The sequence below is a fragment of the Argentina anserina genome, chromosome 2, assembly GCF_933775445.1.
Source record: "Argentina anserina chromosome 2, drPotAnse1.1, whole genome shotgun sequence".
Classification (NCBI taxonomy): Eukaryota; Viridiplantae; Streptophyta; class Magnoliopsida; order Rosales; family Rosaceae; genus Argentina; species Argentina anserina.
The window spans coordinates 20,179,464-20,319,707 of record NC_065873.1 but is presented as its reverse complement, the minus strand read 5'-3'; the positions used below and the strand labels follow the sequence as shown (position 1 = coordinate 20,319,707).

Here is a 140,244-nt window from a genome sequence, read left to right as displayed (position 1 = left end):
CCAACTCTTATCGGTTACAATGTTTACATGGCCAAGTCATTTCCGAACCTCGATGTCTAGCTGCGAATTTTTAGCTTATACTAGGGAATCAGTCCTGAGATCTGAAAGAGTTTGATTTGCGTTTTCAATTTCTTTGATGAATCAATTAATATAGTGGGGGAAATGGCCACTGAAGTGGCAAAGGACAGGGAAGAGGTACCAAGATGAAGCTGGTAGTAAATTTAACCGTTGCCGGCCTAGATAAGCGAAGGTTGTCCAATTTCAACTCTTGCCGGCCTCTCACTTTTTTTTATTTATGGAATCCACATGATTTATATTAATAATCGAAAGCTTAAATAATCATTACATACGCATCCGCTGTTGTCGAGCAGCATACAAGAGGTCTTTAATCGAAACTCAAACTTAGTATATAGCATAGGACTACTCTTTAAAGAACTGATAATCGAATCTTAAAAGAAAAAAAAACATATTCTACTAGGGGTGGCAATGGTACACAATTCCATTCCAACCAATTCATATACCAACCGTACCAAATATATTGGTATACCACCAAATTGGTACATGGTACACGGTACAGTATACCGTACCATACTTCAAAAGATAGTTGGTAGGTGGTACAAATTTTTCGTGTACCATGGTATACCATACCAACCGAAATATAAGTTTTATGAAAAAAAACCTTAATATATGCATCTATGATGAGTTGAACTTGGTCTTCTTCCATACAAGTTGAAGTCAATTACCACTAGGCTATCATTGCAATTACAACAACTCATTGCTAAACAATATATATATTCTTAAATTATATATATCCATAAATATTTCAGCCGTAGATTTAGTTAAAAACAAATTTCAACCGTAGATTTTTGTTAAATTTATAATTTTTGGACTTTGACATGTTTAATTTATGACATTGTATTTGGTAATTTGGTTGAAGTTGTATAAAATTTTGTATTTGTGTTGTTATTTGCTATTACATATTTAGATTTGACCTTTAAATTTTTGAGTCATAAACATATTGGTAGAAACTCATTACCAATCGTACCAACCGTACCAATAAATTGGTATACCAACGTTATTGGTTGGTTTAAATTGTGAATTTTTCATACCAATTATATGTTGGTTGGTACATGATATTGGAAAAATGTGATTGGTATACCTACCAATCCACCCCTATATTCTACGACTTATCGGAACATAGTAATAATTAGAAAACTATTCTATACTGTCCTAGGCCTTAGAACAAGCCTCCAAAACATTGAGCCCAGTAGCCCCACACTATCAAATTCCAGCCCACGGTACGCCGAAGGCCTAGTTCGCTGAACCTCCCTCCAGCCACCACCGCCCACAAGCCAGGCTGATACCGGGACCAGAATATGAGCAGCTTTTCGTCCTAGATAACACAGTTCGTTTTCCTTCGTTCTTATCAACCAGAAAAACAAGATTAGGAACAGCGTTTATCAATGCTAGTTTGATGATTTGGCTAATACTTGACAAGTGTTGTCTCAGGTAAATAATAATGGCAACTGCAGAAAGAAATCCAACATGACAACCCCAAAAATAGAATCAGGGCATGCAGCAACGAGTGGAATTGGTGCTTGAAAAATCTCTGGAGGACAGGGAATCCTTGATTAAGCAAAGTTTTTTGTTTTTAATTTTTTTTTACCGTAGTATATTACTATTCTAGCTACTGTGACAGTTGGTGCAATTGGACGTGCGTGTAGAATTATAGCTTTCCTCAATCATCATCTTCCATCTCTTCTTTCCCTCTATTGTCTATCTAAGTGGTTAATGTTCTTCTGAACCACAGTTTGAATTCATGTAAATAAGTAATGAGGTTTCTTTGTGGCCCAAAAATTTAGTCTAAATATCCTCAATTAACCTTAGACACTGAATAGTTATAAATAAAAGAAAGGAGATAAGCTAACAAAACAGAGGCACAAAACAAAGAAAGTGATGATTCACATATCAAACGAGTGACCCCTCCTTTTCTGACAATCATACTCCTGTGGCAAACCAGCAAATGAAAAACTTATAAGAAAAAACACAGCTAGTGTTTGCAAAATGCAGCAGCAGTACTAACCATTATGAATGAGTATATGGCTATATGCATCAAACATAGCAGTGATAGCACAGAAACATTAATCAGTATATGCATCAAACTATAGAATAGAGGTATATACTTCCGTAACACAATGTTACTCCTCCTTGTGAATGTCCTAACTCAATGACGATCAAATGTCCTAACAATGGCTATCACGCTTCTTTGAGTCCGATGGTTTGCTCCAGTTTGGATTCAGGATCAAAGAACAGAGGCACTTTCACTCTTCAGTCTTCACTGGTTTCTAGTAGTGTAAACTGCATACATGTCCACCAAACAGTGTGCAGGCAGCACCCCAATCAAACTACCCCATAACCCCATTAAGTGATAAGAAAGAAGAGTGGTTCAGTGCCCGTCTTCACAATTTTAGAAATTTCATCGACACTCCTTGTTCTTGAGAGGACGCTGAAACTGAGGGTCATCCTTTCCTTCTTTGAACAGCCAATACTCAGGTTCTAAAAAGAGTGGTGATAGTTCTAAGGTCTGAGGATACTTGGTTGGGATAAAATCACAGGAAGTACTATTGATCTTTTTTGAAAAGTTTCAGTATACTGAAGTTCAGACATACTTTATATAGTATTTTATCTTATCTATTCTGATGCAGAATGATTGGTGTCTTTGGTAGGAGTTTGGTGAAGCTTGATGCGCTCGATGCGCTCGATGATCTTGAACAAGTATAATAAACTCGGTTTCCATGCCACAAAAGAACTAAAGAACTTCAATTCACCTCCATTTCAAAAGAAAATTATTATCCAGAAGGCTTTTAGTTAGTTTTCAATATATTTTAATCTCTTAGTATAGCATCACCAGAAACCACAAGAAAAATTGAAGAAACCCCAAGTTCGTCGTCTTTGGAGAACGGTTGTCTAACCAGCAGCTGCAAAAGTGCCATAAGTTCAAAGCTGGTTGGACTAAGATCCTTCAAAGATGTAGAAACCTTTGATTCATCTCATTGTTATTCCCCAGTATAGAAGAAAACCCAGAATTCCCAACAAAGTTCAAGTGCTTAACAGAAGGACCTGTGTGGGGTTTCCGAAAAGCGATTCATCAAGCAATATCTCTCAGGGATATAACAAGGTGACAAATAGTAATCACATGAATCCAATCAACACTAGTTTATGTTTAAGATTCAAATTGATAACAAGCACACTCCAACTTAATGTGACTCTAAATGACCAGCTAAAGCTGAACTTCCTTTAAAGAGTGTTTCCACATTGTAGAACCTCTACATGGATTATAAGGTTTACATGAGGCTGATCTTAAAAGCAATTTATAGTGCCTAGCTTACAGATATTCAAGTCACAAGCATATGGTAACGCATCATCATCACACTTACTAGGCAGAAATTCCATAAAAAGCATATTTAGTCATACTCTAATTCATCAGGAGTAACTGGCCGTTTGAGGGGTATGATCGACTTCTTTTCAACATCCCGAGATAATGCTTTCCTCATATCTGAAACATGCAAATACATAAAACTGGTGCCAAAAAAACAATCAGCAATGTAATTTGGTCCAAGACTCACCTAACCCATCTTCCTCCCCTGAATAGTACCGTAGTACTCGTCTATAGATTATATAACCAAGCTAGCAGAGAAAAGAAAGAAAATGAACAGTCAGCATCAACTTATCTCAAAAGGAATTGTACAAATATCTGAATACTAATCAACTGTAGTTTACTACGTATAAAACCTTTTGCTTAAGCACATATAAGTTGTATATTACATATTTGTCCATGCATTCTTTTACCATGCAACTCAAAAGGTTTAACCAGCCAGAAAATTAAGGATTCATTTGTCAGTTTTCCAAATCTGAAATCTTCTGTTTTACGGAAAAGTGGCCACATTCTTTTCCATCTTGAAAAAGATAATTTCAAGATTAAATTATCAGTTTTCCAACTCTAAAATGATACCCCAGATTATAGTTATCGAACAAATCAATCATGGAAAGCAAAAGGTTTTTACACACGAAATTATCAGCATTTCAGACAGATTACATGGTATCATATAACTGGTGAAGGAATACTACATGTTATTACACTCCTTATGCCAGAAACGAAAGAACAGCTGTAGAACACGGAGAAGATGTCCGTTATTCTTCAGGACATGTGCTAACATTCAGTTCGTAAAAAGGATTCATAAAATCATGGCAGCAGACCTCATAAGTTTATTTTCTTTCTTATAAAAGTACAAATCGGAAGTATATCAAAGTGCAGGTACAGATATATCACCTTCTCATACATCTTTATGGCTGGAGTATTTGATGCTCTCACAAAAAGATCAACAAAGTAACCCTTATCACTGCAAAAGAAGGTTCCATTAGTAACACAACTAAGAGAGAGGACAAACACTAAAAGCATCAACAATCCAGCAAGGGCTTGCATTGCCACAGACGCAAATAACTTATCCAACAAGTGAAAAACGCGGTCACAATTAAGACTTTGTAGGAGCGCAACGATCATTTCCAAGCAGAAACAACAATATCACAATAAAAACCAGGACAGACTACTGCAAAAAAAATTCGTAATCGACAGTACATTAATCAACACATTGCCCCTCTTACATCTTATCACTAAAATCTTCAAGTAGGTTCATGAGCTTCTTCGCCAGCTGCTGCCTTCTATACTCGGGAGAAACAGTCACCGCAGTGACGTGACCGTGCCACGACTCTCCTTGCCCCTCAACTTTTCCCATTACTGCAATTACAACACAAACACACACCTATTTCACACATGTCCAAATAAAACACATACACAGATGTAAACCACATTCATCATCATTATAACAGTTAAACTATCAGCAAAGCTTTCAAAAACCAAAGGAAAGATCAAGGAAATGGGGGCGGGTGCTTACTGTAGCCCATGATTCGATTTCCCGGGGCTTCTGCTACATGAAAGTAGTCGGGCCATCTCGCCAAATAGGTCATATAGAACGACATGTTGAACTGCATACATTCAATTCCCAAATCTCACTAATCCATAAACCTAATCCCCAAATTTCACACCAGAAAACCAAAAAGAAGAAGAAGAAACTCACAGTCTCAGTGAGGTGGTCGAGATTGACCGAAGTGAAACGAAGCAAATCATTGCAGCAAAATCTCCGAATCGTAGTCATGCTTCTTCTCCTTCTCTCTCGCTCTCGTTTTAAGCTTTTGAAATCTGGAAAAATGAGCTTGAAATTCTGCATTTACATATATATACGAGTCCAGACCCGGTTCGGGTGGAAATTGACCCGACTTAACCGGGTCAGAATTAATTAACCCGAACCACAAACTATTTATCTATATCTGGATCCGATAAAATTCCCAATTCTTGTTCTGAACTGAGAGAAGGACTCATCGGAACCCTAGAGATGGACGATCTGAAGAAAGAGATAGAGGCGAAGCGGCAGAGGCTGGCGGAGGAGACCGGCGGGAAGAAGCGGTATTTCAACCGCGCCGAGATGGAGAAGAAGCAAATCCAGAAGAAGCGGGAGGAAGAGAGACGCGAGCTAGAAGCCAAGGCCAAAGCCAAGCGCCAATTCGCCGCCGACTCCACCGCCTCCGCCGCCGCGACCGCTTCGACATCGAAGCCAAACCCCAACGCCGCCGCGACCGCCGCCTCCGGCGCGCCGTCGAGAGCTCTGACCGACGAGGAGAAGATCGACATGATCAACATCCCCCGGCCGGAGGTGATCCGGCGCCTGAGGATTCTGAAGCAGCCGATCACTCTGTTCGGCGAGGACGACGAGGCGCGGCTGGACCGGCTGAAGCACGTGTTGAAGACCGGAATGTTCGAGGTCGACTCCGACATGACGGAGGGGCAGACGAACGATTTTCTCCGGGACATCGCCGAGCTGAGGAAGCGGCAGAAGTCGGGGATTGTGAGTGACCGGAAGAGGAAGAACTCGGAGGTCGTCGACGGCGTGGTGGAGGACGGCGAGGGCGGCGTGGGGGATGATGAGCTGGATGGAGATGGAGGGTCGAGTGGGGCTGACGTGGAGAGGGATATGAAGCTTATGAAGGCGAATTTCGATGAGTTGTGTGATGAAGATAAGATTCTGGTGTTCTTTAAGAGGCTGCTGAGTGAGTGGAAGCAGGAGCTGGGGCAGATGACCGCGGCGGAGAGGAGGGCTGGAAAGAAGATTGCTACTTTGAATCAGTGTGCTCGGTATTTGCATCCCTTGTTCAAGTTTTGCAGGAAGAAGGTATGAGTATCTTCTTCTTCTTATTTTGAATTTTAGTTTTGGTGATAATGTTCAAGTGTTTTTTGTGGTTCAAGAGGAATTAAATTTAGGATATGGTGCTCGCCATTGTCGAATTTAAGCTGGTTAAAGAAACTCGGAGTGCTTTTTACCCAAGTGATACTACAATGAAGGGTTTTGTGAGGGTTCAGGTGAGGATGTGTATGCTCAGAGTAGAATCCAAGAATGTCGATTTTAGGCTCAGCGACATCCCAGGGTATGATTGTAGCCGAAACCAGATCCGCTGTACACAGTATATCTGTTACTTTTTCAGCTTCACGAACCTGCTAGTATCCTGTTAGTTGTGGTTTTAATTGCTAGTGTATGATTTATGAATATGAGGACATCATTGAATTTGAATTTGTACTTGCAGGTTCTTCCAGATGATATTCGTCGAGCATTGATGGTGGTTGTTGATTGCTGCATGAAGCGAGACTACCTAGCTGCAATGGACCAGTACATAAAGATGGCTATTGGGAATGCACCATGGCCAATTGGTGTTACTATGGTTGGTATCCATGAACGTTCTGCTCGCGAGAAGATTTACACCAACAGTGTGGCGCATATTATGAATGATGAGACAACTCGAAAGTACTTGCAGTCTGTGAAAAGATTGATGACCTTTTGCCAGCGGCGCTACCCTACAATGCCATCAAAAGCTGTTGAGTTCAACAGCTTGGCTAATGGAAGTGACTTGCAGTCTCTGCTGCAGATGGAGACCGACTCTGGCAGTAGTAAAGTCTTTGAGGAAAGGCTTCGGTTAATGCCTGCTCCATAGCTTTTAAATAGCCAATGTAATGAGATTCTGTGTAACAAACTAAGATATATCATTCCACATGTTTCTCCATTTAGAGTTTAGCTTTGATCTTGTGACTTGTGAGGTCCTTTGTTCTTGGAAACTAAGGGTTTGGCCCGCTTGTAAGATTTTACTGTAAGAAAGCTGGGTTCTTCATGGGAAGACCATCTCTTAATATTCCAAAGATAAACTTTCGTACCTTTTAGTGTCAAATACAAAGTTTTGCTGCTAAACGATTCATGCATTTAGACTGCATATTAGAACAGCTGGACATAGTTGTGTCTGGAGATCGATTTTCTTCAAGCGTGGCACATTTTATACAAGCGAAAATGCGTTCATCTATGGAAGATCATTACATCATTGATGTTGAGATTAAGAATGAAGGTCAAGAGAAAGATAGGGAGGTTTCTGCAGTGGTAGTGCTTTAATTAGGATCATCACCGGGTTTCTCCGAACCAAAGGTGTCTTCAACACCGTTGGACACCCTCTTCCTCCGCTCAGCAATCATATCTGCATAAGCCTGCAAAAAGCTCCGGAAAGACATATACTTTTACTTCTTTGGCTCGAGTGCTCAATGCAGACAACCAAGTGGAACTGTTATTCTAAACCAATGACCTAAAAAATAAGTCCTATCGATCTACTGGACCGGATGCAGCATATGAGAAAGACAATACAAGTAAGAGTGGTAGAATGCTCACACCTTTGGGTAAGAATACAGAAAGATGTACCACCATAAGCCTATTAGGAAGACTACGACGCCTGTGGCTAGTACTGAGTGCAGAATGAGCCAGCTAAATGCAATGACTAGCGATCCGGTCAGTGTAATTGTCCATGGTTGGCACCTAGTCACAAAATGAGAAACCTGAAATTTAGTAATTGCAAAACTAAAGTTACAAGCAATGTAGCAAGTCAAGCAACTGAGTCACGAACTATGAAAGAACCAGGCAACAACTTTAATGGATAACCTGAAACTTAATCAAACACAGGGGCTAGAAATTCTAACAAAATGTAAGTATCTGGAAGAGAGGAAAGTAAACCATAGCTTCAACCCAGAATTAGAACAGCAACAAAAATGTCAAGGATACAATTACAACTTGAAAACCCCAAAAGAGCTATTGAGAATGGAAAACCTATGAAGGGAAGGGCTCACCAGGAAGGTTTAGTGTCCCAGACAGAGTCATATTCAAGAGACAGGTAGTTCATGTAGCCATCCATGTCTTCCACAACTCCATCTTCATCAAAGAACTGAGACTCCTTCGGGTCAACTGACTTGCTACTGTAAACAACATTCTTGCTGCGGAATCCTCGTGCCTGAGGATAAGTTATAGATGTGTGTGGCAAGAAAATGGGGTTGCGGAGATGAGTTTTTGAAGATGAGAGATGGGTTCGCAAAGGAGCATAGAGAGAAGTAGAGAAGATAGAGTTTGTCCCCATTTTGTCATTATAAGCTAAATATCTGTTCCTGCTATATATTGCCTGCTTGGCTTCTAGCTTGCTTTCACTCAAGTTTGGGCACTTTTGGGAGCCCATGTCAAAATCTCAGTAAATTAATACAAATCCAAAGCCAAAGCTTGGTTTATACACGTTTGAATAAATCACATTCCAAAGAAGGAAAAAAAAAATTTGGAACTTTAGATTCAAAGTCAATGTTTACAGCTCTAAAATAACTCGTTACAAAGTACAACAGATAAAATATTGTCTGACTATAGCATTTGAAAGCTTCATGTTATTGCCTATATCAAACCCAAAATCCAGTGAGTGTTCTCATTTCGGAGCGGAATTGGGATTATCTTGAACCCAAACCCGGACAGTCCTATCATTTTGGAGACCTGCAGAGGCAATCTTGTTCTCCAATGGATGACAGGAAACAGATACTACGGTATCCGTATGGCCTTCCAATTTCTGAATAGGAGTTTTCCCCTGAAGATCCCACAAGTACACACAGTGATCCTCGGAACCACTAACAATAAACTTCCCATTTGTCACAGAAAATGTTGATGTCACGCAGTACTGTTTGTTCAAATGCCCCGTATAGACCTTCAAGAACTTCCCCGTCGAGTAGTTGCAAAGCTTCTGCAACCAAACAACAACAAAAACTACACGTCAACTTAATGTCCCAATGCATTCAACCAGTTATCTACCTATAATACCTATTCATTAGAGTGAGGAACATGTTAAACTCTCTGCCAAGGTTTCTCAAGAACATAATGTACCAAACAATTTGCTTAGCATACACCCTTTAACTGGCTTAATAGCTAAACCGAAAAATGCACAACAATATTGAGAAGATCAGAACTTTGAAACTGAGAGACTGAAAAGATCAAAACTTCGAAGAGAAAAACTCACCAGGGTATTATCAAGAGTGGCAACGAGTACGAATTTTCCGTTAGGGGAGAACTTGGCAAAAGACACAGCAGGGGCTTTATCGTCAATTACTGTTCTCAGGCTCTCCCCTTTTTTGGTGTCCCAAATCTTACAAGACCCGTCGTGGCTGGCGGAGACGACGAGCGACCCGTCGCGGTTGAACCCCACGGAGGTGACCGGAAGCGAGTGGGCCCTGATGACGTGGACGGGCTTACCGGTCTTGACCTCCCAAATCCGGACGGTCTCGTCGAAGGAGCCGGAGACGATGAGGTTGGACTGGGGGTTGAAGTTGGCGCAGAAGACGCGGTCGGAGTGGCCGCGGAGGGTCTTGACGCACTCGCCGGCGGGGGAGCGTGCGTCCCAGATGCGGAGGGTGCGGTCGTCGGAGGCGGAGCAGATGTAGTGGGAGTCGGAGGACCAGGAAAGGTCGGAAATGCCCTCGGAGTGGCCCACGAGGCGGCGCAGGAGGGAGAGGGTGCGCGCGTCCCAGAGGATGACGGTCTTGTCTAAGGACGCGGAGGCGAGGAGGGTGCCGTCGTTGGAGAATTTGACGCAGGAGACGGCGTTCTCGTGGCCGCGGAGGGTCTTCAGATGCCGGTAAGGGTTGAACGGCGGCAGCTGTTGTCCGCTGCCACTGCTCGCCATTGTTTTAAAAAAAAAACGAAGGCTGTTTTGAACTGGGTGTATTTTATTTATAGAATAAAAGAAAATTTTACTCAGCAGCTGTTAAATTTATTTGCTATTTTCGTTTTTACCTTTTACAGTATAGTTTTACATAAATGCATTTTACATGCAACATTTAAACATTATCTGCAATGAAGGTATCTGTTATTGTGTTTGTTAGCTTCTGCTCAACATATTAGGTCTTCGTCGAGCTCACAAAAAAAAAAAGAAGTTGACATATAAGGTAATGTGTTTCTAACTATTGATTTCAAAAACATAATTACCTTTTAAAAAGAAAGTACAACAATGCCAATAGCTTACGCCCCTAAAAATGATTTTAGGTTAGCACATGATTGGAATTTGATACAAATGCATCCGAGGATTCCGAGCAATCTTTTGGACTGAAAGAGCTTATAGATTACCATTTATTCAAAACCAAAGAACGATAGAACAGCTGATAGATTACCATTTATTCAAAACTAAAGAACGATAGAACACCGGTCACATATTTTGGATGCACAATAGATATTTGACGTGCCAACATGTTTTTTTCATTATCTAGTCTCAGAGAAGTTTGCTTCATTGTGGAAACGACTGATACAAAGTTTTCAATATGATTCAAGGCGGACACCATTTTCATTTTATATCAACTTTTCGATTGAGTTTTCGCATCTCCACCGTCCAATCTTTAGGTAATAACGTATAGATCACCGCTGTAAAATTTCAGCCAATTTGGTAATCGTTAAGGATGTCTAACTAAGTTAAACCAATGAACGGATTAAATTTTCCGAACTTGAACCGTTTGTTGATAATAGAAAAACACAGTTTTGAATGACTTAACGATTACCAAATTGGCTGAAAATTTTCAGAGGTGATCTGTACATTATTACTTAGGAAATGGATGGTCGAGATATGAAAACTCGATCGGAAAGTTGGAAAAAAATGAAAATATATACGTTAAGCTAAGATACGGACCTCCGCACCTGAAAAACTCCGTGTGTATATATATATATTTCTGAACATATCTGCAAGTGTGATGATGTTAGTTATCAACCACTGTTGAGATTTTTGTTGTTTTCGTATCATACATACCGCACTCCAAATTCATAGTCTGGTGGCTTTTAGCACTATAAACTGAAATTCGGGAATTGAAAAGTTTCTGGAAGGTGAGCTCATTGGTGGTGAGTGGTGGTCTTGCCGGTGGATTATGATGCGAAGAAAAGAACAAGAGAAGTGTTACTTTTAAATCAAAATAGATCACTAGGGTATATTTCATCGATGACTTGACGGATCATTTAACAGAAAGAACCTGCTAGACTGGAATTTAAACTAAAAGTCGAGGAGTTTTTAATAATAGAAAAAGGTTAAGGCATAGTGGCATACTACAGAGCCTAAATAATAAGTTTTAGTATACTAGTTTAAGTTTGTATGTAATCGAACAAATACGTACGATCTGCTTTTGGAGTCGATTACATTCAAACTAGTATGATTATTCCGTTATACAAATTCAGCATAAATGCCGATTTGCACCCTAAATTTGGCTGAAATTGTCAATTTGCATCCTGAAATTGTCAATTTGCACCCTGAACTTGCATTTGAGTCAATTTACCTCCTAAACTTGGTAAAAATTACCGATTTACACTCCGAACTTGTATTTGAGTCAATTTACCTCCTAAACTTGGTAAAAATTGCCGATTTGCACCACATCCGTTAAATTTAACTGTTTTTATCCAATTTTGCGTCACATGTCATACACATGAGGGGTAATGTTGTCATTTTCTATTTATATTTTTCTTAAAAATAAATAAAAATATTCTTTAAAATATGAGGATTATTTTGTTAATCAAATTATTTATTTACATCTTTTTTTCTACCTACTTAACCCTACTTTGAATTATATATTCAATATACCCACCCATTCAAATATAGTGTGTTGTGTATAAATATATTTTTATATGTACACATTGTTGGAGGATGAACAAAACGAGAATAATAACGACGTAATAGAACAGAACGTAACTGTTTATTGATTTGATAATGAGACCAATATATAGGCATTACATAACCACAATCCCGTAGGATTCAGAGTCCTAATCTATTACAGAGATGTGAATATATCTCTAACAGGAAACCTAATAAGGCGAAGACACACACAATGGTAAAATAATAATTCTCTCGGAACACACATTTATTTTTAATTTTTAATGTATTTATTTATTCATATTTTTTTTAATATCTTTTAACATACAATATCACATAAAATAATAAATATATAAATCAATAACATGTTTCGAAAAAACAAACATTGTAGCAAGTGTTCCTCTTAAGTAATTTTATTAATTTATTTCATTATTCAATATGAATAAATATATAATAACAATACTACCCCTTAAATGCATGACATGTGACGCAAAATTGGATAGAAACAATTAAATTTAACGGATGGGGTGCAAATCGGCAATTTTTACCAAATTTAAGAGGTAAATTAACTCAAATACAAGTTCGGGTGTAAATCGGCAATTTTTACCAAATTTAGGAGGTAAATTGACTCAAATACAAGTTCGGGGTGTAAATCGATAATTTTTACCAAATTTAGGAGGTAAATTGACTCAAATGCAAATTCGGGGTGCAAATTGACAATTTCAGCTAAATTTTTGGTGCAAATCAACATTTATGCCTACAAATCCTTATCATAAGGGAAACTGAGATTTGCTAATAGCATTTACTTTAATGGGCTGATGGAAAGAAACAGTATTCATATTTTATCCAACACAATTTATGGCGCATATCATGACTTACTGGTACATGGTAATTAATAAAATCAGTGGTTAAATAATCTTCTATAGTGTACAGGATTCTGAAGGGAGCAGGGCATTCCCATAATTAAAAGAACATAGGGGATTGAAAAGGGCAAAGAAAATAGATAGAAAGGTGTACTGCAGCGTGTTTCATATACAAAACTGGGATTCTTGACGATTCAGCTACATCAGGCATGAGATGGCAAGCAGCCACTGTTCACGGGTTCACGGGTCAATATTGTCCTCTGCAGTGAGCTGCATCTCGTATAGCCGTTCCCTCCCCATAATGGCATTCTATTGTTTCAGGGAGGATCGGCATGAAACTTATACATGAGAGAGAGAGAGAGAGAGAGAGAGAGAGAGAGAGAGAGAGAGAGAGAGAGAGAGAGAGAGAGAGAGATGAGAGGTACATGATCCATTTAATGGCAAGAGATTCAATCCTTGGAATTTAGTATTCTCCTCTGCAGTCAGTAATTCTCTACCTCATCTGAGCTTTCCTCATAAAGTACATAACTAGCGTCCAGAGCATCCTCGTTGCCACTACCGTGATCGCTATTGTAGCTACTCTCGGAAAAACCCACAAACATGGAGCCATCAGACGTATGAGAGCTCATCTGAGATGGCAAACTGATATCACTATATGGCTCACTGTCCAACATCTGATCACTGTCGGCATAACTGCATGACAATTTGGAATCCAGACAGAGATGATAAGCATATTACATATGCAAAAGGAAAACAGTAAACAGAGGACACAGGGCTACATAATTGACTATTAAGCGCACCTTCCTTCTGATGGAAACTCAGCCAGTATGCACAGATGAGGCCGCCGTTCCAGAACCTGCTTCAATGGACTGGCACTGCACACATTCACAAGTATTTCACTTGTCAAATCTCTATCATAAACTAAAGTTGAAGTATGAACCGCACCTTCAGTAACAATGGTGGATTAAGAAAAGGAAAAGATCATATATCACCGTGCAACCCCACTACGAACAAAAGGAAAGAAAACAGAATAAATCAAAAATGTAAATTGCAGGGGAAAACCATTACCTAATGCTGTAGCATCTTTCATAGTACCAGTCACCCTCAGATGCCAAACCTTCCCTGTTAGATATGTCCTGTTTGAGACAATAGCCAAGTTTCAAATAAGCATTTTCAAAAGCCTAAAACTATAATGTGAAGCAACAAAAAAAAAACACAACCAATTTTTTATGCACATACAAGATGTCTAAGGAGCTTGAAATCCCCAGAGAGAACTCCATTCAGCAACCGATCAACTTCCACCTTCAAATGACAGTCCAGTTTCAGTACATAAAGAAAACGAGAGAGAGAGAGAGAGAGAGAGAGAGAGTGTTAGCATGACAATAAAGGATGAAGAAATACCACTCTTAGATGCATGCAATCCCGTAAAATCACAACTTCCAACAGATTTCCACTTGTGTTGCTTCCAATGTTCCTAAGGAGTAAAAGTTTCATTTAAGTCTCAGATTAAGCCAAATAACAAAGAGTTTGTCCATTAAGATGACTGACCTCAGAAAGGAACCAGTGATAGAGTAAGATGTTGAAAAGTCAACATACTTTAGTTTCCTAAATCCCTGCACCAAGAACCCAGAGACATTATTCAGATAATACCAACTTCCAGGGAACAACATCTTAAAACACATTAGCTCAATGAGTTAGGAATCCAGTAGTTGTTCCCCCAGACCTTCATTACTATGCTCAAGGAATAATGTATAACAGGGATGTAAATCAGTTGTTAAACAATAACAAAATATTCGCAATTTAGTACTGTAGTCTCAGATGTAAAAGCTCAACTCTAATCATTTCACTTGCATATGACAGGCACCACATGCATAGGAACTGGTCAGTCTAGCATAACTATTCGCTCCAAATAATGCTTCCAACAATAAGTGTACCCATAAATATAGCCACTAGATTATTATTTTCTCAAAGTGTCAAAACATACCTTAATAAGTATACGAACTTTATAATCATGCAGCTTAAAACCTCTGAGGGATAATGAAGTTACATGTGGGCAATTATTTACAAGCTCAAGACAGGCTGGTGATTTCAAACTGTCATCTCTACCTGACAGTTCACAATTACAGATGTAAGAAAAAATAGAAGGGATCAAATGGAGTTCTTCATGCGGCATATGCAATACCTGATTTAGAGGATTCAAAGAACAAACGCTCAATCAAGTGACAGTTTGCGCTCACCGACACCAATGTCTGCCTCAATTCCACTTGACTAAAGATTGCAGAAAAACAAAAAACAGATATTACTTTGGTTGCACTGCAGAAAGGAAACTATGGTCCAACATAGGGAAGCAGGAAAGCAATAGACTTACAGGCCAACAATTTCCAAATCAATGAGAGATGGACAAGCCGCCAATGCACCACAAAGTGATGCATTATCCATTCTTTCAATATTGTAAAGGTGCAATCTTCTTAGGAGAGCCCTAACAGCGATAAAAAGGAAAGTATAAGGAAAAGGTAAAGTGCAAAAAACAATTCCCAAGTCTTACAACACAAGCATACCCTGGAGCACCGATCTCCCCACCTAGAGGACTTAAACAGGATCTGGACAGAATCGATGACTCCTTCCCTTGTCTGGATCTTTTATCATTCCATGAAAAGTTGGAAACATCTACAGAGTTCCGGATAGTATAAACTAAGGGCTGACAAGATCCAAGAAACGTTGTCGGGCCCGGAACTACTACACCAAGCTTAAGGGACCTGATTAACCACGATCAGAATTAAGTCAAAGACAAAATCATATTGACAGTATTGTATCCTCAAAGTAGCATTAATCATGCATGAAGAATAATACATCGATCTCCAAAACTGAAAAACAATGTGTAGATACAGGTGAAAGGAGGAAGACACAAGACCAGATGTAAAGTAAACATTATAAACCAACACGTTCGAAAAACATCTCGGGTGAAAGTGACTTACTGGAGATATTTCCCTGCACGGTGAATCATTGTGGAAACGACCGCATTGTTAACTTTCGGAACAACTGTCGTCAAGTCAATATTCGCATAGCAAGAAGGATCCATGGCACATTTATTAAACATAGAACACGTAGCCGCAGCATAGCACAAGCTTTGTGTATCGAGCATAGAAAAAACCTGCACACAACCAAATCTAATCATTCCTAAACCGAGCAGTTCCACGTACATAAATGAATAACGAATTGATTCGAAACTGAAAATCGATTAGTTTCAACTAACAAATCAACACATTTACTCTTATGATCCCTAGGCGTTAAAATCAGTGATCGGAAACTTCACACAGACTAGAACCTCAATTCTACATTGCAGCTAGCAAAATGCAACTTCCAGAACGAAATGATCGAACCGATCATCGCTAAACTAACGCTATCAAACTCTCCGGCCACAATTTACAGCTCAATTTTAACTTCAAAAACAGTAAAGTAAAGCCTAGAGATTTTACCTTGATGGTGAGGTCAGGAGGGAGAGCCCAGGCGGCGGAGTTGTGCTTGGAGGCTCGGCGCCGCGCCGATCGCTTGCCGGCCTCGAGGAGCACCGATCCGAGCTGCAAGGCGCGGTCGATGAGCTTGGTCTGATCGGCGTCGGAGTCGCGGGAGTCGAGGATGCGCTCGAAGGAGAGATCGATGGCGAAGGGCGGGGAGTCGGAGAAGTCAAGGAAGGTCTCGAGGAGGTGGTCGCGGTCGAGGAGGTGGAGGTGGGTTGGGGGCCTAGGGTTTTGGGAGGGGCAAGGTCGCTTGGCCATGGATGACGGACTGAGGAGGAGGGCATCCATAACGGGTGGTTATGATAAAGGAGAAGAGAGAGGGAGTGGTGGTTGTTCGAGGTTGCGATACGGGACGGGGGCCTTGGGGATGACACGTGGAGGTGGTTGTTGGAATACTTGATGGTATACTACGGTGAGTATAGCAGAGCCCCCTGACATTTTGGGTACGTATATTACAGCTGCAGAATCTTTTTAATTATTTATTCAATCCACCATTATTCTCTTAATGTAATTACGAAAATTATATGAAATGAGCAACTTTGTGAGTCTAACTTACAACTTTGGTGGTTGTAATTTGATTGATAAAGTGTCGTGGGATTGAGCCTCTAGTACGCGATTTTAATCTTGACGCGTTTTCAAGTTATCATCGAAGAAATATGATACCAGAGTTAAAATTAATGTAGTTTTCTTCCGTAAATAGATACGATAGTTAACATCATTATATGTTTAAATTTTATTTTTTTAGAAAAATAAACTATATATATGGCAGCAAAAAAATACAACTAAGAGGAACACTCAGTGGTAGAATTAAATGTCACACGTTCATTCTTACCAAACTATCGCAAAAAACAATAGACATGACCTAAGAATGCTCAATCTTGAACCAATCAAATCTGATTCTAGAAGTAGTCGATAACCTACTCGCCACCAATCTCAAGAAGTGAACTGTTCTGATAGCATCACATATCAAAACCTTCAGTATATTTACAGAGACAAATTCCTCATTACATTGATACCCATAAATAACCGACATTTAGATAGTCCATGTAAATGACATGCGCTAGAATCCTGTCACACCCAACGACACTACTAAATCCTACTCATTGACATCTGAACCCTCGCTCAAGGAAGAGGGATAACAAAACCTAAAAAAACAAAACCAAATTACCCAAATCTGGGCCAAAAGACCCAGACCCACCTACTTTGACCCAATTCTAGGCCCAAACGGACCCATGCCCTCTCAATGAACCAGAAGAAGCTAACAGCCCGTAATCCTGCCAAAAAGTTGCCCTCCAACCGGCCACAGCAGCGCTACCCCGTTGCCAACGTCGGCCGACACATGAAGATCACTACCCATAATCGAGACGGCGAGACCATCCACCTACACGAATTCAAGCCAGCGACAACAACATCATGATCCGACCCGGATTAGGAACCAAGGTAGCAGGTCGACACCAGCGCTTCCCCAACTCAGATCACCACACCAAACCTTCTCAAACCGCCAAAGAGATATGACTAGCACCTTCATCGATTGACACCACATCACCATCGTCCAATGTCACTGCAACCAAACCCAAGCCACTTCTCAAACTATACCCGAAACAATCATCCCCTCCCGCTCCCCACCATCAACCATCCAAGTTGAGCCACCACCTGGTCTGCCACAACTCCCTTCTCACGGTCGCGTTAATGGACGTGCCGTCGGAGAGAAAACGACATTTTTTCCGAAAACTCTAAAGAGATCCGATTTTGGCGAAGCTCAACCCTTCTGAAAAACTTTTGAGATAAGATATTTAGATTCTCACCTTATTATATGTTTAAATTTTATGACCATCTGATGGGTGGAAATGATATAAATGAATATGGATCTTTATCGTGAATTCATGATGTATAAACCGCATACCCTTAATAAACAAGGTAATCCCAAATCACACTAAATGATAATCATATTATTTTAGAAATTTACAAATGTATACGGTATGCATATGATGCTTTCATCCAACTTATGTGACGCCAGGGCCTGCCCCAGGCGCAAGCCGAAGCGGGCTTTCAATTTTGAAAGGATATAGATCAGCTCAAATCTCACATGCTATGACCGGGTTGTGTAAAGCTCGTCGAGGGAGAGAGAATGGCGGTGGTGGCAATCCCTGACGTGGCCGGATTGGGGCGGCGCGACCGGTCAAACGTCGCAGTCTTTGGGTTTCTCTGTTTCAAACAGAGAGAGAGACTCGTGAGGGGAGAGAATAAGAAAGAAAAGAGAGAATGAAAAGAAAAATAAAATGAGATAGAGGTCTGTGTGTGGGAGAGCCCACTATATGCTCTCTTTTTACTTTAAATTCAACAACGGTGATCAAATGATAGAGATCAAGGGCTGAGATATAAAAATGTAAAAAGTGTAATATTTGAAAATGCGACTTAAGCAATCGTAAACTTCGTAAATACGTAAAAAAATAACTGAGCGTCGGAAAAATATTCCGCGAATACCTTCACGCTTGTGATGACACGTAGTTTAACACAAAAATGATAAACAAAAAATTTGACATCTCGAAAAAATGTCGGTTAATATGACAACAATGCCGAAAAGAAAAAAGAAATTTGTAGGGGCTCACACTCTACCCCTTTAAAGAAATTTCGTTCTCGAAATTAATTGAGTGTCAGAAGAAGTGCGGATATGCCTCCCGCATAAGTGGGATCATTATGGCTATATCGTCTCCACTGCACATCACAACGGGCACCTCGCGATTCCATAGTTTCAAATCTAGGGCTAAAAAACAAATAAGAGGACGGCATCTTAGAGACCTCTAATTTTTTTCCGCCTTGAGGTATTTTTGACACAGGACCGGCCTGTGTGACGCGTTTATCCAAACAAAATCATATGCAAATTCCAACATATATACATACTTAAACTGGTATCAGATTATTTGTGATTGAATGTGGTAAATTATTTCATTCATTTGCATAAACATACGAGATGTTGAGGTATTGGAAAAAATTGATTATGATGTATGGGCAACTTGGCATCAAAAGTTAAGGTGATGCACTCTCACAATTATACACCGTTACTACATACCGTGACTGCTTAGTGACTGATGCACACATAGCATTCCTCCCTTCATTTTTTTTTTAATTTACTAGATTTACCTTTTCAATCGACGTGTATCAGCTTGGGGATTATGAAAATAGGAACATCCAAATATGTCATTAATATATTGTGTTTGAAACGGATGGTGTAAATTTTTACAACCAAAAACTTGTATCTAACATGAAATTCTCAATAATAAAACCGATACATAAACTAATAAACTAATTAGTAGAACAAAGAAGAAAACGAGAGAGCTCTGATTTATATTTATATAAGAAACCAATACAACCAGCAAAATTACTGTGTTCATCGCCAAAATTACTTTTCTTACAATTAAACACATCACTCTTTGAAGTAGTATTCTATTCATTCTTCCAGGCATGCAAAACCAGTGAGAAACCAAGACCCTGCAACTGGTTGTTGCTCTCTTTTAATTGCCGAGAGGAGGAAGACGAAGACCAAGTTAACACAGATGACGAATCCAAAAATGAGTCGCTAGTACCACTACCAGTACTCCATAGCTTATAAACATTGTTACTGAGGCAAGTTTGAAACATGAACACTGCATTTCCCATAGAATTCCCAAACAGCCAATTGTGCACATCCCAGAACACTTCAATTCTCAACCCATCAACCACAATAGTATGGTTTCCCCTGAACTTCCAGTTCAGCTTCTTCACCTTCATCACAATCTTACTGTCAACACATATCACCAGATAAGGTTCATTCAGGCCAACAGTCTCACACTCAATTGTGACATCATGGATTTTCCCCCTGTCACAAAACTGAGCCTTTGCACCATAAAGTTTCTTCCCAAAAATGTGTTCCCTTTTAGCAACAATGACAGCATTGGAGCCATGACTTGGGTCTTTTGAACCAAGAACCTCTCTATTCAAATCTCCAAGATGAAGAACCATTTCTTGGTTGAACATGACAGCCAAGTAGAACTTCTCTAATGGCTCAGGCCCAGAACCAAATTTAGCATTGGTTAAATCCCAAAAGATGTCGATTTTACTATTATTCACCTCCAGATTTCTGCACCCTTTTCTCTTTGAGAACAACCATGGCTTTATATCCACCTTACAGAGGCAAAAATTGGCTGCATCATCAATCTCCACGCTTAGACCCTGACCCATCAAATTCTTGGTCCATGTAACTGTAATCAAACACACACGCCCTCGCAATTTACACTGATAAACACAAGAGACCAAGTTCTGATGAGCAGGTTTTGCAGCTCTTGATGATGAGGATGACGAAAAATCAGCAACTTGAACACCATTTTCACCAAAACAAGAAGGAAAGTCCCTCATTATATCTATATATAGATAACACACCAACACAAATACAAAGCTGCTTAGTTTCTCTCAGATTCTAAGAGATATGAAACAAGAACTTCTACCTCTTGTAATTGAAACGACTCAAGCTCCCCATTACCCTTTTCTCAAGCCTTCAGAATGCTTCAGCTCTATCTGGGTGTGCTGCTTTTTGAGCCCCATAGAATTTCAATGTCAATGTCAAGAAAAAGCACCCCAAGAATTTTTAAGGGAATACTGAAACTTATTTGATTATGATTTGGTTGATGGGGAAGGGATGGGCAGAGAGGAGCTGAGAGAGAGAGAGCTCAAGTCACTCACATGGGAAGACAACAAGAAAGGAGGGTTCGTCTAAATATGAGAGAAAACGGCAAAATGGCAAAGATGTATTATCATTAGTGTTTTGCTGGAAAAGGCTGAAATGACCAGAAATTTAAAAGATTAAGAGAATCATATTGGGACCAACCCCTTTTTTTAACTGACATTCACGCAAGAAAACACAGAGATTTCCAGGATTGATATAAACGTAAGAATTTTTTTTTTGTGAAATATATTCTCCACTATTGGGAAACCCTTTTGCTAAATTGCTTTCACTTCGGCATAATTGTTTGTCATCTTCGTCAAGTGAGACAAAGAAAGGTTATTTATCATCACCACCATTAAAGTGAAAAAGAAAACAGACAGCATAATGCAAACATTACCATGCCTATATCAGTGCGCTGTGTGTAAATCAGATCTATATGATGTGATGCCCTAGTGCTTTTACTGTTTTCAATTTTACTTTCATGAGTTGCAACATAATTTTAAGGTATTGGACGAAGAGTGTTGAAACTTTAAACGATTAGATTAAGTTATGTCTGAGGGGTAACGTAAATAATTGAATTTAAAACTATAAGACTAAATAACGTAACCCACTTGATAACTTGACGTGTTATATATAACGGTCGTCTAAATATACGTAATTGCTTACTACATGATTGAAGTTGGAGAGAACAATGAACATGATGTAGGAGACTATTTAACTTGTTTGTTCGGTTTTCTTTGACGGGAAACAGTCGGGAGTTGACAGAGATGACGATGACTAACACAAATATGGTGCCTATGTGCCTAACTGCTTATCCCAATTGAGACGCAGAATTAATTTTACCCGGAAAATTGTCCAACATCAATTGCAAACTCCATCTTAGTAGTCATATACTCCTTCCGTTCTTTGCCTACCCCCTTTTGCTGGTAGGAACGCACTCATTAGTCTTTTATGCTCCTACATAGAGGTGTGAGTGTCATTTTCTATCTTTGACTCTTTGTATTATGGTAATAATGTCTTGATGGGAGGAGTAAAACAATTTTTATTTACTTTGCTCGGTCACTTTGGTGAGCAGTAATTCGAACCATTATGTATTGTAAATAGTACTTATGATCCCTCTTTTAATGATTTTTCAGTGAATTGAACAAAAAAAAATAGTACTTATGGCTGGCTTTATGGTTTTGAATGTCAAAAAGGGTATGAATAGCAAAGTGATGGGTTAGCTAGGGATCCATGATATGTACCAGCCCAGTCGCAGAAACGCAAATAAAAAGAACAGTAATGAATGTGATTAGTACTATACCTTATTACCTTTAGGCGGAATGATATATAGGAAATTTTTATTCTTGATGTGTTGTTCTATACTTGTATTGGAACATATTCGGTCGGCTGATCAAGAAATGGAGAAAATTATGGGATTGTTATCTTTCTTTTAGAGTTTTTCGTATTATATTTCTACTGTTATAAATCGAAAATATCATAAAATTATGAACTGACAGATTTATCTTTATGTCATCAATTTATCATAAACATGAGTAGTTGTCAATGAGTAATGAGAAGTGAGAAGTTATGATTAAAATAAACTTATATGAAAATATTCACCGGTAAAGACTAATATTTATAAAGAAAGTAGTTTTTTTTTCTTTTAGAAAAAGGGAACTAAAAACTGATTGAATGCTAGTGAAAATTAGGTAATGCTAGTGATGAAATCGTTGCTTGACACCTCATGCTAACTGATTGAATGAACCTGCCCTACTCTATGAAAGCATGAAGTAGGCAAAAACAAATGATATGACTAGCTTCCCCTGGTCCTGACAATTCAAGCTTAACAAAAAAATTAACATGTTGTCTGCACTCATCTCCATCTTACTTGAGAAACCAGCAATTTTGAAATGGAATCAATCGAAATATCGAATCATCATGATTCTCAGTTGACAAACATGGCTATTATGTATCATACTTGGGAATCATTTATATTTCCAAATGTGCTCATAGATGGTCATTAGCATACACAGCACGTACAGATCATGCATATTACAAATGTGTTATACCTGATTGTCACATATCTACATATATTAGATGGAGATGACTAACATATCTTCAAACTAACCTTCACGACTGATCCTATAATTTAGAAATACAATTACAAGGTCTATGCCATAGGGCTTATCTTGGTACACAAAACTGAGGTCAAACAAAGATTGATTGCTCGTCTCATATGTAGAGGCACAATCAAAAATGAGAGCAAAGGACCAAAGGTGCAGGACACCTGCCTAGACTAGACAATTATCACCATTAAACCTTATGGGAAAGGGCTGCATTAGTTGACTACAATATGAGTGAATATAGTAAGTGAAACCGGACAGAATTATATATATTGCATTGTTCAAACTATCATTTATATGTGAGTTAGCTCATCTTGATAAGCATAGTAACATGTAACTCTTGTAGTCACATTTAGTGAAGTGCTCATATACGATTGACATCTCCTTAAGATGACTTGCAACTCAAACACTGAGCACAGTTACTTGGAACAGACATATATCAAAGGTGTGGTGTTATTCAGTTATTGACACACCCATTTTTACTACTAACACACCTCTTTCTAATTTTCTATTAATTTAAATCACTACATTCATAAAATTCACAAACTATCCTTCTTTCAATTTCTGATTTCTCATGGGAAGTCTGATTCATCTCTATGTCTCTCTGTCTCTCTCTTGATCGATCGATAGATGATTGATCTGATTTGGATTTTATTATTGGTTTGAAAGGGAGGACGAAGAAAGAATTCTTAATCCACTCGCTTCCATGGCTACAATCTCTCAATAATCAAGTGTCATGGTTCTGTAGAGGCAAACAGTTGTTAATTCTTCCAACTGGTTCGGTTATGAGGATGGTGGAGTAGTTAGTAGAATAGTAATAAGCTTTTGTTTTCCTTTGCGCAATCTAAACCCAGAAACAAAAGGCACAATCTATGTAGAGCCATATTGGATTTCCACCTCAATCCTCATATGAATAACTCAATGTACAAACCCACAACCTCAATCTGGTCCACAACTACCTTCACAATCGATTTGTAGATTGGTGTTTTATCTTAACTTCACTCTCTTCGTGTTCCCAAACATAAGCGGACCTCAGACACGGCGCACCCAGTAGCCGCTAGGCAAAAAAATATTGGGGCAAGCTAAATTTTTTTCCCACTGGACATAACAATTATACAATCCAATCTCTATCACAGTCAGTTCCTCACTTTCTATTCATTTTGTGAAGAGCCGCACCAAATTCTTCTCAACTCAATTGGTCTCTCCTGAGGTACTACATTGCTCATCTCAATATGAAATTATCTCTTATCAAATAATTAATGTGCAAACCCTCCAATCTAGGCTCCTCAATCTTTTTTTATCAAAACAATCAATCTTAGCCTTGCTTCGATTTGTATTATCTACCTATGAATGATATGATACTTTTATTGTTGTAATTTATCTTAAATCATTTGGTCGTTTCAAACTAAGGTTTGTGGGAAGTTTTTAGGCTAATAACTGTAATTGTAATAAGCTTTTAGGTTTTAGCTAAAGCCAAATTGTGGTAGATAAGTTACATGACTGTTAGTAATTTAGATCAAAACTATAGATATATGAATACATGTGAGAATGATTATGTAGATGATATTAACTCATTTATTGTGATTGACTATTTCGAATATATATACCGGAGATTGTAGAGTGCTATTCAGATATAGTATATTATGTAATATTAATTATTGACTCTTTTGCTATTCTTATCTCTTTTGGATTATCAATGAACACTATGAAAAATTATTTTTTGCGAATACCAAGAGTTTTAATTCTTGATAAATTTTTTTTTCCACTCACTAGCTTTCGGCCATTAGATCCACCACTGTTCCAAACGATTGATCGATTTGCCAAGAGGAAAAAAAAAGGAAACATGAAGTTGAATGAGGGTAAATTGGGAAATTGTTAAGTGAAATTGAATTAAAATAATAAAAAAAGAAAAGAAAATGGGCGTGTCAATAACACCGCCCCAACCCGAAATCATTGCAGCAAAGTAGCTAGATCGGATCCTCTCCTTGGAATTTTCTGCTAACATTGGGCTCATATTAATTTTGTAAGTTGGTTAAAGCTGGACATTGGCCCAAAACATGTTTATATTTGTCTCTGAAAGAACACTCCTCCTTTCTTCTCCAGTCTGATTTCCAACACTCAGAATCCTAATCCCTCTTGGCAAACGAAGAAGAAGAAGCCATGGCAGACAACAAGGCTGTGACCATCCGTACCAGGAAGTTCATGACCAATCGCCTTCTCTCCAGGAAGCAATTCGTGAGTTCTTACATTCACTACCAGTCATGTCAACTAGAATTGTCTGGAAACAAGAACAATACTGAGAGATTATTTGATGTATCAAAATTATAATTTCAGCTGGGTTTGAGCATAGAATAGTTAAACGAGCATGGTTGTTGGTAAATGACTGTGTGGTTTGGGTTTTGATGCAGGTTACTTCATCCAGGAAGATCCAATGTTTCCAAGGTATGGCTTATGTCCTTGAGCTATTGAGTTCGACTTTTGTTTTCATGTGCTTTTGACACATTAGGTCTCTGTAGTTTTCCTAATGTTTTAATTGTGCTTTGGTTATTACTTAGTAGTGTTATAGACTTATAGTGCAAGTGTATTGGTAGCTCTAAGCTACTTGTATTTGTTCGTGTCGGATTTTTTTTTTGTTCTGCTCAACTCTTGCAAAGTACGGATTTTTGGAGGTACATGTTACTCTATCAGTATAAGGAAAGCTATGAAGCTGAAACCGTAGTTTGGAAGATTTGTGTTATTGACTAAATGTAACGACTTTGCAAGGCCTGAATCGAACAAAATTAGTTTTTCCACGCTCTTTTATGAATATATACAAATAGGGCAGTATATTTTCTCTGAAAATTGATGTTTTCTTATTGAGAAGATGTTGTGAGACATCTGCGTAATGTTGGTTTTGTATGTTGATATATGGATAGGTTCCTTCATCTATTGAAAATTAATCTATTTCCTTTCTACCAGACTGAACTAAAGGATAAACTGGCAAGGATGTACGAAGTGAAGGACACAAACTCTATCTTTGTGTTTAAGTTCCGCACCCATTTTGGAGGGGGGAAGTCCACTGGTTTTGGCTTGATTTTTGATTCTGTAGAGAATGCAAAGAAGTTTGAGCCCAAGTACCGGCTGATCAGGGTAAAAAATTTAGTCGTCCTTCTTCTATCTGATTCTATAATACAGGAGACCTGTTTTAAGTTTTAACTGATATTAGTTATTTATAAGAGACATGGTTAACTTCTATGATTCTTCAAAACATGCAATATTTTTCTTTGTTGAGTTGTGAACTGATATCATGGTTCTAAGTCTATCGCGTATTGTTGAATTGGGTATCCTTGCATAGGAGACTGATGGCATAACTCTGTCTAGTTAACTTGGTGTTATAATCTGAACAACTATTTCAAATGTTACACAAGCAGGCTTTAAATTTGTAGAGAGTCAATTGATATGTGATTGTTTAATTTTGTTACAACAGTTTCACGGAATAATCATCTAATTTTGCACAAAACACACAAGGTTTTCAAGATATTGTATTTCGTATTCTTCTGGTTCTTAAGTTTAAAGTACTGGTGCAGAATGGGCTGGAAACTAAGGTGGCAAAGTCAAGGAAGCAACTGAAAGAAAGAAAGAACAGAGCTAAGAAGATTCGGGGAGTCAAGAAGGTAATATTTTCGTTCTCTTTTTCTGTTGAGTATCTTGAGTTCTAGTGCAATATGGAATTGCTGATTAGAGACTCAGAACTGTGCATTTTTTTGCTAGAGCCTGGAAATAATTGTTCCAAGCTTGGTGATTACTCTCAGGGTCCTTAAATATATTATTTCATGGTTTCAATTCTCTATTGATTGATGACATTGCAAATGGTACATGCAGACCAAGGCCGGTGACGCTGCCAAGAAGAAATGAGCTTCTGTATCGTGTATTTAGGTTGCATTTGAGGGCAGCGGGTTTCTGTCTCATCAGCCTCTCTGCCTTATCTCCACTCTCACTGTCCTGCCTTTTTTTTTCTTTGTTTAGTGAGCGTATAATTTTGACATAATTATAATCTTTAAATGATGCATACGATATCTAAGTTGCAGAATTTAATACATGGTTAACTATTTATCTTTAGGCTGCCTTGTGATTCAATTTATAAAAATTGATATTGAGTGTGATTAATGATCAAGTAATACAATACAAGTAACCAGTTACAAGTTGAAACACTCTTGACATGCTGGGTAGTAATTTACAAGAGTTTTTAAGATCATAATCTTTGCCCGGTGGTTCATGCTTGATAAGCTTTGCCTAGACCAATTCTATTGTTAATGCCCTTTGGTGACAAACTCTCGGTCCCTCAATGACAACTTGACAAGTCTCCCTCTATGACTAAGACTCTTGGTCCAATTTGGAATAATTACCTTGTATTCCTTTCTAAATGTCAAAATCTCTATAAAAAAATATGCTTAAACTCAAACAATTTCTCTATTTCACAGATTTTTTTTATTAATTATAATAATGAAATATTCTATTTTATTATTTATTATAACCATAAAATATTTCATATTTTTATACTGTTGGCTTGTAATTAATTATTCATATTTTTGATTGGTTGTAATCTAAATTTGAATTGTTGGAGAAAATGTAACATTTAATATTTGGTTATGCAAATTTTTTACCAAATTCTACAAATATAGAGGATCCTCTCTTGCATTCAAAAAAAATCATCTCTCCTTTTTCATATATTTCTCTATTTTGCAAAAATGAAATGGAGAAACTGTTGGAGTGAAAATTGGGCAATTTTCCTCTAAAATCTCATTTGTCTCCAAAATGTATAATTTGTTGGAGATGCTCTGAGTGCAGAATCATAAATTTTGTAGTCTTGTAATGTTGTACAATTACTACGATGTTTCACATAAATTGATATATAGTTCATTTCTATCTTTAAATGATATTTTTTTAATTAAAACGTCAACTCATTTGTATTTCAGCAGCAAAACTAAAATAACACATCTAAATGCCGACAATAAGAACTATCTTTTCTAGCTCAAATAAACTAACTATCCATAAGCGCAATCTCTAGGTAAAACTAGCCAATAAAAACCAAAATTCACCTATTTTTTCATGGTCATGAAACTGAAAACTAATAACATACAAATGATGTAGAAGACAAATTAAATTTAACAACCACACAATTATAAAAATGCGACGGGATTCAAATTATGCAAATACGGCAGAGCTCCCTCTGCCGACTTTGCAACTTGCAATGCTATATGAAACCGCACTCCAATTGCACGCACTCGTAACCTAAAATGACTCATAGCATCTTTACTAAACATCCAACACTGAGGCCCCATAGAAGGTCCAAAAATAAGTAATCCAAACCTAGGCCCAAACCAGGTCAGCCCTAGCGAGGGGATTGATCTTGTCCAATAAACGACCGCTAGTCTTGCCGCCGCCACCGTTGCCCAAGGAATTCCCACCACCAGATCTAAGTTGAAGAACTCCGACCAACACCACAATCCTAAAACCACCGTAGAAAAGGCAACAAGGACCAGATTCAGTAGAACAACTCTGATAAAAAAGGATTGGAAAGGTAAGGAAGCCCTCATATCCAAACCAAATCCAGCAAAGCAAGCTATAATCCCGACAAAGATATCGTCGTCGAGAGTTGCATCACTTTTTTGGGAAATTAACAATTATCCCCGTAAGTTTATGTGACTATTTGCGGGTTGCCTCCTAATTGTTTTCGTGGTGCAAAAGTTATTACTTGGTTTTGTGAGTTGAATTTAAACCTCCATGTTAGAAATGAAAGATAAATTCGCAAGACCAAAAAATGATACACAGTTATTATTAATTCCATTGCACACAATTTCAATTCAAGTTAGAGTACATGAGTTTGATTTTTTTTTTCATTTATCACAATCATATTACGATATTCGTAATTAGTTACACCAAAAACGACATATCAGTGATGGATCTTAGTAGTGCACTACATGGGCTACAACCCATAACACTTTTTGAATTTATTCAACTTAAATAGGCTTAATTCACTTAATTATCCTACACCCACCAATTATATCCAAGTAAAGTTTCTTAGCTTTATTTAATTAAATAGATTCAGCCATTCTAGTTGCGGCCCTTATTAGTGGACCGGAGGATTTTTTGGAGGTAAGTCCTATTCTAGATGATTGTAAGCATTATTTTGGTGTGTTTCGATCAATTAGAATTATTTTCCGAAAAGCAAATGGTATAGTCGATAGATTAACTCATCTTCGATTCATTAAGGATGTTCTCTACAAGAATAAGTGTGTTGGTGATTATGTAGCACATGGTCTGGGTTATATGTCCCCCGTTGCAAATTTTTTTTAATATATTAATAAATCGAACCGGGCATGGGGATGAGCCTCCCAGATAGACTGGGTTCCAAACCCCTTTGCAAAAAAAAAAAAATTAAACATCCCAAATAATCTTGTAGAATTAGCAAAACAAAGTATGCTCGCAGTAAAAAAAAACTATAATTAAAACACTATTTCTTTCTTTAGCTCTAAGTTAAATAATGCCTTTGTTATTCTCTAGTGTAGTAAAGCTATTTAACTCAATTTATGGTGTTTTTTTAAGTACTATATTTATGGTGTTTACCCAATCTTAAATTATTTTAGATCTTCATATTTCACAGTTAAGCCAATTCTTTGTCTTTTGTTTTCTCTTCATGAATTTGTTTTTGTTCTAATGAGTTGATTTCATATTGTAAAAAAAAAACAACTTTATTATATTCATTTTCACATTCTTATCAAATGAAAAATTAGCCTAGTGTATTTTGAAAATCCTACCTCGGTCCCTGCGACATATACAATATGAGACATGCTTATGTTTAGGTCCAAGGCAAATGCGATGTTCGTAAGAGAGTGTATTTGATGCTCTTTCGGTGTACAGACACTAGCGTAATTTAATCCTTTATTTGACATATGACGTGACTTTTTACATCAAACTAATATTTTCTTTCCATTTTTACCCTCTTTAATTCTCTCTCATCCGTTATGGTTGCTCACTTCTTGCGAGTATATCGATGTCTTTATTGTTTGCTCCAGTCATGTCTTTGATAGACTACAAGCATCTTGTTCCAAGTTAATAATGATTAATGACCGATCTACAATTGCTATCACAAGGCATGGACTTTAACATGCAATCGTGGGATATCGAAACCCAGGCTAGGAAATAACAAGGTATCGATTATTTTAAATAAACCCATAAAACTTCAAGGTTTACGTACGACACTCCCCACTACTGTCCAGATTCTTCAAATCAGGAAGGCTTTGGTGGTCGAAGGCAGGAACATTACTAGAGAGATTGTGGGGATAGTGTTCGAGATTTCGTTGGAGGAGGGTAATTTTGTGGCTGCTGTTTTGTGTTGTTCAGGGCTACCGGGAGTCGAACCCGGCAGCGGAAAATATTGTTTTGCTGTGATATATATAAATTTTTTTCTAAAAAAAAAAGAAAAAGAGAAATAGTAATGCTACTCCAAATTGACTGAAAATTTCTTTGCTGATTTTGGTGGGCTTGGCGGAGAGAAAGGGGCAAAAAAGGCATATTTTACAAATAATTAATTATTAACTTAATCTAATTATTTATGGAGAAGTGTAAAAGACCACGTATCACAAATCTATTAGTTGGTGTGCATGCACCGTTAAAATAGACGGTGCATTGAAGTCGTTTAGACATAGAGTCAAACATTTGAAGTCGATTGGGTTAGTTAAACCAACAATTGAAATTCCTATTATAAAAAGCAAGTCATTGAAGTCGTTGAATAATGAACATGTTTCGTTCACGTTTAAGTGGACTTTCTTCTAATTTGCTTTTGTTCCATATACAGTAATTTAGTTCGTGAAAAATTAAGGAAATTTTCCTCTACTGATTTTCTTATTCATTTCTAACAATGGATATGTGAAATGTTAGTTATGTATAACAATGAAATGCATAAATAGCAGTGACAAAACTATGAAAAGAGAATCACATGAAATCTGGTTATACATTTTGAATATCTAAGAATTTAGGTCAGGTTTATGTCTTTCTAAATATTGCAGGTGTGTTGCTCAAATTGTGTTTATTTTTGTCTTAAAAAAGTGAAAATTTATTTAATATTTGTTTAACGTAACCACACACATTAGGGGAACTGTTTGTTCATTCATTCAACAATGAAACCGCTGATCATATGCAATAATTTGTTGGTGTTTAAAATTCAAACTCTAGCGTTTTAATTATAAATTTTGCTCTATTTTTAATTTAAATTTAAACTTTCGTGATCCATCATAAACAATTAACAGTCATAAAAATAGTAAGTCATTATACAACGGTCGACATTCTCTTAAATCATGAGTTTGATATTTAGCAATCAGAAAAATATGCAACAACTTTGGTTTTATGAAATCCACATACTACATAATACAATCTTTTTGGGGCTACACAGCAATGACACCATTACTCCACATTAAGATACACAACTCATGCTAAACGGAGGGAAAAAAAATACAACAATACACTATGATTTTTATGTCAATTTTCACAATTGGAATGCACAAACACCCTCTATTACCAGACATTGTCATGCTGCAAAAACCGAAACACGAGAAACATATTTAGCAGCAGAACTGTCACAACCCACACAGTCAGTAACTGACTAACTGACCAACCAAAAAACCCACATCGAGTCCCAAATCTTCAGACTCAAGCAATCGAGCATTCTTCTTTGGGTAGCAAAGAACAATATGAACACTAGATTTCAAACATCTTTTCAAAAAAAAAGGATGGCAATGGTACAGTCAAAGTTAACAACACCTAGTTTTCAGTCTCTCGTAATAAACCAAAAGGTCACAAACCTTGAAACAAATCGCAGAAGAAAAAGAGTCAATTGGCTCATTGCACATATAATTTTCTTTTTTCGTGGAGTGAAAAACCAAGAACCAAAGAATTTGACCCTTAAATTCCATTAACTAACTAAATAAATAAGAGAGAGAGAGAGAGCAAGGGTAAAGCACTTCTCTCTCTAAAACCTTAAAAAACCTCCAAACCCCCTCTTCATCTTCTTCTCACTGTCTTTGTCTTTGTCTTTGTCCCTGTCTCCGTCACGTAACTCCCCTCTTTCTCTAACTCCCTGTCTTCCAATCCCAAATTTCACAAACGCCCATGTCGGAATCACTCAAGCTCCCTCGCCGCACGTGACTCCCACGCCTTCTCAACTTCTCCCGTCGTTTTGGCTGCATTTGGCTGTTGACCGTAACCTCAACTGGTGATCTGGGTCAGTTCTTCTTTTCTGCTCCAACCTTTTTTCTGTGGTTTTTTTCTTTCTTAAAAGGACAAAGATAATAATTCTGTGTTCTGTTTGGATTGAATTAGCTGCTAGTGTAATCAAGTATTCATGGGGGATTGTGGGGTTTTGGTGCTGAGTGAAGCAATTTGAAGGGGAAAAGGGTGCTGGGTTTTCGTCAGAGATGCAGGGATTGCGATCTGGCAAGTTGAAGGTTGAGCAAGAGAAGCAAACAGTGGTGGAAAACAACTGTGGGGATGAGAGTGGGAATGGTGGTGTTGTTGAGAAGAAGAAGAAGAAGGTGAATGAGGGAGTGCCAATTGTCGGGCGGGTTCTGCGGTCGAGGGTTGTGGGGAGTGGTGGTGGTGAGGGAGGAGTGGAGTTTGGGAAGAAGAGGAGGTTGGTGAATAATGGGGATGGTAAGAAGGGGGAGGAAGAAAAGGAGGGTGGTAATGTGGGAGTTTCCGGTAGGGTTCTGCGGTCAGGGAGTATTGCTGTTATGGAGGATGTGGGAGATGTGAAGAAAAAGAAGAGGCAGAGGTTAATTAAGAAGGGTGAGAATGTTGTGGATGATTGTTTTGAGAAGGGGAAGGAAGAGGGGGTTGATAAATTGTTGAGTTCTGGCCTGGTTTTGCGGTCAAGGACTGTGGCAAATGGTGATTGCGATAAGTCGGAGAATGGTGGTGGTAAAATTGAGAGTGATGGTGATAAGGCAGAGAGTGATGGTGTTAATGCAGAGAATGATGGTGGTGGTGATAAGGTGGATAGTGATATGGGTGTTAAGGCAGAGGCAGAGAGTAATGGTGATAAGTTGGAGAGTAAAAATGTGGAAGTATATGAGCTTGGGCAGGAATTGGTTGGTAATGGTGGTGGTGTGAATGAAAATAAGGTGAAGGAAACAGAGGTGGGTGATAAAACGCCTGTTGCTATTCGGGTTCTGCGGTCACGGACTGTGGTGAATGGTGGGTCTAAGGCAGAAAGTGATGGTGCTGAGGCGGAGAGTAGTGTTGATAAGGGGAAGAATGATGGTGTTAAGGCAGAGAGTGATGTTCTCAAGGCGGAGAGTGGTGTTGATAAGGGGAAGAATGATGGTGTTAAGGTAGAGTGTAATGGTGATAAGGCAGAGGCAGGGACTAATAGTGATATGGGTGAGTGTGAACACATGGAAGTAGCTGAGCTTGAGAAGAAAAGTAGGTTGGTTGGTGATGGTGGTGTGGATAAAACGAAGATGAAGGGAACAGAGGTTGGTGATAAAACGCCACTTGCTGATCGAGTGCTGCGGTCACGGATTGTGGTGAATGGTGGGTCTATGGCAGAGAGTGATGGTGCTCGTGTTACGGAACACAGACAGAAGGATATGTCTCAAAAGAAACTCAGTGATGTGAAAAATGGAGGTTCAATTCAGTTAATTACAGGGTTTACACAAAATTTTAAAGGTAAGCATGGCAGACCACCCAAGGTGAACAAGGAAGAAAGTGGGAGGTCGGATGATGGACTTAGACAGCTAAAAGGTAAGCGTGGGAGACCTCAAGTGTCAGAAAAGGAAGAGAATAGTCTCTTGAATGGTCGGTCTAAAAAGAAGTTACGATCTGGGCAGGACAAGAGTGATGTTTTGAAAGGAAATCTTGACAAGAAATGTAACGTGTACTTCAGAAGCAAATCGGGTTCTAAGTCACAGCAAAGATTGAAATCAAGTACATTAATCAATAATTCGCATTTGGAGAGGAAGAGGATTGGAAAACAATTTGATTTAAAGGCCTCTCCTCAAGCTAAAAAGGTTAAAAGAGGAAGATATTCGGAGAGTGAAGGCAGTGAGCATAAAGATGGACATAATGTACAGAAACAAAAACAATGTGGAAAGAAAAAACAGGAAAGCAAGTCAAAGGATGGCAGACGTGAGCTAAAACAGGCAGTGAGCGAAAAAATAGTGAAAATGATTCTGGCTGCGGGCTGGAAAATCGATCGTAGGCCGAGGAGCGGCAGAGATTACATGGATGCAGTGTATGTATGTCCAGCAGGAAAGACTCACTGGTCAGTAACCAAAGCTTATGATGCTTTGAAATTGGGTTGTGAAAATGGTGATCCAATGGCTTGTAGCAGCGGTTTCAATTTTACGCCAATACCACCAGAGGAACGCAGCATGCTTCAGAGGGTTGGGGGCGATAGGAAGAAGAAGAAAACGGGCGGAGGACAAGGAAAAAATAAAGCAAAGCAGAGGGCAAAGGATGGGGACGCATCGGATGGAGGAGTTGAAGAGAAGAAGAAAAAGAAACTCGTTAAGTCATTGAAAGGGAAACATCTGCTTCTTGAGAACAATGGATCAACAAGTAAAGCATGTCAGGGAAAGCGAAGTTTGGTCCATCGTCACAAGTGGCAGAAGACTCAGAATAGAAAGCGATGTGCTTTGTTAGTTCGCAACTCTGAGAATGCAGATTCTGAAAAAGGCGGCTACATACCTTACTATGGGAAGAGAACAGTACTTTCCTGGATGATTGACTTGGGAACCCTGTCACTTAATTCAAAGTTGAAGTACATGAACAAGAGGAAGAGACAAGTGCTGCTTGAGGGTAAAATTGCAAGAGATGGAGTTCATTGCAGTTGCTGTGACGAAACCATCTCACTTTCAGAATTTGTTATTCATACCGGAAGTGATTATTCTGAGCCTCTTAGACATATATTGACGGACTCTGGATCTTCCCTTTTGCAATGCCTGCTAAAGTCATGGAATAAACAGGAAGAGTCTGAACGTCGAGGGTTTCACTTCGTAGAGGTTACTGAGGAAGACCCAAATGATGATACATGTGGGATCTGTGGAGATGGAGGAGATTTGATCTGTTGTGACGGTTGTCCATCAACATTCCACAAAAGTTGCTTGGAGATAAAGGTATGTACACATTGTCAGCTGGTTTTATAAATTGTGCTAATGACATACATATACATTCCATTTATCTGTCTCTTATCCCTCATAATGCATTCTAATTAGGGTAGAGGCCGAGGATTCTGCTCATGTCATAATATTTTTAGGATCATTAAGCTGCCACTTTATCTGATTGCTCGCTGGGATGTCATATATAAGATGTTTACTCTGAGGCTAGAGTAACTGGGTTTTAGTTGTTATTCGTTGCTGAAGTTATATGTTTCCATTCTAGTTGCTCTACAATAGCATATCATAGAAGTATCCAGAATGGATATCCACATAAAATATTTGGAGATTGTTGATGTCTTGGCAATATCCACATAAAGTCGAGAACTCTAATTTTTACCTTCTGCAGAAGTTCCCATCTGGCAATTGGCACTGTGTATACTGCTCGTGCAAATTCTGTGGGATGTTTGATACGGATATGCCTCAAAGGGATGATTTTGAAGATGTATATGCGTCAGCATTACTTACCTGCCATCTGTGTGAGGAAAAATGTAGTAAATTCTACCTCCAAAACCTTTTTCTCTCTGTGCTTGATTTTCTTTTCCTTTCATGTCTAATTGCATGCATTACCTAGAATATGTAGAATAACTACTTTTGCAACATATGATAGCATAGTGTTATTTTTCTAGATCATCAATGCTGTTTTCGGGCAAAGGATGCTGTAAATGGTGATTCCAGCAGTTCATTCTTCTGTGCAAAGAATTGCCAAGAGGTAATGCATTTGAGCTGTTCCTAAAACTTCTGTTTGGTCGTTCGTGATTGCTGATATATGTCGGTGCTGCATGAATTTGTAGCTTAACTTACTAGTTGTTACAATGTAGCTTATACTTTTATGCTTGAATGGTGGAAGATATCTGACCATATCTTATGAAGTAATTACATTGCAGTTATATGCGTATCAGAATGCTTAGAGATGCATGCATGGTGTACAAATTTGTTTAACATGGATTTGGGTTATTTGAACATTTCAAATTTAGATGAGCAATTTCAACTATCTAATGAGCTCGATGCCAAGAGCGTGTTAAGTGAAGATTTGAAATGAAATACATAAAAGTTTGTATTTGATGACCTAGGTAGCAAATGGACATTTTGCAAAATATTACTGCACCCTAACTTTTTTACGCCTATATATTATTTAATATTTGTATGTGGGTCCCACATGACTAGAGATATGTTAGAGAGTTCAAATTGGTTAGTGTGCATTGTTTATTTCCCAAAAGGCAAACCTTGTTCGTTTTTTTATCTCATTCCTTTATTCAGAGATAATTTCTTTTTTCCTCTACATTTATTGTTCTCTGTCTATTCTATTGGCTGAAATTTTTTGTCATGCCAGCTATTTGAGAAACTGGAGAGACTTCTTGGAGTTAGGCATGAAGTGGAAGAAGGGTTTACATTGACTCTTCTTCGTCGATATGATTTGGGTGATACACCGCAGAAGGTTGATTGCAGCTCAAAGCTAATTGAATGCAATGCCAAGCTGGCTGTTGCATTTTTAATAATGGATGAGTGTTTTCTGCCTATGGTTGACCACAGAAGTGGAGTCAATCTGATCCATAACATTCTTTACAATCGTGGGTAAGCATACTTGTTCTCTATTCTGTGTTCTGTTTGGCTGTGTAGTATCAAGTGATCTAGACTTGTTTGGCTTTCCGGATGGATTGGTGTGATTGATGTTCATTACTTCATTTTGTCATTAATAGAAAATGTAATTATGATGTTCATAATATAGCAACTGCTCAAGACAAGTTCAGTGTTGTTGCTTTTGGAATCAGGCACCTAGGTACAATGATCATGATTTTCTCTAATTGCTCTTTAATCTATATACTAAGTCCAGCTGAGTGAATGCCAATATGTTATCTCTCACTCTCTCAGTAATTACACTACTGTCTTAATATCACATCTGAAGCAATTACATATAAGAACTGTTAATGTTTTCTCCAAATCTGCAGTGTGACACACATTTGTTTAAGTATTAATGTTAGGTTTCCTTGTACTAATCTGGCCACAGTATCATACTGCAGTCTTCCAAGCAAAACTATTAAATGTTTCTTTTACCACTGTTTAATGTTTGATCAAGAACAAGCTTTAGTAATTCAAGTGTGGGGAGAAATAGTGAGGAGATGTACCCTCGCTTTTGTAACTTTGTACTCTTTTGCTTATTCTCGGTTCTCTATCACAAAATCTTGTGCAAGCTGCCATTTCAGCATAAATGAGAATTCTCTGTCATATACACTACGCCATTAAAAGACAGTCTATCATATGAAAGTCAGCATCTTTATAACTTTACATGTGAATTAATGCTAAAACATCTTTCTGTCTGTATTTATCTTTGTTGGTCCCTTGTCCTTTTCATGGGAAAAGTTTGGTAGAATGTTTGAGATTCTTCTCTTTTGACTTTAAGATTTATTTTTCTTAATATATATTTCAAGCTTGTAGAAAAGATCAATTAACCTGTGGTTTCATTGATTAAAATTCTTTTCCTTCATATGTTGTTTTGCTGTTACCAGGTCAAATTTCAACCGACTGAATTACGGAGGTTTCTTCACAGCCATTCTAGAGAGGGGTGATGAGATTGTATCTGCTGCAACCCTCAGGTATGTGTGGCTACATATGCTTTCATAAATCTATTGCTTGCAATTTGCAACAAAATCACTTGGGTAGTTCTTAGTCATCTGCAAATTATTCAAACAAATTGAACTAACTCCAAAATTCACATTAAGTTTCACTCCAGATGAAATAAAATTTTGAGTTGTTAAGCTCTCTTTTCCAATTTCCCTGTCAATTGGATGTGTTTCCAATTTTTGGTAGTTCTTAGTTGTCTGCAACAGAATCACTTGTTTCTTCGTTTCCTTGATCAGTTCAATGGTATCTTTCTTCTAGATGATACATGACATTGGTGTCTCTCTGACTCCTTTGAACATAATTTTGTGCCTAGTCATAGAAAGTTGAAGTTCTCAATGCTGATGACACTTCCACTTATGAAATTTAGGCAATTCTGGGAGTGATGGAGTTGGTTAAGAATCATATTCCCTAATATTTGCCTCCCATATCTTGATGTGTTCATGGGTTTTCTGTGTTCTTTTTTTGTTTGTATCCAATTCATGCTATAAACTGGGAACATAGGTCAGTGTCCATCTCCAGCTCCTTCTCCATCTCTTATACACACAAAAAATTAAGGCAGTGGTCATGCCCTCTAGATTCAATTTCCTTTTCCAAAATTTACAAACTTTCCTGCTCTAAAGTGATCAAGACATCCTTATTTATGGTCCTCCTGATTTGCATTGCTCATTCTCCTTTTAAATTGCTTTGTCAATATAGTTGTGATATAGATCTTGAGCACAATTGCCCTACTATATCCTTATACTGGTACAGTGCCTCTTTGATTGACCTGTATGTTGTTGTAATCCTAAGAAAGTAGTGGCATGAGTTTGAGAATCTGTAATGTGCTTGTATTATGCAATGATCTGACATTCATTACTGCTTGGTCAATCAGAATCCATGGAAACTATTTAGCAGAGATGCCGTTTATTGGAACCCGCTATCTGTATAGGCGTCAAGGAATGTGCCGCCGGCTTCTAAGTGCTATTGAATCCGTAATGTTCATCTCAAATCTCTTGCATCTTACCTGTCTATAGATGTTCTTCAAAATATAATCATATAATTTCAAAGTTCTTCTCTTTTCATTTGGGGAGTTGACAACATTTTTGTAAGTTGCCGTCTCTTGATTTCCCAGATCTAAATATGTTTTGATTTTCTGTTTTCACAACCTATATCTACTCCTCGGTAGCTGTTCTCTGTTTTCATAGCTTATGGTTTCCCTTTTTTGCGTTTTAGAACTAGTCATACTAGATTACTAGAAAGTGTTTTATTTTATGTCTATTGGAGTAGTCAATTTTGATAATGGTGTGAAAATTCTTCTTTGTCCTAGCCACTCAGTGTACTGATCCATAGCATTCAATCTCTTTGTGCCATTTTTGGACCATGATCAGGCTCTCTTCTCTCTCAATGTCGAAAGATTGGTCATACCTGCAATTTCAGAACTGACGGAAACATGGACTTCTGTTTTTGGTTTCAAGTCCCTTGAAGAATCAAGCAAGCAAAAGATGAAGAACATGAATATCTTGGTTTTCCCTGGGGTAGATATTCTACAAAAACCATTGTTGAATCAGTTAACAGAAACAAACGAGAGTCCTGTTAAAGGTATTTAGTATTGCAGTACTAAGTATTTGTGAAATGCATGTGCTAGTCTGGCATATTCTTCTGTCAACTCTATGTTGTTGACATAATATGTATACTCTCCTTCTTTGTTAATATACATGTATATACCTTCTTGCAGATTTGAGTTTCACGGATCTTGAGCATCACAAAATCATGAAGGATGTGGTATATAATACTGATGAGGGACCTTTGGCTCGATCTGACAGTGAAGCAACTGTATCCTGTGTGCATGAGGGAAATGTTGAGCTTGCTGCTGTTGAGTCTGACACACAACATCTCTGTTCTGTTTTTCATGATGATCTGGAGAGCAAGAGCAGTACGATTCCATTTCCTATCGATTCAGTGTGTGATGTTCTCAAATTAACCAAAGAGATGAATGGATACCAAAATTCTACCTCTGTTGCTGATATGAGGACATTGTATTTGGTCAGCAAACATAAGCAGCCAGAGCTGTTATGTGATACTGCTGAGGGTTTCTTGGCTGGAGCAGCCACCGAGGCAACTGCATCCTTGATACACAAGACAAATGAAGAACTTGTTGCTGTTGAATCTGATGTAGAGCTTCTTTCTGGTGTTTCACGTGATAATTTGGAGGGTGAAAACAATACTATGACAATTCCTACTGGTTCAATTAGTGATGCTCAAGAACAAACAGATGATACCCAGCTTCTTTGTGGTGAGAATCATACTTATGATCAGAAGGAAAAGAGAAATGAACATCGAAATTCAGGCCCTGTTCCTGATTTTCATGAAGTGGAATTTGGCACCAAATACAACCGACATAGCATGTCTAAAGTGGAATGGAAATCTGATCTTCATTCTGAATGTACTGATTCTGCTAGAGAAGTTTGTGGTTTGGGGCAGGGTACCAAGAACATTGACCATAAGGTGACAATAGATGATGACAATGTTAAACCCCTTGGTTTGCATGATGAAGGATTTTTACACCCATGTACCGAAAATAATGCTACTGAGCTGCAGATGGTCTCTTCGGTTCATGCGGCCAATCATTCCAGTGAAACAATAGTTTGCACTGACTCAGAGATTACAACTCAGGTAACTCATGATGCAAGGGACCATGCGAATCATGATTCTCAACATTTTCTGGTTGAAAGATCTATTTCATATCCAGATGTAAAGACGCTTGAGACTTTTGTGGAGAATAACCATTCTTGTATTCAGCACACTTCTGTAGTGACAGCAGGGGTGCATCCAGAATCCGAGCGTTCAGACTCTAGAATTCTAACCAAAACTAGCCAGGTAGACGGTGATGAATTCTGCCAGGCTACCCGGTTGACTCATGAAAAAGTAGATGATTCTAAAGGTCATTCTACAACTTTGCTGTTTGGCTGCAGCATTACTTGTATATCTGGCAATGGTCAGGACACTCACAAAGTTGCCTCCACTACAGCAGACGATAATTCTCATTCTTTGTGCGGGGCGAATATTGAAAGTGATGAGACTTTGAAAGCCCCTGATGCCCCTGGTGTCAACTTAGACAGTAATGGGAATTCCAAGTCTCCTGACGTCTCCATTACAGCTGACGATAATTCGCATTCTTTGTGTGGGGTGAATATTGAAAGTGATGAGACTTCGAAGGCCACTGATGCCCCTGTTGTCGGCTTAACTTCCTGTGGGGCTAATATCGATAGTAATGGGAATTCCAAGTCCCCTGATGTCTCCACTACAGCTGACGATAATTCTCATTCTTTGTGCGGGGTCAATACTGAAAGTTATGAGACTTCGAATGCCCCTTGTGTCGAGTTAACTTCCTGTGGGCATAATATCAATAGTAATGGGATTGCTAAGTCCCCTGATGTCCCTGCTGTCAACTTATCTTCATGTGGGACTAATATATATAGTAATGGGAATGCCAAGTCCCCTGTTGTCCCTGGTGTCGAATTCAGTTCCGAGGGGGATCATACGAACACCAAATCCTTGCAGCAATCTGATTTTGATTCTGGTGTTGATAATGACAGTCTCAGACAGCTCAACTCGAGCAATACATGTGCCGCTGGCAAGGGTAACTCATTTGGTGCTTCGGAGGTGACAATTTTATCAAACCAGGGCCAGGCTAGTTGATCTTATGTTTATATACTGACAGGAGGCTTCTTGGTTGCAGTCTCTTATAGGAGAGTAACATCATTGAAAAGTTGACAGGTGACTTTTGTTATTTGTAGAAGAAACGAACTACAGTTTTTGAATCCTTCACTGTCAGGTGGTGAAACCTGATCATTGGTCGATTTCATATCTTTCCCATCATAGCGATGGAAGTAAATATATAATTTTGCTACCTATACACAGTTGCTAGCTTTACTGCCGTGGCAAGTTTAGAAGTTAGACAGCCGCCTTGGAGGGCTGTGTTTCTTTGGCCTCTAGGTGCTCTTTGTATATAAAAACTATCCACTTCTCCAACTTGAAAACGAAACATTGCTAATTTGCTATTCCTTATTATGTGAGTTTCTTTCTTTTCTCTTCACACTAGTCCATCACAGTGATGGTAATAAACTCGTAAGATTCAAATTAGAGTGAGCTTTGCTCTCTTAGAGCTCTCTTTTACTCTAAAATCGTAGAAGGTTCAACAACGCAAAGATATCTTAACAAGTTTTTGAAGGTAGGCGATCTTAACCTCTGATTTTCAGAAATTAAGCAGTTGAACTTAATTTTAAGGGCCGTGATAGATGTTTCTTGAAGTGGAAAGTCATTTATATAATGAAAATAAAAAATAAAAAATAAAACAATTGCGCCATCTAGATTGGGCTAAATCTAATAACCGGTCAGAGTATGTAAGGCATTTTGGGACGAATATTATTAGGGTTTTGGTGCTCTCTACTTCCGCCTTCAAGCTCTCACACACAGAGTCAAACGAGAGCTGCTCGGAGCATCAAAGATCCCAAAACCTTAGCCATGGTGAGTCTCTCTGTATGTATCATCGTCTCTATTCTGGACTATTTTCGGATTGATTGCCCTAACTTGTTCTGGGGAATTCGTAAAATGTAGTCGCTGGTTGCGAACGAAGAGTTCCAGCACATTCTGAGAGTGCTGAACACCAACGTCGATGGGAAGCAGAAGATAATGTTCGCCATGACCTCCATCAAAGGTATCGGCCGCCGTTTGGCCAATATCGTCTGTAAAAAAGCCGATGTTGACATGAACAAGAGGTACCCTTCTCATCTTCACATCTTCAATTGCATTCATTTTGTATGTAATGTTCTGAATTTAGTTTCTTTTGATTGATAGAGGTTTCGGTTTTTCGATATTGTTAGCTAGCTGGTTAATGTAGTTACTGATAGTAGAATGTGTTACATTAGTTAGGAGTAGAGCATATTTGATAGTACAATGTTTTCTAATCTGCAGGTTAGTTTTCCTAGCCGTTTCGGGCTTAGATTCACTAGGATTGGAATGCAACTAAGTTGCGATAGCTGTTTGCCATGTAGTGGGTGGTGATATATAGATGAGGTAGTTTCATGTTGTTTATGTTGGATTTTGTTACTTTTGGGTGTTGGGTTTTGATGTGGTTTTATGTCGTTGCAGAGCTGGTGAGCTGTCTGCTGCTGAGATTGATACCCTCATGAATATTGTTGCGAATCCTCGCCAGTTCAAAATTCCGGATTGGTTTTTGAACAGGAAGAAGGATTACAAGGATGGGAGGTATTCACAAGTTGTTGCCAATGCGTTGGACATGAAGCTGAGAGATGATCTCGAGCGGTTGAAGAAGATCAGGTTTGGTTTTTTTACTTTTGACTTGATTGATTGGGAAAATTATGTTTTGATGTGTATTTTCCAGTATGAATGTTGCTTTTTATGAGCTGGTTCTTTAATTGCTTGATGAGTTTCGTGATGATTTTGTGTCTTCCATAACAGAAACCACCGTGGTCTTCGTCATTACTGGGGTCTTCGCGTACGTGGGCAGCACACAAAGACTACTGGTCGCAGGGGAAAGACCGTTGGTGTTTCCAAGAAGCGATAATCTGCTTGCATTTAACCCTCTTCTTATGGCCCTTTTTGGATTTAACTTGAAATTTTTGCTTCTTTAGTACATCGAGCAATAGTATTCCTTTTGATGTTTCATATTTGGAATTGTTTCGCGGTTGCATTTTGTATTTTTTATTCTTCATATATTCTTTCCATTGCAATGATTAACTTGTGTTTCTTCTCACCTTATCCCATCAGCAATTACAAACGCATGACATTATATACTATTGAAATGGAAGAACCCATGACATTACGCTTTTTTCTCTTGCTTCTCTCTAGAACTGGAAGAGTGAATGTAAATTTCAGACCAGTCCTCCCTCTACTACCAATCCCAGATGATAGCTGGAGCAGTGTTTAAGTTTTGTGTCCCCTCGCCCTCCGTGACAGTTTATGCTGTGGATTCTTCCATTGTTGATCTCCCCAACTGTGATTTGTCATCCCCACCATCTCCCTCATGGTGTTCCCATATTTCAATCCTTCTGGTGGAAATGATGTCTGCAATGAAGCAACAGAAACCAGCTGAAGGTATTGAGTTCGGGTGTTAGGCCATCTCCAACCAATAGGGGCTACATTGTGGCACACTAAAAATTAGTATTATTTATCGGTTTTGACATCAACCGTCACTAACCCAAGTGTGCCACAATGTAGTCTTTTAATTTTTTTAATGTGTTATGTATCTTTTAAACTCTATATTATCATTTAACTACATTTTATCTTATTTCATAAAAATTAAAATTAAAATTACATGAAAACTTGACTAATCTAAGTTTCATAAATTATATGACTTTCATTGATCTTCAAAAGTGTTTTGGTCGGGTTGAGATTTGATTAAGTGTATGGGATGCTATCCGGTCAGATAATGTAGATCTACCCGTCCAGAAGGGGCCTTCAAGTCCTCTATCCGCCTTGATCACCTGTAAAAAGCAATCGGGTCAAAAGTCACAAGACTGGTGGTGTGCCGGCCTATGACTTTCCGACGCTTAAATTAGCAAGTATTAGACAAAAAAACTTGGGAGGATAAGGACTTAGAATGACATTACATTTTTTGGAGGTTTCTGGGCCCTTTCATCGGCCTTGGGAAGAGTGCAACTCCTCCTCACCTTCGATGTGAGAGGGAGCTGTGTGAAAAGGTGGGAAGCCGCCGTGACCAGCCCTCTTTGAGCCGCCGTGGGCGGTGTAGGCGGCGGTTTCGGGGGATGCCGACCGCCTATTCTTGGAGGCAGCAGTGGTGGGAGCAATTTCCTCCCTCAGCCTTACCCGAAGATCGGCCGGAAGTAAGGGAAATCTCGCTGGAAAAGCTGGAGGTATTAACAAAAAGAAAAATATTTCATAAATTATATTCAATGGTAGAAAACTAATATTCCTCATGATTATTCGGTGTCAAAGTCGATATATTCAAATAATAGTTATTTGCATATATTTTTAATTATATTTATTTCTAAAAGTAAGGTTGAAAATTATTCGTTATATTTTAAATAATTATTATTGTCGCTTTTATTTGTAATTTAGTTAAAAATTATTAGTTTTATATTGATAGCTATTGTTGTTGTATATTTTTTAAAGAGTTATTATACTAAAAAAAATACAAGTTTAATTCGAGTTTAATGTTGTAGTATATTATTTCAACAAAGAAAAATACAGTTTTCTTTTTCAAGTAATGAAATATATATATTCACTAAACAATATTAGTATGTATTTAAAAAATTATTCACCAAAACTATAATAAAAAATAGTTTTTGAAGCAAAACTCACGTGAGCTAGTGTGCCACAAAAGTGTGCGAGAAATTTAGGGTACTTCTGGTACACTTTTGTGGTACACTGGCACACGTGTATCCCGCCTCAAAATCTATTTTTATTGTTGTTTTGGTGAATAATTTCATAAATATATAACAACATTGTTTAGTAAATATATATATATATATATATCATCATCATCATTTAAAAAAGAAAACTGTATTTTTCTTGGTTGAAATAATATACTACAACACTAAACTCGAATTAAACTCGTATTTTACAAATAAAAGCGACAAATAATATTAAAGTAAAATATAACAAATCATTTCCAACTTTGCTTCCGAAAATAAGTATAATTAAAAATACATGCAAATGACTATTATTTGAATATATCGACTTATACACTGAATAATCATGAGTACTAGTAATGTTTAATCATTAAATATAATTTATGAAATTTCAATTAATTAAGTTGTCATGTAATTGTAATTTTAATTTTAATTTTTATAAAATAAGATAAAAAGTAATCGTTCAATATAAGATAATTTTTATCATGTCCCCTTCCCAATAGTTGTACCTTGGCTTGGGGAGTCTTTGGCTTTATGCGAGAAAAATATTAGTTAAATTTCATGTAATTTTAATTTTTATTAAGTAATATTTTTAATTTTTAATTTTTCATAATAAATTTATTAAATTTAGGACTTCTCATAAAAAAGACTGGCTAAAAGATTTTAAAATCATAAAAAGTCACCCAATTAAATTTCTTAAACAGTTACCCCTGTTTTTTGTAAAAATTATAAAAAATGCTACTCACTCTCATTCGTTTTGAGTAGGGTGAGCAGAGAACAATTTTCAGTGGAGTCCGTTCTGACGCTGTTCTAAGCTTTCGACGTTGTTGTGAGATCAGATGTTGGTGGCGCTGGGAAGAGGCAAGGATTACGTCGGCGACATTGGGTGGAGGCAAAGATGACAACGCCATATGGATATCGTCCTTACTTATCAGTGTTGGTTGTTGGCAGTCTCCATGGAAGTCTCCATCGACGATCCAAAACGACTGGCACCCACGGCCTTGATCTCAAACCCATCGCCGACGAAATGTGGTTGAAACAACAATAACAGCTCGTCACAACGTGTCACTCAGCTCCATAACCATATTGGCCGACAACGAAGAGCAAGCGTTGGTAGAAGCGAAGATGGTGACGATCTATAGGCGGCGGCGACAATGACAAAGCTACTTAGGAGAGGAGATGAGAGGCTGACGACTGCTACTGTTGACACTCCTCACTGGAAACTATATCTTCTCCCTAGATCTTGATGGGGGTGCCCATTCAAATTTTTTATTCTTTTTCGTTTCTAATTTTCTATAGTTCTTCACTTGGTTTTGTGAAAGGGTTTTTTGGGTCATCTACTCTCGTCCAACAATGTAAGAATTGGGGGTTTCACAAATGTCAAGTTACAATGACAGTCACAACATTAGTTACAGTATCTGCCATATAACACTGTTAATGGGACCAATAGTGTGGTTGGTAGTGTAACTATCAGTACAGCTGTCATAAGGGTTGGCAATGAGCCGGGCTTTGACGATTTTTTCAATTTTTCGGGCCATGCTTACTAATAAAGTCGAGGCCCACATGCTACCCATGGGTACGGGCTTTACGGGATTTTTCGGGCCGGCCCGGGCCCATTATATTTATGTGTAATGTATATTTTTTATATAAAAAAAAAGATATGATAATTATTTAACTAAATATAGTACAAAAATAAGAAATATAACTAAATAATTTAATTAATTAACATATACAACAAATAAATACATATAAAATTATTAATTTAAAAAATGAATCGGCTTTGGCGAGCTTTTGATCGGGCTATTTAGGGCCGGGTCGAGCTTTGGCCTTATGGGTTTCAACGGGCCGGGCCGAGGCTTTGAACCCTCGACCTCTATCCGACCTTATACCCATAAGGTCGGGATTTGACCGGGCCTGGCCTTGGGCCAGGCTACCCACGGGCCACCTATGGGCCAAATAATGACCTTTAACCTGTCACAATACCCGTCGATGAATAATGGTAGTGTGATTAATAATGTAACTGATAGTGTGACTATCTGTTTACCCATCACACTACATGTCATAGTGTCTATCATACTACCTGTCACATAACAAAGTTAGTGTGACAAATGAAATTTTTGTATGACTAGTAGTGTGACTAGTGGTCTGGTGTTCTGTACAACAACATGAGTGTCAATACTGAGATCGTATTAATTGATATGAGAAATTCAAGATCACAAATAATTAATAAATGTTTGTTATTTCTAGTCATTCTCTTCTTCTTATTCTTTTTCTTTTCTTGTCACAACGTAGTCACAAAAAACTGTGTGACAAGGAGTGTGTCAAGAGGTGTGACAGATTGACATGTAGTGTGACAATGTGTGTGACAGTTAATGTGATATGTGGTGTGACAAAGAGTGTGACCGGTAGTATGATAGGTAATGTGATGTAGTGTGACAGGTAGTGTGACAGTTAGTGTGATAGGTAGTGTGACATGAGATGTAACAAGTAGTGTAATAAAGGGTGTGACAATTAGTGTGATTGGTAGTGTGATATGTGGTGTGACAGGGGGTATGACCTGTAGTGTGACAAGTAGTGTGATAGGTAGTGTGATAAGGGATGTCATATGAGATGTAATAGATAGTGTAATATGGATGTGACATGCTAAGAGAAATGTCAGAATATGTGAAATTATGTTAAAATTTAAATAAGATTGGTATGAGAATATTTAGAATGAAGAGAATAACTAGAATTAGTGAAACTTGAGCTCCTGTTTGACCACAATTACTTGGAGCACCATTATGGACGGTGGCAACCCCATTATGTCAGGGTTTATGCGCCTTGCACGATGCTCGGTTTGGAGTGGTTACAATATCAAATGATAGAGGAGAGATAAATCTTTCCAACAATACCAACCATGCTTAAATCTGTCGCCGAACGATCAAGTTATGACCGGAATTAGGTGAAGAATAAATAAGAAGAGGAAGTGTGAGAAAAGACAAAACACTCATAAAAATGACTATTTCATAATTTTGTTTAAAGTTTGTTGACATTTTTCAAATTTTCATTTAAATGAGATAACTATCTTATAATTAGATTTTTTTTCATTAATCTTTTTATAATATAAGATTTGATTTAGTACTAAATAATAACTTACCCTTAAATGTATAATTTATTAAAGTAAAATTGTAATTAAATGATAGTACATAAATTAAAAGGTACAAAACACATTAAAAAAATATTAAAAGACTACATTGTAGTACACTTTAGTTGAAAACGATTGATATTAAATTAAAAAATAATTTTTGAGGCATAACATTCGGTGTGCATTTTCTGGCACACTAACCCATGAATTAGAAACGAAGTGTGACATGTGAGTTGGAGTTGTGACATCAAACATCGGCAGAGTTTTAAATTCTAACTCAATCCTTATATGCTGCGACTATACGAAGATTTAGAGGAGCCTTAAATAATATTGTCCTCACTTTCTCCATGTCTCGATAGCTGGAGATCAGTCTTGGCCTCAGCCTCGATCCCTAAGTGTCGTGTGTACCTTCCATCCTCTTCAGTATATAGAAGTTGTTTCTTGCAGGATGGACAGCTCCGACGGCAATATACTGTCCAAATTTCCTACAAGGTAAAAGTGTAAAACCCTTTATAATCGACATTTCATATTTCCATCGGAACAACAGAACTTTCGTGACGAAATCAGTATGCGAAGTCCGGACTATAACAACCCCCAACCCCCCAAGCCGAGTGATTAGGATTGGATCAATTGATAAACACGTCTACTACCATGTGTCTATTTTTCTCATTACATACCAAGTCGGGAGTGATCAGAATTGATATACACGTGGTTATGCAAGTATAAATTTGGTGCTGAGGACCAGCAAGTGTGGCTTTGGGTCTACCGGGTTAGTTATAATGTTCCTATCAGTATGATGTATGACCAGTCTTAGTTTTAACATTAGCTTAAACCCAGAACAACAACGAATCGCAGACCCCAAATAGATCCCTGTTTACCAACAAACATGACGCAACCGTATCTCGTCTCTTTTAAGTAAAAAACAAGGTACAAAGAAACTGTGTTGCACTGTTGCCCATCTATATGATTTGAGATAGTTTAGCATCACTGATTCACGGGTATTTGAAAGTAGAACCAATCCAAATCACTTTGGTTCCACATGGTTTTCGATTCAGGAGTTCTGTAGGCTTCTCTTATTTCATTCAAGTAAAGATTAATAGTTGAGGGCTTAAGTTGTACGCAAAAATCTGGTCTCTTTTGTACAATACGAGGGCAACCTAAAATTTACTTCCCTATCATTATTTCAATGAATCATTCTTATGTACGAGATATATATTCAGAACTCAAAAGAACTTAAACCGTATGTTAAATTAATTGGATGATAACTATGTGTACTAGTTTAATTTTTTTTATAACAAAGTATTCTATAGTATTTCAGAGTATTGAAATTAAACTATAAAGATGAAAATCGGTTAGAAAAACTCCATACAAAACATGAAACTTAAAAATTGATTAACTTAACAATTCACGTCTTTAATTTTCATATTTACACATGTCATTTGACATCATAGAACACCATATCATGCCAAAGAAATATTTGCATGGCAATCAACTAGTGGACAGTTCACACTGATTTTTGACAACTGAGGAATGCGACGAGTTTGAAGTGGGGTGCTGCCGACAAGACTTATTATTAGATTGCTCTTCCTATACATGATGGCTTTGCAATCTGTCCTCACCTTCAAGTTGAAAACAACTATCCAAGCTTGTTCAGAAACTCATCGAGCAAAAGAAAGAGAAGAAAATAAACGAGAGACAAGAACAAGATTCCTCGATCCCATTTCTGCTTTGGTACTACTCGCTTATTCATATATTTTTCCTAGTTCTACGACTTTACCAATCAAAAACGAGAGAAGACCCACCACTGAGCTCTCTCTGCACCATTTTGTTTACTAATCTAACTTGTCATTTGGCTAATTGGCTGAGTTCGTATTCATAGTTTACTACTCCCCAGTAAATTACGGATTGTGATTGTCCATTATCACAGATAAGTGAGTTTTATATTGGGGGACTGCTATCTAACTAACTTAATTAGGTAGGATTCAATGGGCGCACAGGGTTTCCTAACTACCCTTGAAGTTTAGGGTTTATAGTTGTCTCGTTTTCTTAGTTTAGGAAGCTAAAAGGGTCGAGATGGATGTATTTGCAAAACCAACTAACCAAGAAAAACTAAATCGTGAAATGTCAAATCAATCAAGAAGCTGAGTGAAAATGGATTTGTGATCAGAAAATAGTGATTGGACTCTTATGTGACTTCACGTCCAACTCGAACCATATATATCATCCATCACAAATAAACAAGAAAGTAATATCTGGCTAACTTATTTGACTAATTAAACATTCAATTTGCTCTTATATATTTTCTTCACTTGTCGTGGGGTGTGAAGCTTCCAGCGGTGGACATACATGGATTCATGTTTCTTCTTCAAAGTTTATCGATTCATGCTTAGAGTAGAGTAAACTTGTTTGTTTCCATCAAAATTAATAAGATATTTGAATTTTGAAAAGCATGGATCTGTCTTGATTCCCTACTTTAGGAAGTGAATTTGCTTTTGCTTGTCATTTGTGAAATAATCTACTTCGAAAAATCATCATTTCGTAATCCAAATGCAAATACTCGGCTGAAATTGTCAATTTACACCCCGAACTTGCATTTGAGTCAATTTACCTCCTAGGCTTGATAAAAATTGCCAATTTACACCCTGAACTTGCATTTGAGTCAATTTACCTCCTAAACTTGGTAAAAATTGCCGATCTGCACCATATCCGTCAAATTTAATGTTTTCAATCCAATTTTAAGTCACATGTCATGCATTTAAGGGGTAGTATTGTCATTATATATTTATTCATATTGAATAATGAAATAAATTAATAAAATTACTTAAGAGGAACATTTGCTACAATGTTTGGTTTTTCGAAACATGTTATTGATTTATATATTTATTATTTTATGTGATATGGTATGTTAAAAGATATTAGAAAAAATATAAATAAATAAATACATTGAAAATTAAAAATAAATGTGTGTTCCGAGAGAATTACTATTCTACCATTGTGTGTGTTAGCCTTATTAGGTTTCCTGTTAGAGATAGATTCGCATCTCTGTAATAGATTACGACTCTGAATCCTACTGATTGTGGTTATGTAATGCCTATATATTGACCTCATTATCAATCAATAAACGGTTACGTTCTATTCTATTATGTCGTTATTATTTTCGTTTTGTTCATCCTCCAACAATGTGTACATATAAAAATATATTTATACACAACACACTATATTTGAATGGGTGGGTATATTGAATATATAATTCAAAGTAGGATTAAGTAGGTAGAAAAAAGATGTAAATAAATAATTTGATTAACAAAATAATCCTTATTTTAAAGAATATTTTTATTTGTTTTTAAGAAAAATATAAATAGAAAATGACAACATTACCCCTCATGTGTATGACATGTGACGCAAAATTGGATAGAAACAGTTAAATTTAACAGATGGGGTGCAAATCGGCAATTTTTACCAAGTTTAGGAGGTAAATTGACTCAAATACAAGTTCGGGGTGTAAATCGGCAATTTTTACTAAGTTTAGGAGGTAAATTGACTCAAATACAAGTTCAGGGTGCAAATTGACAATTTCAACCAAATTTAGGGTGCAAATTGGCATTTATGCCAAATTAATAAGATATTTGAATTTTGAAAAGCATGGATCTGTCTTGATTCCCTACTTTAGGAAGTGAATTTGCTTTTGCTTGTCATTTGTGAAATAATCTACTTCGAAAAATCATCATTTCGTAATCCAAATGCAAATACTCGGATTCTCAGGTGATCTGGGCTGCTGCCTTGCTAATCGATTCATATTAAGCACTAATAAAAGTAATAATATGCGATTTGACTGGTGGAGCGGAGGTATCGCCAAATACATCGAGATCTTTTCTCGGATATGAACATATTGATTCACATCGTTGTTATAGTACCAACCTCAATAACCGTTTGTCACTTTATGCCTTAGCTATTGACATCCTATAGAACAACACCGAACTCATCTTGTGTATTATTACTGGACATAAGAGTCTCATCAATCCAGAGTTTACATCAGAAAAGGCAGAAACTCATCTACTAGGGCTTCTTTGATCTCATTGTCAACATACTTGGTCTTAGAATGTGTAAGCTAATTGGGTTCAAATCTGGGTTCAAATCTGGGTTCAAATCTTGTCATCGAGTTCTAATGCACAAAGTACACCATTTCACATGTTAACGTTAGACCACAACACCACAGCTTGTTTGCCTGAAAGTTTCATTATTACTTTTCTCATGTTACGAAAACATGAATCATAATTGGAGGGTGTACTTCTACTCTTTTCCAAACTAAGCCTGCAGCAAAGTAGCCTAGTTATAAGCTACACACTGACATTTGCATCCTCCCAACAAAATCTAACATATAATATCGACCCCGAAATGAACTACTCGGAACCATTACGTACATAGAAATAAGAACCAAAGAAGAAGATGAAGATGGAGGACCAGGTCACAAGCTGCTGATGCAATTGATAACAAGAATAAAGTTGATTCCATAGTTACATTTTGCTGCTCAATAATAACATTGATTTAACTGCACCGGGAAATCTCGCAGACGCCGGCGGTGAAGTCGGGATCTTTGGGTGAGGGGAGAAGACTGACGAGGAGATCCGAAAATGCGCCGATGATGAACTTGTGAGTGCTCTTAGGGTTGAGAGCCAGATAACACAAGAGCAGCTCATGCAGGAACTCCCAGTTAGATTTAGCCTTCACGATCTCGTCCTCCGTTTGGTGCTCACGCGCCTCCACCATCTCTTGCATGGAGCGCCGGAAGTCGAGGTAGGGATCGGGCGAATAAGTGGGCACTACCACGCTGTTGTGCTTGAATGGCGCGTGGAGATCCGAGGAAGACAACGCGGCGGAGGAGGAGGAGGAGGAGGAGGAGGATGACTGGTCGACAATGGAGTTGGAGAGGCCGGGTGAGGAGAAGAAGAAGCGCTGGGAAGCGAAGACGGTGGCGAAGTCTGCGGCGGCGGCGGTGTCAGTGTCGTTTTCGGTTTCGGAGGTGGAGAGATCGGAGGACTTGATGGAGCAGGAGGTAACGGCGGAGTCGAAAAAAGAGGCGTTGTCTCCGTCGTAGAGGGAGTTGAAGTTTTTTATTATAATCGAGGAAGACATGGCAGTCGAGGTGGAGGAGGAGGCGGTGGCAGTGGAGGTAGTTGTTGGTAAAGAGCCGGGATCGTCGACGGGAGGGGATTGAAGAGTCAAAAGTGGCCGCTTGATCTTTGTGAAGCAGAGATTTAAGTTCCTTCCTAGAGTGCTTGGCATTCTGAGGCGACAGAGAGAGAGAGAGAGAAAGAGAGAGAGAGAGATTGAAAAGGATAGAGAAAGAGGAAGAGGAAGAGGAAGAGTGGGAGATTTACAACTGAAGTTGTAGTTCCTATGGTCTGGTGTAATATATATGTTGAGATTTTAGAGAGAGAGAGAAGATGGAGAGGGAGGGAGATGATAGTATTGGTGTAGGTGTGTACTCGAAGTCTCGAACCAAGGTACTTGGACGGGGGAGTAAATTAATATTAACCGCATCTCCGGCGCCGATATCAGCATTTTTTTTTGGGAGAGAAACCGATATCAGCATTTTAGACCTGCTTTCGCAGTTTTCCGTCTTGCCATTTAATTAAAACCGTTGAAAAAAATCAGGTTTGGCTCGTTATGACGCAAACTCTCGAGAAATTATATGGTAACAATTATGATTAGTGGGGTTGTTGTTCCAACAAATAACTTCCTATTTTGGGAATATCTATTTGAATTGATATATGACCGAGTTTCGCTTTACTTAATTTGTGCATGAATTTTCTTGAATCATACGTCAAGTATCTAAAGGTGCTTTGAGAAAACAGCTTATTGGCAAACATTAGCTTATATACACTACAATTTTTTTTAATCAACGACTCATAATCTGAAATATATAGAAGAAAATATATGGTACATCATTAACACACTCGCGCTTGTTTCATAAGGCAACGATAATGAGAGTGTACAAATTAACTAAGATACCAGAAAAACCTAGAGAACTAGAAATCATCAATTTATTAACTAGATTTATGACAAAATTCACTGCAATCTACTCAAAGGTAATCAGAAAACAAAGTCTTTGTCAATATCAGCTAACTTATTCTTGGAACCAAGAAACCCGAGAACAAGGTCGGAACGGCAACCTCTGAAGAGGCGTCCACAAAACTCATTGGCTCCTAAATGGGCTGAGCCCCCACCATCGGCCCAACCTGCTTATTCTTCATCGCAACTCGGCCCAACCTATGCCCAAATGTCCTCTTCTTGGCACATTGTGGCTTGACCGTCACTATCTCCTCCCCATCCAAGGTCTTGGGCTTATTCTTACCTCCTAGGGGACGGCCAAACCTCTTTTTCTTTTGTGGGCTCAGTGAAAGAAGCCTATCTTGGTGAGGAAGACTCAGCTCTGCTAGAAAAGAAAGCTCCAGCGATGGCGCTGCCTCCGTCGGTGGTCCCACTGCACTTACTCAGAGTAAGAAACTCCATCTCAAAATCTGTCTTCTCATCGCTCACCTACACATGCGCCAGCAAAGCCAACACTGGCTCCACAACCACAAACTCAGTCGGAAGTGCCACCACCAACACCACTGGATCGTCACACGTCCGAAACTTGGCCACCAGCTCGGCCATGTTCACACCAGGGATAGAAGACAAGGTTTGGCACAGCTGTCAGCCCCAATGATGAAGAAGCTCAAACATCAAACCCTAACTTTTTCCCAAATGGTTAGGGTTCGGGTTTCAAAATAGCGTCGTGCTCACCACCAGTTAACTCCCCAATCTTCAAGCGCCTCCCACCGGCGAATTCAACCTTGCAGCAATCGCCATCGGCACCCCCAAAACCCTAGGCTCAAACAGATCTGGCAGACCACCACACTCCGCCGCATCATGCTCCAGCATTCCACAAACACGAAAAAAACGGTCATTCTCTCATATTTGAACAATAGCATGGCCCATATATTTGCTAAACCAAACTCATAGAGATGGGGATGGAAGGCCTGTCGGACTAGATCTATCAGAAAGTGAGTCACCCGAACCCTAGCTCGTGAACCGCGATTCACTTCATTCTCAAAAATCTCCTCCATAACTCCTAGGGTTTCACCTATCAATGCCATAGCCTCCGGCGTCATCAAGGTAGGAGGCAAACCCAGGATCTCCATCGTCACTGGAAAACGCAAAATTGGAACCGTCGCCGGGTCGTAGAGACCATCATAGGCCGCCGTGAAGATTAGCGCACGGTTGTAAAACCATAGACCATTGGAGACAAACTCATCCCTCTCCAACTCTGACACGATCCGCCCCAAATATTAACCTAATATTTAGGATAAATCGTGCGGAGACCACTATCAAATGAGGCATACCAAAATTTTAGCATAGTCTTCCTTGAAAGTAGCTAACATTTCTTACACATAAAAAATACTTCTATTTAACATATCCAACCTCAACACCTGGAGCCTCCGTACTTCCTAACACGAAAACCAAACTCCACCATAAATTCAACTAAATCAGTGCAAGACTAAACTCTTACAACTAAACTGATGGAAGCTGCAAAGATGACTATACCTCACTCCATGTACCCTTGACTTTATCAAGCTTTACTTGCAAACTGGGCGGTTGAAAACAAAGGGCGTATGAGAAAATAATTTAAAAATTAAAACTCCGTTAGAGTGAGTGGACATAAAATAATAAATCAAACTTATGATTTAGGTCAGAATGAAACGTTTAATACTTCCCCAATTTGATCAATATAAATAAAGAGCATGCGATTTAAGTTTATAAATAACATAATTCCAAACATCAGTCCCAAGGATTTCTCTGCAAATACCACAAGCAAATATGAGGTCAAACAAGGACTAAAAATTTCCACTTTTGATCTCAAAACAAGGAGTAGTCAACAATAATATAGCAACACCAAAACTTACGCACATGCCCGTCATATCTCTTACAAACCAATACAAGACCACAACGCACCCATACAAGTGTCACGTACATCCCCACAATATCTAAATATATATATGAGGTTTACTAATACATACCCTCTCTACTAGCGACCCAGTAGCATCTGCAACACTACAGATTCATTCCCTCTTTTCCAGTATCATACTCTCAATATCATCATAACACTGCCGGTTCATCTCCTTTCTTCCGGTTCTAATAAAAGGACTAGCCCACTAGTCAAATGATCTCATCATGTCATATAGTGTGCCCCCGGGTAACAATAATACTCCCAAACTCTCAATATCATCACGTCGTACTAATAGAAAGAGTATTAGGCTGTCGTGGTATCGTCAACTATACCACATCACCTCCCAATCAAAAGAGGGATATCATAAGATATCGTTCTCAACCATATGAAAATAAATCAATAAATCAACTAGTTTATCCTCTCTCTTCTAGCTTCACATACTGATGAGACCACTAGTTCATCACATCTCTTCTAGTGTTCCAATATATCTCATAATAATTTCGTCAACCACTACGTATCTTCACCCCGAGTCTCACTCGTAGACATATATCTCATACCATCTCCATCACAACCATAAAACAACCCTAAGTCTCACTCGGTAACATATGACCAAACACCCTTTTTGGACCCATACTCAACCACTCTAACCATCTGAACCCACAGAATCTACAACCTGGACGATATCGCACAATACCGAACATTTATCCACACAACTCCTTATCTTTCCTTGACAATCAATATCACACCTCACCACAAACACACATCACTTATATCAATTTCAATCACAACACATGACACACCAAAACCAACATACATAACCATCATCATATCAATCATCATCAATACTAGAAATTTAATTGATAATTTCTGAAAATAAAACGCATGCATATATATTCAAAAACAAAGTCCACTCACCGTATAGCTAGCGCCTAATGTACGGATCCTCATCAAAGCAATGTACTCGTATGTCGTCCTGTACCAAAGACCAATCAGCTGGGAAGTGCCAAAAAACGTGGAGGAACTCCGGAACAGTACACCGAGAGCGATCTCGCGATGCAGGCCAAAAAGCAGCCCAACTCTTGTCGAATTGAACCCAGAGGGAAAGATAATGCCGTTTGCAACAGCCACGAGCTCCGGATTCGCCGGAAAACGCCACATGCGGCGTTGACTTTTTGCTGATCACTTGTGGTTGATGTTGCGTCATGCATGGCGGGCGTCGAGGCTTGTATCAAACGACAGAGAATGGCGAGGTGGTTCCAACAAAACCGGTGACGCCTCGATCGGTGGCTAGATGACGGAGATCGGCGCTGGATAACTTTTATGGGTTGGGATAAACAGTGACGGGAGAAATTTGAATTTTTCAAAAATCTCATTTTTCTCTTTAAACTCCCTATTTATACTTTTTTCTAAAAATGCCCCACTTCCTCTTTGATTCGTAACTTTTCCATTCGAACTCCAATTTGGGCGTGTCACGTGTCTACGAACTCGTATCAAAAGCTCTACAACTTTTGTGAATGAAATTATTTCAAAAAACATATGCATTAAAAAGTTAACTTTTATAATCGCTACTTTGAAAACGACTCTCGATTCAAGTAAAAGGTAAAAATATAATCACAAGTAAAAGATAAAAGATTCGGGACGTATCAACATCCTTTGTAAACTTTATCACAAACCAGTCACCTTGTGCCTACATCCGCAGCCGGTCACACAAAACCCCAAACCGCCGTAAGAGCGCTAACACCGCCTTAGGTACTGGCTTCTTCTTCTCGACAAGCAGTCTTCCCACCACGAAAGGTTGGCGAGAGATCGCTGCATCACCGACGACACCACTAAAAATAACCTTCCCCTTCTCCTTAATGGCTAGTGCAACGGCAAAACAAGCATTGAATCTTTATGACACAGTGTCAGAGGAAGAAGAGACTGATGCTAAGCAAAGAGAGAGAAAACGACGGGAGAGAAACCCTAGAGGCGGCTCTCTTTACTTCTTTTTTATATACACTACAAGTTAAAATTGCTTTCACATCAATTACCTAGCTACCATATTGAGTGGGTTACATTATCAATGTCTCATTTTTCTTTTTTCTATAGAGAGAAATATAAATTTCATGATTCGAAAAAATGATCGTTTGGAATAACTACTTTATACCTAAAATATAAGTAAGAATCGGAGAGACGGAGATACATGAATCCTCAGTAAAAATTGAAGACAGAATCAAATAGCGAAAATTTAGTTTAGTTGAACGAAAAACATAAAACCATATTTCAAATATAAAAAGGATAACAATACTAGGAAGTAATTAGTCTTATGCCAGATGTATTAGATTCGACCATGAGAATACCATGCAGCTTCGATTGTGGACTGTCATCCACTCGGCTCGCGCATGTGAGAGCCCATGAGCATTGGGGGCCTGAAATGAATATGTCATTGTCGTGAATAAAAAAACAAATACCGGAAAGGGAGCTTATTATAGCTTTTAATAATTGACCTTAACTATCACATTTATGTGAAATTTCTCATACCTAGTGTTAGGATTGTGGAGTGACGAGACAATCACTATGAAAGACCATCTACCCGTAGAGAAATTATTAGGTGCGACAAAAGCATCACATGTCTTATGCGACCAACCATTTAAATAGTGACACATGGCGATATATCCCCAGATCATCAACTCACCTCTATGTTCTTCCATCTCTTATCCTTTTATGTCTCATCTCTGACTCAAAAAAGATTATTCATATGAATTATAGTTAGAGGCTGTATGCGAGGAAATCATTTCAGTATTGTAAAAGATTACGCAAAGAGAACAACACAGACCACTAATACTAGCGAAGCAACATCCTCGCAGATAACGTCGGCATGATTCAATCAAAGAGAGATTATCGCCGGCGAGGGTAGCAGTATGCTCAATGTGGCTGGAGAGGCGAGCCCATGCTGCCTCTCATAGAGACGAATTGGTTAGAGAGATGTCCTCATCGTCATTATCTCACTCACAGCTGGGTTTGGTTGCTGAGACCTAGTCCCCATCAAATGAAACGAATCGAAATCAATAAGGTCTCAAGTGTTGACTTATGTTTCAACTAGGGCATGGAACGAAACGGAATGTAAGATTCTCAAAATTTGGCTGACTATGGAGGTGGTGGTGGTGAAGGCCATTATTGGGATCGGGCTTGACAGAGGAGGAGAAGAGATAGAAGAAGAAGAAGAGGAAGAACAAAGAGAAGTTGCTGATTTGGGGAAATATTGCCACTTTTCGTTCTTTGAATGGTCGGTCGTATATGATAGGTGGCGCATTGGTCGCATCAAAAAATTTCTTCTACCCATAACACCTTGATAAAATGATGAGAAATTCTGGACCCTAAACGAGCGTACCACGTAGTCGTGGGGCTGTCCAATATAAACACAACTGAGGTATTTTGGGTTTAAAGATTGTTAAAGTGAGGACAAAATGGGAAGTGAACAATAAAATGGTGGATTTTGATTGGGTTGCCCCATGGCCACGTGGTGGGGAAGTCCCCATTTAAAAATTTCTCTAAAATGATAAGTATTCTTTGTAAGGGACACCATTGATTCGTATATTTCCATCATGCCCCGCCAGCACCCCAGCTTGACCAATATGTAGAGTTTCATTGTATGGTACATTTTGTGTAAGAAAAATAAAGCCTTTTGTGTAAGGTGTGTGTAGAACGCGAATCTGAAAACCAATTAGAGAATGCAGACACGTGTACAAATAAAATGTAATTTATTGAATATCAAGCGCGGGGTTACAATCTTTGTGAACTCTTCTGATTCTATCTCCGTATATGACTTGGCTCAAGGGTAACGTGCACTTGATCTTGAGAATTTGAGTTTGATTTGGATTTGGATTTGATAAAGAACGAGTGATTTGGCCGTTTGATAATTCTTCGTGGATTTGAGTTTGGATTTGATGAAGAACGAGCGATTTGACCGCTTGATGATTCTTCGTGGACTTAAGTTTGGATTTGGATTTGATGAAGAACGAGCGATTTGGTCGCTTGATGATTCTTCGTGAACTTGAGTTTGGATTTGGATTTAATAAAGAACGAGCGATTTGACCGCTTGATTATTCTTCGTGGACTTGAGTTTGGATTTGAATTTGATGAGGAACGAGCGATTTGGCCGCTTGATGATTCTTCGTGGATTTGACGATCTTCGTGGACTTAAGAGACTTCGGGATTTGTCGAGAGTGATCTTGCTCAAGTGATTTTCTCTCTTCTTCTCCAGTCCCTTTTCTTCATGTTGAAATGAGTATTTATAGTGTTAAGGTTTCTATTTTGTAGAATATTTAATGACACTAAAATAATAAATTTCTTTAATTGTATAATTAAATCAATATGTATTTTCTGATTAATTTAAAATTAGTTATTCTCATAACTAAATTAAACAGAAAATAATTGACTTAATTATAACCGTTAAAGAATTTATTAATTTAATCAAATGTCTGATTACCATTTCGAATCGTCAATGACATTCAATTTTTCGATTTACGTCTGAATTACGTAGCTTCAATTACGATCATCCATTTATGTGCTGACACTAGTCTTATTCGGATCCGCACCAGCTTTGTTGACTTTTGGGCCACGTGTGCAATTTTGTCAGGCTCTTGGTCAATTTAATCATTTAACGAAGATAATTTATTTCATTAAATTTCATGTGTCTACAGTGTGTTCAATGTTCAAACACATCCACCAACAGATCAGAATTACGCACGAAGCAAATTCAACATCCTCTCTTACTACTTGATAAAATAAAAATAAAAAATACAAAACATCCTCTCTTACTATTTCTTATGTCCATCTTTTATACTCAGTTTCATTTCTTGAAAAAATGAATATTATTTTTGTTTTTAAATTTCAATAAACTCCATCATGTAAATGTGTCATGAACTGGAGCTTTACATGTATATTTCAAGTTCATATTGCATGCAGGAGAGGATCCTTCACACAGGTACCCCTTATAAACTTGCACATGTAGAACAAGGGTAGATTCTCTAAACTAAACGCAAATGAAAGAAAGAAAGTGATGGATCAGTGGTTATGATTATCCTATATACAAGGTGTCAAGGGGATAGATCTTCAAATTAAGACCAGTCCTAAAACGAGGTCCCCACAATTCTGGTAAAATTTCTCTATTCCATGATTTCTGTATTTGTCTCTCTCCTGAACTGAACTAATTAAACTAGTTTTTTACTTAGAATTAAGAAGCAAATCCTTGGTGTTTTTCTTATGTGGTGTAGTAAAATAAATATGAGAAAATACTATACGCCACATACGAGTGAAGGTGAGGGCTTTGGGGATATTAGGTGAGTAAATTGGGCATGGTCGTGGGGACGTACGTTACAAGGATGGTTCAACTAAATACAAGCCTCGAAATCGAATTTAGGCAGACCATGCACATGGTGGGGTGCTTATAATCATTCTAGTTATGCATAGTTGGGATTTGATAGAGGGAGCCAAAGAGTCAACTAACAGATTGCTTCAACTTCTTCTTCATCACTATCAGGATCGAAACATACTCCGATCCATCGATCATTTCTGTTACTCATCAACATCCAAACCCCATTATTTATCTGTCCAAGTCAAATATATTATGCAAAAAAAAAAAAAAACTGCTCCGCAAATACAGAATTGACTAGGATTTTGGTAAAATCGTTTCCGACGGCGCGTCTCTTGGCTCTACCGTCGGACGGCAGTCTCGATGGGTCAGTTTGTGACTTCGCTTGGGTGGATTTGTTGGTGGATGATCAGAAGAGGTTCGCTGGTTTTGGAGTGGTTTGTCGTGGGTTTATTTATTGATCTTTTGGTGTTGGTGTGCGACAGCGATGCTATGGTGGCTGTGCAGGGTTGCTAAATGAGTCAGCTTCAGCGTGGGATGGGGTCTGGTGTGGTGGTGTGGGATGGGGAAGCGTTGATAGGAGCATATAATGCGACGTTCTTAATATATTATCTCTCTCATTTAGTTTAGTTATTTACTTAATAATGTTGATTTTAACTTAGTTTACTGTTTTTAGGTTTATTGGAGCAAAACAAGAAAAAGATGTGTTGAAATGATCAAAACAAGTAATAAAACCCGGAATCAGGATTTTGCCTTTGCAGAACAGTCAACTTCGACGGATCATAGCGGACAAACGATATGGAGGAAAATTATGCATAATATATGGATGAAAAGCCCTATGAGTCTAGTTTTCATAGCCGTTGGAATCGCAGCAATCTCATATTTCTGGAGGAAGTTATGCTTGATTTACTAAGTAAAGGACAAACTGTCCGAGAATGAAAAGATGAAGCAATCCTAGTTAAGGAAGGAAATAAGGTGTCAGCCGAATTGGACTTTTATTAGGGTTTTTCTGAGCATATATTATGGATAGAAAGTTGAGTTATTTGATGCCCTTGGATCAGTTTATCATCATAAAAAAGAAGGGCCAAGATTAGCTTAATTTTATAGGGTTTCTTCCCTATATATAGGAGACTTAATAGATGAATTTAGGGATCTCTTTTTGCCACACCAGTTCTCCATCTCCTGCCCCTCTTTCTCTACTTCATAATAGTTTAGGTTTTTATTTGTCCTTAGATTTCCCTCTTGTGTGATCATAGTAGTTGTGCTCGGAGTTTCGACGAACAAAAAGTGTAACTCTATGAATTCTTCTTTTTATTTTAAATCTTTATGTTGTTCATCATCTTATTCTCCATCTTCCTGTTTTATTTTGATTATTAGTCTATGTTTATGTGTGATTTATTGTTCTTACGTTATTATATGATGTTCTAGCTATTTGATTCATGCTTGTTTATCGGTTTTAGATCTATGATTCTTGTTCTTCATACATATGTACCTTGCTTGTGTTTGGACTGCGTTGGTTAACATAAGTGAGTAGGAAAATCATAGATTGCATATTAATATGGGGTATTGGGCTGCGTCGGCTATACTCTTGTATTAGTATGTTCGACTTTATATTCTTCGTGCTTAATGATTCATGTAATTACTTAGCTGCGTCGGCTGTTTTTATATGAAATATTCTTTGTATCTTGGCTGCGTCGGCTGATATTTAGGAGGGTTTAGAAGCATTTAAATAATTACTTGGTTGCGTTGGCTGTCTTTATCTAAGGAGTTGATTCAACGTTAAACTTGCATGTTTAGGTTGCTAGGATTGAGATAGCGTAATATTGTTTTGTGTTTACATATGTGTGTGTGCAATAAGGATGGTCACTTGTACATAAGTATATTTTGTTTTCGTAGGAATTTAGAAATAAACACATCTCTCAAACAATTTATCTCTTGTAAATATGTGAATATCGGTAAATAATTATTATTTTTCTAATGCTCTATTTTGCAGAGTACCCTCAATCCCCGGCCTATAACGATAACCTTACTTACACTATACTATCTTCTACAGGGTTTTATTAATGGCCTTAAAACGGTTCATCAAATGGCGCCGTCGCCGGGGATTGAAAAATCCTTTGCTTGATTTTGCGTTAATTTGTTGTGAATATATTGTATAGATTATTGTAAATATAATTCTTAGTATTCTTTACCAGAAACATTGTGTGCTCGATTGCTATTTGTGAAGGTCCATGATCATATGCAACGTTGCTTTAGCATGAAAAGTTTTGTGATGTTTATGTTCTTAACCCTAAAAAAAAAAAAAAAAATTGATGTTTGTTAATTAACTACTGACGCGTACATATTATGGTACTTAGAATCTTAATTGTAGGCTGAATGACTTTGTGATATCTCTGACTTGACATACTAATTAACATATGTCATATACTTCCTAACTTGCTAACGTATCTCAGGTCCATCCTAATTATCCTAACGTGCTAACATGTGCACATGTTTGATTTCTAACTTAGTTAAGGTTTCTGTGTCATGTAATTAAAGTTTGAACTTACTGTGACTTTTGGAACTTTAATTCAAATTTCAAACTTGTACTTTTACCCTTTTGAAGATTTGTTTTTCTGTATTTGTAAATTATGTATACTTTGTAAGATTTTTGAGTTTAGAAATTAAAACGAACTTAGACATAAGATTTGACAATATATTGGATTGGTTTTTAAGCTAGTTTTTACTTCTTTTTTTTCTCCCAATAACTCATGCTTGACATCTTAGTTGGACTTTTTGAAATGTTGGTGGAAATTATAAGAACTTGTAGTAGATGAGGAATTGTAACATTGGTACAGAATGAGCATGTTAAAACGAGTTTGATTCATATTAGCCCCATGTGAGTATTTGAGCTACATATGTGCTTTTATTCTGAGTGCTCAATCTCTCTTTCCCTGGCTATAATCATTGTAACCTCATTATCTTTCTACTTCATCAATTTACATGTCATAGCTCTTTAATGGACTCTAGAATATAATAGAACTTACTCATGTTGATGGTTGAGACTTTATATCATAATATGCTCTGATTTCGAAAGGGATTGTTGGATCTTTCTAGGATTACCACCACTTTATTCCAAACGGCCATGTATCCTATTTGAGCCCGGCTTGGGACACCTTAGTTAACCTCATTGTGCCTACGTTAAGCCTTTTCTTTCATCACCAATATGTTACTACCTTGCTTAGTATAGTTATATCTCTACCCTTGTCCTCGAGGCTTGGCAGAGCTTGATTTTGGTTTTGATATGGAGTGATGATGTGAATTAAGTATGGGGGGATGATATATGCGTGTGCCGAGAAAAAAATGATGATGAAAAAAAAAAGAAAAAATAGAAAACTTGTGATCAAAAGGAGAAAGAAAAAAAGAAAAAATAAAGGAATAGATTTTGGCAAAAGAAAAAGATAAGTAGTTAATGTGGAATTGTGTTTATTATTGAAGGCTCAAAATTGTTCTACTATAGCCTTTGTCCGTTTTCACATGGTTAGAATGAAGCTTGGGCCCAATAAGATGACATCTGGCCTTTAATGGTGTTTGGCGACATAAGGGAGTATGTTTGTCCTCTGCTAAGTCTTTAAGATAACCTTAGTGATTCCTTAATAAAAATATATACCCTTAGCTAAGCCTTTTTTACAACCTTTTATAAAGATCCGCATGATTCTTAAAATGAGTAGTTCTTGATCTGTGGAGATTGTCGGAAGAGTAAGCATATGGTTTTTGGTACATTTGTGCATGTGATTGGTATCCTTCATGAGGTTTCTAAATTAGTATCACTATGTTTTTCAAATATATGATTATGTGTGTGAAAAGCTTTTAAGCATGAGCCATGATTCTGAGAGAAAATAAAAGTGCATACCTTGTGAGGAATGAATTTGAATTTGTTTGAAACATGTTGAGCTTAATATCACCATTGTTCTACCATGTCTTACTTGTTCTATGAGATCTACATGTTAATTAACCTTCGAATTCTACTTGTTTATTTCAGTTGAGTATTATTCTTGATGCCATGAGAGTACAGATTACTGAGACAAGTGTTAAGGGCATTAGAGTTTTGTGTGTTGAGTCTTGTAGTTAGTTGAGTCTTTTTGTTTGACATTGCTAAGAGACTAGCAACGATTAAGTGTGGGGGAATTTGATAGGAGCATATAATGCAACGTTCTTAATATATTATTTCTCTCATTTAGTTTAGTTATTCACTTAATAATGTTGATTTTAACTTAGTTTACTGTTTTTAGATTTATTGGAGCAAAACATGAAAAAAGATGTGTTGAAAGGATCAAAACAAGCAATAAAACCCGGAATCAGGATTTTGCCTTTGCAGAACAGTCAACTTCAACGGATCATAGCAGACAAACGTTATGGAGGAAAATTATGCATAATATATGGATGAAAAGCCCTATGAGTCTAGTTTTCATAGCCGTTGGAATCGCAGCAATCTCATATTTCTGGAGGAAGTTATGCTTGATTTACTAAGTAAAGGACAAACTGTCCGAGAATGAAAAGAGGAAGCAATCCTAGTTAAGGAATGAAATAGGGTGTCAGCCGAATTGGACTTTTATTAGGGTTTTTCTGAGCATATATTATGGATAGAAAGTTGAGTTATTTGATGCTCTTGGATCAGTTTATCATCATAAAAAAGAAGGGCCAAGATTAGCTTAATTTTATAGAGTTTCTTCCCTATATATAGGAGACTTAATAGATGAATTTAGGGATCTCCTTTTGCCGCACCAGTTCTCTATCTCCTGCCCCTCTTTCTCTACTTCATAATAGTTTAGGTTTTTATTTGTCCTTAGTGATTTCCCTCTTGTGTGATCATAGTAGTTGTGCTCGGAGTTTCGACGAACAAAAAGTGTAACTCTATGAATTCTTCTTTTTATTTTAATTCAATCTTTATGTTGTTCATCATCTTATTCTCCTTCTTCCTGTTTTATTTTGATTATTAGTCTATGTTTATGTGTGATTTATTGTTCTTACATTATCATATGATGTTCTAGCTATTTGATTCATGCTTGTTTATCGGTTTTAGATCTATGATTCTTGTTCTTCATACATATGTACCTTGCTTGTGTTTGGACTGCGTTGGTTAACATAAGTGGGTAGGGAAATCATAGATTGCATATTAATATGGGGTATTGGGCTGCGTCGGCTATACTCTTGTATTAGTATGTTCGACTTTATATTCTTCGTGCTTAATGATTCATGTAATTACTTAGCTGCGTCGGCTGTTTTTATATGAAATATTCTTTGTATCTTGGCTGCGTCGGCTGATATTTAGGAGGGTTTAGAAGCATTTAGATAATTACTTGGCTGCGTTGGCTGTCTTTATCTAAGGAGTTGATTCAACGTTAAACTTGCATATTTAGGTTGCTAGGATTGAGATAGCGTAATATTGTTTTGTGTTATCATATGTGTGTGTGCAATAAGGATGGTCACTTGTACATAAGTATATTTTGTTTTCGTAGGAATTTAGAAATAAACACATCTCTCAAACAATTTACCTCTTGTAAATATGTGAATATCGGTAAATAATTATTATTTTTCTAATACTCTATCTTGCAGAGTACCCTCAATCCCCGGCCTATAACGGTACCCTTACTTACACTGTACTATCTTCTACAGGGTTTTATTAATGGCCTTAAAACGGTTCATAAAGCGTGGTGATCCTAGGTTGTCTGAATCTGCGGATCCGGGTCTGATCGAGTTGCTTTGTTGCTTGTGAGGAACTTGTCTGCTTGGGTGCCTTACGTCCATTGCTGTTTTGTTTGGGTGGCTCTATGGTGGCCAGTGGCGGAATCTGAAAAACAATCTCGGAGTGGCCAATTTTTTTGCTGGAGGGGCAATTTATACTAAACATATCACTAACTGTGTAATTAAAACCTAATTAAGGGGAGAATTAATTGTCGCAGGAGGGGCCGTGGCCCTCTCTGGCCTCCAAAGAGATCTGCCACTGATGGTGGCGCCTCGAGTTGGCGGCTGGGGATCAAGGCTATGATTGGAAGTGGAAGCGGCCGGCTAGTTCTTTGGCCGGCGGATCTCTTACGATAATGGAGGAGGGTCTGGGCCCTATGGGTCTGAGCTTGGGTCATTGTAGTTGGGTTTGGGTCATTTGGCACAAACATGTTATTTTGTTTTGTTTTCTCAAATAATGATCATCTCTTCGGGAGAGTGTAGTGTAGTGGGTCTCAATTCTGTATTTTATTTTTTTATTTTAGTGTCTACATGAGGTGGCATGTCACCTTATATGCTTAACTCATGTGGTCGTCAATGAGTCTTGTGCTCGAAGCGGCTTGGTGCCAAATAAATTTGTTTCACTAACAAGCAACGAATATCTATACGTACATCTTCACCATACACGGCTTGCTTATTCACTTGTCAAATCCAAGTTCATTTTCTTCGTAGTTATCTTAAGGACCAGATAAAAGACCCCAAGAAAAATAATGGTAAACGTACGAATTAAGAAGGAGAAGAGTAGCTAGTATATGACAGATCCATGAAGAGCTATAAAAGTTGGATCTGAAAGATGGAGGCACTTTTTAATTTTAGTGAGGACACGTCCATTGCAATGCCTGAGAGAGCAAGAAACCAGTACGTAATATATGACTTCTTCGAAGAGAAAAAAAAAGCCAGTGGTGTTGAAAAATCTACATCGTCTCTCTCTGGGAATATCTGGGTGTACGTAAATGATCAGACAGATCACATTCATGAGTCCTCCATGCATACATAAAATTAATATATCTATCTATTCAAAACTTGGATCTATATATCTAATTATTTTGGCTTTAGACTTTCATTACTAATGCTGTATTATTCATAACCAATTCGCAAGTGATCGTACCTTCATTATTATTTATTTGCAAATTCAATTAATCCACTTCTGGTTACAGCAAATTTCAGTACGATCAATCAAATTATTAAGTCTTTAATTACTTAAGAAAATAAGAGGGTGATCAATTTTTAATGTTATTGGATAAAATGAAAAACGTTGTGTACGTCCTTCCATTCCTTGAAAAAACAGTTGGAATTAACTTGTGTTCCAGCAATTTCGTTCAAACGGTCAGTAGCTGACCGTGAAATTCATGTTCAACCACCATTGAATGTAAATACAAAAGTGAGGAGAATATTTTTTAAATTGAGTTATTTTGTTTTCAAACCTTGAATTTATATCAAATGATAATTTAACATAAATTCCACGATCAGCTACTGACCGTGTGAACGAGACTGTGTGTTCCAGTACGTAAGTGGTCTCGAAGTACTTGTGTTGATTAATTAGATAACATATACCTTGGTGCAGATGCAAGGAAACCAGAACATGTTATATATATATATAAGCCAATAGGCTACACGAGACAATCCTCCACATGCAACTCAATAATTTTGTGCAAAGAAAATCAAGTGTTTCGATCACTGACTAGTGCTCGTGTAAGATTCGATAGGGAGGGACACAAGAAGATCAGTATTGCAGACAATATATTGGATTATAAAGAATTAAAGATATAGAGCACAGCATCTCAGTCATATATAGCTGTATCTGTATATATTACTTCTGGGCCTTGTTGATTTGGTGGAACTTGTTGGCCAACCAAGCCATGATGTTCGCGCGCTAGAGATCGATCGAAACTCTTATCAGACTAGCCGGATCATCCCGCTGTCCAGTCTACTGTGGAGTGAGCTAGCCACACCTCAAGTTCCCTTTAGCTCCGATACAAATCTTTTGAGATCTGTGTAAATTTGTTTGTCCACAAATAAGTTACTACAAAAACAAATGAATACAACAAAAATATTTACCATGGAAACTCTCAGTTTGGTTTCTCGAGTGTTATGGATTGGAGAACGTGGAAAATGCTATTCTTCATGGATACAAACATTTGGACGCCGGAGAGTGAATACTTGAAACTTCAGGAACGATGCATGCCTTGTGGTTTTCTGAAAAATTTAACCAAATGCAGCCAAGACATAGTTTTCACCTTTCAGCAATTCAGCCCGATTATAATCCGATATTCTACCCCTGCCAAAGAGCCTATTTTTCATTTTGAACACACGATTGTTAGCTATCTATGCCAATTAAAAGATTTGCATAGTTCTATATATATGTTCCTTCCCTTTTTTTTATCTTTTTTTTTTTACCTCTTCAGTGAGCTGGTTTGTTTCTTGAAACTAATAGCTAGACCGGAAGTAGTTGACGAGGTTAACATTAAGATCCCACTCTGATTTGCGCATCAAAGTAGCCTCACGTTATGAAGCACGAATCCAAAAATGCTAGTTCCTCACTGTAGTTTCAGGTCTTTAGTCTTATTCATTCGGGTTGAAAAACAACTAGAAATAACTAGCATTACATAATATCTCAAAGACGTTAACACACATACATTATCCATGGGAAGCTCTACAACCCTACACAAAGCAAAACCTGATAACTATTAACATACATTTCTAGTTTTCGGTCAGAGGAAATTAATCTTGCTTATTGATATTATTACACAATAATCATCTATATATACACATATAAAAGTGTTCTCCACTACGTTCTCCACTACCCGTGATTCCCTCCACTATTTCCTCATTCACCTACTACCCGTGATTTACGCTCACACTCCCCCTCAAGTTGGCGCATACATATCAACCATGCCCAACTTGCCAAGTGAGTCATAAAAAGCTTTCTTACATACTCCTTTTGTGAGCATATCGGCAAGTTGCTCTTCTGTAGGAACAAAATGAAAACTGATGATCTTCGCGTCTATCTTCTTCTTTATAAAGTGACGATCAACCTCCACATGTTTTGTACGATCATGTTGTACATGATTCTGTGAAATATCAATAGCTGCCTTGTTGTCACAGTACAGCTGCATAGCACATTTAGGCTTAATACCCAAATCTTGTAGTAAGTTTCTAAGCCATAACAATTCGCACTCCCTGAGCCATATCTCTGTACTCTGCTTCAGCACTAGATCGAGCTACCACCTTTTGTTTCTTACTCTTCCATGTAACAAGATTACCCCCAACAAAGTTAAAGTACCCTGATGTGGATCTCCGATCTGTAATATTTCCAGCCCAATCTGCATTTGTGAAGCCACAAACTTCAAAAATATTTTTGTGATTAGAAAACATTACTCCTCTTCCTGGAGCTGACTTCAAGTACCTCAAAATTCTTACAACAGCATCCATGTGGTCCACACTGGGATTATGCATGAACTGACTCACTACACTTACTGCATATGTAACGTTTGGTCTAGTATGTGATAAATAAATCAGACGTCCAACTAGCCTCTGGTAACGAGTTTTATCAGTCGGCACTTGATCTGGATACTCTGCTAACCGATGATTCTGCTCAATAGGAGTATCAATGGGACTGCAATCCAACATACATGTTTCTGTTAGTAGATCAAGTATGTACTTCCGCTGACACAGATAGATACCATCATTTTCCCGGGCTACCTCAATACCCAAGAAGTACTTGAGTGTACCTAAGTCCTTCATCTCAAACTCTGTGGCTAGCTGTTTCTGTAATCTATCCACCTCTACAGTATCATTCCCAGTAACTACCATATCATCAACATATATAATTAGGGTTGTTACCTTCCCTTGTTAATGACTGAGAAATAATGTGTGGTCTGAATTACTCTGTCTGTAGTCAATTTTCCTCATGAATTGTGAGAATCTTCCAAATCGAGCACGAGGTGATTGTTTAAGACCATACAAAGACTTTCTCAATCTGCATACAAAGTTACTCGGAGAAGCGGTCATATATCCAGGCGGAAGATCCATGTACACTTCCTCTGTAAGTTCTCCATGAGGGAATGAATTTTTAACATCAAACTGTCTAAGTGGCCAGTTTAAGCTAGCAGCAAAAGAGAGTAATACCCGAATAGTGTTTATTTTTGCAACATGTGCGAATGTCTCATCATAGTCTATGTCATATGTCTGAGTGAATCCCTTTGCTACTAGGCGTGCTTTATATCGGCTTATTGTCCCATCTGGATTATGTTTTACTGTAAACATCCAGCGACATCCCACAGTCTTTTTGCCATGTGGTGTAGATACAAGCTCCCAAGTATTGTTCTTTTGCAATGCTTCCATCTCTTCTTCCATTGCTTTTCTCCATTTTGGATCTCTCAATGCATCCTGCACTTTGTTAGGTACTGATACAGTAGATATTTGATTCACAAATGATTCATATGACTTAAACAATATTTTGGTAGACATGAAATTTGCTACAGGATACTTAGCTTTAGCCTAAAAGGTAGGTTCATATTTTTTCGTTGGCTGACCCCGAGTAGACCTATTTGGCAATACATATTGTCTAATATTATCTTCACTAGTATTAGCCCCAATAGAATGACTAACCTCAGATGAGTGAGCTTCTGTACCAGGAGGATCTTCTGTACCAGGAGAGCATTGGTCAGGGGTAATACGGGAGACATGAGGGGTAGTTGTGTTGTCATCTTCTGGAGTGACTACACCAGAATCATCCGGTAGTTCCTGTGGAGCTGACACATTGGTAATTTCAACGGAACCTGTTACTGGCTCACTAGGCTCCCCCTCTTCATGATACAACTCTTCAAAATAAGAATTCTCCCCCTGAAGAGCAGTATCAGAAGAGGTAAAATAGCTCATATCTTCAAAGAAAGTAACATCCATAGTGACATAGTACTTCCTGGTAGGTGGATGATAGCATCGATATCCTTTTTGATGGCTTCCATACCCAACAAACACACATTTAACTGTCCGAGCATCCAACTTAGACCGCTGATGATATGGAAGATGGACAAAACCAACACAACCGAAAACACTGGCAGGAAGATTATGAAAAGAGGGTAATGAGACATGAGAAGCAAGCACCTCATATGGAACATTCTCTTGAAGTACACGAGAGGGAAGACGATTAATGAGGTGGGCGGAAGTGATGACAGCATCACCCCAAATGTATGTAGGCATATGTGCACTAAAAAGAATACACCGAGCCATATCAAGTAAATGACGATTTTTCCTTTCAGAAACCCCATTTTGCTCAGGTGTGTAAGGACACGTTGCTTGATGAACAATCCTGTGTGTGTGAAAGAACTCCTGAAAGACACGATTCACATATTCCCCCCCCCCGTTATCAGAACGAAGAACTCTAATAGTGGCATTGTATTGTGTTTTAACAGTGATATGAAAGGATTGAAAAGCTGAAAAAACCTCATCTTTAGTTTTGAGAAGAACAATCCACGAAAGACGAGTGCAATCATCAATACATGACACATAATACCGCATCCCAGATACAATAGGAGCTTTGAAGGGTCCCTAAACATCAGAATGAATTAATTCAAAAGGAAGAATACGTTTGGGAGAAATACTAGGGGAATAAGTAAATCTATGACTTTTGCCCAAAACACACGTCTCACAACGTAAAAGGGACTCATCGACACGAATAGACAAAGTAGGCATATATTGTTTCATAACACGAAAAGATGAATGCCCTAAGCGACGATGTCATAACCAAACTTCACTTAGCTTGTCAGAAGTGGAGATTAAAGCGGTCCGAGATTGTGCTCCTGGTTTTGCCCCGGCATACGTCTGATCCAGATGAAACAACCGGCCCCTCAGATACCCCCGACCAACCAACTCCCCGGTGAGAAGATCTTGAAATATCACATACATAGGAAAAAATGTCACAGAACACTTAGCGTCAGTGTTTAATTGGGGAACAAAGAGCAAATGATGAGATAAAGCGGGTACATATAGCACATTGTGAAGCTCTATGGTGGGAGTAATATGAACTGACCATTTCCCTAAGACGGGAAATGCCTCACCATTAGCATTAGTAACATAGGGTACAGGTGGAGGAGACAATACGGTAAAATAAGATTTGTCATAAGTCATATGATCAGATGCACCAGAATCAATAATCCATGTATCAAAACCAACAAAGTTAGAAATATTCAAAGCCATACCAATTTTACCACGATGAGCTATGGATGCGGTAGGTAGAGCGCTTCCCGCGGTATGATGATCATGCCCAACCACACCATAGATATCAGGTTCTTGGACTAACTTAATAGATGCTTTCGCTTTGGGACGATAATTAGGCCACTTGGGCCTAAGGTGTGGATACAATTTCCAACAGGTCGAACGAGCATGGTTAGTATCATGACAATAAGAGCAAGGAGGCCGGGGCAAATTCCCGAAGCCTGGTGGTGGTCCTTGCTGATGAAGAGGAGCTGAAGTAGCTTGCGGAAGGGGTGGTGCTGGAGATCGAGCATGAATAGTAAGGCTGGAAACTGCGACGGGTGTGGGAAGAAGACTCTCCTGCTGCGATTCATCCTTACAGATATATGTGAAAGCGGTGAGTAGACTAGGAGGTTCGGTCTTTCGGAGCAATTCGCCTTTCGCACTGTTATGCTTCGCATCAAGACATTTTCAGGAAATGGTGAACTCGTTCAAGCTCCTTCTCCTTTTGGTACCAAACAATATCCTATTGATTCTTGATCATGCAAGGACGTTTCACATCAATTTCAGCCCAAATATTTTTGAGTTTGGTGAAATAGTGCGACACTGGTTGTCCATCCTGCTGCATTGCTAAAGATGTGCACATTAACTCATGAACCTGAATGAAATCAGAGTCATTAGTATATAAACCTTCTAGTGTCTCCCAGATCGCCTGCGCAGTATTACATGCCTCCACCAAATCAACGATCTCGTCATTCATAGCTTTCCACAAAACTGACATGACAAGACCATTATCGTCGTCCCACTTAGTATAGGCAACAATATCATCAGTACTTGGAGCTTTAGTGACTCCGGTAACATGCCCCATTTTGTGCATGCCTCGAAGATGAGCTGCCATAATTCGCTTTCATTTACGGAAATTGGTCCCATTGAGTTTGACGCCCCCAAAAGAACCGATATCAGAACTCTTGACAGATACTTCAAATTTCGGAACCGTAGAACCCTCTGCTTCATCTCCAGAACCCATGAAATCGAAATATGACAAGAAAAAACTAACAAGAATCGGTTGTGGGTGCACTTGCTCTGTCGGTGCACCGGCACTGACAACAAAACTGCAGGATTAAAGGTCGGGTCGGCGAACTGGGTCGGGTCGAAGGACCGGGTCGTGTATTTGGGCCTGTCTGTGTGTAATTGGGCCGGGCTGTATCGGTTTGGGCTGAAGCGGGTCGGGTTGAATCAAGCCGGGGTGGGGCGGGGCGGAGAGAATCACCGAAAGAAAGAGGACGAGAATCTGGAGAGCAGCGGCGACGTTGGTGGTGATGGCGACGTTGACGGCAACGTCGGAGGGCAGCGGCGACGTTGATGGAGCGGCGGTGACGTCACGCAGCAGCAGAGACGGCTGAGGAGTGCAGGAACAGCAGCGGCAACGTCGGAGCATAAACGGCGACGTTGTAGGGCAGCGGTGACGTCGAGATCACGCAAGGGCCGGCGGAAGGAAGCGACGATGTCGACGGGAAACACCGGACAAGAGCGGAAGTGGCGACGTCGTCTGGTGGACAGAAGAACACTGAGGAGCCGAACGAACACCGTCGACGACTCGGAGGGCAGCAACAACCGTGCAGGGGTGGAGGCGACGTGAAAAACGTCAGAAAGCTGCGGTGACGTCGACGTGCAGAGCCGGAGCCGGTTGGAAGTGGGAGAAGACAGCGGCGGCGACGTTGACTGTGCTCGGGAGAGAAACCCAGAAAAACAGAGCAAGAACAAAGAAAAACAGGCTCTGATGCCAAGAGGAAATTAATCTTGCTTATTGATATTATTACACAACAATCATCTATATATACACATATAAAGTGTTCTCCACTACCCGTAATTCCCTCCACTATTTCCTCATTCACCTACTACCCGTAATTTACGCTCACACGGTCCTTATCAAGCATTCTATCAATAGATGTTCTGATTAAGCCTAAGGGCAGCAGCTACCGATTCAGCAATTCCACCCGGCGTAGTGCTCATATTAGGGTTGTTCCTTATCACTGCTCCTATAACCGCTTTCGCATCCTCACAAGTCACTGCTTTGTCTCCACCCATTTTTTGAGTGGCATCCTCTAAATCATCTGCCAGCTTGGTCTTCTCAGCCTCCCTTGCGTTAACAGACACTGCATACTGAGCTGTAGCTGTTAAACAGCGAAAAGCGTGGCCTGTGGACCAACTGTATCGATATTGTCCCAACTTAGCCACCTCACAGGTGTTGGGTTTTAATCGCAAAAGACCTCGGTACAATTGGTTATTATCCACCCACTTATAACCTTTATTTTCTTTGTCATTTCTTGGATGTGGAATCTCTCCTCTCCAACATGTCCCCTCACGTGCAACTTAATTTTTAGGTCTGCACGTGACAAATTAACATTCCACATACTGTGACGAAATAAACCAAGATCCAGTAACCAACGACACTTGGTGACTATCCAATCGGAAACTCTCCGATGACATGATAATGACACCCGTCTTGGGCCCATGACAAAGTGACACCCGACTCGGGCCCACGACAGATTGGAGACACAACTGGAGAGGGACCCGCTCTGATATCATGTTAAACAACGACAAGTGTGGCCCGTGGACTAACTGTACTGATATTGTCCCAACTTAACCACCTCACAAGTGTTGGGTTTTAATCACAAAAGGCCCCGATACAATTGGTTATTATCCACCCACTTATAAACTTTATTTTCTTTGTCACTTCTTAGATGTGAGATCTCTCCTCTCCAACACATCCCCTCACGTGCAACCTAATTTTTTAGGTATGCACGTGACAGATTAACATCCCACATACTGGGACGAAATAAACCAAGGTCTAGTAACCAACGACACTTGGTGACCATCTAATCGGAAAATCTCCGATGACATGATAATGACACCCGTCTTAGGCCTATGACAAAGTGGCACCCAACTCGGGCCCACGACAGATTGGAGACGCGACTGGAGAGGGACCTGCTCTGATATCATGTTAAACAACGACAAGCGTGGCCCGTGGACCAACTGTACCTAATATTGTCCCAACTTAGCCACCTCACATGTGTTGGGTTTTAATTACAAAAGACCTCGGTACAATTGGTTATTATCCACCCACTTATAAGTTTTATTTTCTTTGTCACTTCTTAGATGTGGGATCTCTCCTCTCCAACAATAGCAGCCAAACCTCCGAGAGCTATCTCACTCCAGCGGCTCTCATCTCGATCTGCGGCTTGAATCGCAGCTGCATCGCTTTGGTCGATCGGCTTATCACCGGCAGAGAGAGCAGTTGCCTCGAGTGCCTCGCCAATTGTGATCGCATCGTGCTCAAGGTGGTGGCTCCACACATCTTCCCACAACCTATCATATTCAGCGATAAAGTTTGAATGTGAACCAGTGTTACTTAGTATTTACAACAAAAACAGAAGAAATATATATATACAAGAACTGGTGAACGAGATTTGGATTTCCCAACAAAAATTACAGAATCGAAAGAGAAACAACAGTGGCACACAAGACTATTTAGTCTATTACAATACATATAAAATACGCATTCAAAGTAAGTTCGTGATGTATATATATTTTTACCAACTAAAAAAGTACCTACCCAGCAACTCTTTCCGTGATAACTCTATTACCATCGAGATTGATTGATTCTGAGACGGTTGTTAAACAGCGACAAGCGTGGCCCGTGGACCAACTGTACCGATATTGTCCCAACTTAGCCACCTCACAGGTGTTGGGTTTTAATCACAAAAGGCCTCGGTACAATTGGTTATTATCCACCCACTTATAAGCTTTATTTTCTTTGTCACTTCTTAGATGTGGGATCTCTCCTCTCCAACACGCCCCCTCACGTGCAACCTAATTTTTAGGTCTGCACGTGACAGATTAACATCCCACATACTGGGATGAAAGAAACTAAGGTCCAGTAACCAACGACACTTAGTGGTCATCCAATCGGAAATCCTCCGATGGCATGACAAAGTGGCACCCGACTCGGGCCCACGAAAGATTGGAGGTGCGACTGGAGAGGGACCCGCTCTGATACCATGTTAAACAGCGACAAGCGTGGCCCGTGGACCAACTATACCGATATTGTCCCAACTTAGCCACCTCACAGGTGTTGGGTTTTAATCACAAAAGGCCTCGGTACAATTGGTTATTATCCACCCACTTATAAGCTTTATTTTCTTTGTCACTTCTTAGATGTGGGATCTCTCCTCTCCAACAACGGTAACACCTTCCTCCGTATCAGCAACGGTGGCGTCATGATGGCCGACTAGACCGGCTCGCTCATTGTATGTAGCCGCCGACTGCATGACTGCGGCCGGGCTGCCTTTCTGAGTTTCTCCGAGGACTACAAGGTGGCTGCATCGCGTGGCGTTATAGGCTTGGACGCCAACTCACCGGAGACGTTGAAGACGTCTCCATACTTGATTGGTTCCAGCTGGTCATCACCCTGCTGGGGTCGATGTTGTTGTTCCTGAATCATGCTTGGAGTGGAAGATAACTGTTTCAAAATGTGTTCTTTAGTTTAAGAGTAACAATGAAGTGAATTTAGTTTAAGAGGACGGAGGACTGATAACTTGACACCAGGGTCTTTCAGGACACAGGTGGCGGACGTAGGATGTGGAGCTTTGTTCTACGGGTGGCAGTGTGACACTAGAGTTCCAAGTTGAGCGGTTGAGCCCAATCGAGCAATTGACTCTAACAAAGTGGACTACGCCTTCTTCTGTCTTCAGATAGAACCGCGCGTTTAACCTAGCACCTGTCTTTGTCTTGTGTACACACACAACTGGCCTTGGCCCTTGGAAGTGAATTTAGGTAAGTAGTGATTAATGAAAAGTGTGTATGATTGATTATAAGTTTATAACTACATTTTGGGGAACATTCTAATACTAGAAGCTAGCGTTTTGTAGAAAATGCATTAAGCGTTATAATGGAAGAGCGATGATTATAAGTTTGTAACCTCTCATAATCATACTAGCATGGTTCAAGAGTTTAAATGTAAAAGAAGGGACATATCCTCATCGATCTACATAACCCACTAAACTCGATCAGTTGTTTCAAGGTGATCCACATGCATTATTGATGCTGGATGCCTGGATCGATCGATTAAGTGAGCTAGCGAATCGATATCTGATTTGTCTGTGAAATAGATCATATCAACTCTCATATAATTGTAAGATAATTCCAAAACTGTCCTGATGCATGATGTTCATGCGTGATTGGAAAATCACAGCGACAAAGCAACGAGATTTTCTTTAGCCACATCTTGATTATATGTTTTTGATACATGCACCAACTAGAATAATAACAAATGGTCAATCAATCATCACAGTAATCCAAATTGATTGACATGATCATTTGATGGTAGCTAGCTAGATCGATAACATCACTGTATAACAATTACCCTAACATTTTCATCTTCTTTTTGCTCCTCTCGCGTGCTACGATCATGATCATGGTTCTTTGGAACAGTCACTACCAGTACTTGACCAGCATACGTAGCATTAGCCAACTCCGGTCTCGTCGAAGCAGGGAGCCGATACCTCCACTTATCGAAATGGTCGCCGAAGACATTCACCGCCGGCGAAAAGTCACCACCGTTAGCCTTTTGTATCACAATCTTAGTCACCCCCGGATAAATCTCTATCGCGTTGGCCTGGACAACCTCGTCGTGGTATACTTGATGATCAGCGGGAACAGCCACAGAGAAACGGAAAGACTCGGAGGTTTCTTGGATGGAGACATCGGCGCAGGAGTGGAGAGGAAGTTCGAGAACCTTGGCGAACACGTGAGGGAGTCTCCGGAGTTTCTTCGGCGTCGAAGATGATGCAACGTTGTACGAGATGCTCGGCTTGCTGAGGGAGGGATGCACCTTCTTCATGGTTTTGGATCCACAGGGAGACTGTATTAGGTCAAGTGCAAAGGAACTTATTCTGAAAACGAAAATGTAGGAATGAAGTTGCCTTTTCGTTTGCTTTTGGGGGCTTGGATGGAGCTGAGATGAAGAAGAAGATGGAAGGAATAAAGCTAGACATTTTTCACAGAGAATTTGTTCGTTATGTCACTCTCCAAGTTTCGAAAAGCATCTTAGGCATTTGGGCCAATATCAAGCCAGGATATGGAATCCACTACTTGAGTTAATAAGTTGATTAGCCCGATCTTTGAGTTCACTCCCATGTAAGGATTGAAATATTGAAATTTTCCTTGATATTTCGACTAAATTTTTCGATTTTCGGAATATGGATATATTCCAAATATGTCAAACATTTTTCAGTGAAAATATCGACACGTGTCAGGCCATCAGATTTTTCAATACTCCAACATAAAATAATAATTGATATTTTCTATCTTTCAATATATATCTACAATTCATTTTTATCTACTTTTAAAATTAAAACACTATACATCCACGATCGATGTAATGCATTGTTGCACCTCTACTCCTTTATTTTCCTAATTACAAATATATTAGTATCAAGTTCTAAATTTATATTTTTTGTTGAGAGAAGTACCAGATATATTAGTGAGTGATGCTTTGTTGATATTCTTTTTTCTTCCTTGGTAGTAAGTATATTACTATTATTAAGTTGTAATTTACTTGTTGTTTTAGTTAATTATAATAATACTTGTTTTAGTCAATAATTTTACTTGTTTAATTATTAGTTTAATATTATTTGTGTATTTAGAGCTCTAATTTAATGAATATTCTTCACAATATACTCAGGGCTCTACTCAAGAAGATGATGAAAATTGTATACCTCATAGATTCTCTATGTGGTTTTAAATCACTCATGTAATTTCATGTTTAATATATCATATGTATATAAGGTGTGATGACTTCACCTTCATTTGAGTTCCCAGCTATATATATATATAAAATAGATTTTTATTTTTTAATAATTCTTGACGATTGTTTCATCTACAATTATTACAACTCACTATTAACTAATAGTTATATAATAACTTATGAAATATAGTAGATGTAACGCCCCAAACTGCACCTCACCAACTTAAGTACGTCACAGTGTCGCGAGTCGATAAAACGTAAACCGAAAACTTGATTTATATTTTAAAAAAACACAAGGCAATTTGTATAAAGAAATTTACAAGTATCGCAATGGAAGCTTAAAATAATTTTGAGGTGAAAAAAATTTCATATAGGAAATAAATTTGTGCGTCCATAACTTGATACAATTGATATTCCAAAATAACGAACTGGAAGAAAGGAATACCAACAAAACTAAACAAGGAACTAGCTTTAATTAAGTTCTGAAGACTACAAACAATGAGATAGAATCTACAATGAAAACCGAGAAACGGTTTAACAGACCCTGTATAACCCACCATGCCCCATCCTCCACTATCATGTATCAATGCACAATACCTGCAGACACACTGGTGTGGGGTTTCTCGATTAACTTTGAAAACATTAGTAGGTACCCAATGTAAAACCAATTTAAATAAATGAGTAAATGAATGACAAACTTTCATAAACATCTGTACTTGAGAACCGGTGCAAGATTCTCAATACATACGTGCCCAATTACTAAGGCCACCCAATAAACTTTTCTTGCATAATTCCAACATGAACTCTTCTCAATTATCTGTCCAGGTTCCACACAGTAACAACACACTTGTTATATATATTCCACAAGTGTTCTAACTTTTCCTGACTAATTCTCTTACCACACCTTCCAACCAATTTACTTCATCCAAATCAATTCCTTTACATTCGTATACTTAGCTGAATGTCAAATAGCATTAGTTTATCAAGTTCTAGACTAATAACGTGAAGCAACATCTCATCCAAATCACTGATTAAAGTAATAACCAGAAAAGCCCTCAATTCACAGTTTAATTAAGCTGCAACCAACTTCCTGTATAAAAGCAATCTCCCAAATTTCCATAATAAAATGGAACTGATCACACTTCAATCACTCTAACAAGGATACTGGCCAGAAATCAATCAAGGAAAATATACCCTCAAGTCCAATTCATCTTCAGAGTAATTAACTGGGCAAAACAATGAACAAAGGACTTCCCAATTGCCACTCAATTTCAAATAAAATAGTAAACCACAGTAGCATTACAATGAAACCAACTTGAATTCAATGCTATAATTCTACCAACATGGAATTAACCAATCTTGCAAACTCTCTGACAACTACATGATTCCATTCCAAAACAGAAATCACAGCAGCCATATAGTTAAACCAATCCTTCCAATGAAAGCTTCAATTTACCTTTGGAAAATCCCAATTAGCAGGAGAACTTTCCAACGAATTGATGGGCAAGAAACTCTCTGCTACCTGCACTTTAATTAAGGAACCTTGTAAATCAGCTACTAAGCCACTTCAAGCTCAACCACAGGACACAAGGAAGGAATAAATCGAGCCAAGAAAGCCAAGTCAGTCCCGACGTCGAAGAACATGAAGAACACCATGAACCCAGAAAACAAATTCATCAAAACTGCATCCAATCCAAAAAACCAATTATATGGACTTGTAGAACGTGAAGAGGAGATGGATTTCATACAAAAATCGACCCAAACGGTGGCCGGAGGACGCCGGACCGAAGCTGCGAAGTCGTCGGAGTCATGCAGGAGCTGTCGGCCTTTCCTTCTTCGATTCTCTCTCCTCCGTTGGATATAGGAAGGAAAACGGCCACGGGGAGGACGGCGACGATGAGGCGGTCACGATGCAGCCGGTGCTCCGGCCGGAGATGGCCTGACGGAGGCGGAGGGACGCGGCGTCGCGCGCGGTGCTCTGGGTCGCGCAGAGCTCGATCTTGCTTCTCTTTTTTTTTTCTTTTTTTTTTTTCCTTCTTTTTCCTTTTCTCTTCAACTTATCCTTAAACATATAACCAGCCATTAAAATCCAATGGCTAAGAATAATCAATCACAATCCTACGGTCCCGATTGTATCGTAACAATTTCTGATTTTCCAATAAATTCTCTATATTTCTAAACTTCGGAAAATCATATAAAATTGCTCGGGAGTCCATAAAATTTCCCGAAAATTCTTACGCACTCGTCCTAACGTGTACACTAATACCATCATCTTCGATCAACATATTTACTGGATCGAAACTCACAAATAACATTCTTGAGCATTTACTGTATTAATCACTAAAATCGTAAAATAATCATTGTACGATCTCAATTTAGCTCGTCAATAATTCGGGACTTACATTAGATAATTGATCAAATATACATCTCTCAAAAGTTTATTCTAAATTTCTATTTTTTATATAAATTTCTATCAATTTACTCAATTATTTTTTTAAAATTGAAATTCTCCGAAATTTCCGTCTAAATTCCCTTTATATTTCTGTTCTCGCCGAAATTTTAGTCTTTGCTCCTATTATGGGTAGTGTCTAAAGTTTTATCTGTGACACTAACTAAAACAGTCATGGCTATTATATATATAACAATTAAGTGAATAAGTGATTAATTTTTTTCTACAACACAAAAGACTTCAAGTGTTCAAGATGTGCAAGTGTAGATTAAACCAAAATATATAAAACTCTTGTAAAACCAATCAAAACATAATCTATAGGTGAAAACACAATGATCGACCTTAAACAATTTTCGTGCCGGCCACCACCGGTGGAACTTGACCTAATAATCCGCATACTCTCCGGTCAAATTATTGTTTTATGGTCAAATATGGAGTGGTCCAAAATGGGGAAGCTTGACTGGAAATGGGGCAGGGGAGACTAAGAAAATAAATGAAAACGAAGGAGTATACTTGTACACTACTTATTCCAATCATTTGCGACCAATGATTCGAAGTGCATGTTACAAAGAATGATTATTCTCTTACTTAAACAGACAAATTAGGCCTCCCAGCATTGTGGATGGCAACCCCCCACTTTGTTTGAATCCTTATACAAAGTTTTAAATAATTCAGATTTCTTGTCAATCCTTGTTTGCTAACTACACTACAAACCAGCGGATATGTAATTATCTATTTTGTTCTGTTTTTCATATTATGTAATGAATCATTGAATGAAGATGAAGGTTATTTAGACAATAATGGACCAAATTAGTTTTTCTTCTTTGTTCTAACCCGTTCTGATAATAAATTTTCTAATTTTGTTCAATGATGTAAATTTTTTAAAACGTATCAATGATGTGATTTACCATCTAAAAGCTATTGAACTATCATGTAGGGCTAGATACTAGATGAGACAGGACGAGGCTCATCCCATGTCTCATCTCACTATTTTGAAAATGGATGGGATTAGGACGGTTGAGGGTTTTTGAGAATGCATCATACTCAAGATTAATCCCGGTTGAGATCGGGATGAGACGGGCCTAATCTCACCGTCACATGACTTTAAAATACCTAATATCTCAATTCTCACATACAATTATCATTTAACATTTCAAGTATCCAACTATGAATTAACAACACTGAGTCATTGACAAAGAGTCCTCCAAAGTCCAAATAGTCCATCACAATTCACAAACTTAAATAGTCACAAAACAAACATGAAACATCAATCCTAGAGGAGTAGGAGGTGCCGTTGTTGAAGAACTCCTAAGACCATAAGCAGAGGGATTAGGTTGAACGAAACCCGATTTCTTTCCTCTAGCCATCCTGAATCAATCTAACAAGAAACCCATCATTAGTCAACCTATATGCAATGGAAATGTGGAATGATGGAGATTTCATGAATATAACACAAAAAAGAAGAAGCAAAAACACATGCTTAGCTTTTCAAAACAATCTACATATATTGATTTTATTTCTATACATATAGTATATAGATTACATTTCTTAATTTGTGTGATGTATGTGCAAAAGCAAAGGATAATTAAAAACAATAATTATCATTATATCTATATCTATATGAGAGAACATGAACTCGAGAACATGTATGATTGAACCTAAAAGGATTGAAATGGGAATGAGACCGATATAATGTATCATTGTATCTATATCATAGAACTTGAAAAGCTTTGAAAAGCTTGCATAAAACAAGTTAGAGGAGAAACTATCAAGACTAGAAATTGGAACTACAATTCAGTATAGAAACAAAAGCATCAAAATATAAGTGAGAAATATGCACAACTAGGCAAACACCCTGCATCATCTATATTCAACACAAACAATTGAAATCTAAGTAGGAGAACTCAAAGTGCTAACCCTGCATCAAGTTGAGTCGGAATGAACTTACCCGGATTATGGGGTTTTAGGATTTTGAGAGCTTAAAAAAGGAGAGGAAGTGAGGAACTAATCGTCAAGTTGAGAGGTAGGAGCGAAAGCTAAGCGAGATTTAGGCTAAGGCAGTAGGAGTGAGGAGACAGCGGCGATGAGGTCGGAGGAGGTGGAAGCGGAGGAAAGAGGCCGGTGAGATAGGAGAGAACTTAGAGAAGGATGAGTTATGTTCTTTGCCTCGATCGTCAAGAATGGAAATGATCAAAAGAATGAGTTCTTTGCGGCTTAACACATAACCCTAACAAATTTAAATCAACGACCATGATGAGATATATATTCAAGAATCAAGATTTGAAGTTATTTAATTATGAGACGGGACATGCATAGCGAGAAAGAAATTTTTCGTCCCACATCTCATCACATTATTATAAAACATGACAAGATCATGACGAGACATACGTTTTTAGATTTCCGTCACATCCCATCCATATAAATTTCAGGACGAGATCGGAATTTTAGTATCATGATTTTCGTTTTGAGAGTTTGTTCGATAATGTAATTTTATTGATGGCTATTGCAAAAAAAAGAAGACATGATAAAATGGAGATGCGGGGTATCGATCCCCGCACCTCTCGCATGCTAAGCGAGCGCTCTACCATCTGTGCTACATCCCCAGTTGATGAATTACGTCAGTGACATCACACAAGTTAAAAAACAATTGTGTTGCTCCTAATCTACTTTTCATAGGCAGCAAGCAAAGGCAAAGATGCCCTTATTAGCTGGGGAAGAGGGAACAATAATAATGTAAGAAATTTGGACACGTGTAGGTCTCTTAACCCACTTGACTACAAAAGTCTCTCCCAACGACTCTTATATGGGTGACTCTCTCCAATCTTTATTCCTTAGCTTTAGTTTTATGTCACAATATTTTTTTTGACCAAAAAAAGCTTTATGTCACGATATTTTTCACTTTCTATGCACGACTTCCATGGGTCTCATTATGTGGGTTGTGGTGACGAAACTGCCCCGATGTGACCTCAAGGGTTTGGTCAAATTTGGGCATCACAAAATGGCAAGTTACACTTTCATTCCTAACAAAACTAACAAAATTCGATTTTCATCTATGAATATTGATAAAAAAATAAATAAACAAACAATCTTAGCGATATATGTCTTCATTATCTACTATTCAAATCCTCACTAACATAAGAAACCTCCACCAGCTCAAACTCTTCCAGAATCTCGTGAGCACCCTGCCTTGAAGCAATATATGACCTTGCATTCTTCTTCATAACATCAACTAAATTCTCAACTTCATCCTCAACTTCATCCTCTTTTGTGGCACCTTGTAGCCGTGGACAAGAACCCTTAGGTTTCACAGAAAACCTTTTTTAATACTTTTTAGACGCCATCACCTCTTAGCATGTAGCTTTTCCGTCATTGTTGATCATACATATAGGGAGCTTATAAGCAAACCAAATCAACATTGAGAGAAGCATGAAAACGAAGACGTATACACTGGATCAGAAGGGAACAATCTAAACTTATCCGATCAACCCTCAAGAACTAGTCCTACCACATAGTAATGATGACCATCAATGGATTCGATGCCCTCGTTCGTAAAAGGTGCGTTAACTTTTATACCACACCCCGCTCGTGCATATGTTGCTTAATCAAGGGTGCCCTAATTATTTACCTTACCGGAAACGAAAAAAAATCAAGGGTAGAACAGACATTATATTCCGACTCTTATCCCTCCACCTGTCCACACCATACCCCTAAGATATTACAATGTCATCCTCGTAAATCCACGCAAAACCAGGCCCAGTTCCCCAACACCATTTGCAGTTGAGTAGGGCAGCACCTGTAAATACGCGGTGAATCTGTTCATATCTTCGCTCTGGGCTCAATTCCCAATCCCAATTCTCACTTCTAGATCCCCAAATTTACCAGAGCTCTCTACAACTCTCACTCCCCCTCTGATCCATCCAACCCACCTCCGTCGCCGTCACCGGAGGTCCTCATCGTCGTCACGCTCTCCTTCTTCGGTAAGTTCATCCCCAAACTCTCATCTCCATGGCTTCTGGGTTCATTTCCAGCCCCAATCTAACACATGGGTCTCAACCCTTTCCAAATTTTACAGTCAGATTCAGAGATTTCCACCGATCTGAATCCGATTCAGGTTCGATCATCAACAGATCGCTCTGTTCCATTAGAGCTCCTCCGATTTCAGATCTAGAAGTTGCGGAAGTGTTTCGTGACCCCAAAGCTTTGACCTTTTAGCAGATCGGGGTAGTTGGTTGGTTTTCACTCAGTGAGATATGGAGACCCTTCTTGTTGTGGAGCATAAGAATCATCAGTACTACAGCCGGGTCAAGCAACATGGGCCGGGCCGGGTCGGACCTTCGCCGTCCAAAAGCTTCAGGGGGATCAATTGCCGGACTTTCCAATCCGGCTCAGGTATTCTACCGACTCCTTCTCAGTTGAAATCGAGTTCTAGTACTACTACTCCGGTCTCGAAAAAGCCATGCCCGTCTGTTTACTCACCCAAAACACCTAGTGCCGATTCGCAGTTTGATTCTTCCAAGTCTAGATGTTACTCTGATAGTAAAGCTATGTGTAGAAACAATGGTAGAATCGCCAAGTCGGTTTCGATTGGTGGTCGGAACTTGAAGAAAGAGAAGCCCTTTAATGAGGGGTTTTCGTTTTCGGAGCTCTGGGCTGGTCCTGCTTACTCAAACTCTCCACCGCCGAGCTCGCTGCCGATGCCCAAGTTTTCAGTCAGGCCAACGAGGACCGTCTCGCTTGAGTTGCCTAGCTCAGTTTCCGGTATCGAAATGCACCACCCCATTGCCAAGTCTGCGCCGCCGTCGCCGACCAGGGAGCATAGCTCCTCAAAAAGGGATATCTTTCACAGCGATGACTCGGCCACTAGGACCCTGCGTCGCATCCTCAACCTTGATGTCGACGATGAGTGAAGGGCAGGGGAGCATTAGGCTCCTGTAAATAGTTGTTGTATATATAGTGAATAAAGTGGTTGGTAGTGTTAGCTCTTTGTTATGGTTCTACAAGTGGCAGGTGGGGTTGTGGTGGGTTGATGTTCTGTGGGTTAGTGGTGGTGTTTTGAAGGGGAGGAGCTCTACTTGGTTTGGAATAATTGGCATTGGGTGGTAGTTATGGTGTTGGCTATTCGTTACGGTTCTTTACAAGCAGCAGCTGTGGTTGTGGCGGGTCAATGATCTATGGGGTTTGAACTATATGAATACTGGTGTATGAAGCGGACTTGGTTTTCTTGTGTGGGGAAGATGGAAATATGGTGCGGTGTTAGTAGGTTGGGGTACATGATATTGTGGGATTTTGATCAAGATTTTATGGAAGCAGAAGGGAATTATCTGTATGGTTGCCTTGCCCTCTAGCGTGGGATGGAACAACTGACTAGTCTATGGAAGCTGAGGAAAAATATTCCACTTCATTCTGAAGTTGTGACATTTACTTGTCGATGTAATCTCCTCATGCAGATTTGCTAACTTCATTTTAACCCCTTTTAGAGCTAGGTTTAGGTCTTTAGTTTTGGTTATTATGTGTATAGTGTAGAATGTCTAGTGGTCTATGGATACAGATTTCTGTAGGATTCTTTTCTATTCTTGGATTCCATCTTCCTTAATTTTCAGTTTCCAATTTAGTGTCCTTATACATAGTCCTAACATTGGTCGATGTCTTTGTTCTTTAGTTTGGAGATCCTCAATTTCTTCCCTAGTTGGTCATCCTCTTCCGTCAATCTCTTTGCTTGGTCTGTCTTGCCTTCATTGGCTTCTTTCCAATCAACAACTCTCGCCTTCATACTGATGTAACTTTCTTACTTTCTTGTTCTAGTTACAATCTGACTCCCTTGCTGCACTCTGATAAAGGGTGTTTCTACTTCGCCCATCTTTTCTGTTTTTTTTGAAAGAAAAGAGGGAAGGGGTAGTGGTTGTTGTTCATTCCTACTTCTTCTTCAATGTCTCTTGTTTTAGAGGGTCAATCTGTATTTCCTTGTCACGTAAGATTTCCTTTATCGAAATCTTGTTCTTGCAAATGAACAGCGCGCCTTATTCCTGTGTTCATATTGTTTCACTCCATGGAGATGGTTGATTTCGCCAAGCCAGCAACAAGGTAGTACATTTTTTTTTTGGTTTGTTTATACTCATTCTCACCATTGCAATTAACTTTTATTGTTAGATTGTTGGGTTGAGTTGTGACTAATATATATGATGATTGTGTGGAACAGGTGCAAGTTGGAAGATCCAAGGCTGTTTTGCTAGCAGTGAGTTTCTGCAGTGAATCTAGTTCTTTATGTGGTAGTAGTCTCTTGAAGGATCCGAATGCAGTTCTAGTATATAATCATGATCATCATGATGTCTGTGTCTGGTGTTTTGTGCTGTGTACTAGGCGTTTATCGAATCCCATGGGGAAATATGTGTAATATGCATTTTATGGTTTGTTTTCTTGAACTTCAGTGTTGTCGTACTTGGTTGTTAATTTATCAGCAGTGTTTCTATTACTATTTATTTTATTGTGTTTAAAGTTCTGATGATATGATGTAATGTGTGCCATGGATTGCTTATGAGCTCTGTATGAATGTAACATGGTTCATCCCAATAGCCTGTTGGTTTAAAAGCAAATACTAGTAGCTGACTTGGTGAGTAGTTGCGGTCATTGTAAATGTCATGATTTATCAGACCAAAAAAAAAGTCATGGTTTATCTGAACATCCGAGTGGTTTAACATTAAAATTCTGAGGGCCGATCAGAATGGTGTATTACTCAAAATCTGGTAGCTGATCGTTTTGGAGGATTAAAGTTCCACCAGTTTGCGACCTTGGGAGACTGCTGCTGTTTGGAGTCGTGCAGGAAACTAATGTGAGTTATGAAACAATCTGTAGTTTGACCATGCATCCAGGAAACCCAGTTCAAAACTACTTCTCATATCTCCTATACTTCATTCAGCCTAAAGGGTTAGTACTCTTCACTTTGATTACTGTTTATTTTTTTAAACGTTTCTGCCACTGGGTCGATACCCTTTAGGCTGCTGCAAAGCGCGGCACTCTAACCTTTAGTCTCATACATTATCCGGGCAAAACTTAGAGGGGACTGGTTTCAGCATATTACCTATTCATAATTCATCTTGTACAGAAAACAGACCAAGTTGTCTTTCGAATTGTCTTATGATTGGCTATTTGTAGTTGCGCCATCAAATCGAAACAACTAGTATGATCTCTTCAACTCTTAACACCTTTTCTCTTCTTTTCCTTTTCAATTATTGATGTTCTGTTATTGAGGTTCATAGTGCTAGAGGCGTGGGTCGTGAATAGAAGAAACTGAGTTACCTGTATATGTGACATTTCTTTTTTCTTTTACCAGGTATCAGAGACTGAGTTGAATATAGAAAACCTGCATAATCAGAAAGTAACATTGGCGGGGACATTGGTAGGGAAATATTTATTTCAATGCTGAAGCCAATGATCCTTTTTGTTCGATCCCTTAAGCGGCAGCTTTTGGCCAGCCTCAGTTTTGCTCAGTTGGTCTCATCATTAGCTTTCATTTATTTATGCATCACTGCAGCTTTTATGATTAGGGCAATGTCATCTGCACTCCTGCAAGCTCATTTATGCAGAATTATAGTATACAGATTACAGATGCAAGTATTTTATTAAAATATTTCACTCGAAGTGCCAATTATTCTCCATAAATGTGAATAACAGGTACCAGTATACAACTATCTGCTGTAAATTGCTATACTATCAATGGTCTAAATATCGTTTTCGATATCGTATCGGTCAAGAGATAAAACGATATATCGGAGGATATATCGGTTTTATCGGATTTGCTTATTTTCAATAAAATTTATAAAATTATACTTCAATATATATCAAATAAACTAAAAAAACGGTACTAAGTAAACTAAAGAAAATAAATACTTGATTTAATGACAATTAAAGTATACGAACGACATCTAATAATAAAAATAGGTATTTAAGAATGATTATTTAGACTTGAAATTCATCATATATATTTAAAATATATATAAATTAAAAATATATATGAAAAAATGAAGAAAAAAAATAAGTTTTTTTTTAAAAAAGAGGAAATAAATATTAAAAAATTAAATAAAAATAAAAAAATCAAAGTTTGACCGATATTTGACCGTTGACCATTATTTTTATGTTGACCGATAAATTTTGAACGATATGCTCTTATCGTATCGGATTCGAAATATCAGTGGTATATCGGCGATATCGCTGATATTTCGAACATAGGATACTAGCCAACTTCGAAGTGAAAGGTTCAAAATGACTGGAAATCGAAACACGGTAACTTCTGCTCCTATAAGGGGTAATTAGAAACAAGAGTTGGGAACTGGTTTCCATTCGAACCCTTCACAAGCCAGCCAATGTTGTTGAAGATATGAAATTTCATTTGATTTCAGCTAGGCTTGTGCAACTGTGTTTTCCGAGACTAACCAAATACCGTCCACTTTGGTTTAGTAAATTAGAGATGCTATGAAGGGATGTGATCAACTTGGTATCCCTGAAGAGGCATATAAAAGCTCACTAGGATTTTGATTGATATTTTGGGAGTACCTATGCATTTAGTTTAAAGTTCCCCAACTGCTACTATTAAATTATGCAGGGTTTTCTAGAGCATGTCTGGACAAGGAATTGAAGGTTGGATCGATTCCCTTGAATAATTAATCTTTCTTTATCTCTTTTCCTTATCAAGATTGTCATCATATAATAATTCTTTAGATAGGTATGAACAGTCGTCTGCATGAATGCCAATAATGATCTGTCCCCATTTCACAGTTTATGATTTATATGAACCGAAAACAACAGGCTAGGTTGGGCAAGTTTCAGTTTCATTCATACATCATCTACTGGGAGCCAAAACTTTGTGGGAATAGCCTATACATAGAGAGGCCTCAATCAAAGAAGTCATCAATTGAATAAAAACTCATACCTCTACCATATACTAAAATATCTCAACCTCTCTTTTATGTTTATATGCAGGTGAGAGGGTGCTTGACAAACCAAAGGCAAAAGGTAAAAAATTTAGATCTAACAGGGTAAAAACTCAAAAGCACAAGTCCTTGCACTGCAGCATCAAAATTCTGGGTTTCCAGCGTTATCATCGAGGATCATTTCTTGGTAGCGGCACTCCTGGCTGCAAAAGGCCTTGTCACCCCTGCATGTCACATATAAGTTACGTTATAATTAACCCCTTGTGCCTTGAAGATTCTACCATACTGATCAGCATGGCATAAGTTACAATATAATTAGTGCATATGAACGAAGTAGATGTTTTGTTTCAAAGTATACAATGGTCTAATTAGTTTAAAACATTGTGAGAGATAATAAATTAATCCAAGTGATTGAACGAACCTGTAGATGTAAATGTCAATATTCTGCTCAAGATTCTTCTTGCATGTGTGACAGAAGCTGAGGAAATTCTCAGGAGCAGATTTGGAGAAGTGGCCTGAATCCGATAAGGTGTAGTAGCTTTCAACAATGCAGTTGTCGAATATATGAGTTGTTCTTGGATTAGGTCCACGAGATATCACACATGTATAGTCTTCAGAAAACTCCATTTCCGTCACTGAAAAAGCCCGAGGAGAATTCGTATTCGAATTAGAATTCTCTGTTTGGATGCCGGAATTAGCAGACCCTTTTGCTGGATAGGGAGGTATTTGAACTCTAAGCTTAGTTCCAAACAGGACCTTACTCCCATTACTTTGCTTACAATCACTAGTACTATTCACTTCAGATTTTTCATCAATGAGTGTGTCAACTAGAGCAAGGCCAATGCCCTTGGCCTCTGAGTTGTCCCAAGAGCGTTTGTTCCCTGGTAAAGATTTTGGGATTAACTGGGGTTGGTTTCTGTCACAGGAAAAAGGGTTCCCAAAAGGGAGTGAAAACTTGGTGTCAAGGATCGAAGTAGGACTTATCATGGGGTTTTGGTCAGTTTCAGGGTGGCTACCTTTAATTGTGAAAAAGGCTCTGAATCTTGGAGAACCAAAGAAAGATGGGATCTTGGTGGTGTAGTAGCTTGGAGATTGTTGAGAGCTGTGATCAGCCATTAGAGCTTACTTGCTTGCTGGTCACTGCTCTACATCTATTTCTCAGCATAACAAAAATTATTCTCAGCTCGAAAATTTGTCACTGCAAGAAGGAAAGATCCGATCAAACATACCTAAAATAAAATGATGAAGAGAATAGAGATTTGAATTACCAGATTACATAAGAAACCTTAATACTCACCCTAAAAATGATTAGAGAAGTATCACCAAGAAACCGCCATGAATAAATACAAGAGTCTCTCTTTCTGATGAAGAACTCTAATGGAACTGAAACTACAAGAAAGGGCCCTCCTATATTTCCGTAGCCTCCATGCCAGAGAGCTCAGAGGATACAAGTAATTTAACAAACAAGTTTAAGTTGGTATGCTCAATCTGTTTCACTAGATTAGCCAGACTCAGATTCCAGTCCTATCAAGTTTCATGCAAGCCATGTGATCAAGACAGATATAGATATTGATATTATAGAAGATGAGCTCTCTCTTTCTTTCTTTCTCTCTCCCTCCCTCTCTCTATCTCTATCTGTCTATTTCTCTATCTGGGGTTGTTTACAGCAAAAGCAGCTCTGTGTAATATGCTCTATTTGTCTCAGGCAGAATTGGCATAAATGCTTTGCTACCTCCCATGAAAAAGAGCCATCATCACAATCAACACTAAACTAAACTTTGAAAGAGAAAAAAGAAAAATAGGATCAAAAGCTTTAGGCACTTTTCTTATAGTGGGGGGGGTTTGGCTAGCTTTCATACCATCAAAAACTCACCCTGTCATTTCCTCTTTATCTGAGAGAGTTTCAATCAGGCCAAGAATTTGCAACTTGGCAAGCTGAGAAAGTGAAAGATGGGAAAGACTAGGCCCCCTGTTTTAAAGAGAGAGAAAGAGTGAGAAATGGAGAAGGAAAAACAAGAGGCGTGTGCTTGTGCATGAGAACCCGGGTGGTTTTCCACTACAAAGCTTCATAACCCTCAGAATTGATTAATCGAAAGGCTTCTTTATTCAGATTTTCTCTCTATATATCTAAATCAAGATTAAACTTTGTCTTTCTATGAGTGAGAGGGAAGCTCAGTTTTGTCGGGGCATGCTTGGACTTGCGTGAAACTCCGAGTCTCTTTCACTGGATGATCACTACTGTGGCCGGTGGTTATGAATTTGCAGAAGAGAAATAAACGCACGCACTCGTAGGAATATAATGAGCTCATCCTACGTTTCTCATTTCGTTTATTTATTGACTCGTTTATTGTACTTGGAAATTATTGGTGCTGGTCTACTACTGCCTAAGTTAATCAATTCCGGTTGGTTTAACGAGACCATTTGCTGCATTTTGGAGTATTTAACTATTCGATTCGAGAATCGGACGCTGAAAAGTTTCGGGATATGAGTTTGTGGCAATGTGTTAGTGTCAATATAGAATATGCATCGGGCATTTTGTACTGTTATAAATTTTTTAAGAGTTGTTCTTCATGATCTTCTCATAACGTAAGTTTATATTTTGGTGATATGTTGTTTAAATTTCACCAACGATTACCAACTTCATGAAGGCTATTATGAAGTCATTAGGGTTGAGATGTACGTCTGTACATGTCTAGCTTATATAGACAAGGGCACAAAGCTTGTGATAGCTACTGATAGCAAATCTAGCTAGGTTTTGGTTGATAATCTTTGCCTAATTTTGCTTAACCCTTCATGCAACTTTGAGTACTAGATATTTTAGCAGTTTCGTGATTTGAGCTTTTTGGTCCCCAAGTACAGGGAGTTTCCCAAAAAAAAAAACAAGTTTTATAGAAGCCACCTGCCCCCCATTGCCTGTCCTTGCAACCTCGATTTACAAGTTGGTCAATACAAAGGTAAATCAAGTCTCCCATATTTCTAATTAGGGTCATCTGTAGTCACAAGTCCATAAATTAAATTCTTGAAAGCACATCGTAATGCTTTAACCACTGTGAATTTATAGTAAAATCATTTAGTTTTAACAATTCATACTCTATCATGTATTTATTTACAGTTCCACAAACTGCGCACCGAAAACTCTGGCAGCAATACTAATACTAATGTATTTTCTGTTTGATACTATTAGTTAAGACTTCAGTAAGAAGCCGCGGTAGTTTCAGAGCTCGAGCTCGATCTGATCGGATCGGATTCGGGTCCAGAAAACGAGACGTACTTGCACAGGAACCCACAGAAAAGTAAGGGCGAAGTTCCTTTAACGGTAACGGCCCTCACATCTGTGCTCCCACTTCCCTGAACTCCGTTGCCGTTAATGTTGGACCCACATTTATATCATCTTTAACCGGTGCAGGCCGTGGGCCACCAGTCGCTTTCGCTCTGTGGAGAACCCCCGACCCAACTGCTCTCAGGCCCAGTACTTTTTACGGGGTTGGGGGGTCAAGTCCGAGCCCACCCTCTAAAATCGACAGTTCGTACTTATTGTTGGTTAATATGATGGCGACTCACACTAGCACGCGCGTGTTGTAGCAAATGAGAAATAATAACTGGGAAGCAAAATGATTAGGTGATGCTTGCTTGGATCATTGCCCCAAAAGCAAAGGCTCTTTATCCCCATCAAGTTGTGCCTACCTTCTTTTTCTAGCACATTTTTATGGCAATCTTAATACTACTTTGCGCCATGTCTTGTCTTGTATCAGTTGTATAACATATATTATGGCTTGGTTAGTGTGTTATTACTTGTTTACGTGGAAATAAAAAGGTATTTAGGAAAACAAAGAGCATAGCGTTTGAGCACTGTGTGCCTAGTTGATCGGAAATTCTTGTATACACGGCCGTGTATATATATGGTGAAATCTTAACCTTTCAATCTAACTTATACGTAGAGACCACCGTGTATATATATGTTATCATATAATCTTAATCACTCACACTAAGTACGAAGAGTCGAAGATACACACCGTGTGTTGAATATATTGTGCTAGTTAATCAACGATATATGATTAATCAAGTACAATATTTAACTTTGTTCCATCTTTAAATGAATGATAAAAGATTAAAAGATGAGTAGATATCTTATTTATTTAAGAATGTTTGGTGCTAAGGAGGTTGTTTGTGATGAGAATTAAATGATCAAAACGTATTTCATAAGCCGAAGACTAAAACTAAGGAGATTAAATTGAACTCATAAATTAGGACTTACTTTCTTATAATTTCATTATCGTTTTTAAAAAACCAAACCAAAACAAAACAAAGCAAAACAAAGATATAATTAATTTTGAGTGTTGCTAAATGTAACCAGTAAAATTCTAACTATACCCAATAATTTAATATTTTCAAGGGTATTTCAAAATGAGGAAACAGAGAATGAAACCATCGATCATTCATCCTCCGACTTTGTTTGCCGATGGCCGATTGGGAGCAATATCTGTTGTCACTACGCCATTAGAATAGTTGCATTCTCAATCTCTCTATTAATCATTTAGTTTTCATCAGAATAGTAGCTTGAATGTTGGCACAACTATCAATTCTTTTTATTAGCTTACTGGATATGAACAATCTTAATTGAGTTGCAATTCCAAAACTGATCCATTTGATTTTTCTTTTAATTGGTGAGATACTTATCGATTCAAATAAGATCATAAACTAATTATAAATCTGTATCTCCAATTTCAACATAATGAAAATATATATGAAATGAGCAAGAATATGTGTCTTCTTAAAATGTTTTCGTTTGATATAATACAAAGAATCGAAAAAGATATATACATCATGTAATGGAGAGATGAGAATCTGGTTTGGATTGTAATTATTGTATAAATTTCAGTTTCAAAAATCATAACCTGTTGCTGGGGGATCTTTCTGCACTTTCTGTGTTCCAAGGGCAGAAGTGGAAAAGATATGTGTAGAGTAGTTAGGACCGGGTATAGTTAGATATTTACTGAGTACAAATACAAACTCTGTTCATTTTTCACACTCAAACCCAAATTTTCGTTGACAAAAATGAAAAATCCATGCATTATTTCTTCCGTTGCTCTCAACCGGATAGATGCTCAACATCAGTACCGCGTTACGTGCACCTCACGCGCTGCAGCTATCCAATCAGGGAGTAGATAACGAACTACTTCTCAAGTCGCGTTCAATGGGGTTAAATGATAAAATCACCCCACTGTTTCACTACCAAACAAGGTGACAGTCCTTTTCATAATGCCAAGTGCCAATTAAATGATTTCAAGCAAACAAGATGATGATGCTGTCAGTTCAACTTTATTCATTTTTTTTTCCTTCGATTTTTCGATGAATAATTGGTCTATTGACTGTGGCACTACTACTAGCTTGATTCCTCTTGGCTTTTACCTCATTCTTCAGACATTGAAAATTTTGTTCATATGATAGACAATTAGACATGATCATAGTTCATCCACCATATGATTTAGACATTCCCATTATCATTACTATGTTCAAAGGAAATCGAATTAGGACTAATGTTGTAAGAGGCGATATATATTGTTAATTTACTCGTTTATGATTGACTTGATAAAAACACAATGTTTGAACTTGAAATCTTTAGAGCCTATATTGAGTACATTATAGAATTCTCGATTTTCCTTCCCGAAATTTCTTAACATGACAACTTTCTGACGTGTGTATTAAGTTTGTAAAAAGTTAGCCTAGCCTACTTATAAATTTATAATACGTTCGCCAATGCATGGTGGAACTTTGTTTTCTAATCTTGCCTACTCTCTATTGATATGATTTGCGATAACAACAAAAGAGAAAATGACATGATTAGTTGATCCCTTTTAGTCACTTGCACTAGTTTACCATACTTCAATAATTCTCCATTGCCATGATGGTGGAGATTAAAGAAAGAGGGCAATGATGAATTAGAAGAATGGGGTCCAAACTTGTTTTAGTGGCGTAATCCATTCTGATAATCAACTTCCATTGGGTTAATCATCTTTCTTCGACAATGTACAACCAAGCAGTTAGATGATGGATTTGATGCTTAGGGGTCCGATAAGAATGCTTAAAACAACACGGTGGATAGAACACAGAGGTAGTCAATCCCCTAACGGATCTTTATGTCTGTTTAGTGATTCAATTAAGATTTCAGAGATAACCTTAATCCCAGTACACCTTCCTTTTCAAGGCATTCACTTCTAGACTATGGTTGAGCTGAAATTTCGAGTCGACTAATCCCATTCTGGGTTGTAATTTGATTGTAACATTACTAAAAGCATACATGTTGAAGGAAACTTAATGGCTTGTGGTAGATGAAAACAATGTAATTAACATCAACATCTTGAATAACTTCAGGCAAGGTCAGGTAGAATCGGTGTTCTATCACTAGGACATAATCCCAACTCCCGTCTTACATTGAATTGTACTGATGATCGTGATTTGTAACAAGTGTACTACTATCGAACAACTGTTTGGCTTCAACAAAATTATGCTGGTCACAATTATAAGCCAAAAATGTAACATGGAATGTACTGATAAAGCAATATATCAAATACAACATAGCTGCGATTAGGGTTTAGTCAAATTCTTAGCAACCTCCAAAAGCACAGCTGTTCTAATATCTTGAACTGATACAACCATTTTGTTACAGTGAGGGGAAAAAGAAGTAAAAATGACAAATCACTATGGTTACAGGAACAAAGAGTACAAAGAGTTCTTTTGGTCTGAAAGAGTTGAAAGAGTACAAAGAGTTCCGGGCAGTCCTTTTGCCATTGATGGAATCCCTTCACTGTTATTGACCAAAAAAAAAAGAAAAAAGAATCCCGTCACTGTTTGAGTTTCTTATCATTTCTACCTCTCTTTCTAAATTCTCGCTTTTCTGTAGAGTAGTATTGCTTCTTTATCAGTAACTTGCTCATGGATGTTTTCAAAGCCTCAGCTGTTGTCGCAAAAACCTTTTCATCTATGGACACTCTTCCCTGCAATTTTTTGAGCAATTTCTCGCCCCCCGGGGTCTCATTATCTTCCAAAAGAGTTGGCCCTTGCTGAACATCAGGACCGGTTTCCTTAAAGTCAGAGATGACCCTGACACGGGCCAAAGAGGGGCTTTCACCATCACCCAAGTGAGAGGCACCTATTACCATCCACAATAGTCCCGAGGATACACTAGTTGACAGGCTTGTAGGAATAAAAGTATCACCCTTGATAGTTACCACCTGCCGGAAAACATGTGCCTCTTTTTAAGTTAAATGCACCAAATTCCGCAATGTTCATGGGTAATTTTGATCAAGCTTCAAGATATGGGTAAGAAGCTGTACAGGAATGATGGATGGTAAAAAGATTAAGGTCATGCAAGAGAAGTGTTGCCAGAAATCTTCGTTACATGAATTCATTTCAAGGTGTTTGATGGGTAATACGAGGCTATTTGTTCTTTTGACAAGGTTGCATTCTTATGAATATTACTTGACTAATTGAGGTCCTTACCTTGGCAACATTAAGTGTTTGAGCAGAAAGGTCACATCTCAACAATAAAATCCCTTGCAAACTACAATATAATATCTTAATGAGTACTACGATAGAAAGTGAAACATTAAAGATATTTGTTTCAGGAGACAAGACAGTAATACAATCTCATTGTTAGGAACGTACCTTTGTACAGCCACGGCAACAAGTGTACTATCTGGGATGGTGGATATATCAGTAACAGCAGCAGACCACTCCTCTTCTATTCCTTTGAACTCTAATAGTCCTGCCTTCAGAAAGACGGTAATGAAATCAGGTAAGCGAAATGCCACCAGGAAAAGCTTAGTAAAACATGTACTTGGGTTCCAAACTTCCAATTACCCAATTAACTATCGGTTCACAGAGCATGGTACTAACTTAGGCCATCCGTTTTACATACTCAAAATCCTCCAAAAAGAATAGAGAGGTCAATGAGAAGCTCAGGAAACTCAGCAGTTAAAATAACTGAAATACCTTTTCTCTAATATCACAAGTATCTAAAAGAGATCCTGATGAAATTTCCCATAGGCGAACCTGCAAAGTAAACATGGGTTAACTGATCCACGTACACAGGCTGCATCTTCCAGAAGCAATTCAAATGACATGAGGTCTTATGAGTACTTACAGTTGAATCACCACTCCCGGACACAAGAAAACCTTGAGGGAACTCCTGAGTGCAAACAAAGGCAAGGCAGGAAACAAATCTGCCAATAGATGCACAAAAGAGAAATAAGCCGCATTTTTTTAATCATATAGCTCACAACCGATATTTTACACCATCAAACATTCAGTATAAGAAAAAGAATTCCAACAGATATCTTAACTCATGTGTTTCATATCTGGTGCTGCACTACTTCAAATAATATACAGTAAACTCGGTTCATTAAGTTTCAAATGCATTGCTGAGGTTGTAAAATATGTAAACACATTCAGGTTCAAGGTATAATGATTTCACTAACTACATATCTAAACACACTCAGATTTAAGATATGAAGCATTACTGAGATAGCACATACTGTGGTTTGAAACGAGAAAGTGAAAAAAGAAATAATATCCTTATCTATATATTTCTCCAATGTTAAAAAAGGAAACACATATAATGTATCTTACTCTGTATGACCAAGAGCAAAACTTTGTATCTCATGGGCTCCATCTAAAGGCTTCTTGGGAAACACATTCACCTGTCAAAAGAGGAAACTCTGAATCACGTGCAAGACAAAAGACTATGATCTTAATGGATTTGGTAGTCATTAGATCCAATCTTGGCTTACACGAATCTTGAAATCCCGATCAGCACTGATAAAAAATCGCCCATCAGGAGAAAACTCCTAATAAAAAAGAAATACAAATATGCAATCAGCATCTCTCTCATGAATATCAGAATGCACAGTGAAAATTTGTTTTACTATGAGATAATAAAATTCACTAGTATATATAAGCAACAGTAGAAAATAATAGTCATTTAAATAAGAGTACATAAAACTCACACTAAAGCTTTATGATTGCAAATGACTCACCAGGCTTGTTATGATGCTACAATAGTGAGAAAGCATAGGCGCTGCCTTTTTGTTAGCAGACACTTGGTTTCCATCAAAACCCTCCACATCCACAACCCAAACAACCCCAAATTTGTCAGCAAAACAAACAAAGGAACCATCGTTGCTTATAGCAACTGCAGTCACTCTTTTCTCTGAGCAGCTACAATAAAAGACAGGAAGTATTATAAGAAACACTTTTAGCACACAGGTACACTGACAGTATCAGAGAAGTCATGACATTGCAGATACAGAAAGAAGGAGCATCCCATCTCATGGTTCTACAAGATTATATTCATAAAACTGTTATAAACCAATATATGATTCTTTTTTCACTTTGCAGATGAGATTAGATGCTCCAAATTTTTCCAAATTTATGTTACATCACACTAATTTAAAGATGTAATTAAAACCACATATTGTACTAGACCAAGGGCCTCTTTCACAAGTACATTATATGCATGTCCATAAGAAATTGACAAAACCCCCTTAAAACAGGACAACTATCAACTTACACAGTACTAATGCAGCGCCATGATTCAGCTGACCATATCTTGACAAGTTTATCATCACCAGCAGACACGAACAGCTTCCCACTTGCTCCGTACCGAATGGCTCTTATGGAATCCTTATGAAGAGACTCACTAGAATCATCCACCAAAGAAACCGCAGAATCCTTACTGTCAAAGAACCACAAGGTAGAGTAATTATTTTGATCAAACTGATCTATCATCAATATAGTTTCAATAACACAGACATCAGCCAATTTTTACCGAAATGTATATCCACGGAGCCAATTAGTTCTATTTCTATTCACAGAGAGTGATTACAAAAGTCTTAAATGGATCTTCCCAAAGCAAATTATTAACAAATACTAAGCCGGATTTTATCATTTCCTCATACTTCCTGCCGGGAGTTATAAATTGAACACAGCTTATAAGGACCCTAATGGGGCATTATCTGGTGCCGTATATCAAAGACCCAAATGGAAATTGGTGTAAAGGGCGTTTTGCAAATGCTAGATAAGGTGTAATTTTGGGAGCCGAATTGCTGGTTCTATACTGTTGTCTCCAAGGAGCCTAGAAAAGTAGAAAGCTAACATTCAAGAACCTGAGGTTTCTTGTAATCTTCAAAGTCAAGAGAACTAGGTGTAATCAACTCAAGTAAGAAATCTGACCAAAAGCTCATACATCTATTGATCTACAGTAAGCAAAACTTCGAACTTAAGTTCACATTGTGTATAAGCTTCGGTTTCCTCTACTGGGTTTTCATAGTTCCACTGGGTTCTCTAGCTTCAGCTAACTAGTTGCGTGGTTTGTTTAGTAAAAAATCTGAATCAAACAATGAACAACCAAAAAGCAGTGAGATATGAAAAGACTCACAGGAGGTCGAAGACGCGAAGGTCCGACCCGATAGCGAGCGCAACCGATTTCTGGGTCGGGTGGACTGCGATGAGGGCAGGAGCGACCTCCGTGTCCTTGTTGGTCTCTTCGTAAGTGTCCTCCATTGTTGCAAAGCTTGGTTCTCTACTCTTCAACGCTCGACCTGTTCAGGGTTTTGCCATAGCCGAAAAGGGTTTTAATGTTGGGTTTTAATTTGGACCACCTATTTTCATCGGAGGCCCATATGGATCCGGCCCAAACTAGAACTCAGAAGGATCCCTATTGTAAGAGCAAATGCAACAATGGTCTAATTACATGGGTTGGACTGAGGTGCGGTGTGAAAGTTGAATGCAGCTGTTGTTTATTGGCCTTGGTTAGGCATGGGTCCCATGTGGGACTCACCTAACCGGGTTAATATGTGGATTAATCCTTAGCCCAAAGATTAGTCTAGGATGAGAGACAAAGAGCACACAGTTGCAATAAAACCACCATATATGCTTTGGATTATTAATAAAGAAATATTTCGTTTCTATGTGAATAGTAATTAGTTAATGATTAACCCCGTTGTTGTATTATCTAAAAGAGGATCAAAGATCAATTTAGTTAAACATTGTATTAATCCCGACGACTCAGAATTAGTCCAACCCATTCAACATGGGTGCATTTGCTCTAACTTGGATTCACTAGCTTTAGCCTTTAGGAGAGTTTTGAATGTTATGGTATTTACTTGTTTACAAATCTAAGGGTTGTAAAAGTCACTTAACTCTAGTTACTAGAGGAGAGAATAGAGAGAATAGAGAGATCGAGTTTCTTTCAAACCGAGAAAGGTTCTAAAGCATCCAAACGCGGGCAAAAAGTGTGTATACTGAATAGGATTGTTGAGTGATCAGAATGGAACAAAATCGACAAGAGGAATCAACTTATAAAATGCATGTGACTAGCTTTTGTATTGCATTTACACGGGTTTGCTAAATGTGTAAATTGTGGTTGAATATTGAAGGATGGTTAAGGATGAGTGTGCAGATGATTTGGATGCGGAGGCTATTGGTGATATGAATGTGGATGTAGCCGAAGATATACTACATGCTTGTTAACGTGGTAATTTGCCAAATCGGCTACACTGCTTGGTTATCTTATAAGTATGCTTCTGGATGTGCAATCAATACCCCGGATGTCCTCTTTTTTGTCACACAAGATACAACACAACGTTAGAAGAGAGATTGCGCCTTGACGGTCTTCAACTCTCCGATACTTAAGTCATATATTGTATTTAACTTGACAAAATGATGATATGCAAGTATTATTGCTCAATAAATGAGGATAGAGGTTAAATGTTATATAACCGAGTGGGGGCAGGTAGAGCATTTACTTCTCGATGTGGGACTAGGTCCCTTTGCGATGTTCTCTGATGCCTACTTCAGGCTACGCATGAGGGCATGTCCGGAGTCACTTCCGGATGTGTGAGGTCTTGTTCCGCAGTTGGGATTGTTGTCTTGCCAGCCGTGTGGTTATTCAGTGTCATTAAGACTCTCAAATAGGTCTTTAGAGGTGCTAATTATGGCAGGGGATAATAAGCCTATGCCAACAATGCTCATATAGCTTAAATTGTTGAGGATGTGACTGACTTTGGAGTGGATGTTGATGAGCATGATGATCCTAATCTCCCATGCTGATTTCATGTGTATGTGTTACCTATAATGGGTGATGATAAACAATGGAGGGATCCATTTTCTGGCACAGCTACACAAAAACAACTTCAACAACGTTCAAGACTTTGTTGAAGCTATTTGGGACATCATTCTTGATAGGGATGAGCAATTGAGGACTCAGATTACACATTTATACATGGAATTGAAGATGAGTGGGTGATTCTACCTGATGATTGTGTGGAATGGGACTGAGAAGATTTTGATGAGCTTGTAGATGGGGTGATTGAGTTCGTGCTACAGGAGGAGGATGAGGATATTGGCCACAACGATTCAAATCTCCCACACATGTTCAATATATATCATGCTGCTAACTACGACTAGATAGATCATTTTTTGGCACAGCTAGACAAAAACAACTTCAAGGTTCAAGACTTTTTTGAAGCTGTTCGGGACATCATTCTTAATAAGGATGAGTAGTTGGGGACCCATATTACACTTTTATTCATGAATATGAAGATGAAGATGAGTGAGTGGTTCTACCTGATGATTACGTGGAATGAGACATGGAGAAGTTCGAATATATATGATACAAAATATCGATTCTCAATCATACAACTGATCGAGTTACTATTATCATAAATTTAAGAGTTCATAATAATAACATAACGATCGACTAATTAATCAGAACTCGTTCGGTTTCTTTCTATGAGTGACATACTTTTTAATCTATAAAATAAACATCAACATTTTTGAGCTCACATATACAATGAGCTACACTGACCGATTTATAAATAATATAAAGCATCTTGTAAATCACTTGATCTCATCAAAATATATAGTATTCACATGATTCTGAGACATGGGGTTGGGTTTAGAGCTAGTGTAATTGGTATGGGGGGCTCAAGCTGTATGAAATACATATATATCACTTGGTTCATTAAATAGAATAGATATTAATGTGCGACTGTAGAAAAGCCAAGAGGGGTCTGAACCTCGTCAGGATATAACATAGTTCCGCCACTGGTTATATGTCGTAGTCTAGAATGTTATGAAGGTAGGTTACATTTCCTAACCTTCAATATCCTTCTTGACTTTGGAAGAAGCTTCATCCTACCAAGTGCTTCTGATGTTATAGACCTAATCTCCGTAACATCATAAGCACTTGAGTTGACATAAGTCTTTTGTTTATCACCAGAGTTATTTAATGGGAATAGTATAAAAAGGAAAATGAAAAAAAAACATCAACTCTAATCCCAACTAGAAACAACAATCAATAAACATATCACATCTAAAATATATGATGTAGGACGAGATTTCGGACAATCTTGATAAAGAATTTTGAAAAGAAAGAAGTTTCATCACATTAAAAAAAATTATTTGAATATTGGAAATTGATATTCAAATAGGCTTTTTAATGATGTAATTAATCACAAAATACTATTTTTAATATATCGAGATACTCGGGCAAAAGTCAAATTTTGTACGTGAATCAAATTGGAACAGATTCGGGATTTATGTTTTAATTAGGATTTTAAGTTTCCTTTAGAATATAGATTTTCTAATCTTAGCATATAAGGTATTATTTCCTATTTCTAATACAATATGTTTATTTCAATGCCTATAAGACACATTATAGATTGTAATTTGAGGGAGATAAATTCAAGTTATTAGTAAACTCATGTATTAAGATAAGTTTTTCTTGTTTCTTACGGGTGTGTCCGTAGTTGTTAGTTTATTCTAACTTGTTACTAGTAGACTCTAATATTTTTCCATTAAATTTTTAATATTTATCTAAATCTTGTTTCTACCTAGTACGCTTCCTGCATCAATATTGTATGTGATTCGGAACATATCAATAAAAAAAACATGTTTGAGGAAATCTGGAAAGCTCTCGGAATCATTTTATGGAATTGTCTCTTTCTTGAAATTTCAAGTTTGATGGTTAAGTTGGATACTCTGCAACCACAGCTTGTAAGTCCATGTTTATCCAAAGTCTTCTCTCAAGGCCCGAATACGTGTCTTCAAATACTAAAGATCAGTGAACACATACCTGTTTATAGCAAGCACACCTATACTTGCCTCTTTATCATCTTTGTAATGATGCTCATGTAGTGGAATGAGGCTGGCTTTTTCACCTTGGGATGATTCATATCCGGATATGAATCATCTCCATCCATTTAATAAGGAGTATTAGGTAGTGTGACCTACATTAGTGTTACTATGGGTACTCATTTTTGTGTTCCCTTGTTAACACCTCTCTCTCTCTCTCTCTCTCTCTAAATTTGGTAAATAAATTTTGTAGGGTAATTGGAAGCTTGATACTAGGTTTAGGGCACTCGACTGGGTTGAAGCATGTGAGGTAAGGATGAAGCTTGAAATTGGAAGATCTCAATTGGAAGATCATGACAAATATGCAACAGAATTCAAAACATGAGGAATACGTGCTTACATCTTATTCGTCAATTAATTCATCCAACATTAGGAAAAAAAATGAAATTGATATCAGAAAGAAAACTTCATAAGAGTCTTTCTATGAATAGATTGGAGATTAAAGATGATGCAAGTGGGATTGACCGACCAAGCACAGTTCGGGGATAAGACATAGTCAATTTGTAGCAAGTTGACAAATTCAAGGTATACGGGGCTTGAAGAGAGTGAATGAGGTCGAAATTCAATTTATCGGTTAGAGAAATTATGAACCTCTTTTGGAGTTTGTCCCACCCTAGGTGGTACTTCTTACCAAACATGGTTTAAATTAGCATTAGGTAAGCTTACTCAAGTGACAGCAGGCTAAGTATTAGAAATATAGTGATCTAAAACAGTTTATGGTATCAAACATGCACCAAGGGCACGTTTGTTACCTTTGACTATGTGGGATTGGACTGCTCAACACAAAAAATTAAGACACATCCCATGTTTGGGACATACAAGTGCTATTCTAATTTGGGTTACATAGTCCCGGGTCCACCTTTACACATTCTACCACAAACTCATGAAAAACCATGAGACTTTATAACAACTTTGATCGCGTTGCTCCTTAAGAACCCACACAAATCAATTCTTTCAAAACTCAATCATATCCGAAATTCATGTATACCATCGTGTAGAGGATGAACAGCAGATCAACTTTCATACCTCAAACACCCCAAAACACCGCTCAAGTCGCCGGAATTTTTAGAGATATATCTGGTTAACATGACACTTTCGGCATTCCAATATCTCTCAACAATGAACAATCTGATCAATTGGGGCTACAATGGCTTCTACGACCATAGCTCAATCTCTCACGACCGTTGCGCTGACCGGAAGTAGCCTGACGCCGGAGAATTGATCGGGGCACCGTTTACTATTTTTCTTTTTACTTCATGCATGGATGATCAGTGACCACCAGTGGTGGAACCACCATGAGATGATGCCTCGACTGCCCTGGGTGTGTCATCGCTAATAGATGAAATTATCGCCGGTCAATGGTTGGTCGGTCAAGGAGATGAGTGTGTTGAGTTGTTCTGGAAAAAAAGAGCGAAATGGAGCGACTAAAAGTACCAAACATGAGTATTGGGTTAATTAGGAATAGCACGGGCTTGACCAACGTGGGTCTCTTGTAGAAATAAGACTGATAGTCCAAGCTAACATACGTACCCCAAAAGTGCTATTTGATGGTGGGTTGATTTTGGGTTAGTGTATGATTCCTCTTTTCTATAGGACTAGAGACCCAATCACTTACAAATGGAGATATAGATCGAGGTGCGTAGATGTGTTTTTTTTTAATCTTTTTTTCTTTTGAGAGATAGATATTTAGATTAAAAAAAATTATATAAATTCACAGTGAACTATAGATATAAATAATTTTTAATTGTTATGATTACATCGTGTATCATACACGCTATGCATACACGATTTTTAACATTTATACTAAAATTAAGCAACCAGAACAAGTGTTTCTATAATTTAATATGGCAAATGTAGAGATACACCCTTAATTGTGACTGAATACCCTGCAACATTATATGTTTACTAAACTTGTATCCGTGTGATGCACGTATTATTTGTGAATTGTACTCATACATCAAATGGGTTATTTTTGAATCTAGTAGAATTGATTGCTTAGCTCGGCTTGTTATTCATACATAAGCAAGTGTACTTTATCACTTCTTATGATGAAAGTTCTCAAGTTCTTAGGAGTTCAACCATGATTTGATTTAGTTGAAAGGAGCATCATCGACGTTAAGTCCCTCGCAGATAGACTTTTTTGCTAGAGAAGAAGGCTTTGAGTGGATATTATCATGTTCTTTTCCATGATAGTCAGTGTTTATTACAAGAACCATCGATATCTTTGATCATCTTTGTATCAGTCGGCGGAATTTCATTAAGTTGCCGGGTCGTACTCGAGTACGCCTAGAACAACTTCATGCCTTCATGGTTTACTTCAAGAGTTCAAGTATTAGTAGTCCACTAGTCTTGCTTGTACTTTCTGTTTGTTAACATGAAGTGTAATACATTATGTTAGTAGTCTACTAGAACAACTTCATGACTTCATCGTTGCACCGCCTGCACTGCCATTTCTTGAATTGTCAGCGCGGCGGTCAATCTTGCTGTCATAGGACTCATAGCTCCGACAACCATATCGTGTAAGAAGAAATACACGAGAAAGAAGAGAGATGGCAGACGATGAAGGTAACAAAGAGAGAGGATCAACTCTGGAGAGGTGAATGGGGAAACACGGCCAGGGTGAGGTTAGAGAGGGGTGTGTTGTATATAGATTTGTGTGGACTTACTTTAATTGACACACTTTTTAGAAACTCCACGAACTCTTTAAAAAGTACACAAATTTTCATAGAATTATCAAAATCATTGATTTCAACCATAGACTTTAGGATGATATTTACAGACTTTTATTGATTCGTGAAATCTAGATAATTGATATTGATCGACTCTCATAGATTTCTCAGTACTCATAAAAAAATTGAAACTATTTTTTTTGTTAGTTATGAAAATAACGCATGATAACTGAATAATATGCATATCATGTCTCTAAACTACAAGTTCACAGTTCCATGATAATTTGCTTCATTCCCGGGTGCCCAGGTGCGTCCTAATTATCTAGGTTGGCCCTATGGGTTCTCTGACGCCTCATGGGTGCTATTGGACGGAAATTAATGTATCCTAGAAAATTTTATACATAATAATTTTTTTCTAAGCAAATATATTGGTTGTCTATTACAAAAATACAAAGTCATTAGAAAATCTCAATTATTTAAGAAAATTAAAAAAACTTTCAAAATTAATTTATCGACAAATAGATACTAAAGAAATTGAAGTAAATAAATTGTTCAGAAAATTTCAAACTAAAAAAGTCGGTGTTTATGACACATTGATATGATTATTATTATATTTTCTTCTTACGTACTTCTGTTATCATTATTGTTTTTATTGTTAGCATTGAACATGTGTTCACATATGAGAATTGAGTTTTAATAAGTGTAAAGATACAAGGTAAGAACATAACATAAAGAAGAAAAAAACAATCATGGGATCATAGGAATAAACATGGGCATAAACATGTTAGGATGTAGGAAAAAAAATCGGTAAAGAAAAGACAAAAAGAAAATAAAGAAAAATAGTAGAGAATGAACATCTTTAAATACAATGATAAAACCCATGAAAACGTATATGAAAATCTTTAGTCTTAACTGTTTAGGAGAGCACCACCATCCTTGAACAAAGCCATGTTTGGGATTTGTAATTGATCATAGATACTTTCAATGTTCAATTCCCAAATCAAACATACAAAGATTAACTGGCAAAGTGCTCGATCAGATGGGTTTCCTCACTGACGAATCCATAAAAACTGTGACATCAAGAATCCCCGTGTTGGGGAAAATTAAGACAGAACAGAAGTGCATCCATAACAAATAGTCTAGTGGCCTACTGTATATTTTTGCCTCTTCCCGGTGGTACTGGACCTTATACTGTTACCGCCTACCGGGGTATGTAGGAGACTAGGAGTTAGCACATGAAACAAGGTGGAGTGTATTAAAATAAAAACAAAGAGGAAAGGTTAGCCAGCAAAGGCCAATTCCTTGGTAGTAGGTATCAAAAGCCTTAGGAAGAGCAACATGCGCACTAAAACAACCAGATAACAAAGATACCTAAATCCTCAACTGTGTACAACCAAGAATAGTTCCACGGCACCGTGTCATTGGAGCTGCCCGGCGCCAAGTAGGTCTTTCACCCCCAATGGTCAAAACATCAACATCAGACATTGGCTTGATCTCTAAGTTCCACTGATCAGGGATAATCACCCCACCAATCACGTAAACTTCATCCCCAAGTCCAGTCATTGCAAACCCAATCCTGCGACCAATCTCAGATGCTGAAACTACAACCTTCCTCACTTCTCGGTCTTGCTTGCAGATGAGTCCGTTGCTCATCACATAAAGTGCACCCTTAACAACTGTCATTGGACCCTGTTGCCAGCCATAATCCTCTACAGTCCACCCATTCACCACATTGTCTAAGACTTGCACTGTTGATAAACCCTTGTGCAAGACGTGCACCTTTCCTCTGATCACTATTCCTGAGCATGCCGAATTATGAGTGCGGTGGAGATCAGGTATTGGAATCCACACATCCTTGTCAGGGTCGTACATTTCTGCTTGAGAGATTGACTTTCGGCAGCTAGTAAAACCGCCTGCAACAACAATCTTTCCATCTAAAACACAGCATGCAAACATTGCACGAGGCACAAGCATAGATGCATGCGAGTTCCATCGCCTGACTACTGGGTCATATGACCACACCTCATTGGTTGCAAAACTCCCATCTTGGTCACCGGTCTGTGGGTCAACAGCACCACTACCACCACCAAGCACAAATAGCTTTCCAGCAGTGGAGACGGCACCAAAATTAGAAAGGATCCTAATTCTAGAAGGGAGAACAGGGAGTGTAATCCAAAGGTCGTGAAGAGGATCATACAGCTGCCATAAATTCTCTGGATCAAAAGCGGACACACATAATAAATCTTCACATGAGCCAAGCTCCCGTCGAGCTCTAAACAGTTCAGGGCTATGAATCGCAGCTTTCCACGAACGGGAAACAAGCTCCAACTTAGGATGGAGATGGAAGGGAACCCAAGCAATGCACCTAAGAGCAACAGCGTCAGGAAGACCTTCAATCAGTTCAGACATAATAATCACAGTGCATCTGTTTTGGATGATTTGTCACAGTTATTGTTGCTACTCGGGGACAGCACTGGCACAAGTAATCTGAAGAATAAAAATACAAGGTTACACTTGAAAGTAAGGACAATGATTCCTTTGGGTCAAAGTTACAGTTTCAGAGTGTATGCAAAGTAATCAGCAAATGAAGTGACGCGTTCTGTCTTTAACTCATCTTATGATGCAGGCCAAGATGTTCAAAGGACTAACTGCTTACTCAGGCCAGATTAATCTAATAGTTTAAGATTTGACCCCAAACTCTAGTCCACACTGGACCTATGTTTCTATAAGGCGAGGTTCCTTCCAAACCAATAATACCAAGGACTGAACCCCAGAATCCTACATTTGTCTTAAGAGTTTAGGTTTTCATCCAATGTTTGCTCTATGTTCATCATTTTCAGTTTCGAAATTATCTAGAATAGCAATACTTACAAGGAGAATTTGCATCCTAATTTTTATGTCCTGGTATAATAAATTTTACTTAAACAAACTCCAAAAAAGGTTTCTTGACAAAAACATGCATGATAATCACTCATCAAGAATTCTTCACATAGTTTAACACCAATGATAATAAGAACAAATTGTACTTTCATTATTATGTCATAAAATAATAAAGCTCACTTAACAAACTCCATAGAAAAATCAGAAAAAGAATTAAAGTGTATTGGATTGCCCTTGTGCACAAGTTCAGATACCAAAGACAAGCACCACCTTAGCAAAGTATGAAGATAAAATGACCCCTATTTTCAATAAGCAATACGATAACAGAAGCACAAACTAAAGCTGCAACCTCAGTTAAGTTTCTCCTTAGTAAACAAAAATTTTCAGAATAAAAAGTCATTCAAAAATGAAAGATATTTCACTAAAAGCATCAGCTAACCCATACTCCTTAACTTCCCACACAAAGACCATATACGATTAAGATCTTCATTGTTTTCGAAACATTACAGCATTTGGTCCTTCATTCACAATAATTACTCACTCAAAAGAACTAATATTCCAGTAAGGACATAACAACTAAATAAGATGAGGAGAAGAAACATCAAATCCAACCCAACTCCCCTAGAACAAAATGAATCAAGATAGTTCTAGTGAATTCAGTACTAGGAAAGGAGATAGAGATAATGACAATGTCAGAGCCACTGAGAATTGTTTTCATGCTGATATCTAAAGCAAATGTAGCCACATAAGCATCTTACACTTTCACTTACCAGCTTATTCAACACGTAAGAACCCAATTCCCTTTTGCAGGCAGAAGACCCTGCAAACAAACAGAAAAACTAAATCTTTCAACTTTGGTATATAGTACCGCTATCTAAATGATGTTGCGAACAGTGGGACTACACCGTACTGTGCTGTACAGGTTCAATCAAACTATTAATGCTGTCAGTCAACCTAACCAGATATTTCCAAGTGCAAGACTATCCATAGTGATACACATTAGACAAACTGAATTCTCAACCGGACACAACTCTCGGGCTAGCATAACCATTTGTTTCAGGCGAAGAGACAAACTGCATGATTAGTCCAGCAGCAACTAGCTAACTAAATATACTAAGACATACCGGTAATCTATCATGATTTCATCATTCCTGCCTTAGAGCTAAAACGCAAACACTTATTTCATTGAACAACTGACATCAGACTCCACCATATAAGCATTTAGTTTCATTAACACTACTACTCAGGATTCAAAAGCATAAGAACATTTAACCTCAACCCAAAAGCAGAAACCAATCAAAAGCCATTCATCTACACCACCACAGAAATTCGACTCTTAAATCCTCCACACAGCTCAAACACCACCCACACTTGTGTAAAAAGATATCAATTATCAACTTTTATCATGAACCCATCTCGAATTCAACAAAAGCAAAACTGGGAATCTGACAAACTTGATGATAACCAATTCCAGACAATTAAAAGGTGTAGTAATTGCTTACAGAGAGAGAGAGAGAGAGAGAGTGGGTTTGTACCTGAAAGACAGAAGAACACAAAGATTTGGGCTTTGTGCTCTAAATTTCTAGAGAGAGAGAGAGAGAGAGAGAGAGAGAGAGAGAGAGGGTGAGGCGAAGACGGTGACTTATGAGAGCGCCGAGGAAAACGCCGAGTTTGGAAAAATCAAAGCTTTAAAGGGTGAAATGTAGGTTTGAGAGAGCGTTATGAGAAGAAAGGGGGTTTGGGAATTCAATGACTTCTCTGTGTGTGTGCCCTAAAAATTAAATAGCAACATTTGGGGATATTCCTAATTTCCTACTACGTACTACTACTTTCTTCCTTGAGAACCCATGGCATATTCGTTATTTTCCTATCCTTCTCAGCTGAATCGTGCATGTCACGTGGTTGGAATTCTCCATGATCCTTGATTCTTTTTCTTGCTATATATATCCATCAGTTCGTGTTAATATAATGAATTTCCAAATAGATTAGTAGTGTATATATGCTTGCTATTAGATGTATCTGTTTGATATAGAGATAGATAGACTATGTGCATTGTATACTAATTAGACGTTGAATTAGTGCCCAATTCATGAGAGTACAAAAATAGATATAAGTGAATTTTTACAATTGAGAGATACACATGTATCACGTACAGTTTCAGAGACTTTTACATTTTGGAAGAGTATATTTATTTTTCTTTAATAAGCAATAATAATATTTTTGGACTTCAAAAAGAAATAGAGAAATCAAGATTGCATAGATGCAAAAAGCTATAGGTTGGTATTTGACTCAAAAGAGCCTTGTAATTGCAAAGAAACAGCATAAACATGGTTGTGCACGCTGATAAAGTGTTAATTAAAACTTCTATAATAAACCCTGTAAAATGTTATCGTTAGTATGGGTGTAAATGGGCCGAGCCGAGTACTGGGTTGTTCATGTTTGGCTCGTTTTCATTTGATCGAGTTTGAGCCGGGTTAAAATTTGATTTTTTTTCCTTCATGTTCAAGTTTGGCTCAGCTTGAAAAAGCTCGAACTGGGCTCGGACCGGTTTGAATCATTTGAAATTAATATTTTAAAATCAAGAAATTCAAAATAAAATTCAAAATTTAATGTCATAGCATCATATTAAATCTCTTTTAATTAAGAAAGAAGTGAATAGTAGAGTACATGTTTGTGGTTCCATGACGAATTGACGATGGGAGTTGTTTGTTTCTTTAGGGTGTGGTCATTTGGGGCGGTGAAAAATTTATGGAACTGATCGAATTATGGCTCATAGTAAACACTATTTATATAGTGTACAATAAAATTATGGTTTCATTTAATTATTATTTATAATACATTTTAATATTATTTCTCATATAAAAATTATACTATATATATTATAAAAGTTATAAAATCAAGCTTAATAAACGAGCAGAGCTTTAACGAGCTCGAGTTAGCTCGCGAGCTAAACGAGTCGAACGAGCTGAATACTTGTTGTTCAAGCTCGACTCATTTTCAAGGTCGGGCTTAATATTAAGCTCAAGCTTGACTCATTTAGCTTTACGAGTTCGAGCCAAACACGAATCGAACACGAGCGGCTCGAGCCTACTTACAGCCCTAATCGTTAGTATAGAATAAGCATAGATCGTTCAATCCGGGAAATTTTAGTGTTAACAAATAATAGGGGGTTTGAGATTGAATATTAACTACTAAAATAAAACCTAAATTACTATTTACATGATATACTTCTTTTTAACAAACTTAAACTAAATTTACCATTACACCACATAATTACAAGTTCGAACTTATCATGCATTCTAATTCGACCAATTACATATTTTGTAGACACCAATACAATTAGAGACTTAGGGGATCATCTAATCATGCAATATTTCATTTAACATTTAGATTGACTTATGACATAATCTAAATTTGCATGCAATCGAATTCAATAACATTTAAGCACCAAATTTTTGTTGGAGACATGTTTCATGTGTGGCGTCACCCACCTTGATTTTTACAAATTTCCAGAATTTTTACCACTTTTAATCAACACAAACCGAACCTACTTAGGGCATGATTCGATTTGTGTCAATATGGTCGATGAATCTAGCACTCAAACACAATCTTAGGGACTGCATCCAAGCACTAAATTCATATGCACATATCGGAAAATTATCTAAAAGTATGAGAAAGAAGATTAGAACACAACAATAGAAATACAAACTTCAATAATTATAAGAACATAGATTCGGCATAGTCTCAAAAACATATCAAATACAATATGAAAATTATAAAACAAACAAAACTAATATTTCCACATAAACAACAACTTACAATCTTCATAGACAAAGAATTGTTTACACAAATAGACGAAGCCATGGAGATGAGTTGCGAGAATCACACGTTGTAGGAATCTTAGAGGTACGGTTGTAATAAGTGAAACTCGGTAGAGATGATGATGGTTTTTGGGTGGACGGTTTGGCTAATTTGTGAGGGAAGTTTATGGTGGTGTTTTGGTAGAGTTTTGGCTCTTGAATGCTAATGAGAAGTGATTTTATTTGAGAGGTGAAACCATGTATATATAGAGGAAAGAAGGATGCACAGTTTGGTTTTCTCTTTGATGTTGCCTCTTCCTTCCTATTATAATGTCATGCTTTATTCATTAAATTATGCTATGCTTTATTCCCTTAATGATTATCTTTTATTTAATTGTTGCATGATTTGGCTCCATCTTCTTTTCTCACGGCTCATCCTCCATTTCTTAATTCTCTCCACTTTGGGCACTCTCATCCTCCATGCTTTAATCCCGTAATTCATGTCATGCTTTATTCCCTTAATTCATGTCATGCTTTATTCCTTTAATGATCATCTTCTATTTAATTGTTGCATAACTTGGCTCCATCTTCTTTTCTCACGGCTCATCCTCCATGTTATCCTTAATTATCTCTTAAATACAATTAGAACAAGTAAATTAGTAGAATATGAAAGTTCAATTAAGAAAGTTACGGAATAATAATTTAAGTTCAAGTAGGACTTTCTCAAATGGTACGTTTCCTAGTCTAACAATGATTCCTAGTGTAAGAAGGATTCTCAAAATATCGCCAATGCGACCAAAACGTAGAAATGTGAAGACTCCTAATCCAATTAGGTTTCTTAGTCCTACAAGAATTCCTGCTCAAACTAGGACTCTAGACCAATTCTGCGTTTTTAACTCATGTAAGCACAAAAATGCATCCAATACCGCCCAAGACTCTTACTACGACTCAATGACTTAATAGTACAACAATAAGGGCTAAGTAAAGTACAAATGGAGGTAAAAACATATTAAAAACGTCGCACAAAGTGCTCCTATCACACGCAAAAGAAGCAATGAAGAAAAGATATATAGAATCCGTTTTGGCTTAAAGGACACGCTATGATGGTCATATATCATGTTTTTATGGTTGATAATAGTGTTTGTTGCTTGTTTTTTGTGATTTAAAAAATTATGTTGATAAATCAAGCTGCCATTAAAGGCAAGAGCCGAAGCTTAATACAACCAAAAAAGGCAAGTATTTACAACTTCATCTTCTTGCATGGAGGATGCTCAATTGTTTGTTGGTAGCGATTGATCGACAAATATTTAGTCAATCATAATATGTCAACTTTCCTCATTCTCCGTTTTATTTCTATCATAGATCAGGAATAATTATTCTGGATTAAGGTATTGGCATTAGCTTCATCCAATATTACGATTGGGAATTGGCTTCTCTTCCTTGACCAATTGGGTATTTGGTTTGAGCATAATGTGCACCTATAAAAAGGACATATTGAACTTTCACAGATATAAGTCATACTATTAACAAAAATAACTGAGTTTGCATTGCCTTTAAACTACATTAATGAATAATAGCTCAAAATGTACATTGCAAATAGGGGATGAAGTCGAAGTGTGCTGCAATTCAGAAGGATTTCTTGGCTCATATTGGACAGCAATCATAGTCGCAGAGATGGGTACGAACTACTTGGTTGAGTACAAGGATATCGTAGACGAAGATAACGAATCTACACCTTTACAAGAGACTGTAATAGCCAAAGATGTTCGGCCTGCACCACCTGTAATAGTGCCTTCAAAGTATTCTACTCTTGAAGGGTACAGGGTCGATGTGTTCATCAATGACGGTTGGTGGGTTGGAACTATTTCCAGGAAGCAAGACTCGGACCATTACTATGTTTTCTTTGAAACCAGAGGGACAGAAAATGTTTACCCGCTTTCAATGATGAGGTTTCATATGGAGTGGCTCAATGGGGTTTGGGTTCCTCCCAACAAAAGGTATGCCCTGAATAGGTTCACAACAACTTCTGCGAAGAAATCAAAGAGAGCAGGGTTAGCACAAAATTGTTTTAAAGAACGGGAGATTGATGTCGCACAAGGTTTGGAGTTCGCGCCAGTTTTTCTTGAGGAGAGGGATGAGCTCATACACTCTTAGCTAGGGTACGATTCGTATTATAGTCGATCGCGATTAACTTGATATATGTTTTTCGTTATATCCTAAATGATAGGGCAAGTCCCTCTCTAATGGAGGTGTGAAAACTATGTGATGTTCACATGAGTAAATCAAGCACACCTATTGCTTTGGTGACCCATTAATTGGTGGAGTTGGTTTTGTTGAAACTTGGAGCAACCTTTGTTGAAGGTAAGAAACAAATCTACAACCATATGGTGGTAGGTGGTTGATTTGTTTGACAAAAAAATAAGAATGCATTGATGATCATGCCAACATTGAGCATGAATCAAGGAAGAAGATTGACTTTGCTTCTATGCATGTTACATGCAAATGCATGAATTGCACAAAGATGTTTGCCTATATAAAGGCATGAGAAGTGGTGCAATAAACATAGAAGAACAATAAGGGAGAGATCATCTTGTGTGTGATCAAGAGTGAGAGATAGAGAGAAAACTCCAAGTAGAGAGTTTTGTGTGTGTAGCAAAATAAAGTGTGTGAGAGTGTATCCCTTCAAGTGTGAGTCTTGAAGTAGTGTTTCTCTCGGTGTAACCTTTCTTCGTATAGTAGAGGTTCTTTATTGTTGCTACCCGTGGACGTAGGCACTTTGCCGAACCACGTTAAATCCCGGTGTTCTCTTTCATTTTAATTTTCTGCTTGTGGTTGTGAGTTATTTCGATTTCCATTTTTCAGTTCATTCTTCCGCATTCCCTAACAGTGGTATCAGAGCTCCTGGTTCTGACTGGGAGCTGCTAGAATGGAAGGATCACAGAGTACCATGATCAGACTCAACCACTCTAACTGGATTACCTAGAAGTCGAGAATGGAGGATATTCTCTATTGCAAAGATTTGCATGAGCCGATCGAGGGAGATGATGCCAAGCCAAGTGAGATTTCACCAGCAATTTGGACGAAGATGAACCGCAAAGCCATCGGTCATATTCGTGAATGGGTGGACGATAGTGTGTTTCACCATGTTGCCAATGAAACCAGCACGCATGAGCTTTGGTTGAAGCTGGAGTCCTTATTTGAGAAAAAGACTACTGCCAAGAAAGCTTTTCTCATTAAAGAGCTCGTCAACATGAAGTATCGAGGAGGCGTTCGAGTGACCGAGCACCTCAACAACTTTCAGAGTGTACTCAATCAATTAGCCACGATGAGCATGAAGATTGATGATGAGTTACAAGCGTTGTTGCTGCTCGGGTCGTTACCAGATAACTGGGAGACATTTGTTATCACTGTAAGTAACTCTACTCCAAATGGTGTATTATCTATGGAAAATATTAAAGATAATATGTTGAACGAAGAAACAAGAAGGAGTTCTTCATCAAGTTCAGAAAATGGTCAATTCTTCGTTGCGGAGAGGAGAGGAAGGAGCAAGAGCAAAGGACCCAGAGGTCACGAAAGGAGTATGAGCAAATCCAGAACAAGGTTCAACGGAAAGTGTCATCATTGTGGTCTTCCAGGCCACATGAAGAAAAATTGTAACAAATTGAAGCGGGAATTCAAAGAAGCTAGAGAAGACACTACTCATCAACAAAAGGAGGACACAAACAATGTTGCTGCTGCGGTGTCTCATGATGAGTGTGAGTTCCTGTCACTTGGAGGTGAATGTCTACTAGTTGATAATCCTGGAGTTCAATGGATCATTGATTCCGGAGCCTCGTTTCATGCCACCTCTCCCGTAGAGTTCTTCACTACGTACAAAGCAGGTGACTTTGGTAAAGTGAAGATGGGCAATGATAACTACTCCAATATTGCTGGGATTGGAGATATTTGTTTGCAGACAGATGTGGGCTGTCAGTTATTGTTGAAAGATGTGAGACATGTTCCTGGTCTACGTCTCAATCTTATGTCAACTGGTGTACTTGATTGACAAGGCTTTCATCATGGGGGTGATGGAAAGTGGAAGCTTACCAAGGGATCTCTTGTAGTTGCCAAAGGAAAAATGTGTTGCACACTCTACAAGACCTGTGGAAAGATATGCAAGAGTGAGTTGAATGCAGTTGAGGAATCTTCTCCAAGTTTGTGGCATACACGTCTTGGCCACATGAGTGAGAAAGGATTGCAGTTGTTGGCAAAGAAGTCGCTGAGTCCGGTTGCCAAAGGTAACTCACTAGATTGTTGTGATTATTGTTTATTTGGTAAGCATAAGAAAATTAGTTTTTCAAAGACTTTCACTAGGAAATAAAATATTCTAGATCTTGTACATTCAGATGTGTGTGGCCCTATGGAAGAAGAATCATTAGGTATGCAAAAGTATTTTGTTACTTATATCGATGATGCTTCACGAAAAATTTGAGTTTATTTGTTGAAATCCAAAGACCAGGTGTTCCAGACGTTTACAATTTTCCACGCAATGGTGGAAAGGGAGACTGGAAGAAAATTGAAGTGCTTTCGTAGTGATAATGGCGGAGAGTACATAGCGCACGAATTTAGAGATTATTGTGCAAAGCATGGCATCAGACATGAGAAGACAGTTCCTGGCACCCCTCAACATAATGGCGTAGCAGAGCGGATGAATCGTACCATTATGGAGAAAGTCAGATGCATGTTGAAGATGGCAAAATTATCAAAAGAATTTTGGGGAGAAGCTGTGAAGACTGCGTGCTACCTAATCAACAGAGCACCGTGTGTACCTTTGGAATTTAAGACTCCAAATAAAGTCTAGACCGGGAAAGATGCATCCTACTCTCATTTAAGAGTATTTGGATGTAAAGTATTCGCACTTGTATCCAAGGAGCATAGGAAAAAGCTGGATGACAAGGCGACACCATGCATATTTGTCGGCTATGGTGAAGAAGAGTTTGGCTACCGGTTGTGGAATCCAAAGACGAAGAAATTCATAAGAAGCAGAGATGTGGTGTTCCATGAAGACCAATCTATTGCAGATTTCGACAAAGAGGTACTACCAAATGCAACAAGTGATAGTCGCATTTATGATTCACCATTGCAGCAGGAATACAACGTTGGGCTGCAAGGTGATAGAGTTGAAAATGTACCTGACACGGGAGATGCTGAAGTCGAAGATGAAGGGGAGTTTGATCAGGGGGAGCAACATGTGAATAATCAAGTAGTTGTTCGTAGAAGCACCAGGAGTCAAATTCCATCCACCAAGTATCCATCATCTCAATATATTTTGGTGACTAATGATGGAGATAATTCTTATGCAAATTACATCCTTTTGACCAGTGACGGAGAGCCTGAAAGTTACATGAAAGCAAAGATTCATCAAGACCACGACAAATGGAGGCTAGCCATGGAGTCTGAGATGGAGTCTTTACTAAAGAACGGCACCTATGAGTTGATGAAGCTTCCTAAAGGCCGAAAAGCACTCAAGAACAAGTGGGTGTTCAAGTTAAAGCAAGATGAGAATGAGAAACTGATAAAATTCAAGGCTCGCTTAGTTGTCAAAGGATTCAGCCAGAAAGAAGGAATTGATTTTGATGAGATTTTCTCACCTGTTGTCAAGATGACTTCGATTAGAGTCATTTTGGGCATGTTTGCGAGCATGGATCTAGAGGTAGAGCAGATGGACGTGAAGACTGCATTTCTTCATGGTGATTTAGATGAAGAAATATATATGGAGCAACCAGAAGGCTTCGAAGTCAATGGAAATGAGCATATGGTTTGCAAATTGAAGAAAAGCCTGTACGGATTGAAGCAAGCACCAAGACAATGGTATAAGAAGTTTGACTCTTTCATGGTGAGTCATGGGTGCAAAAGAACGTCAGCAGATCCGTGTGTTTATATTCAACAACCCACTGGAGGTAATTTTATCATCTTACTACTTTATGTAGATGATATGTTAATTGTTGGCAAAGATACTGCTATGATTCAGCAGTTAAAGGCAGATTTATCAAAGTCCTTTGATATGAAGGATTTGGGACCAGCCAAGCAGATTTTGGGCATGGAGATTGCCCGTGATCGTGGGAACAAGAAATTGTGGTTATCACAAGAAAAGTACATTGAGAAGGTACTAGAGCGTTTCCACATGGAGAAAGCAAAACCAGTTGATACTCCACTTGCTAATCACATGAAGCTCAGCTCAAAGCAGAGTCCTACGAGTCAGAATGAGGAGGAAGAAATGGCAACAATGCCATATGCCTCAGCAGTAGGGAGCTTGATGTACGCGATGGTTTGTACTAGACCAGACATAACACATGCAGTTGGTGTTGTTAGCAGATTCTTATCTAATCCAGGCAAGGAGCACTGGAATGCTGTCAAGTGGATTCTGAGATACTTGCGAGGAACCTCACAGATGAGTCTATGCTTTAGAAGTGGCAAGTCTGAACTAGTTGGCTACACAGATGCAGATATGGCCGGGGATATTGACACGAGAAAGTTCACATCTGGATACCTGATCACGTTTTCAGGGAGAGCTGTCTCGTGGCAATCAAAGCTACAAAAATGTGTTGCTTTGTCAACTACAGAAGCAGAGTATATTGCAGCTACGGAAGCGTGCAAAGATATTTTGTGGTTAAAGAGATTCCTACAGGAATTGGGTCATACACAACAAGAGTTTGTCTTGCATTGTGACAGTCAAAGCGCGATTCACTTGAGCAAGAATTCGAGTTTTCACTCGAGATCAAAACACATTGATGTGAGGTATCACTGGATACGTGATGTGCTGGAAGCTAAGGAAATGCTGCTGAAGAAAATTCATACAGATAAGAACAGTTCAGATATGATGACGAAGTCTCTACCGAAGGAGAAGTTCGAGTTCTACATAAGCGCGTCTGGAATGACTCATCCCTCTATCTAAGTCGGGAGGGGGAGATTGATAGGGTAAGTCCCTCTCTAATGGAGGTGTGAAAACTATGTGATGTTCACATGAGTAAATCAAGCACACCTATTGCTTTAGTGACCCATTAATTGGTGGAGTTGGTTTTGTTGAAACTTGGAGCAACCTTTGTTGAAGGTAAGAAACAAATCTACAACCTTATAGTGGTAGGTGGTTGATTTGTTTGACAAAGAAAGAAGAATGCATTGATGAGCATGCCAACATTGAGCATGAATCAAGGAAGAAGATTGACTTTGCTTCCATGCATGTTACATGCAAATGCATGAATTGCACAAAGATGTTTGCCTATATAAAGGCATGAGAAGTGGTGCAATAAACATAGAAGAACAATAAGGGAGAGATCATCTTGTGTGTGATTAAGAGTGAGAGATAGAGAGAAAACTCCAAGTAGAGAGTTGTGTGTGTAGCAAAATAAAGTGTGTGAGAATGTATCCCTTCAAGTGTGAGTCTTGAAGTAGTGTTTATATCGGTGTAACCTTTCTTCGTATAGTAGAGGTTCTTTATTGTTGCTACCCGTGGACGTAGGCACTTTGCCGAACCACGTTAAATCCCAGTGTTCTCTTTCATTTTAATTTTCTGCTTGTGGTTGTGAGTTATTTCGATTTCCATTTTTCAGTTCATTCTTCCACATTCTCTAACAGTAAATGTAATCTATTTAGTTATGTTATGCGCTCTATACAATAATACAAATAAAAGTCTCTATCGAGAACAAACAAATAAAAGTCTCTATCGAGAACAATTTTCATTTTGGTTATTGTTGTCAGTTTCTTCATTACCTCGTTTCTTTACGTATATACTCTCTCTCTCATTGATCACTTTTATATTCTAGGGATCGATCCTTAGCTTTAGTTTCTCCATGGCTATAAAAACAAGATTATAGTTTCTCTGTCGTGTGAACACATATATTATGTTACTTGTAATTGCTACGACTTAAAAACCTGAAAATCGGAAACTATATATTGTTGTAAATATAATTGTTAGTGTGGCTATCCACATAATAGTTTAGGACATTTTTACTAGTGTGTAGTGTAACACCAATGATGCTTAGCTTGTGAGTACCAAACAAGTTTACTTGTGTGTATTCACCAAGTTATTTGTAAGTGATCATCAAGTAATTGTAAGTGATCACCAAGTAACTATAAGAGGTCACCAAGTCTTGTATTCCTATATAAAGGGACTAGTGAAGAATGAAAGAACACACTATATTTTCCTCATTTATTCTCACTTCATGTTCTCTATTATCTAGTTAGCAAGCTCTCTCATAATACCTATATTTCTCTCAATCAAATAAGTAAGTTTCTTTCTCCATTTTATTATATATATATATATATATATATATACAGTCCTTATCCAGAGTGAATTTACAATTTTGGCACACGTTTTGGTCAAATATTTTCACCATAAACGATTCAATATTTAGGCATGATATTCAAGATCATCTCTATAAAGTTTCATTTAATTTGACAATTGTTTGAGTTTTCAAAATTGAGATTTACACTAATGGTTCACGTTAAACAGTTTTAATTCATTCATTGATTTAATCTAATTTCAATACTTTAACGATGTCCGAATTAGATGAAACTTTGTAGAGATGATCTTGAATAGCATACCCAAATATTAAATCACTTTTGGTGAAAAAATTTGATCGAAAAGTGTGCCAAAATTGGAACTTCACTCTGTAATTTCAGAGTGAAGCTTCACTCTGGATATAGACTATATATATATATATATATATATATATATATATATATATATATAGAGAGAGAGAGAGAGAGAGAGAGAGAGAGAGAGAATGCTTGAAGCCTCCCATGCTTGAAACCGTTTATGGGTTTTATGTATGTATGAAAACCGTTTGCTTTTACATACTATGATACGTACAATTGCTCTTTGCATCCCGCAGTTTATTTTTAGGTGAATTAAGTTCGAAATTAGTAATCAGTTTTATCTCGTACTTTCTAGACAAGAGTGCTCGCAAGACCTTAATCCGAATCAAATTAAAGCCTTATTACATATTTGATACTTGGAGATCGAGGTAGATCATGATTTAAATACGAAGACGTACACCAAGATTTAAATACGTCGAATTCGATCATCTTCTCATATTATATTCATGATTTAAACTTGTTTAACATAAGAACTCGTAGTCCACTGACACGGTACCAGTAGTGAATTATTTTAAGAACCATGATATTATATATATATATATATATATAATCAACTCCCTTACGATGAGGAATCCCTTTTTTTGGTTTAAAAAAAAAGATAACTCATTCACAAAATTTTCGATTATATTTTTACATTTTCACCATTCAACTTTTAGAGTCTAATCTGTAGATCACATCTGTAAAATTTCAACAAAAATGGTGATCGTTAAGGTATCAAACTCGGTGAAAGCAATGAACGCACCAAATTTGTTAAACTTAAACCGTTCATGTTTATAAGTTTAATTTCCAGTTTTGAATGTTTTAAACATCTCTATTTTGGCTGAAATTTTACAAAGGTGATATACACATTAGACTCTAAAAGTTGAACGGTAGAGATGTGAAAATGTAATCGAAAAGTTGGTGAATGAGCTAGCCATTTTTTAAACATGTTTAAAAAAGAGATCTCTCACTAGAAGGCCCTGTATATATAATTATTGTACGTAAGATCTAAAACTTGTCGAGACGTGAAGCATATGATACAACAAAAATAAGAAAGAGCACAAAGTGAAGCGGAGCTTTGATGCCACCACTGCTTCCGACGTCGGATGTGCTGGCGCCGCCTGTCGATGGAACGGTTTTGGACCCTCCTGCATATATTTGCCATATAAATCAAAGAAGTCAAAGCTAGATAGAGTCCGGCATCAAGTGCTTAATGTTGCTAGACTGTTAATTTGGAACATACGGACGTAGAAAGATATGATCCCTTGAAAACGTACGCATGCATAGTACTATTAATATATCGAAATTGATAATTTGGTAACATAGCATGCATGCATGTTAAAGCAAATATAACTTTCTACGCACCTGCTGGAATGTCTCTAGTCGAGGCTTCAGGTGTATTTGCATCTGCGGGTCTTTGATTGTTGGAATAAGTTGCAGGTCCACCTGCAGCTGCTTCACAACAGTCGATCGAAATTAGATTAATTAACATGCACAAATTATTACCTCATTAATTAACAAAAATAAAATTGAACTACTTACACTGACAACGGCTAACTGGTGGAGTTTTCACGTTACAAGCACCAGGGAGAGATAGAGCAAGTGTTTGATTTATGGTGATGCCCAACGTGGAACCTCCGCCATTGAGCAATGAACAAAGGCACTGAGGCGATGACTGAACTATAATCGAGAGCTGCGAGCAGCAAGAAGACGACGGGGTTGATGACTTTCCTGTAACATAGCTGAGGCATGGAGCCAGGCTTGTTAGTGTGCTGATGCAACTTGATTGAGTTGTGGCTCGACCCAGTAGCATGGTTACCAGGACCAGGGCTAGACTCATTTCAATCTTTTTGAATGCCATGTTGACCACTTTGTGAGGCTTGAAACTTTTGTTGCTTGAATCAAAGGCCTAGAGGAGATGGAGCTAGGTTGAAATTCAAGTGGAAGTTGAGTGATCAGGGATGGGCGGATGGGAGGGATTTATATTGAGAGAAGATAAGGAAATTGGTGTATCTGGGTGACCAACTTCTACTAGATTGGTGTTGTAGGCACCTAATTATAACATGTGTCGATCACTAATCGAATTCGTTAACATGCAATAAACCAGGAATTAGTTGAGTAATATAATCTGCCTGCCCAAAAATATGTTCCTTTTCTTGTTTGGTAAACAAGGTATATCATTTCTTTTTTGAAAGAGGGAATAGCTACAAGGTATATCATATTGGGAAAAACTTGCGTACAAACTAATATGTACGCGTGCGTCCAAACTCTCATTTATTTGCACATTTTGAGAATATAAATCAATAATTTTAATCGTTCAAAAGTTTAGTTTATTACTAAAGATAATTTCTGTAAAAGATCAACATAAACAAAAATCTTTTGCTTTGTCGATTGCATCAAACAAATGAACGGTTATGGTGAAAGTTAATAGTCTCATGATCAACCGTCAATTTGTTTGATACAATCGACTATGAAGACGATTTTTGTTTATGTTGATCTTTTCCATAAATGATCTTTAGTAATAAACTAAACTTTTGAATGGTTAAAATCATGTATTTATATTTCCAAAGTGTGCAAATAAATGAGAATTTGAACGCACGCGTACATACTAATTTGTACGCAAGTTTTTCCCTATCATATATAGGCTGAAGGGCACAACAAAGCCAAATTAAAACAAAAAATGATTTGTTCTTAATATTCGGATATTGAGTTTGAATATCAATCAAAACTTTGTGTACCATTTTCATTTCATTATTAATAGAATATAATATACATACATGCAAATTAATCAAACTCGCAAAGATATATCGAATTATCGATCTCTACTTACTAGCATGAATAGTACATACTGCATGCAGAGTCAAAATTCGATCTATTTATTAATTAGTAAATTACAATGATTTCATGCACTATAAAATTGTTAATCTTAAAAGTATCGTTCATGTCTGGATAATAGGAAAAGAGGCTTAGGAGTATTCGATTCCTTATAATATTAGAAATCATTTTCCATGAGAAATTTTGAATAATAGGAATCCCAAGCCTGTTGGAATTCCTATGACATAAGGAGAACGCAGCACTTTCTTTACTCTCCTTTAATTGTAAGGATATATAGGCGGCCCTCCTGCTTGAACATTTCATTAGCAAAGAATCTTGTCTTTTTCATCATTGCGACTCTGAGAAGGACTTAGTTAGTACTAATGGCTTTTCAATCAAAATCCACATTTCACGTCGGAGACGCAGTTGAAGTCTGCTGCAACGAGGAAGGGTTTCTTGGCTCATATTGGGAAGCAACCATAGTTGCAACTTGCAACTATGAGTACAAGCGCTTTGTGGAGGAACATGATGAATCTACACCTCTGAGGGAGACTGTGAATGTGACACAGGTGCGGCCGCTGCCGCCTAATATCGTGCCTTCTAAGTATTGTAAACTTGAAGGGGACAGGGTCGATGCTTTTCTCAACGACGTTTGGTGGGTTGGAACTATTTCCCGGAAGTTAGACTCTGAACATTACGTTGTCTTCTTTGAAAACACTGGGGAGCAGAATGCTTTCCCACTTTCAAACTTGAGGTTTCATATGGACTGGCTCAACGGAGATTGGGTTCCTTCCAAGAAAAGACGTGCCTCAGTTTTCTCCAAGAAAGAAGTTTGCACCGTTCGCACTATATTTTTCTAAGGAGAGCGCCATGAACTCGTGTCTCCTGGAGTTTGGTGTAAGTAGTGTCTTCTTGCAATTGTAATTCATTAATTCCATGCCATATTGAACTCTATCTTGAAATCCCTGATTATTGCCCCAATGCTATTCTGGTTATGGGGTCGTTTCCCTAAACTGCATGTAAAAAGCATCTGATGCCCTCTTTTCAAGTTCACTCTAGTCTCTAGATAAATTTCTTTCAGTTTAGCTAGTGTTTGAATTCATAAACTAAAACAACATATTTGTTATGTAAAGTCTAATTCATATTCGAGAAAATTAGAAAAAATCCCAAAATAGGAGACCCTTTTTAAGATAAATCGACACATTTAATTTACACTCAATTCATATTTTAAACCTTCCATATAAACTATATGTTTGTAATTGATATTTTTATAAGTCTAATTTGCCCTTTAGACACATAGAAAGTTAAAATTTAGCATCTATTCATTTGAATTTAAATTTTTTAACTAGACTTAAATCTTATTAACTCTATTTCAATCAATTTTATCCATTAATTTATCTTAATTTGGTGACTTGAGCTTATATATATACTCATTAAAAAACTATTTCATTTGTAACAAAAGTTTATAATTCTTGATCTCTTTAGTAGGTATATTATTTCTAATATTTTCGCACAAGAAAAATTGAGAGAATTTAATATGAAGATGGAGAGATATGCTTTGAAAAAATGATGAGGACAACTATGCATATTGTACTTCTCACCATTTCTTTGAGTGATAGTTGAGAAAGGTTTTGATATCATTGTCCTCGATTCCACTTTGTGTTTCTTATCATAAGATACATATATTGTTCTTAGATTACTTTGTCTAATATTTAGGTATATATATATTGTCATCTTTTAAACAAATCTCTAATATAGAACACTAATAAATCACACAATTATGCGATGTATCTAAACTAATATACCTTTTGACAAGGTATTGAGAAAAACCCAAAGGAATAGAGTTACATTTTGAATAGATAACTTACCTATACAATAGAAATATATAACTAACTTATATAGTAAAAATAAATAACTTATCAATTTAATATTAGTATAGTAAAACATAACATACATACGTATATAGATGACAAAAGTTTTTACGAAGTTGAAACAACTTATTTTCAAAAATAACTTACCTATATAGTATGATTAATTAAATAACTTCCCTATATGGTATGACTAATTAAATAATATACCTATATGATAGAATTAAATAACTTACCTATATAGTATGACTAATTAAATAATATACCTATATGTTAGAATTAAATAACTTACATATATAGTAGGACTACTTAAATAATATACTTATATGGTAGAATTAAATAACTTACCTATATAGTAAGACTAATTAAATAAATAACTATATGATAGAAATATTTTTAAACACAAAAGAAATGTATAAAAGAAATAGCTCATTTAACTTTGGTTTCCAAATCTATATTGCATGACTTAAGTACAATTACTAATGATATTAAGGCTACAAATTATGTTCAAATTTGTGATTAAAATAAATATTAATGTAATAAACTTAGTTTATGGGATAAATGAAGTCAATTATTAGTAAACTAGGTATGTTACAAATTTGACTTATGTGACAACTTTTGTAATATTAAGAGAATAAATGTTTTATTGTTAATCCTACGGCAACTTTTGGGTATAAATGGAAATGAAAAAAAAAAGATGGGTTTAATTGAAAATCTCATATTAAAATTGGGTCTATATTGAATTACCCCATCAACACAGAAAATTACAAAAAAATAATCACTATTGTCAATATTCGATTCCAAATCGAAAGAAACAGAACCAAAAAAAACAGAGAGGAACCGATGCAAATTACCAAAAACATGCAATCAAACCAAGAGTAATAATTAATATAGTATATAAGAATAAGAACAAGGCTAAAAACTTTGTAAAATACTCAAAACTTGAAGTGAAAGATATCAGGAAAATGAGGAAGAGCACAAAATGAAGGGGTGCTGCGATGCTGCTTCCCTCTGATGTGTTACCGTCGTCTGTAGATGGACTGTTTTAGACCCTCCTGCAGAAATTAGTCCGGGCTTGAATTTAGCATCAATGCTAATGATAAATGCATTTGAGACCCGGCCAGTAATATATGTAAAGTTGGTCTTGACGACACAATGAGGCCTCATTCATAGCGCAATCAAAATCACAATTTGACAGTTCAGTAACAATTATTTCATTTTGACTAGCTAGGAACGTTTAAACCTTTACCTGATGTTGAAGGAACGTCCGAGGCTGTGGAAGTAATTGCAGCTTCAGGGGTATCTGCAGCTGCAGGGCTTTCATTTGAGGAATCAGCTGGGGAAATTGCCGGTGGAGTACTTGATGAAGAAATTGTAGGTCCATTGGCAGCTGCTAAATTCACCACAGTCAAAATCAAACTAACTAGTACAAATTACTTCAATAATTAACTTGAGAAATTGGCTACTTACATTGACACTGGCTAACGGGTGGAGTATTCACTTTGCAAGAACCAGGAAGAGAAAGAGCAAGTGTTTGGTTAATGGTGATGCCCAATGTGGCACCGGCGCCATTACTAAGCAATGAGCATAGGCACTATGGCGATGACTGAACAACGTTTGAGAGTTGCGAGCAGCAAGAAGACGATGGATTCGACGAGTTTCCTGTAATGTAGTTGAGACATGGAGACAGGCTTGTGAGTGTACTGGTGCAACTCGATTGAGCTGTGGCTCGACCTAGTAACATGGTCACCAGGACCAGGGCTAGACCCAGCTCAAGTCCTTTAAATGCCATGCTAATCACTCAGAATCTTTTCTTGCTGGCCTGATCAAAAGTCTGAATAAGAAGATTGGAGGAGATGGTGTTGAATATGCAAATTAAGTTGAGTGATGAGGAAAAAGGAAATGATGGGTTGGAAATTATATAAGGAACCTTTTCTGTTAAGACAAAGAAATTGGTGTATTTGGGTGGCCAACTTCTACTAGATACATGCTGGCACCTAAAGAACAACTTCCGAATGTAAAGAGATTAATATATTGTCATTCTTCAAATCCGTCACTACTTACTAGAATGCACCAGAAAATATTTGACTAGTATATAGTATATTCTATATAGTCTGCTTTAAACATATGCTCAATTATGATCATTACAGACTTGTATATATGTTGGATCGAGAGTTGCTTATAAGTTATAACACCTCAGGGGAGTTGCTTATAATTTTTATTTTTCCACCAAATAGTGTGACAACATTTCTTCGAGTCAATCTTTGGGCTTGGATCGATGCTAACTAATCAAAACTCGAAGATCTTGGAAAAAAATTGGGAAATAACATGAATTTAATTAGGCGTACAGTACGCGTCTCAATATAGAACATACGTAGTGACCTGAGCATGTTCGCTCAATTTACTAATAAAATCAGCGAGCTAGCATGTTTTCTCAAACACAATGTCTAATCGAAGACCAATTCGATCGATTACTTTGTTAGAATTTGTATGATAACAGAACAAAGCCAACAGCTAGCTCGCTAGAGCATTTTCGTCTTCCCCGGGAAAAAGAATGTCTACAAGTAACCGATTCCTCCAATCATGAAAAAAATTAGTTAAGAGTAGTTCAACTCCAAAACCCACCTAAAACCACTTTTTAATAGTTTAAGCCCCAACTAACTGACCAAGTAAACTATAAACCTTCTCCTCAGTTTCACCCAAAACCCCAACTCAGTTTTCATAACAAGAGTATTCCAGTCTTCAACTGAAGACTATTGATTGCTTAATCGGTCAAGAACTCTGTAGAACGCGAATCTGAAAACCAATAAGAGAATGCAGACACGTATACAAATAAATATAATTTATTGAATATCAAGCGCGGGGTTACAATCTTTGGTGAACTCCTCTGATTCTATCTCCGTATGTGATTTGGCTCAAGGGTGATATGCACTTGATCTTGAGGATTTGAGTTTGATTTGGATTTGATTTGATGAAGAACGAGCGATTTGGCCGCTTGATGATTCTTCGTGGACTTGAGTTTGGATTGGATTTGGATTTGATGAAGAACGAGCGATTTGACCGCTTGATGATTCTTCGTGGACTTGAGGTTGGATTTGGATTTGGTGAAGAATGAGCGATTTGGCCGCTTTATGATTCTTCGTGGACTTGAGGTTGGATTTGGATTTGATGAAGAACGAGCGATTTGGTGGCTTGACGATTCTTCGTGGATTTGATGATCTTCGTGGACTTGAGAGACTTCGGGATTTGTCAAGAGTGATTCTTGCTCAAGTGATTTCTCTCCTTCTCCAAGTCTCCAAAAATCCTCTCCCTCTCTTCATGTTGAAGGGCTATTTATAGTGTCAAAGTTTCTATTTTATAGAATATTTTAATGACACTTAAAATAATAAATTCCTTAATTGTATAATTAAATCAATATGTATTTTCCGATTAATTTAAAATTAGTTATTCTCATAACTAAATTAAACAGAAAATAATTGATTTAATTATGACTGTTAAGAAAATTTATTAATTTAATCAAATGTCCGATTACCATTTCGAATCGTCAATGACATTCAATTTTCTGATGCAATTCGGAATCACGTAGCTTCGATTACGATCATCCGTTTATGTGCTGACACGAGTTTTATTCGGATCCGCACCAACTTTGTTGACTTTTGGCCACGTGTGCAATTTTGTCGGGCTCTTGGTCGATTTAATTATTTAACGAAGATAATTTACTTCATTAAATTTCATGTGTCTACAAATGCCCCCACTTCAAGTCGTGCTGCAAACATGTCGGCGTCACGTGTCGGAAGCGCAACTTGAAGTATGTATTTTGATTTTGGAAAATTTAAAGGCTCCGCAAATTTTGTACTCTTTCCGTCATATATTTGAATCAGATGAATTTAATTTTGAAGATATTTTCATCTGAATTCATGACTGACGCCCTACAATGTTCCACTGCCTGTTGTGATTTCATGTCGGCACATGGTTAGAATTTTGAGTGAAGGACTGCCAGTGCGTTTGCACATTACATTTCTTTCCAACATTGAGTATATACTATCTGCAAAAAGGTTATCTCCAGCAAGCTTATTGTAACTTTTTAGATTATACATATCATTAAAGACATATTCCACCAACTTGTCCACCGTAATGCTATTGACAGTTTGTGAAAGTTGAAAGCTTTTGCACTCCACTAGCTCACTTGCGCGGGAAAGTTGAAAGCTTTTGCACTCCAGCTCACTCATTCACATGAAGAAGGCCCATGCAATCATATTATACTTCAAAGTTAACTTCCACTATCTCATATCCCTTGCAAATTTTCCAGCTTAAATCCCCGGTACTCCTTCAACTCAAAACTCGGCCTCCTCGGCCCTCTGGTCTGCTTCTTTCCCAAATCCATCAACGCCTCACTGTCATGATCATGGAGGGACACTCCTTCTCCAGCTTGTGGCACTGGCCCACCAGATGTTCATACTCCGCCGCAAACGTCCGACGAGGAGCACCAGTTTGAATCCGAGGCCGACGTTGGAGCCTCCAAGACCTATCCTCAGCAAGCTAGTACCATCCGCAAGAAGGGCTACATCGTCATCAAGGCCTGCCCTTGCAAGATTTTTGAAGTCTCCCGGAGCATTATTCTTTCTCTAGCAGCCTTCAATTTTCGTCTCTGAAAATCAAGCTCTTTGCAGAATTCATCTCTAGTTCAAGCGCAGAAACTTTAGCCCATGCTTATTCTTGAGCTGCCTACTTCTCACGGTCAAGCTTTTTTTTTTTTTTTTTTTTTTTCAGAGTACCAACTTTTCCAGATCCAGTTCCCTTATGGACCCCTGAGACTGCAGATCAATGATGACCATTGCTTGATTTCCGATGTCGAGAAGAGCTGCTGGAAATTTTATTTGCACTCACAAAACCAGCATTTGAGCTTCTTGCATCTTCCTTATGTAAGGAACCAACAGTCTTTGCATGATCACTGGACTGTCTGTTGTTTTGAGATTGACTAGAACCACTGCTCATTTCCTCCTTGATTGCTGCCAATGACACTTCGGACTTTCCTGCACCAACTAAGAATCTGTAATTTCGATCCTTAAGAGGTATTATCAGTGGATATTGGCTGCAGCTTTGTTGACCCAGGAGAGGTAGAAGTTTTTTTGAAACAATTTCAGAAGAGCCAACTTTAACTTGAGGAGATTTAGAAGCCGAATGAGAGAGAGAAAGAAGGAGAAGAAGAAGATGTCGTGGGAGGGAGAAAGAGAAAGTGAAGAGAAGAGAGAGAGAGAGGGAAAAAAGAAAAGACACGGGAAGGTGGGAGACAAGAAGAAAAGAGGGAAGAAAGAGAAAGGGAAGAGAGAAGAAGAAGATGCCGTGGGAGGGAGAAAGAGAAAGGGAAAAGAAGAGAGGGAAAAAAGAAAAAGACACGGGAAGGTGGGAGACAAGAAGGAAAAAGGAAGAAAGGGAAAAGGAGGGAGAGGGGGACCGGGATCGAGAAAGAAATACATGAATCATTAAATGATTCAATGCGGTTGAGTTTACTGCAATCGGTTTTTTTTTTGACCGATTTTGACTTTGTTTTTTTTTTGAACTGATTTTGACTTTTTTTTTTTCATGGACTAATATTGACTTCTTTTTGTAGGATTTTAACAACAAATTTGAGAGTCGCGGTCGATCTAGCCATTTGACTACTCTCGAAACGCGTTGATTTCTGACGGATTTGAAGAACGTAAACGACCTAATCGCTTGACTGCTCTCAATTCATAGACTTGACGGCAGTCAACAAAAGTGGATTAGGTTTTACGCATCACTTTCACCATAGCGGCTTTCAAGAGTTTGAAGAACGTAAACGACCTAATCGCTTGACTGCTCTCAATTCATAGACTTGACGGCAGTCAACAAAAGTTGATTAGGCTTTACGCATCACATTCAACATGGAGGCTTTCAAGAGTTTGAAGAACGTAAACGACTTAATCGGTTGATTGTTCTCATTTCTTAGACTTGACAGCAGTCAATAAAAGCGTGTTAGACTTTACGCATCACATTCACCATGCGGCTTTCAAGAGTTTTCTTCACGATGCAAGACTTGTTGATCCGGAACAGAAGAAGTGTCAAATCCGAGAGATTCAAGAACTGAGAGCCGGTTTTGAAGAACGTCGGAGCAGCTTCAAGTAAAAAAGAATAAGTGTCGAATCCGAGAGATTCCAGAACTGAGAGCAGGCTTTGAAGAACGTCGGAACAGCTTCAAGTCAAAGAAGAAGTGCTAAATCCGAGAAATTTCAGCCAGTTTTGAAGAACGTCGGAGCAGCTTCGAGTTAAAGAAGTGTCCAATTCGAGAGATTCCAGAACTGAGAGCCAGGTTTGAAGAACGTCGGAGCAACTTCAAGTTAAAGAAGTGCCAAATCCGATAGATTTCAGAACTGAGAGCCAGCTTTGAAGAACGTCGAAGCAGCTTCAAGTTAAAGAAGAAGTGTCCAATCCGAGAGATTTCAGAACTGAGAGCCAGCTTTGAAGAACGTCGGAGCAACTTCAAGTCAAAGAAGAAGTGTCAAATCCGAGAGATTCCAGAACTGGGAGCCAGCTTTGAAGAATGTCAGAATAGCTTCAAGTCAAAGAAGAAGTGTCCAATCCGAGAGATTCCAGAACTGAGAGCCAGCTTTGAAGAACGTCGGAGCAGCTTCAAGGGTTTGGCATGGATGTGATAACTGACTTGAATGATCAAGACTTGCTCCTCCCTTTTTTTTTCTTCAATCATCTTGTAATCAATCGATTTTGAAATTCAACTTACTATCAGTGAAACAAGAATTTGTATGATTGGCAGACAAACCCTTATTTTTATTTTGATGTGACTGAACTTAAGATTGTTATTCTCAAGCTGCCTACGTATCCTTCTAAAGAAAGAATCAAGTCATCACGTAGTTCAAGAGTTTTTTTTGAATTTTTTTTGTTGTCTTACGCAGTTTAGGCTCGTGCAGACTTGGAGCATTTTTTTTTGTTTTTTTTTTCGTGTGTCTTATGCAGTTTAGGCTCGTGCAGACTTGGAGCGTACTTTTTTTTCTTATGCAGTTTAGGCTCGTGCAGACTTGGAGCATTTGTTTTTTTGTTTTTTTTTTGTGTGTCTTGCGCAGTTTAAGCTCATGCAGACTTGGAGCATTTTTTTTTTGTTTTTTTTTTGTGTGTCTTGCGCAGTTTAAGCTCATGCAGACTTGGAGCATTTTTTTTTTGTTTTTTGCGCAGTTTAAGCTCATGCAGACTTGGAGCATTTTTTTTTTGTTTTTTTTTTCAAGCATAATACTTCTTCAGGAACTTGCCGTTGATGGGACCGATTCTCAAACCGTCTTCCGCCACAATTTTGTAAGCTCCATTGGTGTAAACTTCTCTGACGACGTAAGGACCATCCCACTTTGACTTGAATTTAGAGCCAGACTTGTGCGTCATAATGATGGGTCTTCGAACAGCAAGGACTAAATCATCAACTTGAAATGACCGTGGTCGAACACCTTTGTTGAAGGCGTGTGACATCCGAGCTTGGTAGCATTCCAGGTGTTGTTGTGCGTCAAGCCTCTTCTCGTCCAAAGCTTCTAACTCTTGCAGGCGCAACTTGACATTTTCTTCATTTGTGAGACCTTCTTGCAAAGCGATTCTCAATGACGGGATTTCTTTCTCTAATGGTAACACGGCTTCGACACCATAGACGAGAGAATAAGGTGTAGCATGTGTGGCTGTCCGATACGTCGTTCTATAAGCCCAGAGAGCTTCGCCCAATTTCTCATGCCAATCCCTCTGCTTCTTGCTGACAGTTTTCTTCAAAATGTTACATAGCGTTTTATTGAATGCTTATGCCAATCCATTTGCCGGAGCGTTATACATCGAAGAGAAGTGAAGCCTGAAGTGAAATTTCTTGCTCAAATTTTCTGTTGCGGTATTCGAGAAGTACTTGGCGTTGTCTGTGATGATGCATCGTGGTATACCATAGCGTTGTATAATGTTTCCAGTAATGAAGTCCACAACATTTTCTTTCTTTATTTCTTTCAGCGGTATCGCTTCTGCCCACTTTGAGAAGGAATCTGTGGCTGCCAGAATGTACATATGACCAGCCGATGATTTCGGAGTGATGGGTCCGATCGCATCCATTCCCCATACATCGAACGGGTGCGAAGAAATTGTCGGATGCAACGGCTCAGGTGGCTGATGAATGAAGTTGGCATGAAACTGACAAGCTTGGCATTTTTGTGCATACTCCATACAATCCTTAACCATGGCAGGCCAATAATACCCTAGTCGTCTTACTTGCAAATGTAACTTTGGCCCTGACTGATGTGCTCCACACACTCCAGAATGAACCTCTTCCATGGCTTTCACCGCTTCATCCTTTCCCAAGCATCGAAGGAGTACTCCGTCAAACGACCTCCGATATAAAGTTTCTTTGTAGTAGAGGAAGCGCGGTGCTCGTCGCTTGATGCTCCACTTTTGCTTCGAATCTTCGGGAAGCTTGTTGTGCTCAAGATAGTCGATAAAAGGATGTCTCCAGTCTTCAACATCAATGGTGTGAACTGACACTACATGAGAACAAGCACACTGGAGTGAAGTTTTTGTTGTCACGACCCACCTTTGGCAAATTGGGATGTCCAAAATTTCGTCTCCAGACAATGCCAAGGTCGCCGCCAAGTTTGCCAATGCGTCTGCCATTTGATTTTCTTTCCGTGGCACATGTATAAGTGTAACATTATCAAAGCCCTTCAAGAGTTGTGTGGCAAGTTGGAAATAAGGTACCAAATCTTCCTTCTTGACCTCGTAATTAGTGAGCAGTTGATCAATTACCAACTTCGAGTCTCCATATACTTCGAGACTTTGGATTTCAATTTCTAACGCTGTCTGCAATCCCATGATCAAGGCTTGGTACTCTGCGACATTGTTGGAGCACAATTCCCCAAGGGTGAAAGAATAAGGCAATATCTGCTTTTGTGGAGAGACAAAGATAACACCAGCCCCTGCTCCGTCTGCCCTAGATGAGCCATCGAAAAACATCTTCCAAGTAGGGAGGACCTCTGCAAGGAAGACTTCCTCATCCGGGAATTCATCTGAGATTTCCCAATCCGCTGGAATAGGGTGGTCTGCCAAGAAGTCGGCCAACGCCTGCCCTTTCACTGCTTTAGCGGGCACATATACGATGTCGTATTGGTTCAATAGTAACGCCCACTTAGCCATGCGTCCGGTTAGAACTGGTTTCGATAATATAAACTTAACTGGATCGGCTCGCGCCACCAAATGCATTGTGTAAGCTTGCATGTAATGCCTCAACTTTTGAATGGCGAAGACGAGTGCGAGACACATCTTCTCTATCGGCGGATAATTCAACTCAGGTCCGGTGAGGGTCCGACTTAAGTAGTATAAGGCTTTCTCCTTTTTGGCTTCATTTTCTTGGGCAAGAAGGGCCCCAAGCGATTTCTCTTGAGCCGCGATGTAAAGGATAAGAGGTTTCCCGGCGATAGGTGCACCCAACACCGGAGGATTTGCCAGGTATTTCTTTATGCTCTCAAAGGCATTGCGACAAGCTTCATCCCATACAAATGGAACATCTTTCTTCATGAGTCGACTGAATGGTTGGCAGCGGCCCGCCATGTTCGATATGAACCGTCTGATGAAGGCAAGTCGTCCTTGGAGGCTTTTCAATTCGCGCAAATTTCTTGGCTCTGGCATTTCCCGGATGGCTTTAATTTTGGATTGGTCTACCTCGATGCCTCGGTGCTTCACGATGAATCCAAGAAATTTTCCAGAACTGACGCCGAAGGCACATTTCAAAGGATTCATTTTTAACTGGTACTTGCGTAACCTGTCGAACACTCTTCGTAGATCTTGCAGGTGATCACTTCTTTTCTTTGTTTTGACAACCAAATCATCAACATAGCATTCTACATACTTGTGCAGCATGTCACCGAAAATTTTCTGCATAGAGCGTTGGTACGTTGCACCGGCATTTTTTAACCCGAATGGCATGACCTTATAGCAATAAATTCCTTTGGGAGTTCGAAATGCAGTGAGTTCCTCATCCTCTAAGGCCATCCTTATCTGATTGTAACCTGATGATCCGTCCATGAATGACAAAACCTCATGCCCGGTTGTCGCATCCACCATGAGCTCTATGGTTGGTAGGGGGAAATCATCTTTTGGACATGCCTCATTTAAATCACGAAAATCTACACAAACGCGGATTTGTCCGTTCTTCTTCTTGACAGGAACAATGTTTGCGATCCACTTGGGATACTGAACCTCTCTAATGAAGCCTGCGGCAATCAACTTATCAACTTCTGCTTCAATTTGAGGAATAAGCTCTGTTCGAAAGCGTCTTTGTGTTTGCTTGGTTGGCCGAGCCTCCGGTTTGACAGCAAGTCGATGAACTGCTACCTTTGGATCTAGGCCGGGCATTTCTTTGTACGTCCAAGCAAATACGTCTTTGTACTCGAACAACAGATCAAGATATTCTTCTTCTTCTTCAGAACTTAAAGACGCACTCACAAAAATAGGTCTTGGGTCTTCCTCTGTTCCCAAGTTAATCTCCTTAAGTTCGTCCATAGTGGCTTGCCCCCCGTCTTCAAGTTCTGGAGGAGCTTCGTCTACTTCAATTTCAAAATCTTCATGATCGTCTTCCTCTACGGCATCTGTTTCTGCCACCGTGACATGATAAGAGGTTTCGACAATGTCATCCTCACCGTCATTATCGAGGTTGCTGGTGTTGTTATCTCCTTCTTGGCCAGTGAATATGATGGTATGTTGCTTCACTTTGAGTTGATTTGTGGAATCCACTTCCAACACACAATGCCTCTTCATTCGTGACGGGATAAGACTTCGGATTCCCTTGCTCTCCGCTTGACCACAAGTTGTCTTCCTCTTACATATCTGTTGTTCCTCAGGTGCTTGGATCCTTTCCAACGCAGGCTTTCGCGGAATCAGGTTTGACTTTTTCTTATATTTGTCTGAACTTGACATCCTATTGAATACGGAAGGCCGAGTGGTTGTACTACCGATGCGATTGAAGACTGAACCTCTACTTGCTGTCATGTTCACACGGTCTATAACCGACACCCTTGTGATTGATCCTTCCATGCGTTCAGATGTTGCTCTTCGGGAATTTGGACGAATGCGATCGAACGACGAAATGCGAGGGGTTGACTGAACCTTTTGACTCTCCTCTTCAACCACCTCGACACTGATATGTTGCACATTGGCTCGTTCCGCCCTCCTCCTTCCTGAAATTCTGACTGGCTTGCTTGAAGTGAAACCGAGACCAGCTTTAGAAGAATCAACTATTGCCCCTTGCTCTCTTAACCTTTTTTGTGACTCATCGAGCTCATGCGCCATCCTTGCTGCAGCCTGGTCGTCCTTTTTGCTTGATGA

At 38.2% G+C, this 140,244-nt stretch overlaps 19 protein-coding genes, 2 long non-coding RNA genes and 1 pseudogene across 28 annotated transcripts; 8 read left to right on the top strand and 14 right to left on the bottom strand.

Moving 5' to 3' along the window:
* Positions 1-3,184: 3,184 nt before the first annotated feature.
* LOC126784842 (N-terminal acetyltransferase B complex catalytic subunit NAA20) lies at positions 3,185-5,282 on the bottom strand. Its single transcript, XM_050510355.1, has 6 exons — positions 5,136-5,282; positions 4,953-5,043; positions 4,663-4,795; positions 4,331-4,400; positions 3,627-3,687; positions 3,185-3,556 (listed from the first exon to the last, which is right to left on the bottom strand). The coding sequence occupies exons 1-6, from the start codon at positions 5,211-5,213 to the stop codon at positions 3,465-3,467; spliced, it is 525 nt and encodes a 174-aa protein (XP_050366312.1). The 5' UTR covers positions 5,214-5,282; the 3' UTR covers positions 3,185-3,464.
* Positions 5,283-5,382: 100 nt separating this feature from the next.
* LOC126784837 (uncharacterized) lies at positions 5,383-7,314 on the top strand. Its single transcript, XM_050510348.1, has 2 exons — positions 5,383-6,284; positions 6,694-7,314. Exons 1-2 carry the CDS (start codon positions 5,451-5,453, stop codon positions 7,096-7,098), a joined length of 1,239 nt encoding a protein of 412 aa, XP_050366305.1. The 5' UTR covers positions 5,383-5,450; the 3' UTR covers positions 7,099-7,314.
* A 142-nt stretch (positions 7,315-7,456) lies between these two features.
* On the bottom strand, positions 7,457-8,575 carry LOC126784843 (uncharacterized). The gene is made up of 3 exons (XM_050510356.1): positions 8,267-8,575; positions 7,817-7,958; positions 7,457-7,636 (listed from the first exon to the last, which is right to left on the bottom strand). Exons 1-3 carry the CDS (start codon positions 8,548-8,550, stop codon positions 7,541-7,543), a joined length of 522 nt encoding a protein of 173 aa, XP_050366313.1. The 5' UTR covers positions 8,551-8,575; the 3' UTR covers positions 7,457-7,540.
* Positions 8,576-8,725: 150 nt separating this feature from the next.
* Positions 8,726-10,132, bottom strand: LOC126784839 (COMPASS-like H3K4 histone methylase component WDR5B). Its single transcript, XM_050510352.1, has 2 exons — positions 9,463-10,132; positions 8,726-9,189 (listed from the first exon to the last, which is right to left on the bottom strand). The coding sequence occupies exons 1-2, from the start codon at positions 10,123-10,125 to the stop codon at positions 8,881-8,883; spliced, it is 972 nt and encodes a 323-aa protein (XP_050366309.1). The 5' UTR covers positions 10,126-10,132; the 3' UTR covers positions 8,726-8,880.
* A 2,806-nt stretch (positions 10,133-12,938) lies between these two features.
* Positions 12,939-16,751, bottom strand: LOC126782455 (F-box protein SKIP17-like). The gene is made up of 12 exons (XM_050507706.1): positions 16,403-16,751; positions 15,902-16,077; positions 15,485-15,682; positions 15,295-15,405; positions 15,109-15,194; positions 14,911-15,032; positions 14,475-14,539; positions 14,328-14,400; positions 14,166-14,228; positions 13,995-14,062; positions 13,727-13,801; positions 12,939-13,619 (listed from the first exon to the last, which is right to left on the bottom strand). Exons 1-12 carry the CDS (start codon positions 16,730-16,732, stop codon positions 13,409-13,411), a joined length of 1,578 nt encoding a protein of 525 aa, XP_050363663.1. The 5' UTR covers positions 16,733-16,751; the 3' UTR covers positions 12,939-13,408.
* A 3,011-nt stretch (positions 16,752-19,762) lies between these two features.
* LOC126783694 (uncharacterized) lies at positions 19,763-21,217 on the bottom strand. 2 transcript variants are annotated; one of them, XM_050509208.1, is made up of 2 exons: positions 20,926-21,217; positions 19,763-20,841 (listed from the first exon to the last, which is right to left on the bottom strand). In XM_050509208.1, exon 2 carries the CDS (start codon positions 20,834-20,836, stop codon positions 19,889-19,891), a length of 948 nt encoding a protein of 315 aa, XP_050365165.1. In that variant the 5' UTR covers positions 20,837-20,841; positions 20,926-21,217; the 3' UTR covers positions 19,763-19,888. The 2 variants fall into 2 exon arrangements, with proteins under 2 accessions (XP_050365165.1, XP_050365166.1); XM_050509209.1 differs by having other exon boundaries at positions 20,961-21,217.
* A 4,191-nt stretch (positions 21,218-25,408) lies between these two features.
* Positions 25,409-27,254, top strand: LOC126783634 (40S ribosomal protein S24-1-like). The gene is made up of 5 exons (XM_050509139.1): positions 25,409-25,506; positions 25,657-25,690; positions 26,207-26,377; positions 26,815-26,901; positions 27,110-27,254. Exons 1-5 carry the CDS (start codon positions 25,409-25,411, stop codon positions 27,140-27,142), a joined length of 423 nt encoding a protein of 140 aa, XP_050365096.1. The 3' UTR covers positions 27,143-27,254.
* A 5,007-nt stretch (positions 27,255-32,261) lies between these two features.
* Positions 32,262-41,956, top strand: LOC126782545 (uncharacterized). 2 transcript variants are annotated; one of them, XM_050507805.1, is made up of 9 exons: positions 32,262-32,507; positions 32,606-35,400; positions 35,792-35,930; positions 36,069-36,151; positions 36,773-37,014; positions 37,947-38,033; positions 38,933-39,032; positions 39,429-39,639; positions 39,776-41,956. In XM_050507805.1, exons 2-9 carry the CDS (start codon positions 32,701-32,703, stop codon positions 41,737-41,739), a joined length of 5,526 nt encoding a protein of 1,841 aa, XP_050363762.1. In that variant the 5' UTR covers positions 32,262-32,507; positions 32,606-32,700; the 3' UTR covers positions 41,740-41,956. The 2 variants fall into 2 exon arrangements, with proteins under 2 accessions (XP_050363762.1, XP_050363761.1); XM_050507804.1 differs by having other exon boundaries at positions 35,789-35,930.
* Positions 41,957-42,457: 501 nt separating this feature from the next.
* On the top strand, positions 42,458-43,814 carry LOC126783160 (40S ribosomal protein S18). Its single transcript, XM_050508573.1, has 4 exons — positions 42,458-42,567; positions 42,658-42,818; positions 43,192-43,380; positions 43,522-43,814. Exons 1-4 carry the CDS (start codon positions 42,565-42,567, stop codon positions 43,625-43,627), a joined length of 459 nt encoding a protein of 152 aa, XP_050364530.1. The 5' UTR covers positions 42,458-42,564; the 3' UTR covers positions 43,628-43,814.
* A 143-nt stretch (positions 43,815-43,957) lies between these two features.
* On the top strand, positions 43,958-46,928 carry LOC126783161 (uncharacterized). 2 transcript variants are annotated; one of them, XM_050508574.1, is made up of 2 exons: positions 43,958-44,157; positions 46,274-46,928. In XM_050508574.1, the coding sequence occupies exons 1-2, from the start codon at positions 43,968-43,970 to the stop codon at positions 46,480-46,482; spliced, it is 399 nt and encodes a 132-aa protein (XP_050364531.1). In that variant the 5' UTR covers positions 43,958-43,967; the 3' UTR covers positions 46,483-46,928. The 2 variants fall into 2 exon arrangements, 1 of the variants encoding a protein (XP_050364531.1); XR_007670839.1 differs by lacking the exon at positions 43,958-44,157 and adding an exon at positions 44,618-44,936.
* A 6,093-nt stretch (positions 46,929-53,021) lies between these two features.
* On the bottom strand, positions 53,022-53,912 carry LOC126783562 (transcription repressor OFP12-like). The gene has a single exon (XM_050509045.1). The coding sequence runs from the start codon at positions 53,839-53,841 to the stop codon at positions 53,104-53,106; it is 738 nt and encodes a 245-aa protein (XP_050365002.1). The 5' UTR covers positions 53,842-53,912; the 3' UTR covers positions 53,022-53,103.
* A 21,888-nt stretch (positions 53,913-75,800) lies between these two features.
* On the bottom strand, positions 75,801-78,385 carry LOC126784144 (late embryogenesis abundant protein D-34). Its single transcript, XM_050509629.1, is given in 5 exon segments — positions 75,801-76,033; positions 77,056-77,228; positions 77,311-77,315; positions 78,104-78,231; positions 78,234-78,385. Coding segments are annotated over 5 exon segments (669 nt in total). The 5' UTR covers positions 78,364-78,385.
* Positions 78,386-79,072: 687 nt separating this feature from the next.
* Positions 79,073-80,109, bottom strand: LOC126784563 (uncharacterized). The gene has a single exon (XM_050510025.1). The coding sequence runs from the start codon at positions 79,759-79,761 to the stop codon at positions 79,267-79,269; it is 495 nt and encodes a 164-aa protein (XP_050365982.1). The 5' UTR covers positions 79,762-80,109; the 3' UTR covers positions 79,073-79,266.
* Positions 80,110-81,881: 1,772 nt separating this feature from the next.
* LOC126783451 (uncharacterized) lies at positions 81,882-82,684 on the bottom strand. The gene is made up of 2 exons (XR_007670873.1): positions 82,416-82,684; positions 81,882-82,232 (listed from the first exon to the last, which is right to left on the bottom strand). It is a non-coding gene; the product is annotated as an uncharacterized LOC126783451 (long non-coding RNA).
* Positions 82,685-86,926: 4,242 nt separating this feature from the next.
* Positions 86,927-88,101, top strand: LOC126783273 (uncharacterized). Of its 2 annotated transcripts, none has more exons than XM_050508713.1 (2): positions 86,927-87,093; positions 87,189-88,101. In XM_050508713.1, the coding sequence occupies exon 2, from the start codon at positions 87,367-87,369 to the stop codon at positions 88,021-88,023; it is 657 nt and encodes a 218-aa protein (XP_050364670.1). In that variant the 5' UTR covers positions 86,927-87,093; positions 87,189-87,366; the 3' UTR covers positions 88,024-88,101. The 2 variants fall into 2 exon arrangements, with proteins under 2 accessions (XP_050364670.1, XP_050364672.1); XM_050508715.1 differs by having other exon boundaries at positions 86,932-87,093; positions 87,193-88,101.
* A 23-nt stretch (positions 88,102-88,124) lies between these two features.
* LOC126783274 (uncharacterized) lies at positions 88,125-89,597 on the top strand. Its single transcript, XR_007670853.1, has 2 exons — positions 88,125-89,197; positions 89,313-89,597. It is a non-coding gene; the product is annotated as an uncharacterized LOC126783274 (long non-coding RNA).
* A 2,256-nt stretch (positions 89,598-91,853) lies between these two features.
* LOC126782891 (FCS-Like Zinc finger 8-like) lies at positions 91,854-94,047 on the bottom strand. 3 transcript variants are annotated; one of them, XM_050508237.1, is made up of 4 exons: positions 93,914-94,047; positions 93,338-93,768; positions 92,462-93,238; positions 91,854-92,264 (listed from the first exon to the last, which is right to left on the bottom strand). In XM_050508237.1, the coding sequence occupies exons 3-4, from the start codon at positions 93,154-93,156 to the stop codon at positions 92,183-92,185; spliced, it is 777 nt and encodes a 258-aa protein (XP_050364194.1). In that variant the 5' UTR covers positions 93,157-93,238; positions 93,338-93,768; positions 93,914-94,047; the 3' UTR covers positions 91,854-92,182. The 3 variants fall into 3 exon arrangements, with proteins under 3 accessions (XP_050364194.1, XP_050364195.1, XP_050364193.1); XM_050508238.1 differs by lacking the exon at positions 93,914-94,047 and having other exon boundaries at positions 92,462-92,921; positions 93,057-93,238; positions 93,338-93,901; XM_050508236.1 differs by lacking the exon at positions 93,914-94,047 and having other exon boundaries at positions 93,338-93,899.
* A 4,517-nt stretch (positions 94,048-98,564) lies between these two features.
* On the bottom strand, positions 98,565-102,631 carry LOC126783526 (uncharacterized). Its single transcript, XM_050509009.1, has 10 exons — positions 102,476-102,631; positions 101,609-101,773; positions 101,076-101,256; positions 100,830-100,886; positions 100,669-100,739; positions 100,184-100,262; positions 100,033-100,092; positions 99,706-99,809; positions 99,541-99,601; positions 98,565-99,272 (listed from the first exon to the last, which is right to left on the bottom strand). The coding sequence occupies exons 1-10, from the start codon at positions 102,598-102,600 to the stop codon at positions 98,883-98,885; spliced, it is 1,293 nt and encodes a 430-aa protein (XP_050364966.1). The 5' UTR covers positions 102,601-102,631; the 3' UTR covers positions 98,565-98,882.
* Positions 102,632-109,742: 7,111 nt separating this feature from the next.
* Positions 109,743-113,554, bottom strand: LOC126782593 (F-box/kelch-repeat protein SKIP30). Of its 2 annotated transcripts, XM_050507869.1 has the most exons (3): positions 113,318-113,554; positions 112,553-112,602; positions 109,743-111,389 (listed from the first exon to the last, which is right to left on the bottom strand). In XM_050507869.1, the coding sequence occupies exon 3, from the start codon at positions 111,309-111,311 to the stop codon at positions 110,274-110,276; it is 1,038 nt and encodes a 345-aa protein (XP_050363826.1). In that variant the 5' UTR covers positions 111,312-111,389; positions 112,553-112,602; positions 113,318-113,554; the 3' UTR covers positions 109,743-110,273. The 2 variants fall into 2 exon arrangements, with proteins under 2 accessions (XP_050363826.1, XP_050363825.1); XM_050507868.1 differs by lacking the exon at positions 113,318-113,554 and having other exon boundaries at positions 112,553-113,300.
* An 11,631-nt stretch (positions 113,555-125,185) lies between these two features.
* On the bottom strand, positions 125,186-126,059 carry LOC126784143 (non-specific lipid transfer protein GPI-anchored 5-like). Its single transcript, XM_050509628.1, has 3 exons — positions 125,741-126,059; positions 125,564-125,650; positions 125,186-125,346 (listed from the first exon to the last, which is right to left on the bottom strand). Exons 1-3 carry the CDS (start codon positions 126,057-126,059, stop codon positions 125,207-125,209), a joined length of 546 nt encoding a protein of 181 aa, XP_050365585.1. The 3' UTR covers positions 125,186-125,206.
* Positions 126,060-127,371: 1,312 nt separating this feature from the next.
* On the top strand, positions 127,372-127,872 carry LOC126784142 (protein AGENET DOMAIN (AGD)-CONTAINING P1-like). The gene has a single exon (XM_050509627.1). It carries the CDS (start codon positions 127,396-127,398, stop codon positions 127,870-127,872), a length of 477 nt encoding a protein of 158 aa, XP_050365584.1. The 5' UTR covers positions 127,372-127,395.
* Positions 127,873-129,837: 1,965 nt separating this feature from the next.
* Positions 129,838-130,744, bottom strand: LOC126784141 (non-specific lipid transfer protein GPI-anchored 5-like; annotated as a pseudogene).
* Positions 130,745-140,244: the final 9,500 nt, after the last annotated feature.

Bases quoted from the DNA above. Each gene is read 5' to 3' on its own strand.
- LOC126784837 (XM_050510348.1), top strand. From the start codon at position 5,451: ATGGACGATCTGAAGAAAGAGATAGAGGCGAAGCGGCAGAGGCTGGCG. The intron at 6,285-6,693 runs GTATGAGTATCT...TTGTACTTGCAG, and splicing joins TCAAGTTTTGCAGGAAGAAG to GTTCTTCCAGATGATATTCG.
- LOC126783160 (XM_050508573.1), top strand. The intron at 42,819-43,191 runs GTACCCTTCTCA...ATGTCGTTGCAG, and splicing joins GATGTTGACATGAACAAGAG to AGCTGGTGAGCTGTCTGCTG. The intron at 43,381-43,521 runs GTTTGGTTTTTT...CTTCCATAACAG, and splicing joins GAGCGGTTGAAGAAGATCAG to AAACCACCGTGGTCTTCGTC.
- LOC126784563 (XM_050510025.1), bottom strand. From the start codon at position 79,761: ATGAAGAAGGTGCATCCCTCCCTCAGCAAGCCGAGCATCTCGTACAAC.
- LOC126783161 (XM_050508574.1), top strand. From the start codon at position 43,968: ATGATAGCTGGAGCAGTGTTTAAGTTTTGTGTCCCCTCGCCCTCCGTG. The intron at 44,158-46,273 runs GTATTGAGTTCG...TTGTGAGATCAG, and splicing joins GCAACAGAAACCAGCTGAAG to ATGTTGGTGGCGCTGGGAAG.
- LOC126782545 (XM_050507804.1), top strand. From the start codon at position 32,701: ATGCAGGGATTGCGATCTGGCAAGTTGAAGGTTGAGCAAGAGAAGCAA. The intron at 35,931-36,068 runs GTAGTAAATTCT...TTATTTTTCTAG, and splicing joins CCATCTGTGTGAGGAAAAAT to ATCATCAATGCTGTTTTCGG. The intron at 39,640-39,775 runs GTATTTAGTATT...ACCTTCTTGCAG, and splicing joins AAACGAGAGTCCTGTTAAAG to ATTTGAGTTTCACGGATCTT.
- LOC126784843 (XM_050510356.1), bottom strand. From the start codon at position 8,550: ATGGGGACAAACTCTATCTTCTCTACTTCTCTCTATGCTCCTTTGCGA. The intron at 7,959-8,266 runs GTGAGCCCTTCC...TTTTGTGACTAG, and splicing joins TGGGACACTAAACCTTCCTG to GTGCCAACCATGGACAATTA. The intron at 7,637-7,816 runs GTGTGAGCATTC...AGCTTTTTGCAG, and splicing joins TTCTGTATTCTTACCCAAAG to GCTTATGCAGATATGATTGC.
- LOC126783634 (XM_050509139.1), top strand. From the start codon at position 25,409: ATGGCAGACAACAAGGCTGTGACCATCCGTACCAGGAAGTTCATGACC. The intron at 25,507-25,656 runs GTCATGTCAACT...GTTTTGATGCAG, and splicing joins AGTTCTTACATTCACTACCA to GTTACTTCATCCAGGAAGAT. The intron at 26,378-26,814 runs GTAAAAAATTTA...GTACTGGTGCAG, and splicing joins CCAAGTACCGGCTGATCAGG to AATGGGCTGGAAACTAAGGT.
- LOC126784842 (XM_050510355.1), bottom strand. From the start codon at position 5,213: ATGACTACGATTCGGAGATTTTGCTGCAATGATTTGCTTCGTTTCACT. The intron at 4,796-4,952 runs GTAAGCACCCGC...TTGTAATTGCAG, and splicing joins AAATCGAATCATGGGCTACA to TAATGGGAAAAGTTGAGGGG. The intron at 4,401-4,662 runs GTAAGAGGGGCA...CTTCTTTTGCAG, and splicing joins GAAGATTTTAGTGATAAGAT to TGATAAGGGTTACTTTGTTG.
- LOC126784142 (XM_050509627.1), top strand. From the start codon at position 127,396: ATGGCTTTTCAATCAAAATCCACATTTCACGTCGGAGACGCAGTTGAA.
- LOC126782891 (XM_050508237.1), bottom strand. From the start codon at position 93,156: ATGGCTGATCACAGCTCTCAACAATCTCCAAGCTACTACACCACCAAG. The intron at 92,265-92,461 runs GTTCGTTCAATC...TGTGACATGCAG, and splicing joins ATTGACATTTACATCTACAG to GGGTGACAAGGCCTTTTGCA.
- LOC126783694 (XM_050509208.1), bottom strand. From the start codon at position 20,836: ATGAGGGACTTTCCTTCTTGTTTTGGTGAAAATGGTGTTCAAGTTGCT.
- LOC126783273 (XM_050508713.1), top strand. From the start codon at position 87,367: ATGGAGACCCTTCTTGTTGTGGAGCATAAGAATCATCAGTACTACAGC.
- LOC126783562 (XM_050509045.1), bottom strand. From the start codon at position 53,841: ATGCCAAGCACTCTAGGAAGGAACTTAAATCTCTGCTTCACAAAGATC.
- LOC126782455 (XM_050507706.1), bottom strand. From the start codon at position 16,732: ATGGATGCCCTCCTCCTCAGTCCGTCATCCATGGCCAAGCGACCTTGC. The intron at 15,195-15,294 runs GTAAGTCTATTG...TGCAATCTTTAG, and splicing joins GATTTGGAAATTGTTGGCCT to TCAAGTGGAATTGAGGCAGA. The intron at 13,620-13,726 runs GTGCGCTTAATA...ATTGTCATGCAG, and splicing joins GAGTTTCCATCAGAAGGAAG to TTATGCCGACAGTGATCAGA.
- LOC126783526 (XM_050509009.1), bottom strand. From the start codon at position 102,600: ATGGAGGACACTTACGAAGAGACCAACAAGGACACGGAGGTCGCTCCT. The intron at 100,093-100,183 runs GTAAGTACTCAT...TTTACTTTGCAG, and splicing joins CCGGGAGTGGTGATTCAACT to GTTCGCCTATGGGAAATTTC. The intron at 99,602-99,705 runs GTACGTTCCTAA...ATTATATTGTAG, and splicing joins GTTGCCGTGGCTGTACAAAG to TTTGCAAGGGATTTTATTGT.
- LOC126784143 (XM_050509628.1), bottom strand. From the start codon at position 126,059: ATGGCATTCAAAAAGATTGAAATGAGTCTAGCCCTGGTCCTGGTAACC. The intron at 125,651-125,740 runs GTAAGTAGTTCA...GTTGTGAAGCAG, and splicing joins ACCAGTTAGCCGTTGTCAGT to CTGCAGGTGGACCTGCAACT. The intron at 125,347-125,563 runs GTGCGTAGAAAG...AAATATATGCAG, and splicing joins GACTAGAGACATTCCAGCAG to GAGGGTCCAAAACCGTTCCA.
- LOC126784839 (XM_050510352.1), bottom strand. From the start codon at position 10,125: ATGGCGAGCAGTGGCAGCGGACAACAGCTGCCGCCGTTCAACCCTTAC. The intron at 9,190-9,462 runs GTGAGTTTTTCT...GTTTGGTTGCAG, and splicing joins CCACTCTTGATAATACCCTG to AAGCTTTGCAACTACTCGAC.
- LOC126782593 (XM_050507869.1), bottom strand. From the start codon at position 111,311: ATGTCTGAACTGATTGAAGGTCTTCCTGACGCTGTTGCTCTTAGGTGC.